Raw genomic sequence first — 131101 nt, forward strand, 5'->3', positions numbered from 1 at the left:
TGCAGGAAGGACGCCGGAAAAGAGGTTCCCTTGTCTCCGGATTGTTCCTTGAGAAAAAGGAGAGCCAGAGGTTTGGGTGCCTGAGGTGTGAAGGAGAGAGAGCAAGAGGTTCATTGTACTGGCTTAAGCCCTGGGTCCACTAACCTTTGCTTTTCTAAGAAAACGTAAAGATTTGGGTATTAGGGTGGGAAATGCGGGCTTTTGCAAAATCAAGGATATTTTGGCTTCAAACTGTGGTGTCTGCAATGATAGCAGGATATACCTTGCAATACTGGGGGTATACTTATATACTAAGACTTGTTATCTGAAATTCAAATTCGACTAGGCATCTTGTATTTTATCTGGCAACCCTATCTTAGTCGCACAAGTCTTACAAAAGAACTAACCCCAAACTCTTTCCTTTCTCGAGTTATTGTATGAATCTAGGCTGGCCTCATTGTTTCGTTGGCCATTCATTATTGCTTTGCAGTTACTATCACATGGTTAGGAATCTTCTGGAGACAGGATACATATGTCATCAAGACTGATGGAATTGTGGAGTCCCCTCACCTGTGGAATGAGAGCTTCCTAAGGTCGGAGAAACTGACTCTGCTCTCAAGTTTCTTAGCTTCTTCATGTCCATGTCACACTATTCCATCAAGTACTTACCTCTCTCCCTCTCTCCTTGTCCGTCTGTCTCATTTATTATCTGTCCATGTATCTACCTATCTTTTTTTTTTTTTTTTCATTTTTTTGCAGTGCTTCTATTGACCAGGACACCACAGCAATTGGTTTCATGGATTTATTGCCATTGTTTTGTTGTCCGTTTTTCATCATGCGGTGGCAGGGAGAACTCTTGAAGAAGAAAGATAGGATTTTTCTGGTCCTGCAAGTCATGAACTATGAACTCTGGCTGACCTTGAGCTGCCCGTGTGACCTCTCAGAAATTCAGTTTCCTCATCTGTAAAATGATAATGTCTGCCATCTCTCCTGACTGGGTTGCAAAGAATATTAAATAAAACAAATAATATTTGAAGATACCTTGCACCTTATAAAATACAAAACAAACGTAAGGGTTTTCTTTGGCACATACAGAACATTGCCTGTGGCCATCGGCTGTTATTCTCTTGCAAGATCGCTTATTATCATTATTTCTCAGATACAACAGTCGTGTGTCAACTGCTGGTGTGTGATCATAGCATCATCAATTGGCTTAAACAGTCCACTGTGATTAAGGCGGTTCGCCTTCTAAGGGTATGCCCATTACAGAGGGCTGGGCACAGGATCCAGACTGAGAACCCACACAGGGAACCCTGGCTTCCTGACGGTGGTACTTACCTCTCTGTGAGGTCAACTAAACAAGATGGTTCTAGTGGAAGCGCCAGAGAAATCCAACGTGTTCTCAACGCACCTTCGGTCGCCTCCACTTATAAGGACAAACCAAATAGTCTCCTTTATTATACACACATCTGTGACAGTTACACAGTACTATGCCTTGCTGCCGGTGCTGTTAGGAATTTACATTTCCATCTAGCAAAGGGCTAAGAAGATCACTGTTATGACCCCCAGTGTCAGATGGAAGAAGAGGGCTGAATGGCTTTCTCAAGGTTACACGAGAGAGTAAAGGCAGAACCAAGATGAGAAACTGGCTCCAAGGCCCCACCCAGGAGTCCCACAATATACTCTGCCCTTCTCCCATTCTCTTCTCTATTTCCAGACTCTTGCACTTGGTTTTTCCTCCTCCAACATGTTTTGAGAATGTTCATATCTCTATCTTCAGAACTTAACAGTATTGTTGACTTTGAAATGTCTCTTAATTTTGTCTGTTAAGTGTTGTGACTATTATCAAATATTAATCTCTCATCCTGTTGATATTCAAAACACTTAAAAATCCTTACATATCTTTAAAGACGATTTCCTCTTTTTTGCAAATGATTTAAAGAATGTAAAAATTAAATAAAACCCCACTCCACTAAAAAGTGGGAAAAATAAAATCCTTATTCACCCCCACCCCATTACCCCATTTCCTTTCCTTGACCTCTTAGAATATATACTATCTTTACTATATCTATATGTGTGTGTTGGGGCAGAGGAGGATTCTGTGATGGGTTTCCCCAAACTTATTGTTAGCTTCTTCAGAGAAAGGGCTATTCTAAAATTCTTTTTTGTATTTCCACCTCTTATCTCAGTGATAAGATAGTGTTAACTTTCAAATTTTTCACATTAAGATAAAAGCAAGAGCAACATATTTAACCCCTAGAAGGGGGGCAGCTGTACAAAAGACTAGTCAAGTGCAGTAGTGAGAAGGGGGGAAAGAGTAGAACGAGGAGTTCGATCTGTAACTGACTGTGAACAATCAATTGAGATAACTCACTACCTTCGGACCAGCCGATTCTGAAACTGGCTGCGTACAGAATTTAAAGCCCAGGGAACTGTTCATTTTTACCTTATGGTGATATTCCAGTTGGCGTTTATGAACGACAACATTTACAGTATGTATGACATGCCTCCCCTAACGATTTCCCCCAAGCACCTATTTATCAATAAATAGCATAAATGTATTTAACAACAAGAATCAGAAGCACTGCTGAGCACCCTGGGAAAGAGACATGCAAAATTAGCATCTCGTCACTAGGGCGTCTCTCCTCAGTCTGGTTTTTCTGGAGCGACTCCGCAGGATCCGGGAGAGCTGTCCGTTCAGCGCTGACCTCCTCTGTCTATTTACCACCTGTGACCCTCGAGACAGCTCAGTGAGGTCTGGAGAAAACTCTGTGAGCCAGAGCAGATAAAATCTTGTGCTTCTCCACATCTGTAAACCCCGGCAGAGCCCCGCAACCCCGGAAGCAGCGCTCTCACATATTGGAGTCGGCTCCCTTCCGAAGGGCGGAGGGGCCTCCTCCTTGCTCAAGATCTGCTCCTCCTCTTTAAATCCCAACTGATAAAAAAACAGAAACCACCACAGGAAAGGGAAGGTGAGTCACCTGAGACACTCAAACATCTTGGATGCTTCTGAGAATTTCAAAATTTAAAGAGACAAAAGACAGAAGCTGAAAGTCAGAAAGGAAGATGACTTTAAGCGAAGGCAAGAGGAACAGATTTCTGTAAAAGCATCAGAGAGACAAAGCTCAGAGAGACCTGAGGTTCACCCCCAATGCAAAGAATAGCAAAAGGACTGCAGGGCTGTGTCTGGGGCAGCCAGGTCAGGAATATTCCCGGGCAGAGGGGCAGCAGAGTTCTCAGCAGGAAGGCCACAGCAGGAGGGCAGGCAGCTGCCCCTTTGGGAGTTCACATCTCCAGGCCCAGACCAAACACACCTGTTACCCCTGATGTGAAAGCAGAATTGCTGGATGCCTGTCTGACTCCCGCTCGTGCCTAGCCCAGTGCCTGGCACATGGCAGGTGCTCAATAAACGTTGAGTGAATGAGTGAGTGAAAGAGATTAAGGAAAATGAACAATCCCAGAAAACCAGACACAAGCAAATGTCCTAATTTTCAAGAGGGGGAAAATGAGAGTAAAATGTTCATACATTACAATCTCTAAATAGATGTTGCTCTCCAGTAAAATTCTAGAATGGGTTATTTAGGAGGTGGATGTGTATTGGGAGCCAATTTGAAATTAACAAGAAAAAGTCACACATCAGAATAACTTAATTTCTTTTTGTTTCTAATTGCACGGCTTGACTAAATTGTTTCCATCTCTTCTTCTGCCTTTATGTGGGCTGGAAGTCCACTCGACAACAGGCTCAGAGGCTGCTGCTGGGGACTGAGGCCATCCTGGGAGAGGGGTGTCTCTGGTGCTGTCCCATGGGGCTGTTTCTTGGCCAGACCCTGTCTAACCTGTTTTCATCGTTCACGTGAATGAAACACCAAAGGCAGCTATTCACCTTTACTGAGGACACATTAGGTGATATGCTGTGAGAATCAGGAAGGCACCAGAGATTGACAGCGTGGGCTCATATCACATTATCTGGGCTTGAGTCCTAGTTTTCACCACCTACTAGCCATGTGTCTTTGGGCAAGTTGCTTACCTTGCTTGAGCATCAGTTTCTCCACCTTTAAAATGGGCATAATCAGAGTATCTATCTTGTAGGAGGTTGGGAGAATTAAGTGAGAAGCCGTGGAGAGAGTTCACTCGGGCACATTAAAAAGTCCTGTAAGAAGGTTAGCCCTCAATGTTCAGAAACATTTTCCCAGGCTGAACAGATACAATCTAATGAGAAACTAATAGATACAAACGAACAAGACAACAGATACAAATTAACAGTTGAAGTTTCCCTTCTCAGTTAAAAACAAAAAGAAAATCGGAGCAGGTACCAGATAAGAGAATCTCACAAAGTAAAAATGCAAATCCGAGTGTCCCCCTGAGGTATGCTCTGGTCAGGTGGTACCCAGAGCCCAGGGCTCATTTTTTTTTTAATTTAATTTTTATTTTTTAAATTGAAGTATATTTGATGTACAATATTATATGTTACAGGTGTACGGTATAATGATTCACAATTTTTAAAGGTTATACTCCATTGATATTTATTATAAAATATTGGCTATATTCCCCGTGTTGTACAGTATATCCTTGTAGCTTATTTTATACCTAATAATTTGTACCTCTTAATCCCAGGGCTCTGTTTTTAAAAAGACATTGGCAAACTAGAGTGTACCCAGGGGAAAGTGACCGAGGTGGTGACATACATTTCCTCACACTTTCTTGACTTTGCAAAAATGCTTTCAACTAACAGTATCCCATTAGCTTTGGTCTTCGTGACAATCCTGTGAAGGGAGTAGGATTGACGATATTTTTTCTAGTTTTCAAGCTGAGAAAAATGGGGCTGGAAGTGGATGGGGAGTTTGCCCTGTTAGTAAGCTCAGTGGCCCCAGACAAGTCTGGAGGGGGGGGGTCTCCAATTCCAGGTCCAGCTCGATCCCCAATGTCCACCATACTCCCTGCTTCCTGTCACCCCAGTGTCGAGGGGACCCTGGCTCCCCTGGCCCAGCTGGCTCAGAACCCTCCCCTGGGGCTCCCGTAGCCCTGGCGGACAGCCCTGCAGAAGGCGGAGGCGGCTTGGGGGCTGTCTGCCAAGGCTCGTGCCCCCTTAACACTTGGACTTGTGGGCCTGGTCAACCACATGAGGTGGACACAGTGCAGCCTGCAGGCCCTTCCTTCCCAGGAGGCTGTGTCCGCGGGCTGGACCAGGCAGGGCCCACCTGCAGGGGTGCATCTGCGAGGGTGATACAGGGTTGCTTCTTAATGTTAAAGTAGACAATGGAGGTACCTTGTTGAAAACCTTTTTGACTGTGTCTGTCTTCAAGTTCTAATCAATTAAGTTATGGCAAAGAGAAGACAGTTTGCCCTGATTTTTATCAAAGGTGCCTCTCCAGGGCTTCCCTGGTGGCACAGTGGTTGGGAGTCCGCCTGCTGATGCAGGGGACACGGGTTCGTGCCCTGGTCCGGGAGGGTCCCACATGCCGCGGAGCGGCTGTGCCTGTGAGCCATGGCCGCTGGGCCTGCGCGTCCGGAGCCTGTGCTCCGCAACGGGAGAGGCCACAACAGTGAGAGGCCTGCGTACTGCAAAAAAAAAATTAATTAATTAATTTTAAAAAGATGCCTCTCCAAACAGTCCTAAAATGTTTATGAAAGCATAAACATTTGTCTTTTTTTCTTGTCTTTTTTTCCCCATCTATGTGCCCTCCCAGGCCAGGTGAATTCTCTCAACCTTTTCTTCCCTCCCTTCACTCAAAACCTATCTGTGGTGGGTCCCATCTTTGCCACATCTCTCTCCCTCCCCCCTCACTTTCCAAGATGGGGCCCACCATCCAGCAAGATTATTTGTCCCAACAGGCAAGTAGTCGAGAGCCTGCGGTCACCACCACACACCTTCCCAGGTTCCTGGTTTTTCAAAGCCCCAAACCTGGGGCACTGAGGTCGGGAGACCTCCCTCACCGGGTCTCAGAGTTCAGGGAGGGCACAGCATCGACCCTCGTGTCTGAGCTGCTCTCACCCTGCTCACAGGTTACAGCCCTGGATCATGGGGAAATAGACAGGGAACCAGAAGAAACAAACAAAAAAACCTGTGGGAATGACACTGAAAATTGTATGAATACCAGAAACCTGGGTAGAGAGAAATCGTGTGTCTCTTGACTCACTGACATTCACCTGGGGAGTTAGCTGAAAATCAAACGTCTCCCTTCTTTAGTCCCTCCTGCCTTTGAATTGTGAAAATAAAACTAAATAACAATTTTTTTTAATGAAATAGAAGACACCCCAGGCAGGATTTCCACAGTCCCATGGCGGGGTCCGTCTGCCTTTGCACCCGTCTGATGAGCTCCTGGGGTCTGAGTGGCCCACTGCACGAGGACTGTGCACAGTCAGACCAATAATACTGGTTGTCTTAGTTGGCTCAGGAGCTATAAGAAAACACCACAGACTGGGTGCTTAAACAACAGACAGGTATAACTCACAGTCTGGAGGCTGGAGGTCTAAGATCAAATCGCTAATCAATTCAGTTCTTGGTGAGGACCCCCTTCCTGGCTTGTAGACGGCCACCTTCTTGCTATGTCCTTACGTGGGCTTTCCTTGGTGAGTGCACATGGAGAGGAGGCTCTGGCCTCTCTCTTCTTATGAGGACACTAATCCCACCGTGGCAGCCGCACCCTCAGGACCACATCTAAACCTAATTACCTCCCAAAGGCCCCACTCCCAAATGCCATCACGTTGGGAGGCAGGGTTTCAACATAGAGAGGTCGGGGGGAAACATTCAATCCATAACACTGGTATCCACTTGGATTTGCTTTTTCTGTCCAGATAGCTGTAAAGGCTGGCGTGGTCCCAGGAGTGGGGATGGGCCCACCTGGGCGCTCCCTGCTCAGGCGCCTGAGATTGCAGCCCTCAGCAACTCAGAGCACGTAACTGACACTCCCAGGCCACAGCTGGAACACTGGGTCCCGACCAGGGGGCCCTTCGTCCCCGAGAATCTGTGTCCACGGGTTGGCAGCTTTCTGCTTAATCCCTCGAAACATGAAGGGCCTGCTTTCCCCCCAGTCCTACTCAAGGTGCTGCCACCTGCTGACCTGGTGACACCGGTGGGCACGGGGATAGGAATTTTCAGCGACTTCGGTGACTCCCTGGCGCTCCCTAGGACGTTGTACCCCACACACCCTCCATCCCAGGCAGCCCTTCCTAACCCACACAGGAGAATTAAAAACCCATAAAAATTGCCCTCCTTAGACTTCTCTGGAATTTGAACGGACTCGGGCTGGCCTTAAACACCTCCTTTTCACAAGCCCGGCTTCTGAGTCTTCTCTCCCTCACACGTTTCATCCTTTTTATAGGAAGGCCTTCTCCTTTGCCCCCGCATATGTCTTCCTTAAAAACAGAGCCTTATAGGGCCGGAGGGAAGGACCACAGGTGCCAGCTTGGATGAACGGGGCCCCCTTGAGAGGTTCATGGGAGGACACTGCCCTCCCTCCAGCCTGGCCCTGCCCATACCATCTCGCCTCCTTTGGGGAAGTTTTCTCAAAGCCTTTCCGAAGAGCCAGGCCCACCTTTCTCTGACCTCCTATGTGGCAAGTGTGATTGTAAAGGCCCCTTTCTGAAAGCAACAGGCTCCTTCTTCACACCTTTGGTTTTCAGACCCAGAGGAGGGGAGCCAGGAAGGAGGGGCTGAGGGGTAGGCGGAGACCCCAATCTGATCAGCTCCTTCAGTCTGCAGGGCCCCGTGAGGGGGCGGAGCCTGGCAGCCACGAGGTCAGAGGATCAGGAGCCTGAGACTGGGCTAATTCAGCAATGACATCGCAAGGCGCTGAAACAGAATCACTGACGGTAGCTCCGGACCCTTCGCAGTTTTGAATGATTGGAAGTGCCCTAGGCCAGGCCCGCCTCTTCTCTGGGCCTCAGGTTCCTAAAAAGGCAGGAGTTAGAAGTGCCGAGGCTCTGGTGGGAACAGCAGAAGTGGGTGGGCTTGCCTCCAGCTAATCCCGCCCCCAGGGACCTTCCCTGACCTATAAATCAGCCTTGGGGTGACCAAAAGGCAGTTGGGTGTGCTTCCGGGGCGGGTCAGAGAAATAATGGGAAGGACTTTGACAAGTACAGCCGCGCTGGGCACGTGCTGAGATAATCCATGAAAGGCAGCACTTCTGCCCGGCCAGGTGGCCATTGTCACGTTCAAATGCCGTTGAAGCACAGACCATGTTGTGCGGCTGGCAACCCACCCAAACCCTAAGAACTCAGCCCAAATCCCACCACTAGACTCAACTCTTCAGCTTTTCTAAAAGAACTCGAGTTTTAAGCCTTTGTTACACTCAGGGCATCCTCTGTGCGAGTGATTTCTTGTGATTATAAAACCATCAGAGGGGCTTCCCTAGTGGCGCAGTGGTTGAGCGTCGGCCTGCCGATGCATCCCACATGCTGCGGAGCGGCTGCAACAGTGAGAGGCCCGCGTACCGCAAGAAAAAAAAAAAAAGTGTGTGTGGGGGTAGGATTTATTTAGATCTGCAGTTTCTAACCAAGCCCAGCCCTCAGATGCCTTTTCTTTGGCCCACAGTATTGATACGATAATCTGAATTAGACTCGACACTTAAAAATTAGGGGATTTCACATTTAAAATGTCTGGCTTTTCTTGAAAAATGAGAATGGCAACAGCAGGCCCAGAGTCCTACAGGCAGTAAGCGCCCCCTTCAGGTGAGACACGGAATCTCAGGTGTGCCCTGGTCACCACCACTCCCTATCGCCCGCATCCAGCCCCTTCATGCACGCAACTTACCATCCAGGTCCCTTGAACACTGGACTTTTCAACCTCTGAGCTCGAAGGCCTTTTAAGTCTCTAGAGGCATCAGTTTTCAATCCAACCTGAGCTGAGCTCACACTTCTTTTTTTGAGAAACGCCAGAAGGAACAGACAGAAGCTCGTTTTCCACATTTCTTCTCCCAGCCACAGCCACTGCTTTCTAAAAGGCCCTCTCTCAGTCTTTGCCAACAAGTGGTCCTTTGTCCTCCTCTCTCTGCCCCAGTATCTCCGTAATCTAAGGTGGGGACACGACGATTTAGAGAACCGTGCTCATTCTGTCTGGGGCTGACTCCGAAGGGGGAGGTAAGGGCAGCGGAGCCCTTCCCTGCCTGGCCCTCAAGCCTGTGGACCCAAGGATCTGAGGTTCTCCACCGGTTCACTCAAATGGTGTTTCATTCTGGGCTTGGCCCTGGGGGCTCCCAAATCTCACTTCAGCTTTCCCAAGTCCGGTGCCTAGCACAGCTGGCCAAGTGCCATGTGGGTAACAGGACAGACTTACAGTAGGAGCGATGCTTTACCATAGTACAGGCGCCAGAGAATTCATTTTCAGTACCTCTGATTCGTCATAATAGGAATCAAGGAGACACAGTAACGTGCCTCTCGGGGTTTAATTCCTTTGCTCCAGCTGAAGGCTCTTCTGAAGATGGGGGGAAATACACCTGTAACGTTGCTACTGACATGCACCGAGATGGGCTCAAGGGTCAGGCTTGTCCTTGGGCTCCTGGAGCACTTCCTGGCCCACATCCCTCACTCTAGGGTGGGTCCACATTGAGGAGGATGGATACAGAAGAGAAGGAAGGCACCAGTACTTCCTCGGGGCCTGGGGAACGAGTCAAGGGCTCACGTGTTCTCGTAAATTGCACTAACGAGGCCTGGCACTAGGAGAGCGCGTCAAGGTGGAGCCCTGAGGATCCACGCAGGAGAGAAGCCAGGGCAAGTTCCACCTGCTCCTGGAGTCTCCAGCACGCTGGTGCCTTACAGGCTCCAAGCTTCTTCAACAAGAACCCCACTGAAGCATCTTTTAGTTCCAGTATTTCCCAAGCCAAATTACCAACAGAATCCAATGTTAACGAAGCATGTATTAGTCTCCTTCATGACTGTTCTGCCAACACACCTTGGGAGATGCTGCTGTAGAAGCAACGCTGGTTCTGAGTTCTCGTTCTGGCTTCTCAATTTACTGTGTGACTTTGGGCAAATTATTGTCTCTCTGATCTCCACCTCCTTTATTATGTGATGGAGGTCATAATACCTGACCTGCCTATGTTTCAGGTGAAATGTGATCATATTTGGAAGTTTTTGAAATCAGAAAGTACGCAGCAACCCTGCCGATCTAATTCCCTAGGCCAGAATTAGGGTTCAGGAATCTGTTTTATACACACACAGACCCACACCCTCCCATTTGGGGTCTACCTGTGTCTGATCTATGGTTCCATCCTGGCCCATGAGAACAGGTGGGAGAGACAAAGAGATAAGCAGTTCCAATAAAAAGGGGAGAGGCCTCAATTTTCGTGTCTCAGGGTGGCTGACGTTCTGTGCGGAAACCCGTGCACACATTACTGCATTGGATCCTTACGAATACCCTGCGAAGGAGGCTGTGTCTCTACCTTACAGACAGGAAAACAAACTCTGAGAGGAGTTAAGTAACTTATGTAAAGCCACACAGCCTGAGAGCAGAGTCAGCCTGGGATGCAGCTTTGATGACTCAGAACGGATGCTGGGTCCCGGGCACCTAGAAGGCACGCGGCCAAGGCACCGATCATCAATGTTATAAGACTTGCTACTGTTTCCTCCGTCCGGACCTCGCCAGTTTCCGTACCTACCAGACACACCACCAAGACAGCGACCATCGAACATTCCTCAAACTCGTGCAAAACACGTGACCCAAGAGATCTCTCGTCATTTTTTTTTTCTGAAACTGGGACAGTTATGGGGAAAAAAGAGGTGACAGAAGTGCTCTAGCTGACATTTAAGAGACAAAACTACAAGGCAGGCAGTGCTGATGATTCAAACGGACCAACTGCAAAAAGATGTTTGAGAAAATTGGGGGACCTGGACTGGGTACTGATGAATTACGGCTTATTTTGGTGGCTGTGAAAAGGCACCGAGGCCCTGTAGGACAATGCGTTCTCTAGCGCAGGGGTGAAACGACGTCTTGGCTGTCATAGGGGTGGGGGGTGCGGGGTGGGGGGACATGAGGGACTTCCCTGGTGGCCCAGTGGTTAAGACTCTGTGCTTCCAATGCAGGGGACACAGGTTCGATCCCTGGTCGGGGAACTAAGACCCCACATGCACTGGGTGTGGCCAAAAAAAGGGGGGATATGAAAATGTAGCAAAATTTTGGTAATTGTTTTAGGTGAATGATGAGTAAAGGGCACCGAGTAGCCAATTCTCTCCGTTTTTGTGGATGCTTGAGATGTTTCATAATTAAATAACAAAAAGTTGATTCAGACACTGGATGTGATACCAGCCTTCTTGCGTCCACTCACCCACCCTCAACCTCCCATCAGCGCCGGCTCCTGCAGACCCCTTAACTGCTAAAGCCCACTCAGTACTCAAAATGCAGCCCACCCTCCTTTGCAGCCGGCCCTGGCTCCCCTGCTACTAGACTGCGTTGTCTACAAGGGAGATGCAATGGCACAACTGGGGTGGGGGAGAAGCACACCCCAGCTTCGCATTTGCAGACACATGCCCCCTTCCTTTCTTCAGCTGTAAAGTGAGCACAAGAGCACCTACCCTGCAGATCACTTGCACTGGGATAATCCGGCAAACTGCTGGACACAGGGTCTGGCTTTTGCTAAATGCCCAATAAATGTTACCTGTCACTCCCATGATTAATCTCTCAATCTGATCGCAGCACTTCCCTGCTTAAAACCATCAGGGGTTCCCTGCAAAGTTCTAGGACAAGGTCAAACTCCTGACTTAGGGCACCCGCCTCTTCCAGGTCCAGCTCCACCTCCTTTCGCATCACTGCTTCCCTCCCTCGCCTCTGTCCCTCTGCACCTGCTTTGCCTCAACCTGGAAAGTTCACCTCTTCCTTGTGGCTCCCGGGTCAGCCTCTCTGAAGGGCTGCTCAGGCTCCCAGGCTGGGCCAGTGCCTGCCATCTGGGCTCCCGTTGCCTGCACATCTTTACCCTGGCACTGATCGCACTGGACTGTCATCGGCGGACTCACCTGTCTCCTTTAGCAACCTATCAGCTCCCTAACCAGCCTGGGGTAGATTCTCTCCCAGGGGTCTACTCTCTACAGTCGATATAGGGTGAGTTTACCTGACACTCCATTGGGCAACTTGGTTTCCAGATTCTATTTCAGAAGAGGATACGTTTTGACTTCCGCCTTTGCATTCACTAGGCATGAGTCTCCTGGGATCTTCTTAAAATGCATTCTGACTCAGCAGGTCTGGGGCCAAGCCCGAGATCGTGCATTTCTGACAAACATCCAAGTAGTGTCAACGCTGCAGGTCCCGGGACACACTGAGAAATGACTCACTCCCAACCTCAGCCGGGCTCCAGCCAACTCATCCTTGGGTCTCAGCTCAAACATCACTTCAAAAAGGGCTTTCCCGACACCTCACTTCAAATGAGACCACACTTATTCCCTCCTAGAGCCCAGGCCTCACGTGTGCTGTGTGAGGTCTCCCAGACCAGCACGGAAGCCCGAGGCGGTGCTGGAGGAGTGTGCCTCTCGGTTGAAGAAAAAAAGCCTTCAAGCCCCACACCCACATTTACTCCTGTGAGCTTCTGGCACAAAGTCTCTGAAGGGGGCCTGCTTGTCCTCCTGAGGGAAGAGGGCATCCAGGAGGGTGCAGAGGACTTCCTGCCACACTGGGGATTCTGAGGACTTACCAGACACCCCCGCCCACCCTGGCCAGACTCAACTTGAAAGCAGATCATCTAGAAAGGCCCACCACGGCTGTCCCTTCCCCTGGGGCTGCTTCTTGCCCCACCCAACCCCTGCAGCAAACCCACCAGCCACTGCTCGAAGAGACGCCCCCAGCTCACGATTTCTGTTTCAGCAAAATTAGGAACAGGTGAGCGGGGATGGCACATCTCGGTGAATGAACTCCCAGAATGAAGCTCACATCACACAAATCGCCCAGAACCCTGCAGGCCGGTCCAGCTTCCCGTGCTGTCCTGTCCTGTCCCCTCCCTCCAGCCTCCAGAAGTGCTCAGGGCCTTGCCCTCCACCCCTGCCCCCTCCCGACAGAGTGCACCACTGCCCACCCACAAACAACCAAGAGCAGAGCCCATCGATGCCCCTACCCAGGTCGGGATGCCACCCCACCCCTGGATGTTCAGGCAGGCCGGGCAGGGAGCCTCCCCTCCAGGCCCGGCCTCTCCATCTCCAGCACGCTGAGGCTCCAGGGCGGGACCATGTTCTCTAGGACGGTGATGGAGGTTCATTTTGAATCCTTTCTTTATTCCATCACAACAGCCTACCCTATCGTCCTATCACCCTAAAGTCTCCACCTGTGCCCCAGCTCATCTCTCCTTGGCCACAGCGGTTCTGAAGAGGCAGGCGGCCTCTCGGAGGCTGAGCCTCGGATCAGGGTCTGGGAGCACCTGGGAAACGCTCCTGCCTGCGGTCCTCGATTTGGGAGGAGAAGGCACGGTGACGCCCAGGCCCGCAGAGATGCTGTTTCTCCCTGGACCAGGTGGCAGATCAGTCGGGCTGGAATGACGTCCTCGGCAGGGTGCTCGGCGACAGTTCTCACTTTGTGCCACAACAGAAAGAAAAAAAACCAAACACCAACAGTCCCATCTTCAGCTAAGCTTTCCTCAGGTGACAATCAAACAAAAAGGAAAAGTCGACGTGATTTGGCAAAGGCTTCTTAAATTTTAAATTAAAAACAGAGAAAAACATTCACACAGAAGAGATTCAACTGTCTGCTTTGAAGAAATATATTAAAGAAGATGAAAAAGTTAAAAAAAAAATCAAACCCCAAATAATGGTAAAAATAGATGTATCCTCTGTAAAATTCTGGACTAATCTACTGAGTCATTCGTATCTATTCAGTATCAGAGCATAAGGTGAAATACCAAAGTATAAAAAATTAAAACACAAGACAAACCAAAACACCTTGACAGACTGCCTTTGAGCAAGCCCACCGGGCTCGCAGCTGGCTCAGGCTCCAATGCCGAGTGCTGGAAGCTTCGCTGTCTGGTCCCTGCCGCGCTTGCCCTGAGCAGACCCTCAAGGCCTTCAAAGTTCTTCCCTGGCCCTGCTCAGTTCTGTGGCATGTTCTTCTATAAACTTGCTCAAATGCTCCAGATCTCTGTTTCCGTCCTCAAATTTAATTGGGTTCTTTTTGTCCCCGCTGGGGGAGAAGTAGATGGTGGGGAAGCCCTCGACTTTGTAGCGGTCGTTGGTGACATCGTTGGCCGTGGCATCCATCTTGGCGATGACCAGATTCTTGTGTCCCTTGTACTTCTTGCCCAGGGCTGCGTACACGGGCTCCAGCTGCTTGCAGTGCCCGCACCAGGGGGCGTAGAACTCGATGAGGACGTCCTTCTTAGGGTCCATCACGATGGAGTCGAAGGTCTTCCCCACCACGACCTTGACCGGCCCCTTGTTGTTCTTGGGCACTGGCTGGGATTTGACAACTGGCTTCAGTTTTCCTGCCGAGGAAAGCAAGCAGAGGAGGAGTGTGAGAGCCGAAAAGCCCCGACCCTGGTGGCTCTGACTGGACCAGGCAGTGAGGCTGGCCTGACGTGCAGGACATGGCAAGTCAGACGCTGCCAGGGCCAGCCAGGGCCTTGTCTCCAGAAGCCCACTGCCAGTTCTCTGGTTTCCTCACGTCTTCTACTTTCCCAGTCCCTGCAAAGGCCAGAGAGGGTGCAGGTGGTTCCCCACAAGGCCTAGCAGACGCTGGGTCCTGTTCAGTGAGGCTGTCACAAGAGATGCTCCCGATGCAGAGGGGTTACTAGGAGGGTGGGCGCTGCAGGCTGGAAGCCACGGTGGGGAGTAGACTGAGCAGTGACGGACAAGGAGGTCTGCCCGTCAGCCGCCAGCGCTGGGGACCTGGGGCCATGTGCGCAACCAGGTGAGAAAGACGCTCGCCTTGATGCCAAAGCAAGTTTTCCTCATACATGAAACACGTCTAAGTCCAAAAGCCTGTTGTACTTTACATATTTTAAAAATAAGGCTTCTTGGGCTTCCCTGGTGGCGCAGTGGTTGAGAGTCCGCCTGCCGATGCAGGGGACACGGGTTTGTGCCCCGGTCCGGGAAGATCCCACATGCCGCGGAGCGGCTAGGCCCGTGAGCCATGGCCGCTGAGCCTGCGCGTCCGGAGCCTGTGCTCCGCAACGGGAGGGGCCACAACAGTGAGAGGCCCGCGTAACCGCAAAAAAAAAAAAAGGCTTCTTGAAATTTCTAAGACGCCTGCCTTTTATTCTATTATGAAAAAAAAAAAAGAGAGAGAGAGAAAGCAAAAGAACAGGGATTCTCCATCCCCATCTTCCCATCCCTCAGGTCCAGGAGGAAGCCTGGGCCAGGCCCCCGACAACCAGCCGGTGGGGCCGCGGAGGTGGAGGATGGTGGGGGGATGGGACGGGGGGGCTCACCTTTCTTGAAGGCGCTGACAAAGGCGCGGAGGGCGTCGGCATCGAAGTCGTCGGGCTCCATGGCGAACCTGCGGCCGCCCTCGTCCAGGATGGCCGCGTTCACCTCCTCCCCACTCTCACTCAGCCCCAGGTCCTTCACCTCCGTAGCGAAGTCGTCCTCGTCGGCCACGGCAAAGGTGTACTCGGGGAAGTCCTTGGCCACCTCCAGGACCTTGTTCCGCCAGAACTGAGTGGCTGAAAGGGCACCGAGGGCTGTGAGCCAGGCCGCAGCGGCTGAGGCTCCAGATGCCGGGCGCAGACCCCGGACCAGCCTCGGGCCACAGCCCAGGGCCCCTGCCCGCAGGCGGGTCGGGGTTGGGAGCTGGCCTCGCCCGGTCGCCCCCGCATCTCTAATCTAAGAGGGCCCAACTCGACTCGAAGCTCCCCTCGTGCTCAAGCAGAGAGGGAAGGGGGTAGGGACACAGCCCGGGAGGAAAAAGCCCCTGAAGCCGTAAGTAACCACACACCCCAGCCGCCAACCCGGGCCTCACCGACGCGGTAGTCAAAGCTGAAGTCCACGCCGTAGTACACGACCACCAGGGGACGCCGCGAGTAGCGCTTGGCCTCGTTGGAAGACTTGCGGTGGCCGACAAGGGGCAGCGTGTGCCTCAACACGTGCTCCTTGATGGCCGAGCTCTCCGTGGAGTCCTGCAAAAGGGGGCAGGTGAGGTGCAGCTGTCTGTTGCTGTCGATGGGAAAAGCCATTTGCTCCAAGAGACGGGCACAGGGGCCCCACTCAAGTCCACCCAGTGATGCTGGGGCCCCTCCTCCAGGGAACCCGAAGTGAGCCTCTCGGGCAACTGCAGAGGCCACGTGCCCTTCCCTCTGGGTGGGGGCCTGCGGTCCAGGTCAATCAGGTTCTGCTGGGGGAAGGCCCGGCTCCCAGATGACAGCGGCGCTAACACGGGCTACACTGGGCACAGGGTCCCACCTTCCCCTGGTCTGATCCTCACAGCAGCCTCTCTGGGCCACTGCACGGACAAGGAACACGGTGCCGTGATGCGAAGCGCTGCTGGGGCTCCGAGCTCCGCCTGGAGAAAGCCTGCCCCTGACTAGCCGCGACACTGAAGCCGGGGGCAGGGGTGCGGGCAGTGTCTCTCAGGAAGAGCATGGGGCCACACAGCTGCACGTGAGGGCGGCACGGCCACCTCGCTCTACAGGTGAGGAAACCGAGGCCCAACAAGGTGCGGCTGCCTGCCCAGCAGGAAGTGATGGACGACCACTGCTCTCTCCCCCTAGGGCCCATGTCCCATCTGCAGCGATGGTCAGGAGGTGGTCCCAGGTGGCGCTGAGAAATGGCAGGCCGGGCCAGGTGGGAGGAGGCAGCAGGGACGAGGCAGAGGGCAGCTGGGCTGTGGGGTGTCTTTCATCAGGACGGCCCCTGGACCAACCATCACTCAGGAGGTGAGCTCAAAGCCGAGGGACCCAGGACAAATGTGCTCCCGCGCTGAGCACCTGGCCCCCGCGGGCCCGAATCTGAACTCAAGGCCAGAGCCCTCCTCGCTTACGTCTGCAGCCAACAGGCTCCCCTCACAGCAGTGCTGCCTGTGCTGACTTTACACCTGGCTTCATCTTACCTGTCCTGCCCTTGTCTTCCCTTTGTCCTAATTTTTAAATCCATTTTTTAAAGTCACATTTTATCTGTTGTGTGCATTTTTGACAAAGCAGCCTGAAATAATTTTTGCAACCAAGACGGTATATAAATAATACCAAAAGAGCAAAGTAGCAGTGATGTGTACAACAGACTGTGGATCTCAACCTTTTCAGGTCAAGGACCCCTTCAAGAATCTACTGAAAGCTGCAGACAGCCCCCCTTTCCCAGGAGCACACACACCATACAGAACTGTACCATCAGGGCCCCTCTGCGGACCCAGAGCCAGTATCTCTGGATGCTAAAAAGAGAAGCTGGAGGGCAGGGGGAGAGATGAGACCACCCCCACACGTCCTGGCTGGGGACGGAGCACACCTGCATTCTCTCCTTAGTCTGCTCCTAACTGGTTGTAGGACCTCCAGCCTGTTGGCTCACTTCTCTGCATCGTTCTATCAAATAAAATATTTGGATTCAAGGTGTAAGGTTTTTTCCAAACCTGAAGATCTGTTCAGTGGAGTGCGGAGCCCCTGTGAAGCACTCGGAACACCGAGCTGGACCCAGGCTCACCCTGGGCTGGGAGCTCCCTCCGCCCCTCTAGAGATGAGTGTGTCACCCCCTTAGGAAGACCGAGAGTGGGGGGACATAGAGGAAAGAAAGGCCAAGTCCACGTGCCACGTCCCACAGCTTCACCCAGTGAACAGAGAGGCCTGTCATCGCTTCCTAGGCCTCAGCGCCCAAGCCACCTGGCGGCAAGTGAGGCTTGGCTCAGACCCAGCAGCCAGCACATCCTGGCCAGGAGCCACACCAGCCACGCAGGCCGCTGCTGGCCTGCCAGGAGCTATAAAGACCGGGGGAACCCTTCTGGCAAAAGCAGGTGGAGCTCTGCCAGGGGCCAAGGCCCCACGACCCACGAGGTATGTGTGACCCCAACCCCCGACCGCCGTCCCTCCCGCGAACCCTGACCAAGAGACCATGCCGATGAGATGCCCCGGGGCTGGCATCCCTCCCCCACCTGGATGTCCATCACGTGGCTCTTGGGCTCATATTTGGACTGGAATTTCTCAGGCTGCATGATGACCAACTTCCCCGGGGAGACTTTCAAGAACTTGGCTATTTCAGTGTGGAAAGTGTGGTGGAATTTGTAATCCTCTCTCAGGTGGTTAGCTGAAAATTAACAGAACAACAAATACACGACTTACTAAATTGCTTAAATGATCTAGATTCAACTCACTACCCACCATCAGTCAAAGCAAACGCCCAGAAAATGTGTTCTTAACCACGAACGCCGTGTGGACTACATCCAGAGCTGAAACACTTGAAAGGAGTCTGGAGTTTACAACCTGGTATAGATGTAATCCCTTAAAATCTATATATCTTGGAATTTATTTTAAAAATAAACAATCTTCACAGAAAAACTCAGAGCTAATTTGTCAGGCGCTACGGTCGTCTGTGGCCTCTGATGCTGCGAAGCACATAACCCTGGACAGACAGCCCAAATCCTCCTGCGTCCGTCACAAGAGCCCTCCATCCCCACAGGGAGTTTTCACACCCAGCACCCTTTGCAGGGCTTTGACTGCTCCTCCCCGAGTTGTTGGGTGGCCTGTCTGCGGGCTGCGGTTCTTTTGCTGTACATACTTTAAATCTCGGGAAACTCCCCAATGCACCCCCACTGACTGAGGATACTCTAGAACAGGGGCTGGCAATCTTTTATGGGAAGGACCAGACAGGAACTATCTTGGCTTTGTGGACCCCACGGTCATGACGACCCAGCTCTGTGCTGATCAGCGTGCAAACCGTCCGGTGTGCTGTGTTCTAAGGGAACTTACAAAAACAGATGAGGACCGGATTTGGCCCGTGGGCCGGCCTGTCAACCCCTGCCCCGGACCCCCCAGGGGAATCACCTCAGTCCCTCTGCTCTGTCCTCGCTGAGGCATCCACACGCACCCTGAGCGGAGTGTGGTCCCAGCACTGGGTGAGGCGTCGCCCCACCCGAGGGCAGCCTCCGACTGGCTATATATAGGGACAGGTGGCTGAGGGCACAGTACGTGTCTTGCAGGAGGCAGGGGAGACCTGGACAAGCTCACAGCTTTTGGAAGCTGAGACAGACTTCGACTGAAATCGTAATTTTCGACCTGCCGACTGTGTGACTTCAGGCCTGCCAGTGACTCACCTCCCCGAGCCCCAGTCCCTCCTCTGTAGAAACAGGACAGGGCACCTCTCAGACCACTGTAAGAATGAAACAAGGTGGCCCACCCAGAAGGCACCCCCGTTCTAAGCCGCCAGGCGCCCCGGGTATTTGTTATCAGGTGGCCCTGGGTGCAGAGACAGAATCGACTCAAGAACTTCCTGCCCGCCCTCCACGTTCACAGACCCCTTCCTCCCGCCAGCCTCCCCTCTGCTCCTGCCCCATCAGCTTCCCTGTCGTCCACGCTGCATCTCCAGGACTGTCTCTGGCTCTTCCCCACAGTCTACACCCCAGGCCCAGTGACCGTCACCCCTGCCTGAGCCTAACCTGACCGGCCACGTGGGGTCACACGTATGTCAGACTGGAAGTGAGGCAGCTGGACAGGCAGCACCGGGCCCACCCAGATGTATAGCACCAGAACCCACATTTTTTTTTTTTTTTTTTTTTTTGCGGTACGCGGGCCTCTCACTGCCGTGGCCCCTCCCGTTGCAGAGCACAGGCTCCGGACGTGCAGGCTCAGCGGCCATGGCTCACAGGCCCAGCCACTCTGCGGCACATGGGATCCTCCCGGACCAGGGCACGAACCTGTGTCCCCTGCATCGGCAGGCGGACTCTCAACCACTGCGCCACCAGGGAAGCCCCAGAACCCACATTTTGCCAAGATCCCCAGGGATCTGCATGCACATAAATGTGTAGGTTTGGGGACTCCGTGGCTGCCTGTGGCCCTGGGTGGGCTAGGGGACCCCTCTGCAAGTTTCTAGCACAACTGGGTGACAAGGTTACTGACTGAACCAGTGAAGACCGAGGAAGCACAGAGTTTAGCTCTACTGTATGTTTTACAACGTTAATCTGCATTTGACAAACGCACAACCGTGACTGCGCAGCAGAGATTAGCACTAAGTGGCAAGCAGATCATAACTGCTCCTTCGAAGTAGAAAAGCAAACTGTTTTGGTGTGTGTGACGTGGGGTGAGGGGTGGAGGGCACTCAGGAGCTGATGAGGACCAAGAGGATCCTGACCGTCCCTGAAAAGCCATCTTTTGTTCATGGCCTAGGGACCGTCCGGGGAGCGAGGATGCCAGCCCCCACGGGACACCACTGACAGCTGCTGGTGATAAACTCTGCCTCCCGGCCCGGCAAGACCAGCATTCAGTGTGCAATCAGCATCCCCAGGCACTTTGCTAAGCACTTCCTCCAATTTATCTCAACTAATGTAACAGCCTTCCAAGTAGGACAGGTCACCGTGTTGGACGTGAGATCTCCGAGCTGATCAAGTCACTGACTGTGGTCACGGTATTCGAACACTGGCAGAGCCAGGACTCGAACCCAGGTCTGATGCAGAAACCCTCACTTTCCGGTCAAGACCCTACCCCTGGCAGAGGGACTGGGTCTGGGAAGGGGCCCCTGGAAGGGGCGGGAGGTAGACAATGACCTTGGATGAACTTGACTGTGCCCCTCCCCTCCTTCTCAGAGGCCAGGAGGGGGACTGTGCAGCCCTCTCATCTATTTAGTAAGAGGTCATATCACCCACGTGCAATGAAAGCAACAGAGAACCAAGCCCCAAGCCGAGAAAGGAAAGCCTGTTCCCACGTATGCAATCTCAATTCTCCCATCAAGCCATCCCCTAAGTCGATGCCCAGGAGTTTTATACAGAAGCAGCAGACTCCCCAGCAACCTCAGAGGGCCCGGGCCTGGGCACTCTGCCCTGCCCAGAGGGCCACTCCTTACCAGCGTCCTGGTACCGCTGGTAGGCTGGGTCGCTCTCCGCCTTAAAGACCCCAACGATGATGACATCGTCTCCATCCTTCAGGAACTCCTGCACCTGCTTCAGGGCCAGGATCTGCTTGGACGGTGGCCCGGACTGCTCGATCATGTAGTCGACGATCCCTGGGAGCAGAGCACACGCCTGAGGGGCCGCTTGGGGCTGTAGGGCGCTGTCCCCACAGCTCTGCCGGCGCCCACACGCACCAGGAGCTTCCCTCCCCACTGAGGCCAGAGGAGGTGGCAGTACCGTATTTTTCCCGTGGGCCGTTGTAATCAAAGGGCTTTCCCTTGCGGAAGATTTTCAGGGTGGGATAGCCGGAGACGTCGAACCTCTTGGCCAGGTCTGTCTCTGCGGTGGCGTCGACCTTCGCCAGGGGGATTGGGGGAGAGCGCTTGCTCAGCTCCTTGGCGGCCTTCTCATACTCGGGGGCCAGTTTCTTGCAGTGTCCACACCTGCGAGAGGAAGCAGTTCTGTCAGGGGCCTGTTCTGGTGTGGATGCCACCTGCCAGGTAAGTGAAGCGCAGAAACCCAGCCTGCGCTCCCGGGTGACTGGAGAGATCCGGCCAACCTCGGGATGCCCCCGGGTGAGGGCGGGGCCCGGGCCTTCCCCAGGGGCCAGCAGGATGTGGCCTCCTCCTTCATGGGGGTGGGGGGACGCACACAACACACACACACCCGAGACATGGGTGGACAGGGGCATAACCGTGACATGGGGTAAGACGTGGGAAAGGCCAAGACAATTTTCTTGGTTGGAGAGCTGGGACAGGTAAGGATACCAGTCAGTGGTGACTTCACACAGGACGTGAGGGTGAGCTGGGACACAAGGGATGGGCAGGAAGTGGACGCAAGCCTGTGAAGGGGGCGGTGAGGGGAAGGGACAAAAGGCAGGAAGCTCTAGGGGCCCTGGGGCTCCGGCACAAGAAGGGAACACGTCTTGAGTGTAAAGCAAGAGTCAGGGTCAACTTCCAAGATTCACTCCGGAACAGTCGAGAGCAGAGACGAAGACAGAGAAAACCAAGGTTCAAACATCTCAGGAGGGAGGCAGCAAGGCCCGGGGGGGAAGCGGGCACTGCCTGGCGCACGGCCGTGTCCTCCAGCTCCGAGGGGCCCCAGATCGTTGGGTGGCCCCCCTATGTGGCCCACGTGGCTTACTCTCCCTGCAGGCTCCACGCTTCAGGCCTATATTTTAGCCTCATCCTACCCCCCAGGAAAGACTCTGTGAAACCACCTCTCTCGGAACACGCAGCGCCCCACTCTGCCCACTTGTGCACGGCGGGGACTTTGCACCCGCCTGCTCTTCGGCTAGCCCTGCCTCACGTGCGGGGGTCTGTCTCTGCCACCCCCGGCCCGTGCCTGTACCGAACACAGGACGGGCCTGACCAGTATCCGATAACAGGTGATAGACACCATCTTACCACGGGGCATAAAACTCCACCAGAATGATGCCTGAGTCATTCACCACCTCATCGAAGTTATCTTTGGTCAGCACGAGTGTGACTTCTGGTGGAGGTGTCCAGTTGGGCTGGGAGATCTCTTTGACCTTGGCCACAATTTCTGGAAGAAACAACACAAGACTGAGCACATGCAGGCCCCCGCTCCAGGGGTGGCAGGTGGTGAGGGGCGAAGAGAGAGAGCGGGGCCACAGAACAGGATCCATGTGATTTCCTGAAATCCAGTCACATCTACAGCCAGGGCCACTCTGCACAGTTAAGAACCAGAGGCCCACTGTTTCCAGCAACTGTCCGTCATGGGTCCACTGCCACATGCACCCGCTGCAGACTGCTCGAGACAGTCCAAGCCCAACCCGACGAATGAGACTTCCGTTCCTAACACGCCAGGGTTCTAACTGCACTTGAACCCCGAGAGGTCATCTCCCAGTGTTTGACCACACATGCCTATTAATAGTTTTGGGGGCATCCTCTTAACTCGTACAAATACATATGTATTTAGACACGCACATCTAGCACTGGCATGTTACACGCATCATAAAACGTAACCAAACTGGAGAAAAATGAAAAGAGAAGCAGCAGCTCCCACGCCGCTCAGGCTGCAGACTGCGAACGGCCCTTCTGTGGCCTGCTTCCCCGGAGATGGATTCAACGCCAGGCCTGGGACACTGAATATATTCTCGCAAAGCACTTTCCAAGGGGTTCTTAGGAGCAGTGGCTGCAAACCTTTTCTCTCCTTTTTTGCCATAGAATCTACCAAGGAGCCAGGTCTGAGACCCACTGCCGCAAAGCACGAGCTTTCAGACTGGAGCGCGCACAGCAGCACCTGCCGGTGTAGGCAGAGCCGAGGCCCTGGGGCCATCAACGCAGGCGAGCCCCATTATTATTAAGACGCACTGGGAGGGCTGGCGCCTGGGGAGGCCACTGAGGCAAACTCTGCTCTCAAGACTCCAAACTGGGCCACGTCCCTAGCTGGCAGGTGTCAAGCGCAGACCTCCAAATACACAAGTCTGTCACAGGACAGACTCTCGTACCAATTCAAAGGGAACCTTGAGATCAAGTCCACGTGACCTCACACTCCGTGATGAGGAGCCCAAGGCCCAGCAAGGGAGGCCCTTGTGGGGGACACAGGGCTACGTGATGGCAATGAAGACCCCAAACCTATTCGGTGCTATTTCTACTACGCTATACTGGGAATGGAAAATGCAGCACAAAGCAATCTTTCTTCTTAAGTGATTAAGAGATACGCTAAAGGCTACCACAATGTTATTTTCTCATTCATTTAATGAAACTTATTTAGTGTCTGATGTGAGCCAGGCAGGGACCCATCGGGCCTGGTTTTAGAAACACTGTCTGGCTCCACACACCAGTGGTTCCAACGTGGGGCTCTGGACCTGCACGCTCGGCAAGCCCTTAGAGCTCGCAAGAAACGCAGGTTATTGGGCCAGACCTGAAACTTAGTGAATCAGAAGCTCTGGGCTGGGGCTCGACAGTCTGTCTAAATGAGCCCCCTCAACCCCACCCCACCCCATCCCACCCCCCGTGAGTCGGATACAAGCTAGACATTCAGAAGCACCGCTCCAGCGCACTACCAAGACCCATGACCTGTAACACACCAGCTCCAGACCTTGAGTTTCATGGTCGCCAATGGAAGAAGATATCCCCTCCCATGCAAGGACAAGTTTACGTTGATCCAAGTTTCCGCGAACATTCCATCAGGGATCACTCCCCATCCACTCAGCTTGGCTTCCTTTCTAATATCCAAATTCCCCTCCCATCACCCCCTCCACTTTCCCTTCCAGGGGGAGGGAGCCCTGTCCCCGACTTCCACCAGCAGCTCAGAAGCCGCTCACCTTCCTGGGTCCTGGAGCCCTCGTAGTCGACAGCCTGCCCCTTCTTAAGGATCTTGATGGTAGGATAGCCACTCACGTCAAACCTGCTGGCCAGCGCCGATGCCGAGGTCGCGTCGATCTTGGCGACAGCAATGGGAGGGTCATTCTCCCTCAAGGTAGTGGCGATTTTTTCATATTCTGGAGCAAACTGCTTGCAATGCCCGCACCTGAGAATTAGATTTCCGGAAGAAGAAGCAGGTTAACTGTATCCATGGAGACTTAAATCCAGCAACACGCACACAAACGGGGACACTGGGACCAAAAATGTTTGCAGTTAACAAGAAACACAAAACAGGGGAGGCCAAGGCAGCTGAAAGTCAAACAGATCCAGGTTCGAAACTCAGCTCTGCTGAGGGAACATGCTTTCAACATCTACACCCCAGTGTGAGGAGAAAACTCTTCCTGAAAGATGCCGTCTTTTCCACTCCTCTCAGAAGCATACGGCAGGGTTTTCCAGAGGCTACGTGATCGACGATGATGTCAGCATTCTGATGTGAACATGTAAGAGGGCTACTGTTATTTAAAGATGGCCTTTTCTATTTCTCAGTTTTAATTCCCGATACGGTAACTACTGATAAACATGACCCACATAACAAGCTATTTGAGGTCCTCAATTATTAAGTGTTAAGGGGTCCTGAGAGAACAAAGTGTCTGAGAACGGCTGATCTATAAACCAGGAACAATGTAACCTCAGAGGCCTGTCCTAAGGTCTGTTTAGATACTTTTACAAAGCATCTCACACTGTGCGAGACAAACAACGTGAGAATGTCTTGACTACTTTGCCTCCGAAGTGAACCAAGGAGGGCAGGAGAAAGGGGAAAAAGAAGACGGGATTGTGAGATGGAAAAAACAGCAAAAGAGAGGTGGGGGGAAGGAGCCCAAGAGTTATGACTGGCTGCCCCGTGAGGGTGAAAGATGGGAAAAGAGGGGCTGCTCCCCCAGGGCCCATGCACCTTTCCTATGGGAGGCTCCAGGGGCTGCACTGGGCAGCCACCAGACTCCGGGCAGGAGGAGGGGGTGGAGGGCGGAATCTGTAACGAGGGATGCGCCTGTCACCCACGCAGGTCTCTGTGTCATCACAGCTCGTTAGCCGCCCCCAGCTGTAACTAGCAGAGGACGTGTTCACATTTTTAAGCACTGGATCTGAAACGAGCGGGGTCTGCGGTCTGTGAGGGCTGGCTCGTCGGACGCTCAATGCAAATTGGCAGAATGCTGAGCCCCTGGCGCTCCCGAACCAGGAGTCTGGGTTCCTGCACCCGGACACTCCCACCCTGCGGCGTCCGGATGACTCTGAGGGGTCCAGCCTGGGACACAGAGGAACCCCTGGTCCATCTGGCTGAGGGGGGTGGAGCGTGGGTCCTCACCATGGAGCGTAGAACTCCAGCAGCACCGTGTCTTTGTCAGCCACAAAGTTATCAAAGTTCGCGTCATTTAGGACTGAGACACCGTTTTCTTCCTTAACTTCCAAGTCATCGCCGTCGTCCTCGTCCTCGTCATCTTCCTCCTCCTCGTCTTCCTCCTCAATGGCATCCTCTTTCTTAGAAGAATCTGTGCAGAAAATACCCAGACTGGTTAGGAAAATGGTGACCCTCCTCCTTAAAAATCTTCCTAGAGGGACTTCCCTGGTGGCACAGTGGTTAAGAATCCGCCTGCCAATGCAAGGGACACGGGTTCGAGCCCTGGTCCGGGAAGATCCCACAGGCCGCGGAGCAACTAAGCCCGTGCGCCCAACTACTGAGCCTGCGCTCTAGAGCCTGCGTGCCGCAACTACTGAAGACCGCGTGCCTAGAGCCCGTGCTCCGCAACAAGAGAAGCCACTGCAATGAGAAGCTTGCGCACCGCAACAAAGAGTAGCCCCCGTTCGCCACAACTAGAGGAAAGCCCATGCGCAGCAACGAAGACCCAACGCAGCCAAAAATAAATAAATACATAACTTTACTTAAAAAGAAAAAAAAAAAAATCTCCCTAGAACCCAAAACCCTCAAAATGGTCACGAGTCCTGCGTGGTCCCTGGGGGCCTCCCCGACCCCAGGAATTTGCATATCGGGTGGCCACTTAAGATTCCACTTAAAGGGAGGTCATGACTAAAAGACGGCTGAAAACTGACTACAGGTCTAGAATTTAAAGTCTAAAAACTGCAGCAGGACTCGGAGGGCAGGACCAGCCCCCTCTCCAGACGGAGCACTCCCTCCCCGGCCCTGCTCTGCAGGCCTCCAGCCCAGGTACAGAGAACCCGCCGTCCTGCTCCCCAGGCACAGACCTGATGCACCCCTTGGGCCGCCCCGCGCAAGGCTCCTGACCCATATGCACGCTGTGCGCCTCAGGCTCCTCACTTCGTGGGCCCCCCACGTCTGTGCTCAAGGGCCAGGCTAACTTTCACACACGTGTTCCTCTTCCTCACCCTCTCTGCTTCCACAGGCAGGAAGGACTGCATCTAATCCCCCCCCACCCCTGCCCAATGAATGACTGACTGCCTGGTCCCCAGATCAGTACAAACAGGAAACAAGTACTGGTCTCAACCTTTCCACCCTGGAGGTTACTCGGGCTGACTTTGTAAGTAAAATATGATGCCCCACACTCCTCCCTTCACATTTCAGCCTTTTGCTGAAGGACTGTAACACCCGTGGGGCTGTTTTTTATGTGTATGAGGTAAAAATGCCACCCCTTTCAGAAATGGATTAGGATTCCATCCTCCAGAATGAAAAGCTGAGAACCAGCACTTGTTTCCTGTTCGTACCTTTGTAGGACGCCCTGCCTGGAAGCAAAGTACTCTTTCCAGAACGCAAGCATATGAGCACATCTTATTATCAAGGTTCAACTGAATTTGTTGCTGAACTACAGGTACCAGAAATCCTGAACGGCAGTTCTCGTTACCCAGGTTCCCCAGCTGCTACCACGCCAGCAAACAGAACTGCAGCCAGCACGATTTCATCAACTCCAAAGGCAGAATGTTTCAGAGCCAATTATTTATTTTTGGAGATGCTTCCCAGGAGAGAAACCAACACCGACAGCGGGACTGAGGTCAGGGCTCGAAAACCTGCCCTCGCGATCCGGGAACCCCTGGGACTTGACCAATCTTAGCCACCCCTGAACTGATCCAGTGCTGGCTCTGCAGGTGCTCAGAAAAGCCAGGAACTGGTCTGGGCAGGGTGGCAGCTTTGCTCGGTATCATTAAAATCTACCAATCTGCACACTAATTGTCAAAAGTAAATCAAAAACCCACCCCACCCCGCTAAGCCCCACTTTCCTCCACATTGTCCCTTCAAACACCCACTGCTTTTTCCTTTCACATCCCCCCCCCCCCCAACTTAAGGCAGAAGTAACTGCATTGCGCAGGCAGGAGAAACGGCTCTAAAATCCAAAAAGAACACCCACCAATTTGAGGAGTACATACCCAGCAGACTCCCATGTTTCTTGGGGCAGGTTACCGGCCCTGCCCGCAGTCTTCCTCCCGCCCTCCCCGAGCTCCCCAGCCACCTCGCCACTTCCCTGCTCCTCATCAGGGACCCTGCGGGGTGGTCAGGCCTGCAGAAGCCCCAGGCCCCCAGCACTGTCAGCAGGAGGCTTGGGGAGAGCAATGAGAACCAGGCTCCCTGGACGTGGAGGGGGCAGGACCCAGAGGAAGACAACCTGGGCTCAACCCCAACGCCACCTCTCAGGGCTGTGGCCTCAGCTCGTTTCTTTACACTCATGTCACACTGAATCCCCTTCCACTGGTGACTGGCAGCCAACACGATACACCCAGGTCCTCGGGAATCCTAGGACGTAACGCTTGAGAACCTCCGGGTTTACGCCGGCTGGCTAGGGGCTCCCGGTACAGGAACACTGCCTACAACAAACTTGCAGGATAAGTACTAGCTGACCCATGTCGGCCTGCAGAACCTTGTCACAGTGGCTTTCAAAAGGCTAGTCTGACCGCCCCTCACTTGAAAGTCGCACCCAAAATGACCCACATCAGGGCTGCAAACCCGGGGGCTTAATGTGGGGATGTCATGCAAGTTCTCTGCTCCTGTCGGGGACCTAGGAAGCACCACACGCCTTGCCCCCGATCTGGGTGCTCCCACGGCCCAGAAGCCCTGCTGTGGGCAGTTAGTAAGATGCCCCAGGCAGTGCATCTCCACTCTCACCGCCTGGCTGCTCAGCTCAGTCCAAGAATCAAGTTTACTTGCGGGCAGACGGAAAGACTGGAGGAAGGGTGGAAAGAAGGCTCGGGAGAACTTAATCCTCTCTTCAAGCTAGGAAACACAGCTCAGGGAGGAAGAGGGACTCGGCTATCTGCTCAATGCACAGGGATAAGGTGAATTTTACACCCAGCCCGAAGTGGTCTGAGAGCACTATTGGTAATGGGGCTCTCACGATTAAATGGGGGTCCATGAGTTATCCTGGGACAGAGCTCCAAACAGTGAATTCATTTCTTGACACTTTTTAAAAAATTGACTTTGAGTTTATTTTTAAGGATAAACAAAATGGCAGAACATTCCCTACATAATTAAGGATCCTCAATAGCATTAAGGCGTGGCCCCCCTTTCCATTCCTCCCCAAGTTGCAGACAATCCCCAGGGTTGACTCCTCTGCAGCTGGAGAAGGTGCTGGCTCTATATTCCCATGGACTAAAACCCCACACATCCGGACAAGGAAAATATCTCAGTTTAATGGGGAGACCACTCTTCACTGGGCTTCACTTTTAAAGTTGGACATTCTAGGATAGAAATATATCCAAAGCCTTCCAGCACCTTCTGGAAGGGTGCCATCCTCCCCTGCGTGTAGTCAGTGAAGCCTCTTGCATCATCTCCACAGCCTGCTTAGCTCACCCAGTAAGGCCACTCCTGAAATGTAGGCCCCTCCTCTAACCAGGTCACTGCAACCCCTGCCCACTCCCACCAGTACATCTGACAACACTGGATCCTGCCCAGGCTGGACACCAGCGGCTCCTTATAGCATGTCCTCATCTGCCTCCTCAGCTGGCCGGTCTTCCAGCCCCCACCAGGGAGGTGCCCATAAAAGTTGGGTAAATCTTACCATTAGGTCAATACTGAATAGAAAAAGAGAAATTTGTTATCAGATATAACATCATTTAACTGATATGTTTTATGCGCCAGGCACCATGCTGGGCACTTAAGCACACTCTCTCATCCCCCGAGGGAAACACATTACATGCACTTTACAGAGGAAGAAACAGAGAGCTTTAGTCACCTGCCCAAAGGCACAAGGCTACTGAGTGGAGGGTCCTGACCGCTCAGCTGCTATGCCATGGTGACACATAGGATTTTCTTCCCAGGATGCCCCAAGTTTTACACGGACTCGTTTGATAATTACTTTCCAGAAAGGAAAAGAGAGGGGCAACTGGACAGTTCCCCAGCACTGTACCCAAGTGAATTTCCACTTACTTTAAAATCTAAACCAATCCCAAATGAAAGCAAGCAAGGGACTTCCCTGGTGGTCCAGCGGTTAAGACTCTGCACTCCCAATAGCAGGGGGCCCCGGGCTCCATCCCGCATGCCGCAACTAAGAGTCCACATGCCGCAACTACAAGAGCTCACAGGCCACAACGAAGATCCTGCATGCTGCAACTAAGACCCGGTGCAGCCAAATAAATAAATAAGTAATAAAATAACTAAGAACCTGCATGCCCAGCAGTGAGGCAAAAAAAAAAAAAAAAAAAAAAAAAAAGGTTTTCCTTAGGGAAAACCCCCTAAGGACAGGGACCATCTGGGGTAGAGGCAAGTGTGGCCCTAAAATAAATCCACGGGATGGGTTATCTGTGATAGAAGCTGAACATGAAGATCCAGGGATGGGAAAGAGTCAAGGTAACTACTAGAAGCCCCACCCTACCCAACTGCAGAGATTCCCGGGCTCACCCCAGAGGCGGCTACTTCCCAGGGTCTCCAGTGCATTAGCGACCTGTGACCAAAATGACAGATTCACTCTTCCTAATAGCCCTTGGTGTCCACCCATGTTTGCCACGCTTCCAGGCCTCTTAAGAATCCCCGCAAGATAGAAGCACTGGATCAGAACCAAGACAAAGCTAGTTTGCTCTTTGGCTACGTTCCAAAAACTACCCTCCATCTCCACTGGTCCTCAAACTTTAAGGTACCTCCCAAAGTTTACCTTGCCCATGAATCAATGAAATGTTTAACATGCAGATTCGAGGGCCCACTGCTGCAGTCCGCTTGGGTGTATTTTGGGACTCTGTATTTAAATAAGCACCAGGTGATTTGGATAAAGGTCCTAAGACACTTGTAGGTGACACTACTCTCTAGTTCCTGTTGGCAGGTAGGTGTTCTTCTCACCAAGCGTTGGTTTTTAACCTCCCTTTCTATGTGGGTAAAGACTCTTGAATCATTGACTTGCATAAAAGTTACTCAAGCTGTTTAAAAGAGTATAAAGTTCACAGTTCCTTTACACACTAACGTTAGAAAAAGGGGTTTATTTATATTGGAACAAACTCAACAGGAAAAAACTCTAGTCACCTAGAGAAAGGCCAGAGAGGAAGAAGTTTAAGACCAGTAATGCGATGCCCTGTTCTCTAGGAATTAGCACTCTTTTCTTGACTAAAACTTTCTAATTTTCCAAGTTCTCTTACACCATTTTTTAGCTAGCCGACTTCAAAGAAAAATGCAGGAGTGATGACTAGTAGCTGCGAACCTTCCTCCCAGAGCGGGCGCTTTATGGGCAGGGGCCACACTCATCCTTAACTCCCACAACCCAGCGCAGTGACCGGCACACACAGTAGGTGCTGAATAAATGCTCGCAAAAGGAATGCTATCTCCGGTTTCCAAAAGATGCAAACCAAGCCATTCCTTTCTCCCTCAAACCAGAACCCTTGAGTTACTTATATCCAAATCTACAAACCACAGTTTTGAGACGAAAAATGCTTGCTGCCCACGGTTGTCCCGAGAGCTCCCACTTGGGGCTTCGTGCCCTCGCCCCTTCTCTAAAATCTGTTTTGAAACCAGAGGCCCCTCTCCCTTCACACTCCCTGGACGTGTTAGCCTCAAATGCTGAACCAGTTCCCAAGCTCCCGTTCCCAGGAGCGGGAAGTCAGCCTGGACTCGAGGAAAACCTGAGCAGAATCACGGCGAAGGAGCCAGCATGCAAAGAAGGCACTTTACATCCTGTCCGCGTTCAAGCCTCAGTGGCAGCCCCGGCCGCTTCGCCGCCCTCCTCTCCCGGATCTCCCAAGCGATGCTGTCCCCCGCTACCGCCCTCAAACTGCAGCACGTCGGCGGTCCGCGCGGCGACCCCGCCCACAGGCCCGGCCCGCCGCCGCTCACCTTCATCCGGGCCCTCTGCGCTCGCCGCTGCCAGCAGCTGCGCCAGGGCTAAGAGCAGAACGAGCAGCCAGGCTTCCCGGGGCCTCATCGCGGCGGTGCGGAGCTCGGCCTCCTCGCGCCGACGGCCACTGGGCGATCCCAAACCTCTGGCTCCGGTCTCGCGAAAAGAAACGAGAGGTAAGGAAAGAAACTCCCCCCCCCGGAAGACCTAGCCGGCAATTGACTGCGGGCGGGGAAGCCGCGGACCGGCCAATCCCAGCCCGACCTGGGGCGGGGGCCGCGTGCGTCGAAGTGCGCGTCCGAGCGCCAAAGTGCGCGTCCTAGCTCCCCAACACAGTCCCCAGCACAGACCTCAGCGCAGATCCTCCTCCCTAGCCTCCTCCGCAGGCCCCGCGGCTCCGGCGTTTAAAGATCAGAGCGCTACCGTGAGGTGCCCCCTTCTGATTGGCTGCGCCGCGGCCTCCAATCAGCGGCTGCCACTCGGTTTGCCTGGAGCGCACAGGCTGAGAGAGGGAGCGGGGGAGAACAAAAGCGGCGGGCAGGGGCCGGAGGGGCGGGGTCGGGCTACGGCTCGGGAGCAATTGGCCGGTGGAGCGGTAGGCGGGGCCTTGGAAATGCGAGGCGGGCGGGGCTCCAGGCTGCTGATCTGGGCAGGAAGAACACGTGTCCTTAGCAGAACGTTGGTGAGAGGGTACGTGTGCGCAACTCTGGGGGACGGCGGGGTGGGGGGGGAGGGCTCAAGAGCGAAGCGGCGGAGAGGCCCGAACTAGTCTGTTGGTGGGAAAGAGAGAGAACGGGACTCCGGAGTCGGATTCATGTTCGTGGTCTTTTTGGTTTATGCCTGCGCGAATGAAAGTTGGCATTTCTTTCCTGGATTAAAACACAAATTGGCCTAGGGACGGGGGTCGCATGCAGTAAAAGTGAATCTAGAACTAGGATTTGGGGAAGCTTCTCTCTAGGGTTTCATCTATGAGCAGGCCATCAGGTGCGTGTCTAAACTTTGCTTCATGTTATCAGTTTCTCCTGATTTTACGCAAAATCTATAGGTTTACACAAGTCTAAATGTAGGCTTGAGGTCTTCCCTCTTGACAATTTAGGAGGAAAAAAACTAGATTAAGATAGATAATGATTTTTGTACGTCAAGCCGTGATGTGTTTTAGGGTTTGAGATTTCTTTAACACCTGTGGATTCGTATGCCTGAAGAGTTACGGAAGACAAATAGGTCAAATTAACAAAACTCGAGGGTCCAGAAGTATTTTTCTGTGTATACAGATTGTCAGGAAGAAAGAAAGCTAACTACTCACAGGCTTTAGTAATTAGAAAGTTTTTTATTTGATTTATTAAATTTAATAAATTTCTATTGAACTACTGAATCTGATGGTACTCCCCTCAATTTTGTAGGGCAGGAAGACATTATTCAATTAACTGTAACGACAGGATGAGTATGCACTAAGTGATTTATCAGAATGCTCTGAATGTAGAATATCAAACAGTTGAATATCATTTTAAGAAACTTTTCAGGAGGCTTCCCTGGTGGCGCAGTGGTTGAGAGTCTGCCTCCCGATGTAGGGGACACAGGTTCGTGCCCCGGTCCGGGAAGATCCCACATGCTGCGGAGCGGTTGCGCCCGTGAGCCATGACCGCTGAGCCTGCGCGTCCGGAGCCGGTGCTCCACAATGGGAGAGGCCATAACAGTGAGAGGCCCGCGTACCACAGAAAAAAAAAAAGAAACTCTTCAGAAAGATAGTGTGCCCAGCCAAAATTTTTATCTTTCTTGGTAGTTTCCTCTGAATCCTTATTAAACTGAGGATTGAGAATACCATTTGCCCAGAAGTGGGACAAATACAATCAATTTCACTAAGACCCTTTGTTGATCCAAGGTATGAGAGGAAACCTCTCAAAATGCAGTATATATGTATGTATACAAACACATATATATGAAATCAGTAACATATTACTTGTGAAATTAAAGTAATATTTTCTTTTTAAAAAACATTTAGAGCAATGAACAATGAATGAACAGTTCATTCAACAGCAAAACATTAGTTTATCAAGTTGAAAAGCTCCTCACTTTTTCTTTATCCCCAAATATCACCAGGTTTGGTTATATGGGTACAAGTAGGCTGCAGACCACTGTGTTCAGGGTCAGAATGGAGAGAGAGATTTTTGTGATTATCTCCAAGATCTTTATAACTAGTTGTGAACATAGGAGGCTGCCTTTAAGACACAGAACTGGCCCCTGGCTTGTCCTCAGGCCTGCCATTTAACACTGTTAGGTTATGTTTATAGATCAATTTGAGCATGTGCTTCCCTCTTCTCCCAAATAGCACTCTCTAGAGAAGAGGCCTACGGGGAAATAATCTTCCCCATTATATAGTCTCCAGGTGGATCTGTGACAATATCATTACCAATCTTGGCACTTATGTCAGTTTTCACAAGCCAACAATATATGGTCAGAAAACTGTAAACTGAAACCAGGCAGCTGCACATCTGCATGCCCTGAATGCATGAGGCTTATGATCAATCCTTTGGGGGAATTAAACCCTGTGGGATGAAACCATTTCTTTTATGTGCTGGAGAACTCAGGAATGGTCCTGACTATCTTTCCCATGATTCTGATATAGTCCCCTTTCAGTAGAAAGGGGAAAGAAAAGCTGAAGTTTTCGGAAATAAAGGGATTCGTTTTCAGAAATCTCTGCCTCTTCAGGCAAACGCTACTGTAGCCAGAGATACAATCTGCATGTACTTTTCTAGCTTACATTTTTAACTTAAAATCATCATACTCATTTTCTCACGCTCTTACATTGTCTTCTGAAGGAATTGAGCTCTCCCTTGAAGGGTCCACCTTGACTCATGAAGATGAGAGACTGAAATGAGGTCCCATGCACACACTCAGACCTCCTTTAGCTGCTCAGGCAGCTGCCTGAGAATGCCTACCATATTCGTTAACTCCATCCTGTTCGTAGCTGAGACATGGTACTCAGACTCTATCCTTACCTTTTAGGATGTAATGATATTCAGCTACTGCAACTTTTATTGAATCTTCCAATAGCTTGGAGTATTTACTGCCTTTGATGTGATTCAAAACAGCAAAATGTTCACACTACAAGTGTGGCCAAACATTGAGAGTAAGACTAAGCCAGCATTTTTGCAGGAGATTGTCTGTGATAAGACATTCTTTCCAAGTTTGCAAATATAGGTAACCTGCACAGCCATTTTGTTTGTTTGTTAAGCCAGTGGTCTTGGCCACCATTTCTCATTGTTCTATGGTGAACGAATTCTTAAGAAGATGTTTTAAGACTCAAACTGATGTTATGTTAGTAGTATTGTCACCAAATGCTAGGTTCCAGACATTTGGTAGCTGTTACTAAAGAGACCAATGCCCTTGTGGAAATTAAATAGTAAAACTTAAAGACAGAATACCTTTATATTAGAAACAAAAAAATATTTACTGTGTTTGCTGTGAAAGGTTAAGAGTAGAGGCTCTGGAGTCAGACCTCACAGCCTTGAGTTTAGACCCTACCAACTTTTTACTCATTCAGTATTTATTGTGTACCTACTATGTGACTAGTGATTTTCAGTGTGCAATCTTGCATATATTTTTGCTATTTTTTTAAAGATTTATTTATTATATATTTATTTAATTTATTTTTGGCTGCGTTGGGTCTTAGCTGTGGCACACAGGATCTTCACTGAGGCACACGGGATTTTTCATTGTGGTGCGTGGGCTCTTCATTGTAGTGGGCGGGCTTCTCTCCAGTTGGGGTTTGCAGGTTTTCTCTTCTCTTGTTGAGGCACACGAACTCAGTAGTTGTGGCTTGTGCGGGCTTAGTTGCCCCGTGGCATGTGGGATCTTAGTTCCCCCAACCAGGGGTCAAACGTGTGTCCCCTGAATTGTAAGGTGGATTCTTTACCACTGGACCACCAAGGAAGTCCCTATTTTATGCTATTTTAAGTGAATCTTTAAATTTCACTTGAAATTAGAAATTTCAAATTCCTATTGTTCATTGAAAGTATGTAGAATACAATTGATTTTTGTATATTGACCTTGTCTCCTGCAACCTTACTAAACTCACAGCAGTTTTCGTAGCTTTGTTTAGATTCCATTGGATCTCCTACATAAATCATGTCATCTGCAAATAGACAGTCTACTTCCTTTTTGTTACGGATGCCTTTCATTTCTTTTACTTTCCTTATTTCACTGGCCAGAATCTCCAGTACAATGCTGAAGAGAAGTAGTGAGAGAAGATATCCTTGCTTTGTTCTAGATATCAGGGGAAGAATTCAGTCTTTCCCATTATTTGATGTTAGCTATAGGTTTGTAGCAGATGCACTTTTGAGGTTGAGGAGGTTCCCTTCTAATTCATAGTTTTCTGAGAGATTTTTTTTTTAAATCATGAATACATCATATTGTTTTTCTTTTTTAGTTTGTTCATATAGATTAATATATTGATTGGTTTTCAAAAGTTAAACCAACCTTGCATTCCTGAGACAACCTGCACTTGGTCATGATGTATTATTATTTTTATATATTGTTGGATTTGATTTACCAAAATTTTATTAAGTTTATATATCTATGTATAAAAATATTGGTCTTTAATTTTCTTGTTATATTTTTATCTGGCTTTGATAAATCAGTAATGCTGGCCTCACAGAATGAGTTGGGAAGTATTCTCTCTTTCTCAGTTTTCTGGAATAGTTTACCAATTCACTAGAGAATTGGTAAAGTTCTCTAGTGAAATTTTCTTTGTGGGAAAGATCTTAACTATAAATTCAATTTCTTTAATAAATACTAAGGCTATTCAGTTTATTTCTTCTCAAGGGAGCTTTGGTAATTAGTGGGTATTTGTCCATTTCACATAAGTTGTCAAATTTATTGTCATAAAGTTGTTAATAATATTCTTTTTTATGTTTTAAATAACTGTAGAACCTGTAGTGAGGTCACTTCTCTTACTGCTGATATTGATAAATTTTTAAAAATAAATTTTATTTATTTATTTATTTAGGCTGCATTGGGTCTTCGTTGCTGCATGCAGGCTTTCTCTAGTTGCTGCGAGTGGGGGCTACTCTTTTTTTTTTTTTTTTTCTTTTGGTACGTGGGCCTCTCACTGTTGTGGCCCCTCCCGTTGCGGAGCACAGGCTCCGGACGCGCAGGCCCAGCGGCCATGGCTCACGGGCCCAGTCGCTCCACGGCATGTGGGATCCTCCCAGACTGGGCACGAACCCACGTCCCCTGCATCGGCAGGCAGACCCTCAACCACTGCGCCAACAGGGAAGCCCCGGGGGCTACTCTTCCTTGCGGTGCATGGGCTTCTCATTGCGGTGGCTTCTCCTGTTGCAGAGCACAGGCTCTAGGCACGCAGGCTTCAGTAGTTGCAGCACACAGGCTCAGTAGATGTGGCTCGCAGGCTCTAGAGCACAGGCTCAGTGGTTGTGGCGCACGGGCTCAGTTGCTCTGCAGCATGTGGATCTTCCCGTATCAGGGCTCGAACACGTGTCCCCTGCATTGGCAAGTGGATTCTTAACCACTGTGCCACCAGGGATGTCCCTTCTGATTACTTTAGGTTTCACTTACTCTTTTTTCCCCTAGTTTCTTAAAATGGAAGCTGAGGTAATTGATTTGTGACCTTTCTTATCTTCTAATGTAGGTATAAACTTCCCCCTAAGTGTGGCTTTATATCTTGAATTAGACAGGTGGAGACGGTGGATATAGGGAAGTCCATGCAAAGAATTGGAACATGAAGGATGGAAAACATAATATAGCTTGAATCTATAGTGAGAGATATTCTATGTAAGCGAGGCCCATGCAAATAACCGAAACATGGAGAATTTGGAGAAAGGCAGGTTATTTAGTAAACCTGAGATATAGTGGGAGGAGGTGCAACAGGGATGAAGCTGGAGGCAGGGGTCCAGAAAATAAAAGCCTTTAGCCTGAGGGCAATAAGAAGTCAGTGAAAAATCTTAAGTCGGGGAGTGGCATGGAATTATTTGCATTTTATAAAGATCACTCTGGTGGGCATGTGGCAGTGGAAGTTGACTGGAGTCAGGAACACTGGATAGGAGATGGTCTATCCATGAGGAGATGGTCTCGTGCTAATCCAGGTGAGAGGTGGTGGTGGTAGCGGGGATGAAGCAACGTAGGAATATTAAAGTAATAATAAGGAACTAGAATCAGTGTACAAATTGGTGATTGACCAAGACATATGGGGAAGAGGAATGAAGGGTCAGCAGGGCAGCTAGTAGTGCCTTTCAATGAGATGGGGAACAGATAAGGAGGAACATGTTACTGTCAGGCAGGGACGAGAGGAGGAGTGAAGCCGGGAATGATTTCAGTTTGGGGTGTGTTGAGTTTATGATGCCTGTGAAGCATCCAAGAAGAGAGCTACAGTAGGCAGATGTAAACGTGGGTTTTGAGCTTAGGAGAAATGCCAGTATGTGATGGGTAAGTGAGGTGTGAGTGGATGAAATCACCCATGGAGAGGATGTTGAGTGAGAAGAAAGTAGAGGATGAAAGTTTGGAAAGCAACATTTTAGGGATTGTCAGAGGATACAAGAGAAGTAAGAGTGATCACCTTGCTGCAATGAGAAGAATTTCATGGAAGAGAGAACAAGAAGACAAGGAACAACAACAATATATATTAGATTTATCAACAGAGAATAATATGCACTTTCCATGAGGTACCTAAAAAGGTTTTTTTTATTGTCAAAAAGAGTTTAGGGCTTCCCTGGTGGCGCAGTGGTTGAGAGTCCGCCTGCCGATGCAGGGGACACAGGTTCGTGCCCCGGTCCGGGAAGATCCCACATGCCGCGGAGCGGCTGGGCCCGTGAGCCATGGCCGCTGAGCCTGCGCGTCCGGAGCCTGTGCTCCGCAATGGGAGAGGCCACAACAGTGAGAGGCCCGCGTCACAAAAAACAAAACAAAAAAAAAAAAAAGAAAGGCCTCATCTTACAGGCTGGAATCACAGAATTCTACATGCTGCCACTATGACAAGAAGACTTAAGAAAAGCAATTCATGTAATCTCAGTGCACACACTCAAATGTCAGTGCTCCAACTCTTTCTTACCCTGAAACAGCCACACTTTGATGCTCTTCAAATCCAAGCCTCCCGGCACGGGGGTAACTGCCCTTTCTGTCTTCTCCCTTTCCCCTCTGTCCTGGAAGAGTGAGCAGCTCTTGTCCCATTTCAATCTGGGATATTGAGCCTGGTTTGGGAACAGTGTGTTTTCTCACCTCGAAAGGTCACAATGCGGTGGATTGGTTGCCTTCAGCTTTGTGTCTGAAAGCACGTCCAGGGGCGCCAAAGTTCCCATATTTCACTAAAGGCACAAGACACTGGGAGAGAGAAAATCAAAACAAAACCCAAAAAACCTGAGGACCCTTCAATGCCAGGAAGGGGAAATAAAACCATCCACACTCCAGCACTGTAAGCTTTACTTGGAACTGGGGCACCCATCTTACCACACTTCTCACATGACTAAAAAGCCCAGTGAGGTGTCTGTTTTCTGGTAGTAGCAGAAACAGTACTCCAGGAGAAACAATGTCAGGAATATTGCAGGGAAGAGTTCTCATCGGCATCTAACCCAAACGATAGGGCTGGGCTGCTCAGAACCAAAAGGCTGTTCCAACTGCTCTCTAAGGGCCTGGACAACATGGTCCAAGAAAACAGCAGAGCAGGTGACTGGTTGTAGTTTAGGAAGCAGATGCCCGAAGACAGTGGGGAACCTGGCACATGGTCCAGGAGGGGGGCGGCTGGAGGGCTAGAGCTGTCCCACGTGTTAGTGTTCTTTTTTCTATTCTGTTATAAATTCATGGATTTAATCCAGTATAAATTAAGAGTATTTGTTTTCTTTTTTTAAAGGAATGATAGAGGGAAGTGGTAAATGTTACCACTTGTTACCAAATGTTACCAAATGTTTTTCTGCTTACAAAAAGTAATGCCCTTATAAAATCTTCTCAGCTGCAGTAAACCTTTTATTTCTTCAAAATGCTGCTTCCGCCAACAGAATTTGAGTTTCTCTTCTTCACAGGCAGGAGCTCCTTCACGGTCCAATTGTAGTTCCGTCTGCCCTAGAGTAGGCACAAAAGTCAGTGCAACTAGTGCCTAGTGTTCTGGCCAGTTCCTGCATCTCCATTTCAGGATGACCTTTTTATTTGTTAACAATTCTATATATTTACCGGTGATGTTCCCATCAAACATTTGGAGTTTCCCTCCCTTTTCAGCTTCTAATACAGCAGGAGATTTAGAAAATTTTTGTACCAAATCTTTCACAGTGAAGATTCTGTACAGCTGCTCGATAGCTGTGTCAAACAGTCCCGTCATGTGCAGTGCCATGGTGGGAATCCTTACACCCAGTGCCACTGGAGAGGAGGCCTGAATCTGCAAGGTATTCTCACTCAGTTTCCTTTTAACAGTCAATTCCTGGGTTGCCATAGCTTTGGTTTGTAAAATCATTCCCATTGTGAATTCCGACTTAAGTGCCTTCAGGTAATCTCCAAGGGCTTCCCTGACCTTGGCGGTGTCTGCAGTTTTCATAAGATCTTTCAAGTATATCCCCATCTCCTTTCTTTTTACTCACGTTCACTTCAGTGTCATCTACTTCATTTTCTTAAGACAGGTTGGGTATTTCAATCAACCCCTTGTGCTTCGCACCAGCTTCTTTAATTACACCTTTCCAGCCCGATGTGATGTTCCACTCATAGAGGAAAATCAGCTTTCCTTTGCCGCGGCTGCAGGAAGCCTCACCTTCCACCTGCCTCAGCTCACTGATCTCGCAACCGGCAGCCTCATTCTCCACAGTGGTGCCCGCCAGGAGCTCACAGAGCTTCCCCTTGGACCAGCTGGTGGCATCCCACTCTGTCAAGCCCTGGCTCACTGCCACGTCCCTGAACCTGCTTCTCCTCTTGTTCCCCTCCTGGCTTCCCTCTGTAGGACTGTGGGCAACATCTCCTATCATCCAAGGGCTGGATGTTCTCAACATGTGTTAGTCTTAATTACCTCCTTCCAATGACTGGAATCTGCCTTCTATCATAAACCACACATGAAGCCCTTTCATCGAAAACATGCATTGCTTTCCTCCTTGGTTCTCATTAGACTGTCTAACCTGCACTTTAATCAACTTCAAGTTTACCTCTTGGGCAGGTGCAACCTGCTTCTCATTGGTCAAGACTGAGTTGAGGTGCCGTTTCTCTGGGACAACTTCCCTGACCCCTTGAATGTGGGTTAAGTGCCCTTCCTGGGTGCTGTCCTCACGCGTCTGCTTTCCCTCTCGCCTGGCGTTTATTCCACTTTCCTATATCTGCCCATTATTCGTCTTTCTCTCCATTTCACTGTGAGCTTCTCGAGGGCAGGGACAATACCCGGCCACATCGACGTTTGCTGAATGACTGGGACTGCCCTTCCTCCTGGTGCTGCCCTTGGGTTGGGTGTGCTTTCCAAACCCCAGCCCATGGCCATCTGCAATTGGCTGTTGATGTTTATGATCTTAGTAAATTACTCCTAATTTTATAGCATTAGAATCACTTTTATTTAAATGACTTTCAGATCTGTACTAGATTCAGTTTGGGGGTTGATTTCAGTCCTATATCCGCTCACATATTAAATTTATCACCTCTGTTGATCTTTTTCACTTCTACACTGATTCATTTTGTCAACTAAACCATTTCCATTAATAGTGTCACCACCTTTTGCTTCCCTTCTCCTCTTTCTTTTCCTTCCTCTTTCTCCTCCCTTCCTTTCCTGAACAATTCAGTTCCAAAATCATTAAGTAGAGCTGAGTAAGGTAAGCATCTACAGCAGGTGGGGATGGGAGGGGGTGGGGTGGCCCAGAGCAGGATGTCAGAGCCCCACTGGGGCTCTGCTCAGGGGAAGGGGTGGCAGTGGCCCCATGAGGTGGCTTACTCACAGGAGGACTGATCAGATAAATAAATATATTACAGATAATGGGAGCAAAGCTCACTCTTGGAGATGAGAATTACCGATATGGGAAGGGACAAAACTAGAACGGACACTGGTGTGGTAGTGGTATTGGTGTGGAATCATTCGTAAAAATAGATGTGGAAATAAGTGTAAATGTAAACATGTGTACGTGTTATATGTATGTATGTCCTAGCTCTGTCCACTGAGAGGGTCTGGGAGTAGCAATCCTCAAATAGCAATGGGCACAACTAGTGCCGGATCTTGGCTTCTAACCCACTCTCCGTTACAAGGAACCAGGGGTCCTGGGAGAAATGATCAACTGCAGTGCTGGAACAGGGTAAATAGAAGACACACCTGTGACAGAGATAGCAAGGAAGTTGCTCAAGAATGATGAGAACAAGTCAAAAGGACACAGAAGCCTGTGTAAGGGGGCTTCCACTGGCCAAATTTAGGACAATGAGAGCCTCAAAATAAATACTTATAGAATTATAACCCACTGGACAAAATAGGAATAAAAATAGGAAACTATTATGAGTCCATACAGATATAAAATATGTGGCTAAACGAATGGAAAATTTGATGAGGAATGGGATATTTACATGACTTCAAAGTACCTTCCCACAAAATCATGAACTACTTGTTAATTACAGAGGGGGGAAGTCTGGCAGACACTACCTTAAGTGATCACCATGAACATCCTCAGTAATGGAACGAATTGAAATCATGCGCCACCCGATAAGATGCAGTGAGATAAACACAGCATCACATCTTGGCTAACCCTCTGAAGGCAAATAAACTGAGCCTACTCATGAAGACACATCAGGTACAGCCGGATTGAGGGACATTCTACAAAATAACTGCCCTGTAACCTTGAAAAGTATCAAGGTCTTGACAGCCTAAGACTGTCTCTTTTTTTTTTTAGAAACATATTGAGGGCTGAAAACAAGCAAGCAGCAACATCTGAATTTTTTTCTCCCTACCAAGTCCCTAATGCTTCATATTAGTATGTACACGGTCTGAGTCCCAAGACAGAAGAGGTGACAGTTACTACCTAACAAAGACTGTCACCTTCTCAGCCCGGACAATCATCACTCCTCCCCCATTCTTTTTCTGTGCAGCCAATTTCATGCCTTAGGATCTGTTACTCACAAACCCTCATTCTGTTAACAATTTCTGTGTCTCTTAGGACTCTGTTTTGTAAGAGGAAATGCAATTCCAAAACATTTTAAACAGTAAGAAAATGTTACTGGTTCACATACGTGAAGAGTCGGGTAGGATAAGTTCAGGGACCACTTAATGCGGGGTTCAAACAATGTTACCAGGACAAGGTTTCGCTTCCATGTGCTGGTTCAGCATTTCTTAGGGCTGCATCCTTCCTCATTCATATCCATCAGGAAGGAGGGTGTTTTTTTCCCCTGTGTAAGTCATTCTCATAGAATAAGGAAGTTATGACATAATTTTCAAATGGCACAAGTACAGGTAGTTTTCTTCTCTCATAGGTGGCATTTTCTACTACCTTTCAACATCAGCACTGTCAGCATGAAAACTCTAAGGGCATGATTTTCTATCCAGTGACGCTTTCACCACTGTGTGGACGACTCACTGAATGCTGAATCTCCAACTGCAAAAGTGACTTAAATATAAGTATCTGTGACTTTAAAAGACGCTGGATGGGTACATCAAGTTTGCTGTCTCGTTAAAGGCTGACCAAGTAGCAAACAGAAAGTATGGATGACCTGCTGAGACTTGCTTAGCCTTTGATTTCATGAATTACTCTCAAATTTTCAACAAAAACGTCTCATGCCTAGAGAGAGCAGCCTCATGCATACGCCTCATCCCATGCATGTAAAGCATGCACCACGAGCGTTCGTTCTGACGCTTATCCGGATTCTCCTACTCCTGGGCTCAGAAACAGATGACCACGTCATCAAAGGGCACTGCCATCTGGACCCCCAAACGCATTTCCTTCTGTCTCAGGATGGCTTCACACTTCTCATCAGTAATGTTTAAAAGCCTTCTCTACCTTTGTTCGTATCACGCGAGAAGTTACGACACGGATCTTGAAAAGCCAGACTTTTCAATATGTAAAATGGGCAAGGTTTGGATGATACAATTCCAAGAAGAGCTTGTGATGGTTTTGCTGGTCCTCTTTCCAAAACAACAGTTGCTGCAAACAAAGCGAATTTATACCCTGATAAAGGTGGAATACTGAATGTACAGGCCCTTGTTTTACAGGAACAGTGGGGGGATGGGGGGAACTCATAAAGAAGTCAGTCATTGGAACTGCCACAGACACTCATTTCTAACTGGAGAAACTTGACCTGAAACAAAGAGTTTGATTCAATTAAAAGGACATTTGAGGGAATTCCCTGGCAGTCCGGTGGTTAGGACTCAGCTCTCTCACTGCCAGGGGCCCAGGTTCTATCCATGGGTGGGGAATTAAGATCCTACAAGCCACGTGACGCTGTCAAAAATAAAAATAAAATAAAAAGCCATTTGAGCACATAGCATAAGACACAGTCACGTAACTACCTACCATAGGACACAGTCATTTAAATGTGTTAAAATACTGTGTGATAAAGTATGCATAGAACTGTCTTCAGCATTTCCTGTGAGATATCTTTAAACCCATTCATGTGTTTTTAAGAAATACAGAAAGTTGCATTTACAGAGACTTCTACAATTGGTAGTTCGACTCCACTGAAATGAAATTTAAACTGAAAACTATTTGCCCCAAGATCATGTTACAAATGTCAGAAAGAAATGATAAATCATCAGTGATCTTTTTCAAGACCATTTGCACCAGAAAAACAAACCACTTTCTGTAGAAGATGACAAATGGGAATAAGGAAAATGCCCTATAGCTTCCTGATAACTTGGAAAATGTAAAACAGAAGCTTGATTAAGCAGCCACAACCCAAGAGAAACAATACTGTATTAATATTTTTTGAAGAAGTTCCAATAAATATGTTGAAAGAAAGGAGGGAGAGCATAGAACTGGAACTCAAGAAACCTAGGCTGTATTCTCAGTCACTAGCTATATGACCTGGAGCAAGTCACTTCAACCTCTCTGTAACTCACTTTACTCATCTATAAAGTGAGGGAGTTGGATTATGATCCCTAAAGATTTTATTCTGAATACCATTTTGTGTGTGTGTGTTAGGGAAAAGGCAGTAAGAAATTAATTGTCATATTTCTTGGGAAACATTGTTTCAATTTAAGCTAAGTATCAGGAAACTGAGTTACTGTCACCCCTGAGAATCTCTGAAAGACTTGAAACTAAAATAAGAGTTGCAACCGTCATCATCATTTTCTAAAAAACTACATGTTGAAGTGACAGTCCCTATCATTGCAATTTAGTATTATACTCTATGTTCCCCTATGGGACTCCTTTCCTTTTCTCAGCCGTAATTCCCTGTTCTTTCTTCCACTCTGTACCTTACTAACAGTACTCCCAGCACACAAGCTGAGCTTCAGAGAAACAGCAACACTCAGAAAGCCCTGGGCTGACTGTAAAATCAGTGGCTATGTGTACATCTCTTTCATTCGTTAATTCATTGATTCAACAAGTGTTTGTAGAGCGCCCACTGTGGAAACACACTGCATGGGTAACAAAGATTAAAAAAAAAAAAAAAAATCAGTCCCTGCTTCGAGGAACTTAGTAACCACGGCTGAAAGCACGGATTTCCCTGCACGGCCCCCTCTGGACTCCAACGCGCGAGCTCGGGTTAGACTGCTGGGCTAGGGCTGCAGATTTCACAGTCAGTCCGAGGATCCCGGACCGCGTCTCCTCCAGGCCCGGCTCCCGCCCGAGCAGGCTTTTCTTCCTGCCACCGCGGACCGCCCCTTCTGCCGGGCCGAGATGTCACCGCTGACACTTGCAGAGTCTGCGTAGCCCGAGACCCGGGGCGCGGCCGCTGAGCCCGCCCCCGGGATGGTCCCCGGCCGGATTCCAGGCGTCGGTTGGGCGCGGTCTACCCTTTTCAAATGCCGCGCTGGTGCCGCGGCGGACGACCAAACGATCTTACCGACCGCTCGGGGGTGGCGCCTGCGCCGGTCAGCCCCGCTCCGCGGGGGCCGTTGCCATGGGGACACGCAAAGCACCCTGGGAACGTTGTCTTTCTGGCGCGGGGACTGGGCTCCTACCGCGCCGCCTGCAGGCAGGAGGAGCCAAGAGTCTCCAGAGGCAGGTCATAGCGCTGCGCGTCCGGTCCATATCTCCCAGGCTCTGGGAGGACTGCAATTTAAACTCTGCTCCCCCCGACCCCTTGGTTTTTTTTAATGGCTACGTCACATCTTAGGTGTGGCACACGGGATCTTTGTTGGGGCATGTGGCCTCTCGTTGAGGCATGTGGGCTCTTCGTTATGGTGCGCGGTCTCCTCTCTAGTTGTGGCCTGTGGGTTTTCTCTTCTCTAGTTGTGGCACGCTGGCTCCAGGGCGTGTGGGCTCTGTAGTTGTGGCACGCGGACTCTCTAGTTGAGGCACGCGAGCTCAGTAGTTATGGTGCGGAGGATTCGTTGCCCCCTGGCATGTGGGATCCCAGTTCCCCGACCAGGGATCGAACCGGAGTCCCCTGCATTGGAAGGCGTATTCCTTACCACTGGACCACTAGGGAAATCCCGCCCCTTCCTCTTTTGGGGGTTACACAAGGTTGGACCTAAAATTGATGGGCATATAAATCAGGGAATTGGATCATGTGTAAGGTTGCCTTTTTCTGCCTGAATTTTTGGTACACCAAACTTCTCGACAGTGAAAAAACTTAATAGTCAATCTCATAAAGATGTGGGAATTGTTATTAGAGCCATCTTGCAGAAAGTTCTGAAGGCTGTTCCACCTATCAGAAGGCAAAGCAGAGTTATACAGATTTTTGAGACAAAGGGTTATATATCAAAGTACCGTATTGACAGTTTACATAGTCCAACGAGGCAAGTAGTGGGTTATTGTGACCTCTTACAGGATTGAGAAAGGAACATTAACTCCTAAGGAGTTAACCTGCTGGTGCCAGGAGGAAATTGGGTGAGGTTTTTTTGGCGAGTAGGCATTCCTGTGTCTTCTAAGGGGATATAGTTAATGTCTACGTAATGCAGATGCACAGTGCACACTAAAAGGGAGACGGTAGTGGTTCAAAGGGACAGAGTCCCTCTCCTCCTCTTTTCCTATCCTCCAGTTACTGTGGGAAAAATGTCCCTCCCTCATCAAAAGCCAATTCCTCCACTTCCTCTATTATCTTTCCTCTCGACATCAATTTCCTCCTCTTTCAGAATCCTCCTCCATTAGCATGCAAACATGCTCCATTATCAATAACTTTTCCTGCTACTGCCAAATTCTCTTTTCCCCTTCATGACCAAACTTCTTTCAAACTTGAGTTTTCTGTGTAGCCTGTCTCCAATTCCTTATTCACACTCCTGCACCAATCAACCAAGTTTTGCCTTTCTGCCCCAACGGCTCCCAATGAAACTGTTCTTGATTAGGTTAACATTTATCTCAATGTTGCCAATTCTACTGGCCACTTCCCTGTTCTCATTGTACTCCTTAGCAGCAGACCTGCTTCTTGGAATACTCTCCTTGCTTGGCTAGTGAGACACCATGTTCTCATGGGATCCCTCTCACCTCACTGTTCTCTCCTTTTTGGTCTCTTCTGCTTCTTCAAATCTGTTGACCCTCAAATTATTGGGGGTTTTGACCAGGAAAATGACATGACCTAACTTTTATTTTTAAAGGATCACTCTGGCTGCTCTCTGGAGAACAGACTGTGGGTAGGCAATGGTGGAAACAGGAAGATCAGTGAGGAGGCTATTGAAATAATCAGGCACCAGGTGATGGCAGCTTGAGCCAGGTTGTCTTAGAGGAGGTGGTAAGAAGACTTAAGAGTCTAGATTTATTTTGAAGATGGAACTCTCAGGACATGTTGATGGATTAGGTGAGATTTTTGAGAGAGAGAGAAGTCAAAGAAAGTATCAAGATTTTTTACCTAAGAAACTAGAAGGTGGAGTTTCCATTTGCTGAGATGGAAAGGACTACAGAAGGAACAGGATAAGGGAGGAAAATTATAAGTTTGGTTTTGGAAATGTTGAATTTGAGAAGTCTATTAGACATCCAAGTGGATGTGGTGAGAAGCTATCCTTTTATTCCCTTGATACACCACACAGGCATAATAGAAACTGTTGCCTCTCCCTCAACAACTTATTTTAAGTGTTTGGTGAGTACATCCTTTTCTGTACTTTTTACCAGGTGACTCTCATCAGGATATAATCATACTGGTTTCCGGGGGGGGGGGTGTTATTCTCATAGAGTGGGGTCACAGATAAAAAACCCTCTAGTTTCCATGAGAGTGATTGGTTTGTTCCTAACTTATTTTAAAACTTCTGGTGATAAACTCCCCTTTGTCAATTATAACTAAAAGTTTCTGGATTTTTAGTTAATAACTCCAAGCTTCACATTTTAGGGTGATGGAAACCTCCCCCCAGAAGCTATCTTGGTCAAGAGTGAAGTAGTGAATTACGTTCAGTCAGAAAGAAGATTCTATTTTATTCCTAAATAATCTCTTTGTCCCTAAAATCATAAAGGGTTTCCATTCATTCCGATGGCTTTTCTTCCCTATTTTAAAAAAGAATCCTTTCATTAATCTTTTGGTCTTTTCCAAGATGCTGCTAATAATCTCCCTCTGCCTATGTGATTTTTTACACTGAATACTTGTGGTTTTCTCTGTTCTCTTTCTCTGTAATCTTCCCTCCCTGGTTTAGGTAACTGCTGGTTTTGTTTGTTTAAGCAGTTAGTATTTCTTATCCACAGAACATGCATTTCCTGGATTTCCAATTAAGTGTGATGGAGGGATCACTCAGAAGACCCGCACGGTCTCAGCCCTGCCACTAACTAGGTATGAGATTGTGGATGAGACACTTACTGTGGCTTTGGTTTCCTTCTCTGTAATATTAGAGACTGGAATTTTAAAACTCTAAAATTCTAAAAAGAATTAAAAGGAGTGTCCAGCCCTCCTTTAGGACTGAGTTTTGTATTTTATTTTTATATTACTACTTTTTAAAATTTCAGAGTTTCCTTGTAATCACATACATTTTTATATAGATGCATAATCACACATGAGGGGCTTTTTGGTGTACTTTCCCCCCTTTATTTGCTTCTTTCTCCCACTCTCTTCCCCTCCTACCTTTATGTCATATATGTATGTATGATTAAGATAATATGTATAGATATGCATTTTTTTCTATAGAAAAATGGGCAGAGGCTAGTATTTGCACAATTCATTTTCTCCCATTTACTCTTATTTTCTATCTGTTGAAACTTGGTTCTGTTTCCTCTGAGATTTCTTTAATACTACTAGGAGATTTTGTTTTGTTTTATTTTGGGTTTTTTATTTGGGCTGTGCTGCACAGCTTGCGGGATCTTAATTCCCTGACCAGGGGTTGAACCCCGGGGCCCTGGCAGTGAAAGTGCCGAGTCCTAGCCACAGGACTGCCAGGGAATTCCTGAGATGTTTTTATTTTAGCAGTCACTTTTTTTTAAACTTCCTAGAATTTGCTTTTCAGATGCTTCCTTTTTCATAACATTATGTTCTTGTTTTATAGTAAGCGTTATATTTTTCTGAATATTTTTATTAGAGATTTTAAAATATAGCTTTTATTTCCTGAATTAGCTATGGTTTGTCTGACGTACTTTTTTTCTTGCTTGTCTTGGTCTTTCTCTTTCATGTAAAAGTTTTTTCCAAATGTTTGATAATCTTGCCTGTCCATATTTGAGAATGCAACAGTAGACAAGTCAATTAGGATCTTTGTGTCCATGGGTGGGTCTTGTATGACAGTTTACTCCAACGTGACTGATTGCTTAGGAGTCATGCTAGAATGAGGAGGGCTTTTATCTCAGACAATATCCATATTGTTCTAGTTATCCCCAGATGCTTTGTTCCTTTCCTTTTTTCCCTTACAAGGTAAATACCTAGCTGCCAGACACACTTCCTGCTTCTGGTGTTGGTAGTAGTAGGGATGGAGTGGGGCTGGACTATTCACTGTAATAGACTTTCAGTTAATGCCCTGGTTTCCAGACTCCATCCTGCCTGGCTCCCCAGGCTGAGCTTCTTCTGAGCAAATCAATAGTCCCCTCAGCTCAGTCCTGTGATCCTCTTCATTAGATACCATTCTTTAATAACTTTCTGAAATCTATTGAAATTTCTCATCTGGTGATGGTCTCCTCGGAATTCTGTTCTTTATTGTGGATTTACAGCCTTTGAAGAAAAATCCCTTTACTATAATTTCAATGGGATACTGAGAGGCAGAAGACAAACATAAGCGTGTGCTTAATTCCTATCTTGAATCAAGACAGTAACTGGACTTTTGTGAATAGGGTCATTTTTCTTACTTGTAGTAGTTACCTAGCTGATTCTCTTGGATGTTCCAGGTACACAGTAATATGATATATTCTATAATGTTAAATAATGGCTCAGCAGAGACCTTGTCTTCTTGACTTAAATGGATTTTTTTTTAAACCATTCTGTCCCTTTAATATGATCTTCACTGTTGCGCCAATCAGAGTTCTTATTCCTTTGTAGGTGACAGGATACTTTTTTTTTTTCCTTCTTATTTTTGGAAGTTCAGGGATTTCACCAGGATATCTCAGCAGTGATATTTTTTTTTTAGGAATTTTGGGCAGGAAAGGAAGAGAAGTTTTAGGAACCTGTGCTTATAATACCTTCCTTCCCAGAAATCCCTCTACTTGTTAAACACCACTCTGGTATCTTTTTCATTTGTAGCGTGGGCAGCCTAGGGTACTGGGGTTTAGTTGGGTTGTGCCCTTTTTCTCAACTTCCTCCAAAACCCTTCCAGTTTCTAACAAAATTCAAACACTCTGGATCTTTTACTATCTCTGAGATCCTCCAATTATAACAGGAAATATGTGAGAACACCGAGCTAGAGGCCCTAGCCTTCAGTCTCCCTCAAAGCCTCTACATGATTCATTGCCACATCCTCCTCCTCCCCTCCCCCAGCACAGGCCCCCTTCTCCTCCCCCTCCCCCACTACGGACCCTGCTCCTCCTCGCCCTCCTGCTCCCTCACCATAGGCCCTAGTCTGCAGCAGGGGCCACGGCTCCTTCTTTCCTCACGCACTGTAAGGTCAACTGCCTCGTGAACACAGCAGACATAGCCATGTGTGTCTAATGATTATAAACCTGCCTAAATCATATCACCTCTTAATATCATCAGTCACCTCTGTTAGTGTCCTATCACATGAGACAAAGGGTGCTCTAAAACCACTTAAAGATTTATTCTGACTTAAAGTTCTGTTTTGTCACCTAAAACTGAGGGCGTTCATCCCCTGATATTCTGTCTTAGACTAAGGGCTACTTGGCTGGAGCCAGGACTATTCTTCAGTAATATTTTCCAGAATGAGTCCTGTAGAACTCTACTGATGTCCACAAGATCATAGTGGGGTTTTTTTTGGGGAAAAAAAAAGACAGAAAGGAATACCAAGGTCAAATATATTCAGAATATGCTATACATTATGTTTTCCTCTTGAGAGTCACAGACTCTGTGTGTGTGTAGGGGGGAACTGTTTAACTTATTTACTTGGAGCTAGTGTTCCAGAGAAAATCATCTTGAACTATTGCTTTATAGTAATGTCTATTACAGTTTACTGACATCTCATTTTCTATCATCCCTAGAATTTCAGGTCAGCCATTCTTTTAAATGAAACATAAACCCTCTGAAAGTCAGGAATTCTCTGGATGGAGTACAACTCTGTCCCTGGGGTATAAACATTGTGTGCTCACACAGCCTTCACCTAGTGTAACAAATGGGGTATTTTCCTCGACTTCTATTTGTATTATGTTTACTTTGAACGTTTCCTTGAAAACTCTCTACATGAAACTGTTGTTGCCTGTCAGGCTCCCTAATAAAGCTGTTTAGCTTTGTTATTTTGTCTTAACTCAGACTTTAGTCATCTGCCTAGAAAGTCACTCTTGGGAATCTCACTCACTCTCTCAGCTGCAAACAGCACCTGTGTTCTGGAACTCCCAAATCTACCTCCTGTCCCAATCTCTTATCTAAACTCTAGCTACCCCCTCTCCGTGGGGTGGGATAAATCAGGAGTTTGGGATACTATATATAAAATAGATAATCAACAAGGACCTACTGTATAGCACAAGGAACTATACTCATATTTTATAATAACCTGTATGGGAAAAAAATCTGAAAATAAAATAGGTATATATGTATGTATAACTGAATCACTTTGCTGTACACCTGAAACTAACACATTGTAAATCGACTATACTTCAATTTAAAAAAACAAAACTCTACTCCCATACAACTTAGCACCTTTGGTTTTATTTTCTTCAACCCAGATTAATCAAATTTTGCTTGAATTATCAGCTTTTCCTTAAGGGTAACCATGCATAATCACTATGAAACCTGCTGTGAAACTTCAGCATTCACATAGACAAACCATGAGTCGGAGAACTCATTTTGTTGCTATTAGCTACAAATAAGTCAAAACCAAATCCTATCATATCAGGCCTGCAACAAAAGTCGCTGGGTTAAACCCCCTGCTTATCATCATACTATGAAAAAAAGAAGAGTTGACATTTAAGAGTCACCCCATCCTTTTAGCTTTGAGAACAGTACTGGAGGGATTTCCTGCTGTCTAAATTCAAGCTGGGATTTCAGAGTTAGCTTATTAGCACATTGGGGAAAATGACCCATTCAGATGGTGGGAAGAACAAACCTATCTGTTTCTATCCACTGTTTTCTATCAATGGATAGAAAACACAGCTGGTGATGTTTTAAATGAGAATCTTTGTGGTTTCTCACATGCCTAACCTGTATTACATTCTTGCTCAAAAAAGGGCCCCTGTTCCTTCCATCTGTCTTACCAGATTTTGGGTTTGGCTGCGCTGGCTGTGGACTCCCTGGCAATACCGACTCTGCTGACCGCTTTGGGCGCCCTACTCGGCCTCAACTCCAGTCGGCCTCGATCACCGCAGGGCACCCTCCTCGGCCTCAACTCCAGTCGGCCTCAATCATCGCAAACAGTTGGCTGAGCCTCTGCTTAACATCAGGCTCACTGGGGGCACGACAGGACTTCGTGTGCACTCTGATGTGTTCGGCGAGTTTTGACTTATAAATGAAGCCCTTGCCGCAGTCTGCACAGGCGAACGGCCTGTCGGGACTGTGGATGCGCTGGTGCCGAAGCATGTGGCCCCTTTCCCGGAAGTTTTTATTGCACTCGGGGCAGCGGAAAGGCCTCTCACCGGTGTGCAGGCCCTGGTGGCTGAGCAGCTGCGCCTTCAAGCGGAAGCTCTTGTCGCACTGGGGACACTGAAAGGGCTTCTCGCCTGTGTGCGTCCTGATGTGCTCCACGAGCTTGGACTGCTTGGCGAAGCCTTTGCCACACTCGCAGGAGAAGGGCATCCGGCCGCCGTGCAGCAGCCGGTGCGCCTTCATGTCGGCCTTCACGCGGTAGCTCTTGCCGCAGTCGGGGCACGGGAAGGGCCTCTCGCCCGTGTGCAGGCGCTGGTGGCTCCGCAGCTGCCCCTTGAGACGGAAACGGCGGCTGCAGTCGGGGCAGCCGAAGGGCCGCTCGCCGCTGTGCACGCGGAAGTGCTCGGCCAGCTTGGATGGCCGCGTGAAGCCCTTGCCGCACTCCGCGCACTGGAAGGGCCGCTCGCGGCTGTGCGTGCGCTCGTGCGCCTTCAGGATGCCCTTTAGGCGGAAGCTCTTGCCGCACTCAGGGCACCCGAAGGGCCGCTCTCCGCTGTGAACCCGCAGGTGCTCGCGCAGCTTGCACGGGTGGGCGAAGTCGCGGCCGCACTCGCCGCAGGAGAGCGGCCTCTCGCCGCCGTGCCTCCTCAGCCGGAAGCCCAGGCCACACTCCGGGCACGCAAAAGGCTGCTCCTCTGACTGCAGCCGCCGGTGGAGCCGCAGCCGCCCGTGCTGGCGGGAGGCCCGGCCGCACTCGGCGCACCGGAAGGGCCGCTCTGCGCTGTGCACGTGGGTGTGGTCTGGAAGCCCGCACTGCGGGGAGGAGCGCTGGCCGCACGGGCCGCAGGAGGCCGGCCTCTCCGCGCCGGGGCCGGGCTCGAGAGCCTCCGGGCGCTCCTCGCCAGCCGGGATCAGGCCCGGCTTCTCTCCCGAGCGCAGGAGCTCAGCCTGCTCGGAGGCGGCCCCGGCACCCTCTCTCCGGGAGCCTGGCTTCTCCGCGCCGGGAGGGCCCCGGGGGCCTCGCTCGTCGCAGCCGGGGCACTGGGAAGGCCTCGACCCCGCGCGCAGGTGGTGGGCGTACACTTCACACTCGCTGCCCAGCAGCTGGCTCTCATCAGGGTGGATTGACAGGGGTCTAAGCAAACACGACTTCCGGCGGAAGCCTCGCCCACATTCTGGACAGCGGAAGTGCCTCTGTCCCCGAGGGATGCTCAGCGGCTGTTGTGCCTCGGTTTGTTTGCGGAATTGATTCCAGGCCCTGTGTAGCAGGCCCTTCGAGTGGCTCCCCTGGTGCTGCTCTGAGAGGTTTTTCCAAAAGCCTTCCCCACAGACAGGGCAAGGGTGCTGGAGGCCCTCCCCAGAGGTTTCCTGGAAGCCTGGGGGACCGAGGGTCCTGGGACTTACGACTGTGTCTCTTTGGGTGGGTTCCCTGGAGCTGTGGACTACTGGAACTAGAGCCCGAGTATCATGTCTTTGTGGATTCAGGAGGGCGACGACTTGGTCAGGCCTGAAGGAAACATCTTCACTTTTTCCTAATAAGGGTTCAGAGGAACGCTGGCTCTGAAGAGGATCTACTTGGAAATGGCAGTGGGCTTCTCCTGGTTTCACAGCTTGCTGGCTTCCTGAAATTGAAAAGAAAACTTCAGTCAGTATCCCATCCTGTGACATGACCAAGGCTTATGTGGCCGTAGCAGTGACCTGAGGTGGCCTGGAAGCCCAGCTTCCACTGAACTAAACCGGCAGCTCCTTTCAGTGGGGTCAGTTTCATGACCAGGAGTTTGGTGCGAGTCTGCTGAAACTAAACTGAACAGACCTATCTTAGAATAATATTGAAAAGAGAACATGTAAGTCACAAATGTAGGGCCTAAGCTTTGGAATCAGACTGGGTTCGAATCCCATTTGTCCACTGTGCAAGCTTTGTCAAACTCATCTCTGGCTTCAGTTCCTTCTCCTGTAGAAATGGAAACAATACATAAGATCGTTGTGAGAACTGTATGAGTTAACGTGGGTAAAGGGCTTAGCGTGGGCCTGGCACACTGCATGTTCCCTGTAAATGTTCACCATTATTATGACCTCAGGGCCACCAGACTTGTCCCATTTGGATGCGCAGACATTCCTGGGGTCAAAAAATAATGACAGGGACTTCCCTGGCAGTCCAGTGGTTAAGACTTCACCTTCCAGTGCAAGGGGTGCAGGTTCAATCCCTGGTCAGGGAGCCTCCTCGCCAGAAAACCAAAACATAAAACAGAAGCAGTATTGTAACAAATTCAATAAAGACTTAAAAAAAGATAAAATAATGACGGAAGTCTTACTGACAGGCCCTGGCTAACACTATGATTCCATATACTCCAGGAGCTGTCCTAAGACCAGGTGTTCCTCCCTCCTCGTCTCTATTCCTACCAACCGTGTAAAAAGGTTTCTTGGAAGAATTGCTAACAGACAGTAAAATAATTTGTGAAGAAAAACTCTTTTACTCTCCTGAAAGCAGCAGCTAAAAATTAAATAAACTACTGACATTTCTTGGAATGATGCTCCCATTTGACTTTCTCTTTCCATACTTTAATACTGACCCTTAAGAATCCAAAAATCTCACTCTCCCATCATGACAAGAAACAAAAGAGGAGTCTCTATTCCTCCCCCCACTACTAAGAATACCTCATATTTGCTGAACTCTTACTGTGCTGCCAGGTATCATTGTGACAGTTTACATACATTAACCCATTTAATCCTATAATGTAGGTACTTTTATTATCTTCACTTTATAGGTCAGGAAACTGAAATACTATGAGGTTGAATAACTTGCCCAAGGTCACCTGGAAAAGGCAAGATCCAGACTCAGGATCCAGAACCCACAATCCTAACAACTATGCTTTACTGCCTTGCTCTAGAATATACCAGGTGTTAAGCCTCAGTCCAGTCAAACAGGAAGTCAAGGTCAGAGAATTGGAGCTAAGAAACCTGAATGGGATGTCTTAAGGACAGGGCCCTGATTTCTTAATACTCACCCACAAACAGCTGTCCCTCAATAACTGGATCCAAATGCAAATCAGCAGAGGTGCAAATTATGTTTCCTGATTTCTGTGATTCTCCCCAGATCCTGAAGAGTTCTCTCCCCTGTTCAAGCCAGGATATTAGTTCTGGTTTGGGAAGTCCATCATCTGTACAGAAAAGTCAAACAGGGTAGTTCGGTTTCCTTGAGCACTAAATTTAAAGCACAATGAGCTGTTTTTAAATTCTCAAATTTACTCCTGGGAAAATGTATGAGAAGAGATTTTAAAAAATAGATTATAGGTTTACACAAAGAAAAGCAGAACTGCCTGTTAGATGACTCTGTGTTTGATTTTGTCTTGGTCCCAATATATCTAGCAATGCTGCATTTTGTCACAGGTTTCTTAAAACTCACCAGTATTGTGCTTTGAGAATTGTGGGACAACCCCTGAGACAACCGGAGATATTTTGGGAATAGAGGGTATATGAAAATAAGAACTGGAGCTTCAGCTAAAATATTCTGAGAAGTACTTCCAGTGACAGTGCTAATCGCAACCTAAAATACAGTTGAGTTCTGCTAGAATAGAAGGGGGTTGCAATGAATGAAATGAATGAATTAAAATATTACAAGATACCCATTTCCCTGTAAAAACTGTTTACGCTGTGTATTTTCAAGTAAAACTTTCTTTCAGTAATATATATATTTAAAAGAACCAAAAGTATGCTTCATGGATTGCTAAAGGGAGATTAGTAGATGGTCCAAATCAGAGAAAGAGGATAAGCTGGGCAAGGCTGAGGGATTTTAGGGATAAAATGTCAGAGTGACATATACATTAGCCCTCTGAAATCTGACTTCAACCCCAAAAGAATTCCAAGGCTGCTCTCATGAAAAAAGGAATCACTGTATTTTATTTAAATCCATACACCTAAAACAAATATCATATAATATCGCTTATATGTGGAATCTAGAAAAAAGGTACAGATGAACTTACTTGCAAAGCAGAAATAGAGACACAGATGTAGAGAACAAACATGTGGATACCAAGGGGGGAAGGGGAGGTGAGATGAACTGGGAGATTTGGATTGACATATATACACTACTATATATAAAATAGATAACTAATGAGAACCTACTGTATAACACAGGGAACTCTACTCAGTGCTCTGTGGTGACCTAAATGGGAAGGAAATCTAAAAAAGAGGGGATATATGTATACGTATAACTGATTCACTTTGCTGTACAGCAGAAACTAACACAACATTGCAAAGCAACTATACTCCAATAAAAATTAATTAAAAAAATAAATCCATACACCTATTCTCAGTCTTCATCTGGGTTGAACTCTCAGCATCTTTTAAAATAAAACAATTTTTCAAAAAAAAATTAAGAAAGCAAGTCCATTTACAAGAACATCAAAAAGAGTAAAATACTTAGGAAAAAATTTAATAAAAGAAACATAAGACTTACACAATACAAATCATAAAATGTTGTTCAAAGTAATTTTAAAAGTCCTAAAAAAAAAAGTACTAAATAAATGAAATGATATCCCATGTTCATGAATTGGAAGACAGTACTGTTAAGATGACCATATTCCCCAAACCCCATCTGCCTTTTTTTTTTTTTTTTGCAGAAATTGACAAACTGATCCTAAAGCAATGGTAATTAAAACAGTGTGGTACTGGCATAAGACTAGACATATATAGATCCATGAAACAGACTTGAGAATCCAGAAATAAACTCTGACATTTACTGTTAATTGGTTTTCCAAAACGGTGCCAAGATAATTCAATGGGGGAAAGAATAGTCTTTTCAACAAATGGTGTAGGGACAACTGGATATCCATATGCAAAAGAGGCTGGATCCCTATATCACACAGTGTGAAAAAATTAACTCAAAATGGATCAAAGAAGGAAAAAAAAGGATCAAAGACCTAAATATACGCACTAAAACTATAAAACTCTTAGAAGAAAACATAGGAGTGGATCTTTGTGACACTGAATTAGGCAATGGCTTCTTAGATATGACACCAAAAGCTCAAGCAACAAAAGAAAAAATAAATGGGAATTCATCAAAACTTAAAACTTTTGTGCTTCAAAGGACTCCATCAAAAAGGGAACAGGGGGCTTCGCTGGTGGCGCAGTGGTTGAGAGTCCACCTGCAGATGCAGGGGACATGGGTTCGTGCCCTGGTCCAGGAGGATCCCACATGCCGCAGAGCGGCTGGGCCCATGAGCCGTGGCCACTGAACCTGCGCGTTCGGAGCCTGTGCTCCGCAACGGGAGAGACCACAGCAGTGAGAGGCCCGTGTACCACCAAAAAAAAAAGGAACAGGTAACCCAAGAAACGGAGAAAATATCTGCAAATCATATATCTGATAAGGGTTCAGTATTCAGAACAAATAGAGAACACTTATAACCCAACAACAAAAGACAAATAGCCCACTATAAAAATGGGCAAAGTATTTGAATAGACATTTCTTCAAAGAAGATACACAAATGAAAAGATGCTCAACATGATTAACCATTAAGGAAATGCAAACCAAACCCACATTGATACACCACTTCACATCCATTTGATCTTTTGTTGTTTCTTCATTGCTGCGCGTGGGCTTTCTCTAGTTGTGTCGAGCAGGGACTACTCTTCACTGTGGTGTGTGGGCTTCTCATTGCAGTGGCTTCTCTTGTTGTGGAGCACGGGCTCTAGGAGCATGGGCTTCAGTAGTTGTGGCACGTGGGCTCAGTAGTTGTGGCTCGTGGGCTCTAGAGCGCAGGCTCAGTAGTTGTGAAGCACAGGCTTAGTTGCTCCACGACATATGGGATCTTCCCAGACCAGGGATCAAACCCATGGCCCCTGCACTGGCAGGCGGAATCTTAACCACTGCGCCACCATAGAAGTCCACATCCATTTGATCTTGATGCTTGGAACATTCTTTTTGGGTGGCACAGGGTTCATGTCACAAGATTATTTTTCTTTTCTCTATTGATTCAATTACTTTAATTGGTTCTTCACTAACAATGAAAATAATGTAATATCTTGTATTAATGTTTCAGAAACACTGTATAGAAACTGGAAATCTTAATTATGTCAGACGCTGGCAAGAGAAGTGGAGGGAATATAGGAGAACTAATTACCTTCGTAGACTGAAAGATAAAGAGATATAATGTAAAGTTCATGAAACATGATCTAGAAGTTTATTATTTAAATTATAAAGGTGGCCAACAGAGGCATTAAAAAACTATCAGGGGCTTCCCTGGCAGTCCAGTGGTTAAGACTCCACACTGCCAATGCAGGAGGCATGGGTTTGATCCCTGGTTGGGGAACTGGGATCTCACAAGTCACGCAGTGTGGCCAAAAGATAAAACAACAAATATATGTGTGTGTGTGTGTGTGTGTGTGTGTGTGTGTGTGTGTGTGTGTGTGTGTGTGTGTGTATGGAACAAATTGGAAAGAAATATTTGTAACATAGATAATAAAATTTTTTTTAAAGTTAAAAAAATTTTTAAAAAACTATCAAAATTTCGGAAGAAGGGGGAAAAAGGAGATAGAAGAGGGATAGTATAAGTACGTGAAACCCTCATTTTTCACAGTAAGGAGTTAAACTCAATAACCAAGAAATACAGGTGTAAGCACAATAGACTGTAGTAAACTGCAGTAAAAGCTAAAACAGAAATGATTAACATGGTTGCCTTTGGGGAATTAACTGAGTGAGGGGTGAGGCAAAAGACTTATCATTCATTTTGATGCTTCTCCAAACAGACTGATTTTTTAAAAACCATATTTAATAGTAAAATACAAAGACTAAGTAAGCAAAAAGACTAAAAAGAACACCATTACCGTAACCATGCAGAAACAACTGCGGATGAACACCTATGTATAGCCTTCCAAAATCTCATTGCAGGGAAAAATAACATTAGCTTTTTTGAGGTATATGGACACCACTGTAAAAGTTGACAGGTAGGAACATCCTAGGTTAAAGATATACAGGGTACTTTATGGATATAGGCAAGGTATGTATCCATGTTGAAAAATCATGGCAACCTGGAAGTATATCGTGATTAAAAGCCTGACATATATTTAGTCATCTCTGACCACCTTACATTACATGCTGTCACAAATATTCTCATGTAGCAACATCTACCCTTGAGTAAGGATTAGCAATGCTTACAGATATTAACAAAAGACTCTGCATAAAAATGCCTTTCTGAGTTAATTTCTGAGAAATCTGGCTACCTGACAAACAGGAGTATGGAGTGACTGAAACCCCTAACAGGACCCAGTTCCATGCCTCAGCCACAGTTAAACACTTCTTACCTAGAGAAACAAGAATCTCATAATTGGTTCTCATTACTTGCTTGTAAAGCTCCTTCTGCCATGGCTCTAGATCCCGCCATTCTTGCTCGGAGAAATAAACGGCCACATCCTCAAAAGTCAGAGGTAACTGAAATTATAGGCATAATACACATGCAGTCATAATGGCTTCAAAACTCCAGTTCCTTTTCATCAATTTAAGAGTTTCGCAGTGGACAGTGTTTTTGTCCGTTAGGCAGCTTCTTCCTTGGGAACTGCTCCTTCCCTGACTCCCATCATGTGGTTCTGTTGGTGACCATGACCACCCCCTTCCACTTGTTTCTCTATGCCTGTTCCAACTACATAGGCATATGTATAGCATGGACCTCTTTCATTTTTCTTCTTCTTCTTTTTTTAAACAAAAATGGGAACAAATCACTGTGTAACTTCTTTCACTTAACATGTCATCTTTCCAGGTCAATTTACATAGGCAAAATCGGTTTTTTGTTAATTGCATTATATTCCATGGGTACACATACTCCACTGATGACACATATATTGTTTCCATTTCCTTTATAAATTACCAACAATACTCTGATATGCTTCCTTATATATTAGTGGTTTTACTTCTGCAGGAAAAGGCTAAATAAAAAGGAGGACTACTAAATCAAAGGATAGAAACATCTTCAGTTTACGAGATACCACTAGATTGCCTTCCAAAAAGAATCCAGCACTTTTACCCTTGCTAATAAGAAGAGACATTTCTTTACACCTTTGCCAGCACAGGATGTTCTGAAACCTTATTTGTTTGTTTGTTTATTGGCCAACATGATAGGTAAAATATTCTATTTCATTGTTTTATTTATTTATTTATTTTTAGGCTTCTCTGTGAGCCATGCGGGATCTTAGTTCCCCCACCAGGGATTGAACCTGTGCCCCCTGCATTGGGAACGCGGAGTCTTAATCACTGGACCACCAGGGAAGTCCCCTGTACTTCATTATTTTAATTTGTATTCATTTGTGAGGCTTAGCAACATTTTCATATTTGGCGGGGAGGGGGGGTTCCACTTATCTTTGTGCATGCCTGTTCACATCCTTTGCTCAACGTTTTAGTGGGCTCCTATAATTTGAATTAACTTTCTTACATTAGGATTAATAATCCTTTGACTAGTTAACAAACATTTTCTTCTAGTTTATCATTTGTATTTTGACTTTCTCTTCTGCCAAAGAGAAAATTTTGACCCTTTTATTTAGTTAAAACCTGAGTCTTTTCCATATTGTTTCCAGCTTTTACTTTCATTTTTTGTATTTGTCACAATCAAAAAATTACACAAATATTCTACTGAATTTTTTTCACAATTAGATTTGCAGCTTAATTCTACAGATGATATTGGTATCTTTATTTATGTACATATGGACAGCCAATCACAGAACACTAATAAATGCACCACTCTTTCTCCTTAGACTGAAATCCTGACCTTCACCTTTGCATATATTAGATTTTCACATGTATGTGAATCTATATATTGTTATACTATCTATACATATCTGATTACAGTACCTATGCAATGTTATAAGTGCCCCCCCACACCCATTCTTTGTCAAGCTACTGCTGTTAATTTCTGAAACATTCATTCTTCCTTACAAATTCTAAAATAATTTTGTCCAGTTTAAAAAAAAAGTACATTGGGATTCAATTTTAATTAAATTTATATGTGTATTTAGGAAAGATTGAGCTCATCTAGGAACATGTTCTACCACTCATTTGATCTTGCTTCCTATCCTTTAATAAACTTAATGATTTTCTTCATAAATGTTCTGAATCTTTTTTATGAACTTTATTTCTGGTATTGTGTAGTTTTCCCAACAATTATAAATGGGACCACCTCTGCCACTTCAAATCATTACTACTAGTATTTTTAAAAAACTGATTTTTGTAAACTTATTTTATATCCGATTAATATACCATATTTGTTTATCAATTCTAATAGTATTAAGGTTTTGGTGGAACCAATCATAGTTCTCAGATAATTTCCCCATCTCTTTTCAAAGTACGTGCACTGCTTTTATCTCATACTGTTGTACTTACTAGAACCTCTTTTGTGGCTTCAGGGTTTAGTACCTTGATTTGGAAGACTTTCCCTATTCTAAAATTATAAAAGATATTCTGGTATATTATAACAATAAGGCACATAATTCTTTTTCCAAAGAGATATTAAATTGTCACAAAACTTACTGATGATTCTTTTACCATTGTGTTGGGATTGCTTTTTCATAAACTAGTTTTCCATTTATACTTGGTTATATTTTTGTTCCACTGGTGGTTTTGTCTATTCTTGCTCCAATACTGGACTGTTTAATTCCTATAGTTTTATCAAATGATTTGCTATTTAAGAGGATATGGCCATCTACCACCACCTTGATCATTTTTTTAAAGGAAACTGTCTTGACCTTCCTTGTCTATTTTCTCTTCTAAATAAACAGGAGAAATATTTTGTCAAATTTATATAAATTCTATTGGGATTCTGATAGGAATATACTAAGTATATGAATTAATTTTGAGAGAAGTGGGTCTCTAAATTATGGGATCTTCCCATCCAGAAACATATATTTATCTAGATTTTTTATTTTCTTTAGTAAAATTTATTGTTTTCTTCATATAGATCTTATATAATTCTTGACAGATTCATTCCTAGGGATTTTAGAGTTCTGGTTGCTACTATGAGAACTGAACTGAATAGGAATATACAAAGCACACACATGCATACCCTTCAAGCACCAGCTGCCTCAGATTACCCTGTGGTGAGCCCTACCTATTCACACCTGGTGTTACAACTTTCCATCTAATTTCAGATAATGTCCCTTCCACTACTTCACAATAACTCAAAAGCTCCATCCCTTCTTACACCCACTTCCACAGGCAAATTTCAGATTGTTTTTAAGGTAATTATTTCTTAATCATTTAACATGCATAAAACTGTGCTGTTTTTATTGTTTCTATCTTTTCTTTTTAACTTGTCACTGACAAACTTTTTGAGTGTTGTGTACCTAACCCCATTTCTCCCATAAGCTCTGTGGTTTTTACTGCATGATTTTGCATTGCACTGTGATTTTTAGAAATGCATATGATGTATGATGGCAGAACTCATTACTTTTAAAATGTTTTCCAAAAATGCTCAAAAAGCCTTCACTGTTTATTTCTTTAATCTTCAGAAGTGTGAAAGATCCAAAAAATTACAGAGTACATTATAACAAGCATCTGAGTATTTACCACTGATTTAACAAATTTAACATTTTTTCTTCAGATTTCCTTCTCAAGAAATTGAATTTGACAGATAAAACTCAAAGCCCCCTCGGTCCCCACTTCAATCTTATTCTTACACTCGGTCCTATTCACCTCCCTTCTGAGACACAACCATGTTGATGCATGTGGTACGTTTTCAGCTCATGTTTTTAATATACATATGTATCTATAAATAATATATAGTATTGCTTTGTCTTTTATACACAAATGCTTTATTATACTGCAACTTGCATTTTTCATGCAACATTTTGAGATCTGTCCATCTTGATATACATAGAACTGATTTATTTTAATTTTGTATAGTGTTCCATTGTCTGAATGTCACAATTTTTAATTCATGCTTTTATCCATTGACCATTTGCTTTTAGTTCTATGAACTGCCTGTTCATATCCTTTGCCTGTATTTTTACTGGGTTATTTGTCCTTTCATTTCTAAGATTTCTTTATATAATTTGTGTATTAACTGTTGACTACATTAGTTTACAAATACTTTCTCCTAGTGTATCTCTTAGCTTTTATTTTTACTTAAGCTGTCTTATATTTAATTGTATATAAATTTTCAATTGTAATGCAATATATCAATCTTTTCTTAGTTCATTTTGCCCTTTGTGGTTTAAGAAATTTTCTTCTACGCTAAGATTATGAAGATATCCTACATTTCCTTCCAAAAGACTTAAGTTTTACTTTTCATGTTTAGATTTTTAATTTATCTGGAACGTAATTTTTTTATGGTATACAGCAATGATCTACCTTAATGTTTTTTTCCAAATGGAAAAGTCAGTTGTCCCAACACCACTTCTGAAGTTCTCCGAATTAGATTCCTAGGGCTGCTGTCACAAAGTACCACAAACTTGGCGGCTTAAAACATTAAATATTTATTCTCTCATAGTTCTGGTAGTTAGAAATCTGAAATCAAAGTGTCAGCAGAGCTATGCTCTCTCTGAAGCCTTTAGGGGAGAATCTGTTCCATGCCTTTCCCTTTGCTTCTGGTGGTGGTTGTTGATATGTGGCATTTCTCAGCTTGCAGCTGCATAGTTCCATCTCTGCCTCCACTGTCACAGGGCCTTCTCCCTTTGTGTGTCTGGGTCTCTGTGACTCTGCTCCTCTTCTTATAAAGACACCACTCATGATGGATTAAGAACCTGTCCTACTCCAGTATGATCTCATCATAACGAATTTCATCTGCAGCAACCCTACTCCTATTTAGGTCACAATCTGAGGTTCGGGGAAGTACATGTATTGGGGGAGACACTATTCAACTCAGTACTCTGCTCTGGGGTCCTCTTTGGGTTTCTTCTGCTCCATGTGTCTACCCCTGCACAAAACAGTACCCTATTAATTCTATGGATTTACTGTAAATTTTATTATCTGCTAGGGCAAGTCCCCGTTATTCTTCTTTTCGGCATCATATTTTGACCTTTATTTTTCCAAACGAAATTTAGAATCCGTTTATATAATTTACAAAAATCTTACTGCCATTTTGATGAAGTTGCAGTAAATTTATATATTAACTTGGAAGGAAAGTATCATCTTTATTATATTTAGTCTTCCCATTTATGGGCATGATTTACCTCCTGTTTACAGGCATATCTCATCTTACTGTGCTTTGTGCTTTGTAAAAAATGCAGGTACTGCATTTGTTACAAACTGAAGGTCTGTGGCAACCCTGTGTCGAACAAGCCTATTGGTGCCATTTTTCCAACAGCATTTGCTCACTTCATGTCTGTGTGTCACTCTTTAGTAATTCTCACAATATTTCAAACTTTTTCATTATTATTGTATTTGTTATGGTGATTTGTGATCAGTGATCTTTGATGTCACCTTTTTTTTTTTTTTGACTGTGTTGGGTCTTCATTGCTGTGCGCGGGCTTTCTCTAGTTGTGGCGAGCGGGGGCTACTCTTCGTTGCGGTGCACAGGCTTCTCATTGCCGTGGCTTCTCTTGTGGCGGAGCACGGGCTCTAGGTGTGCGGGCTTCAGTAGCTGCGGCATGTGGGCTCAGTGGTTGTGGCTCGCGGGCTCTAGAGCGCAGGATCAGTAGTTGTGGCGCACGGGCTTAGCTGCTCCACGGCATGTGATATCGTCCCAGACCAGGGCTCAAACCCATGTCCCCTGCATTGGCATGCGGATTCTTAACCACTGCGCTACCAGGGAAGCCCTGATGTTACCATTTTAATTGTGTTTGGGTGCCATGAGCCATGCCCATATAAGACGGCAAACTTAATCAATCCATGTATGTGTTTTGGGACTTCCCTGGTGGCACAGTGGTTAAGAGTCCACCTGCCAATGCAGGGGACATGGGTTCAAGCCTTGGTCCGGGAAGATCCCACATGCTGTGGAGCAACTAAGCCTGTGTGCCACAACTACTGAGCCTGTGCTCTAGAGCCCGTGAGCCACAACTACTGAGCCCGTGTGCTGCAACTACTGAAGCCCACGCACCTAGAGCCCGTGCTCCGCAACAAGAGAAGCCACCTTAATGAGAAGCCCGCACACTGCAACCAAGAGTAGCCCCTGCTCGCTGCAACTAGAGAAAGCCTGCTCGCTGCAACTAGAGAAAGCCTGCTCGCTGCAACTAGAGAAAGCCCGCGAGCAGCAACAAAGACCCAACACAGCCAAAAATAAATACATTTATCAAAAAAAAGTTATTAAAAAAAATGTGTGTGTTCTGACTGCCCCACGGACTGGCCCATCTCTCTCCCTCTCCTCGGGCCTCTTTATTCCCTGAGATAGAACAATACTGAAATTAGGCCGCTTAATAACCCTACATTATTAAGTGTTCAAGTGAAAGGAAGAGTCACACATCTCTCACTTTAAATCAAAAGCTAGAAATGATTAAGCTTAGTGAGGAAGGCACATGGAAAGCTGAGACAGGCTGAAAAGCGAGGCCTCTTGTGTCAGTTAGCCAAGTTGTGAATGCAAAGGAAAAGTTCTTGAAGGAAATTAAAGTGCTACTCGGTGAACACACAAATGATAAGAAAGTAAAACAGCCTTACTGCTGATACAAAGCAAGTTTTAGTGGTCTAGAGAGAAGATTAAACCAGCCACAACATCGCCTTAAGCCAAAGCCTAATGCAGAGCAAGGTCCTAACTCTTTTCAATGCTATGAAGCCTGAGACATGTGAGGAAGCTGCAGAAGAAAAGTGTGAAGCCAGCAGAGCACAGTTTATGAGGCCGAAGGAAAGAAGCCGTCCCCTAAACATAAATGTGCAAGGTGCATCAGCAAGTGATGGTGTAGAAGCTGCAGCAAGTTCTCCAGACCTAGCGAAGATAATTAATGAAGGTGGCTATACTAAACAACAGATTTTCAATATAGACAAAACAGCCTAATATTGGAGAAAGATATCTTCTAGGACTTTCATAGCTAGAGAGGAAAATCAATGCCTGGCTTCAAAGTTTCAAAGGACAAGCTGAGTCTCTGTTGGGAGCTAAATGCAGCTGGGGACTATAAGTTGAAACCCCTGTTCATTTACCATTCCAAAAATCCTAGGGCCCTTAACAATTATGCTAAATCAACTCTGCCTGTGCTCTAGAAATGGAACATCAAAGCCTGGGTGACAGCACAGCTGTTTACAACATGATTTACCAAATATTTTAAGCCCACTATTGAGACCTACTGCTCAGGAAAAAAGATTCCTTTCAAAATATTACTGCTCAATGACAATGCACTTGGTCACCCAAGAGCTCTGAAGGAGATATATAAGATTAATGTTGTTTTCATGCCTGCTAACACAATATCCATTTTGCAGCCTATGGATCAAGGAGTAATTTCGACTTTTAAGTCTTATTATTTAAGAAATACCTTTCATAAGACTATAGTTGCTATACATAGTGATTCCTCTGATGGATCTGGGCAAAGTAAATTGCAAATCTATTGGAAAGGATTTATCCTTCTAGATGCCACGAAGAACATTCATGATTCATGGGAAGAAGCTGAAATATCAATGTTAACAGGAGTTTGGAAGTTGATTCCAACCTTCATGGATGACTTTGAGGGGTTCAAGACTTCAGTGGAGGAAGTAACTGCAGATGTGGTGGAAACAGCAAGAGAACTAGAATTCGAAGTGGAGCCTTGAGGGTGTGACTGAATTGCTGTTAACCCCATGATAAAACTTTAACAGATGAGGAGTTGCTTCTTATGGATGAGCAAAGACAGTGGTTTATCCAGATGGAATCTACTCCTGCTGATGCCATTTAGATTGTTGAAATGACAACAAAGGATTTAGAATATTACATAAACTTGGTTGATAAAGCAGTGGCAGGGCTCAAGAGGACTGACTCCAAATTTGAAAGAAGTGCTACTGTGGGTAAAATGCTATTAAACAGCATTGCATGCTACAGAGAAATGACTCCTGAAGAGTCAACTGATGCAGCAAACTGCACTGTTGTCTTATTTTAAGAAATTGCCACATGCCAACCTTCAGTAACCACCACGCTGATCAGTCAGCAACCATCAACAAGGAGCCAAGACCCTCCACCAAGCAGAAAGATTACAACTTGCTCCAGGCTCAGACAATGATTAGCAATTTTAGCCAGAGTATTTTTAATTAAGGTTTGTACATTGTTTTTTAAGACTTAATGCTACTGCACACTTAACACACTACAGTACAGTATAAACATAACTTTTATATGCATGAGAAACCAAAAAAATCGTGACTTCCTTTACTGTGATACTTGCTTTATTGCAGCAGTCTGAAACCAAACCCAAAATATCCCCAAGGTATGCCTGTTATTAATAATTTTTGCTATAAAGGTGTTACAGGGGCTTCCCTGGTGGCGCAGTGGTTGAGAGTCCGCCTGACGATGCAGGGCACACGGGTTCGTGCCCCGGTCCGGGAAGATCCCACATGCCGCGGAGCGGCTGGGCCCGTGAGCTATGGCCGCTGAGCCTGCGCGTCCGGAGCCTGTGCTCCGCAACGGGAGAGGCCACAACAGTGAGAGGCCCGCGTACCGAAAAAAAAAAAAAAAAAAAAGGTGTTACATATCTTTTATATATTTAGTCCTAGGAATTATGGTTTTTGTTGAGATTGTTAACGGTATCTTAAAAGTAATGATCTCATGAATTCATTTAGTAATCTGAAAAAATGCTCATTATGTAAGCTTATAGAGAAAAACATAAAACCTCAATTTCAACAAAACACTAAATAATCAAATAGTGTGTACCCTACTTAGGTTTTTATATCTTCTTCCTTCCAACGTGTCCTCCTTCCTTCTTACACTCAACACAAACTTCAACACGTTAGCGTTAAATTCTGCCATTTAAGTCCCTGCCAACCATCATTTCAACCATTCAGAATCTTAAATCTTTTCAAACACTTGTTCTAAATTCAGTAACTATAATGTAAAACTGGCTGAACTAGTTAACACGCATTGCCGGCCCCAGACCAACTTCGATCCTCTCTCTCATCCGCCCGTCTCACGCACAGGCGCCCCCGGCCCAGACTCCGCCAGTTCCACGATCGGCTTTGTTTAGGGCTTTGGACACGGACGAGCCCAAGGGGCGGCGTTCACCGGCTCAGTTCAGGGTCCAGACCTCACAGCAGGCGCTAAGCGCGACCCTCAGACCCCGCCCCACCCGTCCGCCTCCGCCCCGGGAGGACCCCAGGATGCCGGCCCGCCGAGCCGGAACCCGAGGACCCGCCCAGATCCCCGAGCCGGGCGTCCGCGCGGGGAGCCCCTCTTACCGGAGCCGGCTCGGCCATGGGCCCTCGCGGTCCCACCTGGCCCCAGACCGGGTTACAGCCAAGCCAGGAGTCCCGGCTGCCCGCGGCACCTTCCGTGCGGCAGCGGCAACTGCGGCCTCCCACCCCGCCGCTCCTCGCCGACCTGCAGGCCCAGCGCAGGCGCGGTGCACGCTGGGACTCGCGGCCGCTCTGCCCCACAGCGCCCCCCTGCGGCCTGGAGGAGCGAGCGCTGTCTGCAGTGGCAGCCCGCGCCGTGCAGACCGGTGTCAGTCGCCAGCCGCAGCCGTCCGGGGGTGACCGATCCTCGCACTCTCTTGGGGGACCCAGAGGAGGGAGACGGAGATGCAGACGGAAAGAGGGGGAAATGCAGCGTCAACTGCAAATGGATGGATAGTATACTCGCTATTAACTGAGATAGAAACAATGAGAGGGAGTACAGGGGTTTGATTCCTCCCCAAAGCCAACCCCAGTCAAGGATTAGGTTCAAGGGGTCATCTGTGAGGTGATCTCAGGAACCAAGTCAGGGAGGTGAGAAATCAAGGGGCATTAAGCATTAACGAGCAGGTCCCCCCGTCGGCAACTGGGAGTCCATTCTGCTGGGGACTCAGAGGGTGTAGATCATCCCTCAGAATGGTCCTGCCAAGGGTGAGGAGGCTGGGTATTCATCCTCAGGAAGTCAGGCAGAGTCATGACATCGCTGGCCCCATGGACTTACATTAGGAACATGACTCACAGTCTATAAAATTCAAGAAATGGTCTATAACCTAAATATGAAATGGATCTTTTTTTTTTTTGCGGTACGCGTGCCTCTCACTGTTGTGGCCTCTCCCGTTGCGGAGCACAGGCTCCGGACGCGCAGGCTCAGCGGCCATGGCTCACGGGCCCAGCCGCTCCGCGGCACGTCGGATCCTCCCGGACCGGGGCACAGAACCGTGTCCCCTGCATCGGCAGGCGGACTCTTAACCACTGCGCCACCAGGGAAGCCCTGAAATGGATCTTAAATTTACTCTGCCTTTCACTCTTAAGCAGCCAGTATGGTTGAACTGCTTAGATATATGTAATTGCTATCCCTAACTTAAAGGTTTTCTTAAGGAACAATACTGTATATATACAATTTAGCAACAATAAAGCAAATTTTAAAAGAAGTGAAGTTGTCCATAATTCTGGTATTCTAATGTAAATGCTCGATTTTGCTTCATATAGACTTCCAGTCTCTGTCCACAGACATGTTCTTTTTATATGGTTCTGAGACACACATAATTTTTTGTCTTTTTATCTTTCACTTACCATACCAAGGTTTTCCATATTTCTCATAATCTCATAATTATACTTTTGAATGGCTGCAATTTAAGGTAGTGTATTAACCTGCTAGGGCTGCCATACCAAAGTACCATGGACTGTTTAACCGTGGGTTAAACAACAGAAATTAATTTTCTCACAGTTCTGGAGGCCAGAATTCCAAGATCAAGGTGTCAGCAGTGTTTGTTTCCTCTGAGGACTCTCTCCTCGGCTTGCAGATGGCTGCGCTTCTCCCTGTGTCCTCCCATGGTTGTCCCTCAGTCTGGGTGTTCTCGGTCCCAATCTCCTCTTATAAGGACACCTGTCACATTGGATTAGGGCTGACCCATAACACCTTGTTTTACCTTTATTACCTTTTTAAAGGCCCTATCTCTAAATATAGTCACATTCTGAGGTACTGGGGGGTCAGGACTTCAACAAATGAATTTTGGGGGACTTCCCTGGTGGTCCAGTGGCTAAGACTGCGCTCCCAATGCAGGGGGCCTCAGGCTTGATTCCTGGTCAAGGAACTAGATCCCAAGTGCCACAACCAGAAAGATTCCTCATACCACAACTAAAAGATCCCACATGCTGAAGCAAAGATCCCGTGTGCTGCAACTAAGACCTGGTGCAGTCAAATAAATTTTTATTTTTCAAATAAACAATTTTTGGAAACACAATTAAGCCCATAACAGGTAGGGTAGTGTGAAGTATTTAGCGGCAGTTTAAAAATTTTGTGGCCATAAATAATATTGCTTGAATATTTTTATACACACAGTCTTAAGATACAAAAAGTACAAAGTGCAAAGGATAGACCAATACATTAAATTAAATTAAAATTTAAAACTTTGCTGAAAGGGAAAACCCTGCAACCTAGCATACTCTACCCAGCAAGATTATCCTTTAGAATTGAAAGAAAGTTAAAGAACTTCTCAGACAAGCAAAAACTGAGTTCATCAGCACTAAACCTACCCTAAAAGAAATGTTAAAGGGTCCTCTTTAAGTGGAAAAGAAGAGTCTATAACAAGAAGCAATAATCTAGAGGAAAGGAAAAATCCCACCAGTAAAGACAAATATATGGTATAGGCTGAGGATCAACCACTTAAGCTAGTATGAAGATTAAAAGACAAAAAATTGTAAAATTGACTATAACTACAATAATCAGTAAAGGGATAAACATGAAGTAGTAGAAGATGACATCAAAAACACAAGATGTGGGGGAGGCGAGGAAAAGTGGAGATCTTTTAGAATGTGTTTGAACTTAAATGACTACCTGGTTAAAACAAATAGATATTATTATAGGTAAACATATATGGCTCCTGTGTAACCACAAATCGAAAACCTACAATAGTTACACAAAAAAGGAGAGAGAATGGGACACAAGCATACCACTAAAGAAAATCATCAAACCACAAGGGAAGAAACTAAACGGAGAACGGAAGAACAGAGAACTACAAAAGCAACTGTAAAACAAGTAACAAATGGCAATAAGTACATACTTATCAATAATTACTTTAAATGTCAATGGACTAAATGCTCCAATCAAAAGACATCGGGTAGCTGATTGGACAAAAATAACAAGACCCATCTATATGCTGCTTACAAGAGACTAACCTCAAAGCTAAAGAAACACACAGACTGAAAGTGAGGAGATGGAAAAAGATATTTCAAGCAAATGGAAATGACAAGAAAGCAGGGGTAGCAATACCAATATCAGAAAAAATATACTTTCAAACCAAGTCTGTAACAAAAGACAAAGAAGGGTATTATATGATGATAAAGGGATCAATACAAGAAGAGGATATGACACTTGTTAACATATATGCACCCAATACAGGAGCACCTAAATATATAAAGCAAATATTAACAGACATAGAGGGAGAAACTGACAGTAATACAATAATAGTAAGAGATTTTAACACCCCACTTACATCAATGGACAGAAGATCTGGAGATGCTCAACATCGCTAATTATGAGACAGGCAAATCAAAACCACAATGAGATATCACCTCACACCTGTCAGAATGGCTATCATCCAAAAGTCTACAAATAGCAAATGTTGGTGAGGATGTGGAAAAAAGAAAAAACCTTTTACGCTGTTGGTAGGAATGGAAATCAGTGCAGCCACTGTGGAAAACAGTATGGAGATTCCTCAAAAAAAAACTAAAAATAGAACTACCATATAATCCAGCAGTTCCACTATTGGGTATATATCAGAAGAAAATGAAAACACTAATTGGAGAAGATACATGAACCCCAATGTTCACAGCAGCACTATTTACAATAGCCAAGATACGGAAGCAGTGTAAGTGTCCATCAACAGAAAAATGGATAAAGAAGAAGTGATACACACCCACACACCCACACACCCCCCCCACACACTGTAATGTTACTCAGCAATAAAAAAGAATGAAAATCTGCCATTTGCAGCAGTGTGGATGGACCTAGCGGGTATTATGCTTAGTGACATAAGTCAGACAGAGAAAGACGAATACTCTCTATATTATCACTCATATGTGGAATCTAAAAAGTAAAATAAATGAATGATATAACAAAACAGAAAAGGACTCACAGATATAGGGAACAAACTAGTGGTTACCAGTGTGAAGAGGGGAGAGGGGAGGGGCACGATAAGGGAAAGGGATTAAGAGGTACAAACTACTATGTATAAAATAAATAAGCAACAAGCATATATTGTACAGGACAGGGAAATATAGCCATTAACTTGTAATAACTTTAAATGGAGTATAACCTATAAAAATATTGAATCACTATGCTGTACACCTGAAACTAATATAATATTGTAAATGAACTGTACTTCAATTTAAAAACAAGATTTAAAACTTGAGATCAAAAGACATGATAGAGTAACCAAAACTAGGTCACAGATTGGGAAAAAATATTTACAACACGGAATAGCATCTAAATAAACATAAATAACTGCTAAAAATCATAGACTGCCCTAGAGGAAAATGTGCAAAATTATGAATTCACAGAAAGGAAAAAAAAAACCGAATAGGTGCTAAACACACGACAATGTTCCATCTCATTGTTAGTCAGGCAAATGCAATATCTGTTTATGAAAATGCACATACCCTATTATCCAGCAATTCTTATCTCAGAGCTATTTTTGCATATCAAAGAGCCATATCCTAGAATCTCTAAAGCAGCACCGTTTTAAAAGTAAAAACAGGAAGATCATTTAAATGTCCAATCACCCAGAGGATGGATATCTTGTGGGACTCAGTTCATGTAGGTGTGAGATGTGTGCAGTTCACTATTCCTGTCCAGCTGTTTTGCAGTGGCCTCTCCTGGGATCCTCAAATCCACAATCAAGTACTGTCAGCGGTTCAGTGCTTCTCCACCACGGTGTTGTTGGGTATATCACAGATCCACGCATTAAGCCAGAGAATGTCTTGGTTTGGATGGAGAAAATGTAAAACCAAGATCAAATCCATGCCCACCAGGGGGCATGGCAGGGGAAGCAGGGAAGGTTTCAGTTGAATGTGGGGAGTGCTATTAGAGAGAGGTATTTAGAGGATGCTATGAAGAGATGAGCACGTGCCCAAAATGTTCCTGGTATTGAGAGTGAATGGTGGATATGAAGGAGTTCAGAAGAGACAGAAAAGGCATTCCAGAGGAAGCAGTCATGAGAATATGATGCATTGGGGAAAGATGAAAGTCATCTGGTATGAGTGAAATTCATACTGAATAGGTAACAAGATTAGGCTGAAAAGGCAGGTCCAGTTCAGCTCAGAGGTTCTTTTATGTCATGTTAATGAGTTTGCATTTATTTTTAAATTTTTATTTATTTTTTGGCTGCACTGCGAGGCACGCGGGATCCAAGTTCCCCGAACAGGGATGGAACCCATGTCCCGCCCCTGCAGTGGAAGCGCAGAGTCCCAACCACCGGAAGTCCCTAATTTATTTTTAATTTTTAAAAAATTTTATTGAAATACAGTTGATTTACAATGTTGTGTTAGTTTCACATGTACAGCAAAGTGATTCAGATATATATATCTGAATATAAATACATAATATTCTTTTCCATTATAGATTATTACAACATACTTAGCGTACTTCCCTGTGCTATACAGTAGGTCCTTGTTGGCTATCTATTTTATATTTTAATCCCAAACTCCTAATTTATCCTCCCGCTTTGGTAAGCATAAGTTTGTTTTCTATGTCCGTGAGTCTATTTCTGTTTTTTAAATTTGTTTTCTATGTCTGTGAGTCTATTTCTGTTTTTTAAGTAAGTTCATTTGTATCATTTTTTAGATTCCACATGTAAGCAATAACATATGTTGTCTTTCTCTGTCTGACTTACTTCATATGATAATCTCTAGGTCCATCAATGTTGCTGCAAATGGCATTACTTCATTCTTTTTTATGGCTGAGTAATAGTCCATTGTGTATATATACCACATCTTCTTTATCCATTCATCTGTCGATGTACACTTAGGTGGCTTCCATGTCTTGGCTATTGTAAGTAGTGCTGCTATAAAACTGGAGTGCATGTATCTTTTCAAATGAGATCTTTCTGGATATATGCCCAGGAGTGGGATCGCTGGATCACATAACTCTTTTTAGTTCTTTAAAGAACTTCCATACCGTTCTCCGTAGTGGCTACACCAATTTACATTCCCACCAACAGTGTAGGTGGGTTTCTTTTTCTCCACACCCTCTCCAGCATTTATTCGCAGACTTTTTAATCATGGCCATTCTGACTGGTGTGAGGTGGTACCTCATTGTAGTTTTGATGTGCATTTCTCTAATGATTAGCAATGTTGAGCATCTTTTCATGTGCCATCCTCATGTCTTCTTTGGAGAAATGAGTTTTCACTTATAACAAAATTGGAAACTTCTTAAAAATATCTTTTGAGAATAACATTAGAGTTGCATTTTAGAAAAACCAATTTGTCACAAGAGTGATAATGTATTACTGGAAAAAGCCAGAGGCAGGGAAATCTGTTAGGAAAAACACTTGAAAAAAAAAAGTTTTTCAGGCTTCCCTAGTGGCGCAGTGGTTGAGAGTCCGCCTGCCGATGCAGGGGACACGGGTTCGTGCCCCGGTCCGGGAAGATCCCACATGCCACGGAGTGGCTGGGCCCGTGAGCCATGGCCGCTGAGCCTGCGCGTCCGGAGCCTGTGCTCCACAACGGGAGAGGCCACAACAGTGAGAGGCCCGCGTACCGCAAGAAAAAAAAAGTTTTTCAAAAGTAAGCTTAGGGCTTCCCTGGTGGCGCAGTGGTTGAGAGTCCGCCTGCCGATGCGGGGGACGCGGGTTCGTGCCCCGGTCCGGGAGGATCCCACGTGCCGCGGAGCGGCTGGGCCTGTGAGCCATGGCCGCTGAGCCTGCGTGTCCGGAGCCTGTGCTCCACAATGGGAGAGGTCACAACAGTGAGAGGCCTGCATACGGCAAAAAAAAAAAAAAAAAAAAAAAGTGAGCTTATATGATGTCAGCAGAGATAGAGAAGGGCTTTTATTTGAGAGAAATTTAGTAGACTGGGTGTAGGAAAATCTAGGATCATTATCAAGTTTACAGCTCTGGAGATTAGTTATAATTTTGAGGTGAGAAAAACGGGAATGTAAAGAAAAGAGGTAGAGTGAGGGCTCGTACTGATCAGGAGTCTTATTCTGGGCATTCTGTGTTTGAGATGTCTGTGGAAGTCAGAAACAATCAGGAGGAATCTGGAAATATGAACATGGATTTATAGATTTAAAAGTCATCATCACCTCACAGAGAACAAGAGAAAATTGCTGCACAAGGTGTGGCTCAGGAGAGCCAGACAGGCGAATGGACAGGAACAGCTGGCTGTTGGATTTGGTGGGGGGCATGCTTCTTCCCCATTCTTGGCATTTCTCTCCATTTAGAGGAGGCTCCACCAGCACATCATTCCTAGTCTCTGCCTCCTCATTCACTTTGTTCAGGTCTAGGGCTATACCATCAGGTTCTCCAAAATTAATTCATTACGGTTAAATGAGGTCACAGGGTTGGGGTACTAATCCAATAGGACTGGTGTCCGTATTAAAGGAAGAACTACCAGAGATACCCCACCCCTACCCAGAAAAAAGCCACGTGAGGACACAGGGGGAAAATGACATCTGCAAGCCAGGAAAACAGGCCCTCACCAGACACCAACCTTGCTGGCACCTTGATCTTGGACTTCCAGCCTCTAGAACTGTAAGAAAATAAATTTCTGTGGTTCAAGCCACCCAGTCTGTGGCATTTTCCTGTGGCAGCCCCAGCAGACTAAAACACCCATAATGTAAGGAACTTCTGTCACAAGAAACTTTATTACAAAAAAGAGGGGGAAAAGGCTAAAGGAGGAGCTCTAACCTGACTCTCACATCAGGATGACCAGCGCCTTCCACAAAAAGCTTGCTTTCCTCCAGTCTCTAGACGCTGTGACTGGATTATCTGGAACCTTCGTCAAGGAGCCCTCACGGCCGCCTGCTCCGTGCTGGCCAGTGTGGCTGAAGCATGTTGGCTGAATTTTTCGTCCTGCCTCAGCCAGCGCCAACAGAGCCAATGGCCCCACCGCAGAGCTGTCACTGCTTTCTGAGTGGAGTGACCTCGAGACTGAAGGGCTGCTCCCTGGCGTGCATGGCAATGTGGGTGTTCAGCGCCCCCAGGTAGGTGAAGCCCCTTCCACACTCAGCACAAGAAAAAGGCCTCTCCCCGCGGTGACGGTGCAGATGGGTCTCCAGACTTCTCTTCTGGAGGAAGCCCTTGCCGCACTCGGGACACCCGAAGGGCTTCTCGCCGCTGTGCGTGTGCAGGTGCGCCTTCAAGCTTCCCCGGAGGCAGTAGCTCTTGCCGCACTCGGGGCACCGGAAGGGCTTCTCGCCGCTGTGGACGCGTACGTGCTCCGTGAGCCTGTACGGCTGAGCGAAGCTTCGGCCACACGTCGCACAGGAGAAGGGCTTCTGGCCGCTGTGCTGGAGCAGGTGGCTCTTCAGATTCCCTCTGAGCCGGAAGCCCCTGTCGCACTCGGGGCACCGGAAGGGCTTCTCCCCGCTGTGGACCCTCGCGTGCTCGGCGAGCTGGGACGGCTGAGCGTAGGCCTTGCCGCACTCGCCGCACGGGAAGGGCCGCTCGCCCGCGTGCTGCCGCCGGTGCAGATTCAGGGAGGCCTTCAAGGAGAAGCTCCGGCTGCACTCGGGGCACCGGATAGGGCTCGGCCCCGCCGTGGAGTCACCGATGCTCGGCGAGATGCGCGCGGCGGTGGAAGCCCCGGCCGCACTGGGCGCAGGAGAAGGGCTTCTCCTCAGTGTGGACCTGGAGGTGCCGCGTGAGCCCCGAGCGCCGCGGGAAGGTCCTCCCGCACCGCTCGCAGGGGAACGCCGTCTGCCTGGCGTGGACGCGGCGGTGGCGCGCGAGCTTTGAGGGCTGGGTGAACCCCCGGCCGCACTGCCCGCAGGAGAAGGGCTTCTCCTGGCTGTGCAGACGCTTGTGCGCCTTCATGGCGTTCCTCCAGCAGAAGCTGCGGCCGCACTCTGGGCACCGGAAGGGCTTCCTCCCGCTGTGCCAACAGAGATGGGCCCGCAGGCTGCTCCTGAGGCGGAAGCTTCTCTGGCACTCCGGACACCGGAAGGGCTTCTTCCCCGTGTGAACTCGGACGTGCTCGGTGAGCTTGCTCCGGTGGGTGAACTTCCGCTCACAGTCGTCACAGGAGAATGGCTTCTCCCCGCGGTGTGCCCGCTGGTGGGCCCTCGCGGCCGCCTCCCGCGAGGGGCCTCTGCCGCCCTGCGGACCCTGGAAGGGTGTCCTTCCGCTGTGCACCCGCAGGTGCTCGGCCGGCTCGTCCTGCTGGGTGAACCCCCGGCCACACTCCCGGCAGGAAAACGGCCTCTCCCCTCTGGGCGAACACACATGCTTGTTCAGGGCGGCTTTGGACCGGAAGGCCCTGCCACACTCGGGGCACTGGAAGGGCCACGGGCCCGGGCGAGCCACCTGGTGCAGGGCCAGGCTGCACCTGAGACAGCTGCTCTGCTCGCACGCCCCGCGCCGGAAAGGCTGCTTACACGGGACGGCCCGGAGCCACCTGAGCTCCGCCTTCCCCCTGGACTTGTTTTTGTGCTTCGGGATTGACAGGACTGGCTCTCGCGGTGGTTCCTTTTGTGCTTCACAAAGGCTCTCTTTATCTGGAAGACCTTCCTACAGACAAAGCAGGAATAAAGTCTCAGACCTGGTGGAATTTCCAGGCGATCTGGGCTTCCCATTGGCTTATGCCGTGGATCGTTCTTGTCCTGATTAGATGCTGTGATGTCGAGGCTTTTATTATTTAGAATCTCTGTTTCTTGGAGACTTGGGTGTTGTAAGGCGGCTCTTTGATCTGATAAAATCTTTCTTTCCTCCTTGGATAAGGGAGCACAGAAGCCCTGCTCTTGGAGACCATTTAAATGGCATTCCTCTTTTGCCCCGAGAGTTCCCTGGTCACCTGGAGAGACAAAAAGGCCCTCCCTCATCAGTGATGGGCCTGCGGGGTCAAGGACTGTCTTCACATCACTGACAACGTGGGAAAGGGACTCCCGTTGTCCCCATGACTTTGCGAATCTGCCTGCCACAGGTGAATTATATTGAAGTTTAACTTGGATGTGCACATCCTTTCATCATTTGTTAACAAAAGGCTTAGCGTGAAAAAACTGGCAGGCAAATACATTTTGTGAGCCTATGAGGACCCTCAGAGGCTAAGCAGAACTTGCAAGAAAATAAAAATGAGTTACTCTGAGAATCTGACCATTTCATTATAATATTTCTTTAAATCTGTGAAATAAATAGCACAATATTTAAGTAGGAAGGCTTCGGGTCATATTCTTGCACCCTTCCACCACACATTTCAGGAAAAGTTTTCTGAAAAAGTGCTAATAGGCCATATATTTCTTAGGAATGTCAAATGGCAATTTACTGAATTCACAAAGAACACTGTGGAAATAATTCCCTTTCCCAAGGAACTCCGAATTATAAGAAAGTCACTGCTGTTCCCAAAGTAAAAGCCATGATGACAGGGTACAGAGGGAGCTGAGCTGCTACCTTATTCTCACCCACCACACCTGGAGAGGACAATTCCCGACCATCATCTGAGCTGCTATGTTCCAGAACATCTTTTTCTCCCTCATGCTGTTGCAGTGGGTCACGTAGCTCTCCTTTTTTAAATCTCTTAACCTGGGAGCAAACCTCACCTATCAGGCTTGCCCCAGAGCAGGACTCTGATTCTGCTCTGAGGTCATCTCAACAACACAGATGTTTCCAACTAGATGATGTCATTTACTAAGTAAGCACCCACAGCTTTTGCCTGGACCATGAGAAGAGCATACTTGCCTGTCTCCTTGAATCCTATTTCTCATCACTTACTGTTTATCCCAGGCAGGGGAGTAGTTGTGTTACTGGGTGAGTACCACCTGGTACAAAGGAAACATTTGTTTTTAGGGACAGCCACAAACGTCGTTCATTCTTTGGTACTCAAAAACCTTTCCAGGCCCTTTCTAAAGGATGAAATTAAACTCCCACCATGGCATTTTTGGTCTCTGATACCAATTATGTGCCACCACTGCCACCCCCCATCTTCCACTATGTCCCACAAATAACATTCAGCTATACTCAGCACCTTCCATTTTCTAAATATAACAGGCTTGTTCCCACCTCTAAGCCTCAGCTCATGTATGACCCCTGTTGAATCTTCTTTGCCTTACCAAATATGCCCATTCTATGCTATTTAAATCCTAATTCCTTTAGAAGTCCTCCTGGGATATTGCTGTCTCTTCTCTGCTTTCTCCTCTAAATCCCTATAGCGCTTTATTATCATTGCCACTTACTATTTATAAGTGTATACAGTCTTATTTTATAGTTGACTAATCCAATAGTTCAATATAATTGACTAACCTAACTGCCATGTCAGTAGGTCAGTAAGACAGACAATAACTCTTAGAGTGGGAAAACACATATATATATCTCTCTCCCAACCCCTGGCCTAAATAATATGTGACATAGTCCTATGAACATGGTAGGGACAATACTGATTAGATGAGTGAATTAATAGACAGTAGCAGTGAAATGAAGCCCCTGGGAATTCTTTTATCCTCCGATGGAGCTAGTCACACACTTCCTGGGTTTAAATTCCCTCTTTTTCAGGAGAGTCCTTGATACCCAGAGACTTAGTAGATCTCCATTTAGTAAAGCATTAACATACTCTAAAAAATGACACATTCTCTTAAATACTTAAAGTATTAATATATTTAAAATGTTTTCCTTATGATACAAGGAATTAAAAAGTAATCCTTCAAAAGGAATAAAAAAATCCCAAGTTCTAAAAATCTGTACAATAAAAAAATATACTGTACAAAATTGGAAGGCTTCTCATTTCTCTGTACACAAATGGACATGATGATGTGATGGGGAAGACGGTTTTTCCTCAGGACTGGACAAATGGATCCTTTACTGTTCTCTTAAAGGCAGTTCCATTTTCTGCTTTTTTTTTTTTTAATGAAATATATACAACTTCCTTCTTTATAAAAGTAAGACATATTTGCTACCAACTTGAGTGAAAAAAAATAACATTCTCCATCAAAATAATATTTCTTATTCACTACGTCCTGCTGACTCTGCAGAAAGATTAGCAAACAAGGCTAGGAGAATAAATGAGTCAGGCTCTCAAATCCATCTACTCACCAGAAAGGCTAAGTGTCATTTGTGTTTTCTCTAAGTGTCCCTGGTCTCTGATTAACAGCATTCTTCCTTGTTCCATCCAGGTGATCAAATCTGGCTTTGAAGAAATACAGCCTGCAGAGAGAGTCCACACAGACTCAGTCTGGGTTTCCTGAGTACTTGACTAAAAACAATTTTAGTTTTTAATTTTTAATTTTAACTTTAGTTTCATGGCTGACCTTGATTCCTGGAGACATGAGATCAATGTTAGTTTAAAAAAAAAATGGAAACTCTTGATTACATGAATAACTGTTAAATGTTCCCGACAATATTTCACAAAATTAAAGGAAACAGGGAGGTTGGGGATGATGAGGATCCAGGCAGAAAGTATTCAAAAGGGATCATTATGAGAACCATGTGAGTAAAATAAAAAGTAGTCGGGGGCGGGGAGGCGGGGGGGGGGAGGTCAAGGAGGGAACCCAGGTGACTAAACTTTTCTGATTAGACTCTGCACATCTAAGGAACCAATTACTGAGGTGCCCACATTCTTTCTAATATTTTATTTATTTATTTGGTTGTACCACGTCTTAGTTGCCGAAGGCAGACTCCTTAGTCGCAGCTTGCGGACTCCTTAGTTGTGGCTCGCCAGTTCCTTAGTTGTGGCATTCGAACTCTTAATTGCAGCATGCATGTGGGATCTAGTTGCCTGACCAGGGATCGAACCCGGGCCCCCTGCATTGGAAGGAGGATTCTTTACCATTGTGCCACCAGGGAAGTCCCGCCCACATTCTTTCTTGATCAACGTAATGAAGGAACCAGGAGGCTGTTAAATGACAGTGATTATGAAGAAGTGGAGAGTAATGTGTCTAATGACATCAGCCTGAAGGGAGGAGGGGTTGTTACAAAGTAGTGGAGGGATTTTAAAGATGCATCAGATACCCTGCAGTGGTGTCACCTACGGCTCAGCCCTTGGATCAGTGTTTCTCAAAGTGACCTAGTTACCACCAGCATTAGCAGCACCTGAAGTACTTGTTAAAAACGTAGATGCCTGGGCCTGAGCCGGGACCTGCTAAATCCTAATCTCTGGAGTTAGGATCTGGACATCCTGTAAAGAAAACCATTTGCAAATAATACTGTTTGCTTTTTAAAATTTGGGAAAATCACACTGGATTCTCCAAGCCCAAGGATTGTGATAACTCAAAACTCAACACTGGATCAGCACAGGGCTGTAGTTTCTCCTAACCTACTGACCTCAGTCTCCTTAGCTTGACCCTAACTGTTGGGGTATCCTGGGGACAGCTGGGGGTGTCCTGTCCTATTGACAAATTCTCCCTAAATGATCCCAACTGGCCCTGTGGTTTAAATGTCATTTATACAATGACCCCAAATGTGTGAATCCAGTCCTGATTTCACTGGAATTCCAGTCTCGCATACTCAATTATCTACTTTATATTTCCATATAAATGTTTAATAAGCATCTCAAACTTAATGTGGCCAAAACCTGCTCTCTCCCAAGCCTTCCTCATGTCAGTGAATAAAACCACTGCCATCGGGGCTTTCCTGGTGGCGCAGTGGTTGGGAATCAGCATTGCTAATGCCAGGGACATGGGTTCAAGCCCTGGTCCGGGAAGATCCCACATGCTGCGGAGCAACTGAGCCTGTGGGCCACAACTACCGAGCCTGCGCTCTAGAGCCCATGCTCTGCAACAAGAGAAGCCACTGCAATGAGAAGCCTGCGCACCACAACCAAGAGTAGCCCTGACTCGCCGCAACTAGAGAAAGCCTGTGCGCAGCAACAAAGACCCAACGCAGCCAAAAATAAATTAAATAAAATAAATTTTAAAAAAACAAAAGGCATTGCTCTTTAAAACAAAACAAAACAAAAAAACACTGCCATCAAGATACTCAAGCCAAAAATCTAGAAGTTGGTTCTTCTTTCACTGGACTCCACTGCAAACCACTGGCAAAATCTGGGATGCTACCTCCAAAACATATCTGGAGACTGCCTCCTGCTCTCTACCTTCATTACTACATACCTGGTTCAGCTGCCACAAAGATTCACCAGTACTGCCAAGGCTCCTGGTTGGTCTCTCTCCTTTATTTCTACGCACTACAATTTATTTTCCACATAGCAACCCAAGTAATCATTAAAAAAAAAAGATATCATATTACTTCTCTATTTAAATCCCCCTATGGGAATTCCCTGGTGGCCCAGTGGTTAGGACTCTGTGCTTTCACTGCCGAGGGCGCAGGTTCAATCCCTGGTGAGGGAACTAAAAGCCCACAAGCTGTGTGGTGTGGCAGAAAAAAAAAAAATCCCCCTATCATCTTCCCTTTATCTTTAGAATAAAATCCAACCCTGCGCCTCAGCCTAGAGGCCCTTCACAATTCGGCATAGCTGCGCTTTCTGTCCTCTTCTCCCATCACTCTTGTGCTAACCCTCTGTGCATATACCACAATAGCCTCACTGTGGTTCCCACCATGTACTGAGCTCATTCACTCCAACCTTTGGGCCTTTGCACTAGTTCTTTCTCTGCTTAGAATTTTCTTCCCCATGATTTCACATGGTTGACTCCCTCTTGTCATTCATATCTCAGACAGAATTATAAACCCCCAAAGAGAGAAAGAATTCTTCAGGTATACTGAGATCACCTATTAAATTGATAAGAGGAGAACTATTCTTTATGACACAAGACTGAGTTAGAGCAAGATGAGTAAGCAGTGAGGTACAATCTCCCCAAATTTCTCTTCCAATCCACTTCCTGAGTACTTCCCTGGAGATACCTAAGTATCCCATCCCCCTGCTCTCTTCTCTCTCCCTTTACCAGGGAAACTTTCATCCCTGTCGTATCCACGTTCTGCAATGTGTTGGGTCCTCAGCTTATTCTAATATAATAACTATGGCCCCTTCATGAGAGACTTAGTTCTTATAAGGATGCATCTCATTCAGGCAACATAAGCAGGCACTAAAGTATCAGTTAAAGAAATAAAACAACACACTTAAAAAAGAGAGAGGCAATTAGATTATTTTGTAATTCTAACTGTGGGAGAAAAGGGGGAGGGTTGGAGTGGGAGATAGAGAATGCAGAGTGTTAACAAGGCTGAGGGGCACAGATATAACCGGATAAAAAGGGACAAAATTCCCAGGCCATTACAGGAAGTTGAAGAGACATTCTGAATGTGGATTGGGCACAGTATCATATTCAACCAGCCAACAGCCAATAAAGGGAAGAAAGCCTACTAGTATCAGGTTGGGTCCCAAAAAGCGATTCCTTAGAAACGCATCTTACCCAGGGAATCAAGGCTCTCATAATTGGTCTTCATTTCCTGCTGATACATGTCCTTCTGCCACTTCTCCAGGATTTCCCACTCTCGCTCCAGAAAGTACAAGGCCACATCATCAAGTGCCACGGGAAACTGAAATCATAAACAGTACATACATATATTTTCATTTCAAGGCTACTGTGTTTTTCAACATCCGTGTCTTTAAGAGACAGGAAGGAAAAAAAAAAAAAGAAGAGACAGGAAGGAACGGTATTAAAGTAGTTATCTCTGGATGGTGCCACGAACGTAATAAAGGGGTCACAGAGGTCTGTTGGAACTAAGTAAAGTGAATGGATGAATAGCAGGCCTTTGAGCACATGTCCCGTCTCAAGGAGGATACTTCACACAGCAGCAAACAATTACTGCAGTGTAAGACTGGGCCAGTGTCGCCAGATACGTCAATGCGGTACGCGGGCCTCTCACTGTTGCGGCCTCTCCCGTTGCGGAGCACAGGCTCCGGACGCGCAGGCTCAGCGGCCGTGGCTCACGGGCCCAGCCGCTCCGCGGCATGTGGGATCTTCCCGGACCGGGACACGAACCCGCATCCTCTGCATCGGCAGGCGGACTCCCAACGACTGCGCCACCAGAGAAGCCCCAGATATGTCCATTTTTAAAGTAACTTTTAAATTTTGAAACGATTATAGATTCAAAGGTAATACAGACGGGTTCCCTGTACCCTTCAGTTTACCCCAATGGTCACACGGTACATCATTATAGTACACTGTCAAAACCATGAAACTGACATTGGTAGTGTGTGTATAATTCTACGTGATTTCATCACATGTGCTGACTCATATAACCACCCTGCAATCATGAACAAAACTATTCCATGACCAGAGATCTCCTTTGGGCTACCCCTTCCTAATCACACCCACTAATCTATTATCCGTCTCTGTAACTTTGTCATTTCAAGACTGTTACAAAAATGAAGTCAGAGAATTCACTGGCAGTCCAGTGGTTAGGACTCCATGCATCCACTGCAGGGGGCACGGGTTCGATTCCTGGTCAGGGAACTGGGATACTGCATGCCATGTAACGTGGCCAAAAAAAAAAAGTCATAGTATGCAACTTTTTGAAATTGACATTTTTCAGCCATCATAATGCTCTTGAGATCCATCCAAGCTGTGTTTATTGCTTATCAATATTTCATTTCTTTCTATTGCTGAGCAGTAGTCAATGGTATGGGTATACCACAGTTTGCTTAACCACTTACCTATTGAGGGACAATGTAGTTGTTTCTAGTTTGGGGCTATTACCAAAAATCTGCTATAAATAATCATGTACAAGTTTTTGGTGGGGATACATTTCATTTTTCTGGGATAAATGCCGAGGTCTACAACTACAGGGCCATATGGGAAGTATATGTTGTTTTCTAAGAAACCATTTTCCAGAGTGGCTGAACCCTTTTACATTCCTACCAGCAATGCATGAGAGATCATTTCTCAGCATCCTCACCAGCATTTGGTAATGTTGCTTTTTTTTTTTTGCCCGCACCGCGCAGCATGTGGGGTCTTAGTTCCCTGACCAGGGATCGAACCCGCACCCCCTGCCTTGGAAGGGTGGAGTCTTAGCCACTGGACTGCCAGGGAATTCCCAATGTTGCTATTTTTTATTTTCATCATTCTAATAGTTGTGCAGTGATCTCATTGGGATTCGAGTTTGCACTTCTCTAATGAATAATGATGATGAGCATCTTTTCATGTGCTTATTTCTCATCCACATATCCTCTTTGGTGAACTGTCTCTTCATGTCTTTTGCCCATTTTCTAATTGGACTGTTTTTTTTGGTTGTTGTTGAATTTTGAGAGTTCTTTATATATTCTAGATATAAGTCCTTTGTCAGATATGTGGTTTGCAAATATGCCCTCCTCCATCCGTAGCTTGTCTTTTCACCCTCTTAACAGAATTTTTCCCAGAGCAAAAGTTTTTAATTTTGATGACATCCAACTCATCATTTTTTTCTTTTATAGATTGTGCTTTTGGTGCCAAATCTATGAACTTTTTACCAAGCCCTAGGTCCCAAAGGTTTTCTCCAATGTCATCTTAGAGCTTAACATTTTACATTTGGATGTGACAGTCCATATATATATATATTTATTTATTTATTTATTTTGGTTGCACTGCATCTTAGTTGTGGCAAACAGCCTCCTTTAGATGTGGCTCAAAGTCTCCTTCATTGCGGCTTGAGGGCTCCTTAGTTGCGGCACGTGGGCTCCTTCATTGTGGCATGCAAACTCTTAGTTGCGGCATGCATGTGGGATCTAGTTCCCTGACCAGGGATCGAACCCGGGCCCCCCTGCATTGGGAGTGTGGAGTCTTAACCACTGCCACCAGGGAAGTCCCTGGATGTGACAGTTTTATGTGAACTCTCCTGATTTTTACATTTTGGCAACTAAAATTCACAATTTTAACAAGGAATAGTTAAAAACAAACAAACAAACAAACACCCAAAACACACAGCTGCGAGCCACAATTTGTTCATGGACGTTTAATCTACAACCTCTGGTATGGACTGACTAACCAGGACCGCTCTTCCTGGAGGTTCGAAGGACAGATGCACTGTGACAATAGGGAAGGAAGAGAAGATATATAATTTAGCTTGTGAAGATTCCATTTCACTCCTTCCAAATTCTGTACTACAAATGTAGATGAGAGCCTACCAAGGCAAGTGCTGGGCAACTCACAAGACAGCTCGGGCTCTTCGCAAGTATATGAAAAATGTTGGTCCCAAATGCTACAAAGTAAGCTCTCCCAATAAAGGAATCTAGGAAACTCCACAACCAGGGCCACTGGACACTTTCTGAAGAGAAAAGTTGCAGAGATAAAATTCCATCATCAAAACTATTACAGGCGCCCAAAGCTGAAGTATCAGCTAGTATAACAAACAAGTTAAAACTCGGTGTTGCATTTAAGGTGGGACTTTCAAAGAAATTCCTCTACTGTTTACTTGCAACTCACCCACGTGCTTTCCACCTACAAAAGACTTTTCTGTGAGCATTCTCACAATTAGCACTGAACTGCTCCAGTGAAAAGGAAAATCAACCAGAAAAATGCTGATTTCTCCCTGCCTACCCCCAATAACACAACAGCCAAGAAGCTGACATCACTTGAGCTTTTTCTGTGGACTCAAACTTACAGTCAAAGAAGAACTATTACAAACCACCAAGTTTCACAGAACAGAGAGAGATATTCCAGGACGTTGAAGAGAGGCGGCCTGAAGAAATCTGAACAGAATTGGTACCTGCCAAGGAATGCTGGGAGAGAGGGGTGAGAAGCAGAAGGAAAGAAAATGCATTACATTAGTGAGATTATTAGATAGGAAATCTCAGTGGAGATACAAGGAGAACTTGCATACTTAGAACTTAATTGAATGTAGAGTTTCCTGGATTAGGCTTGGGATATGTCTTTCAAACTCTAAAACCAGTGTTCAAATTTTCCATTAAATCACTAGAGTATTCGTGGTAAATCTGAATTAGGATAACCACCCAAACTGGTTAAGTTTTCCGTCTTTTCCTAGAGGGAGCAGTCTCCAGTCTTCTTCCAACTTTTCCTCACTTGCTGATGAAGATGTGCTTCTCTGAAACTCCATGTCAGCAGAGCTCGGAACGTGAGCCCAAGAAAAACCGGGACGTTCATAGACCCCCGCACAGGACGGGAACAGCAGGGGAACTGAACGGACCACAAGCGTGACCCTGGGTTTCTCCACGGACCCCTTTCTCCCAGATCAACCTCACAACAACTCGAGCACCTAGACCGCGCCTTCTCCGGCCCGGGGTAGGAGCGCAGTCCTGCTTACAGACAATCCCCGGCCGGGGCTCCCACCGCCTCACTCTCTGAACCGGGAGCCCACTCCAGATCGCGACGGGGCCCGCATCGTCCACGGCCCCTCTTACCGGAGCCGGCTCGGCCATGTCCCCTCGCGGTCCCGCCCGACCCCGGCCCCCCACCTACCCGGGAATCCAGGCGACGCCGCGGCACCTCCCCTACGGCGGTCCCGCGCTCCGCCCAGACCAGCCGGGCCGGCCCGGGCGCGGTGCACGCTGGGACAGGCGGCCGCTCCGCCCCCACAGCGCCTCCTGCGGCTAGGAGGCGCGAACGCCGGCCGCGGGAGCTGCCCGCGCTGTGCCGGCCGCAGGAGTGGACCTCGAGCACATTTTCATGTGCCTAATTCTCACCCACAGACCCTCTTCGGTGAAATATCTCTTCACGTCAAATAGTCTTATTTTAACTTTGTTCTGATTTACCTTTCTTTAATTACTATTGACGCTATAGACTTTTTTAAGTTAAAAATTTTATTGAAATAATTGTAGTTTTATATGCAGTTATAAGAAATAATGCAGAGAGGTTCCATGTTTCACTTCTATTAATTTGTGTGTGTGGGTATTTAGTTCCATGAGGCTTTAGGCTTTTCTATGCATTAATCTGTTTTTCCTCCTTTGTAACGCTTTCTTCATTCCCTATTTGATCCTAGAAAATGATCTTACATATTTATATAAATTCCATATCACATCACGGTCACATCACATAATCCAGTGATGTTTCTCATACATTTCTTATTCAGTAGCTTGACTTATAAGATTTTTCAAATGTATATTTTCAAATTCACTTATTTTTGTCTTTGATGCAATCTGATACTTAAGTATTTAGAATTTCTCTGTATATACAGTGAGTAGTAAATACAAATTTATTTCCTCTGATAAACCATTTAACTATGTAAAACTATCCAGTTTATGGTGTTAGATATGGATCTAAAGTAGTTCTTATTATTCTAATATCCATCTGTACTACTTGGACAGCCTTTGCTCTATCACAGTGAAATTTGCTTTATGCCCTTAACTAGTAGTGTTCCTGAGACTTCAAAGCCACTGAAACCCCTTCCTCTTTATGCGTGTCTGGAGGGCTCACAAACTTCCTTAGTGACTCTTGTAGTGTCTCCACTGTTGTCCCTCTGCTGCTGCCAATGAGCATGTCACTGTTGTTGTGGTAGCCAGTGATTATTTCTCCTAAAGCTGCTGCTGGGGCCTCAAAGTTGGGGGTATGGATTTTCCTCAAATGATTACAGTTTTCAGCCTAATTAAGTTTCTGGGCTTACAATGTCTTTTACTGGGACATTCAAATGATATTCCCAGGAGACCAGAAAGGTGAGCACCTGAAGGACACCCCTACCTATTATACACTTGGTGTGTAAGTGGCTGCCCAGTCTCTGGATGTCTCTTACACAGAAGGAAAGAAATCACAAATAGGCATGAATACAGCTATTTTTGTAAAATTCTGCTTAGCTTCCTAAACCATCTGTACAGGTCAGCCCTTCTGTTCTCCATGAATGAGGAAGGTGTTTCCCTACACGGCCTCACAACTATCCTGTCCCAAGTTTTAGGCCACCCCAAACCAACTTTGCACATCTCCATTTTCCCCAGAGTTCTTTCTGGCTGACTTCAGGGAGTCCTATTACACAAGGAAGCCACCTATGGTGGAAAGAGCTTGAGTTTAATGTGAGAAAGACCTGGCTTTGGATATAGGCTATACCGTCCGCCATCTTTGTGACACCAAGCAAGTCACTTGACACTTGGAACCTTAGTTTCCATATCTGAAGGGTCGCTGTAATAATTAAGTGGGAAGCAACTTAAATGTTCATTGACAGAGGAATGTATAAAGAAAATGTGGTACATACATAAAATCGAATATTACTCAGCCATAAAAAAGAATGAAATAATGCCGTTTGCAGCAACATGGATGGACCTCAAGATTACCATACTACGTAAAGTAAGTCAGAGAAAGACAAATATCATATGATATCACTCATATATGGAATCTAATTTTAAAAATGATATAAATGAACTTATTTACAAAACAGAAACAGACTCACAGATTTCAAAAACAAACTTATGGTTACCAAAGGGGAAATGTTGGTGGGGGAGGGGTGGATAGGAATAAATTATGAGTTTGGGATTAACATACACACACTACTATATATAAAAAAGGTAACCAACAAGGAAGTACTGTATAGCACAGGGAATTTTACTCAATATTCTGTAACAACTTATATGGGAAAAGAATCTGAAAAAGAATGAATATATGTATATGTATAACTGAATCACTTTGCTGTACACCTGAAACTAACACAACATTGTAAATCAACTACACTTCAATAAAATTAAAAATAAAATATATGCAAAAAATAAAAAATAAAAATAAAAACTAAGTGAGAGAACATAGATAAAGCAGTTTTATCACAGTAGCTGGCATTCATTCCTCCTGGCCTCGCCCCTCTCCCACCTCCCTCGGCCTCAGATTGTCTGGTATGCGGAGAGGCACATCCTTCACCCTACCTGGAAGTCTCCTTGGCTTTCTTCTCTCGAGTCTTATTTTCTCTCCTAGCCTGAATCTCCCAGTCCTGTGTTATTTCCCTGCTAAGAATTCAGCATAAAATCCAGCATATTAGGCAAAAATCAGATACAGTAAAAATTACCCCAGACATCTTCCAATTTGCTCCTAATTGTTGTACACATGGTTTCATACAACTCTGTACAGCAGTTCTTTTTTTTTTTTTTTTTTGGCGGTACGCGGGCCTCGCACTGTTGTGGCCTCTCCCGTTGTGGAGCACAGGCTCCGGACGCGCAGGCTCAGCGGCCATGGCTCATGGGCCCAGCAGCTCCGCAGCATGTGGGATCCTCCCGGACCGGGTCGCAAACCCGTGTTCGCTGCATTGGCAGGCGGACTCTCAACCACTGCGCCACCAGGGAAGCCCATGTACAGCAGTTCTTACACACACAAATGTTTCAGAACCAGTAACTTAGACCAGAGGCAGGAAGGAAATGAAAGTCCAGTTATAGATGTCTGCACATTCAAACCATCCTGCCTCTGAGATAATCATCGAATCTCTGGAGGTGGAGAAGCAACGAGTGGGGAAATGGAAAGTGTTGCTGCGTGAATGTTGGGACTCCTCTAGTCCTCTTTAATATTAAACCTCTATAAGCTTTCCACAGTCAGTAGACTTGAGTGCCATCATTCCACTAAGCACATACTGGAGGCACACAAGATGTGAAGTATCTGCCACATGGGGGCGCTATGAGAACTAAAAGCTACAATGTGCTTATTCCAGCAGCGCTTGGTGTATAGTAAGCGCTCAACGTAAGTCAGCTGTTGTTATTACCTTCTTTAAAAGGAGCAGATAAAAGATCTAAAAATCCCAGAAGCAGATGGAAAACTGCCTTTCTCATTTCACTGAGAAGCATCATATACACTTAAATGAAAATACATGAACCAGTTCTTTTAAAATATCTGATTAGAGAAACCCAAGATTCTGAAAAATTATACACACACATACACACACACACACACACACACACACACACACACACGGAGGAAGAACGTTACCTATAATATTCTGTTTTATTTTTACTTTTTTCTTTTCTGGGGCTAAGCCAGGATCTGTTTAAATTACTGGGATTCACTGTTCACTGCTCTTTTTCTGGTATGGTGCTGGAAATGAGGAGGAAGGTGCCTGTCAACCCCCAAAGAGAAACCATATCCTAACCTGCAGCTTAGATTGTAAAGTTGCATTTGTCAAGTGTGAACTCTGATTTGAATCACTATTTACAAGCAAACGCTGATGTTTCCTCAATTAGCAGGAGAAAAATTCTTGTTTTTTAAGCAGGAATGAATGGGGGAGGCTGTATTGAATCTAGGAATTCTGGAAGAATGTGGCAGTCTGGTCCCCAGCTGCATATTAACAGATGCCTGGCATAGAATTTTGTTTAGGAATCGTATTAGCCACTCCCACCTGCCGTATGGGGCAAAATGCATCACCTAACAGATTACCCTTTCCCTTCTTTTTTTTTAAAATTTACTTATTTTATTTTATTTTTGGCTGCATTGGGTCTTCGTTGCTGCACGCGGGCTTTTTTCTGGTTGCAGCGAGCAGGGGCTACTGTTCTTTGAGGTGCGCAGGCTTCTCATTGCATTGGCTTCTCTTGTTGCGGAGCACGGGCTCTAGGGGTGCAGGCTCCAGTAGTTGTAGCACGCGGGCTCAGTAGTTGTGGTTCACAGGCTCTAGAGCGCAGGCTCAGTAGTTGTGGCTCATGGGCTTAGTTGCTCCATGGCATGTGGGATCTTCCCGGACCAGGGCTCGAACCCATGTGCCCTGCATTGGCAGGCGGATTTTTAACCACTGTGCCACCAGGGAAGTCCACCCTTTCCATTCTAAAGATCTGGCCCTCCTAGTCTTACATTGAGGAAACGTTTCCATGAGCTGTAGTGAACTGAGGAAAAAATATATGTTCGAGGCTCTCTACCCCCGTAAGAGCTGGAGAAAGTGTAACAGTGACACAGATGGGGAGTTCCTGAAATAAATCCCCAGGAGGCATCTATAAATTTATAAAATGTGGATTCAGGGGAAGTAGCCATGGGGAAGACTTGGGACCCTGTTGCTTACTCATTGTCTTGTCAAAATTAAATGTTCTGTGGTTGCAGTTATACTGTGTTTTGGTGATGGTGACCATTTCTATCTCTTCGGGAATGAAACCTGGAGAAATCCAGTGTCATAGTCTCACTTTGGAAATGATAGAGCGAGCTCCCCTGGGACTTGCAGCACCCCAGACATACGTCAAGAGTTTCCTCTGATGCATCTCAAGGTAGTCTCTGCAGTGTCCATGCTGAGGAATCCCACAAGTGTGCCAAGTTAGTGAGTGCTTTGTGCTGTGAAAGTGTCAACCTGCTGTATAGCACAGGGAATGCTACTTCACTTCGCTGTACGGTAGAAACTAACACAACATTGTAAAACAACTATACCCCAATTAAAAAAAAAAGAGAGAGATCAATGTAGATGTCCTTCTTCATAGGGACAGGAATTTGTTTTGTTCCCTGCTGTATTGCCAGGGTACAAAATCTGATACAGAGTAGATAAACACATCTTTGTTGTATGAAAGAATATTAAAATCAAAATATGTTGCCACTTTAAGCAAGACTAGAAAGAATAAGTAAAACTCTTCTCTTTAAATGACTTGGGATCTGGATCACTTTCCATAATGAGTTTTACCAAAAGCTTTAATCTGAGAGCATTGCAATTGTCTGAAAATTTGCTTGAGAACAATATAAGAAGGAAAGTTTTTTGAGTGTCAGAAAACTCTGTATATCCTACACAAACAAAAATATAATTTTTTATCATAAAAAAGAAGGTCTCGGGCTTCCCTGGTGGCGCAGTGGTTGAGAGTCCGCCTGCCGATGCAGGGGACACGGGTTCGTGCCCCGGTCTGGGAAGATCCCACATGCCGTGGAGCGGCTGGGCCCGTGAGTCATGGCCGCTGAGCCTGCACGTCCGGAGCCTGTGCTCCGCGATGGGAGAGGCCACAACAGTGAGAGGCCCGTGTACCGCAAAAAAAAAAAGAAGGTCTCTGTAAAGAAATGCAAAAGTATAAAGAAAATAAAGTCATACCACCTACGTAAAAAAGAAAGAAAGAAAGTGTCAATGAACCAGAAGTCCCCCAGAGATGATAGCAAAATGCACCGAAAGCGAGGTTGAAGTTTTGAGTTATTTTTTTTTTTTAATATTTATTTATTTATTTAGGCTGCTCCAGGTCTTAGTTGCAGCATTTGGACTCTCAGTTGTGGCATGCATGTGGAATCTAGTTCCCCGACCAGGGATTGAACCCTGGCCTCCTGTACTGGGGGCACAGAGTCTTACCCACTGGACCACCAGGGAAGTCTCTGAGTTATTGTTTCTTTCATGAAGACTTCTTCCAAAAATGTGAGGGATTAAAAAGAAAGAAAGAAAGAAAAAACTCAAGAGCGGGGAGGGCCTTGCTAAGCAAGGTACCAAACCCCAAAATCATAAAAGACTGAAAATGTCAATTACATAAAACTAAAAAATTTCTGTTTTGCAAGATGCCAAATGGCAGATGTCAAACTAGGGAAAGTATATATAACACATAAAAAATTGCTGTGTTATATAAAGAGTTTGTGCAACTCAACAAGAAAACATCAAAACTCAACAGAAAAATATTTTAAATGTGAACAGTTCACAGAAAAGGAAATTCCCAAGGCTTTTAAGCTTAAGATGTTCAACTTTACTCATAATAAGAGAAATACAAAGTTAAATTAAATGAGATTCCACTTTTTACTTAGGTTGGCAAAGATCAAAAAAGTTCATAATACATTGGGCTACAAATATGGAAGAAAAAAGCACTCTCATACATCTTGGTGAGAATTTGTGAACATGACCTCTATGAAGGACAATTTATTGATAGATGTCAACATTTTGTCTTATTTTCTAATTATTTTTGGCTGCACCGCACAGCATTTGGGCTCTTAGTTCCCCAACCAGGGATCGAACCAGCACCCCTTGCATTGGAAGTGCAGAGTCTTAACCACTGAACCACAGGGAATTCCCTACTCCAACATTTTAAATGTACACACCTTTTAATCCAGCAATTCCACTTCTAGGAATTTTTCCAACAGATGGTTTTGTACCTATGCACAGAGAATTATGTTCCAGGATATCTGTTACTATATTGCTTATAAAAGCAATATTATCTATTTAGACTAGAAATAATCTAAGTGTGCCTCAATAGGGGATTGGTGTCAAGTAAGGAACTGCACAGGGTTTTACCCTATTTGCAAGTTCCCAAGTTAGCCTGCCATAGTTTCCATGGATGCTGGACAAGACAGGAGATTCCTGGGTCAGAGACAAAGGACTCTGTTACTCACAGAGCAGGAGGCAGTGTGAGCTTCGTGTTCCAGTCAATTCACTCCTGGGGGTGACACAATATGGCCCAGGTGGCTAAGGCACACACAACGGACCTGTGCCAAGGAACAGCAAGCCTAGGAGCCCCCAGCTGGGGCTGCCAGATTTAACAAGAAGAAACACAGATGTCCAGTTAAATTTGAGTTTCAAATAAACAAAAAATAATTTTTTTAAATTTATTTTTGGCTGTGTTGGGTCTTCGTTGCTGCATGTGGGCTTTCTCTAGTTGCAGCGAGCAGGGGCTACTCTTCATTGCAGTGTGCGGGCTTCTCATTGCAGGGGCTTCGCTTGTTGCAGAGCACAGTCTCTAGGCACGCAGGCTCAGTAGTTGTGGCTCATGGGCTCTAGAGCTCCGGCTTTGTAGTGGTGGCACATGGGTTTAGTTGCTCCGTAGCATGTGGGATCTTCCCGGACCAGGGCTCGAACCAGCGTCCCCTGCATTGGCAGGTGGATTCTTAACCACTGCGCCACCAGGGAAGTCCCCCCAAATAATTTTTAATATAAATGTTTCACAGGGCACAGTGACACTAAAAATTACGTGTGGTTTATTTGAAATTCAAATTTAATTGGGCATCTTATATTTAATCTAGCAATCCTATGTTAATCTTGTAAGGGGGATGTTAGTCGACTTGTCCAACCTCTGACCTGGAGGAAGACAATATCTTTACTATCTTTGTCAAGAAAAAAATCCGCCTTCTCCCCCAGGGGGAGACATGGTCTCTGTCCTCCCAGGTTGTTTGCATACACATTCCCTTGAAATGAAACAGTTTTATCCAGTCCAGGATAAAAACTGTTACAAGACATGTAGAAACACAATGGAGAATTGCCCACCAAAAATTCACATAAACTATGGAGTAAAAAACATGTATGTCATATGGTTGACGTAGGGATTAAACCTGATGGTTGTGTAAACAAATAATAATCACTAGTTCACTTTCAGTTTCCTTACCTAATTGCTGTTTTAAATTTTTGGCAAGCTTCTTTTATGATTTCATTTAGCTTGCCAACCTAACTTTCTGCATCGGCGCTCTGCTCCCCACTTTACCACATTTTAAGATCCAACAGCACTGCCCCTCATGTACTTTTCTGAATATCCCATGCTGAGCACACCTCTGGGACTTTGCATGGCTCTTCACTCTGATTGGAATGACCATCTCCCATTCCCGGGACAGCTGATAACTTCTATTTTCCTTCAAGACTCAGCTATCATGTCAACTTCTCCAGGAAACCTTCCCTGAAACTCCCAGGACACAGAAAAAGTTTCTTTCCTATATGCTACTTACTATAGCTGCTTTTATTTCATGTTTATATCTGTTGTGGGCTGGACTATATCCCCCCCACACACAAAAGACATGTTGAAGTCCTAACCCCTGGTATCTGTGAACGTGACCTTATTTGGAAATAGGTTCTTTGCAGATGTGATTAAGATGTTAGTTAAGATGAGGTCGTATGGGGGCTTCCCGGGCTTCCCTAGTGGAGCAGTGGTTGAGAGTCCGCCTGCCGACGCAGGGGACGCGGGTTCGTGCCCTGGTCAGGGAAGATCCCACATGCCGCGGAGCGGCTGGGCCCGTGAGCCATGGCCCCTGAGCCTGCGTGTCCGGAGCCTGTGCTCTGCAATGGGAGGGGCCACAACAGTGAGAGGCCCACATACCACAAAAAAACCAAAAAACAAACAAACAAAAAGATGAGGTCATATGGGAGTAGGGTGGGCCCTTAATCCAATATGACTGGTGTCCATATAAGAAGCGAAGCAGAAACACAGAGGCACAGGGAGGACACTATGAGTTGATGGGGGCAGAGATTGGAGTGATAGTGATGCCTCTGCAAGTCAGGGAACACAAGGATTGCCAGCAAATCCCAGAAGCTAGGTAGAAGCAAGGAACGACTCTCCCTAGAGCCTCAGAGGGAACATGGCCCTGCCAACACCTTGATTTCAGAATTATAGCCTCCAGAACTGTGGGAAACTAAATTTCTGTTGTTTTAAGCCACCCAGCTTGTAGTACTTTGTTATGGCAATCCTAGGAAATGAATACGACGTCACATAATTACACAATATGCATTGAGTTGAAATTATTTACTTTCTTGCCACCTCCCACTGCTAAGTAAAGCTACAGCCCCATGAGGAAAGTTTACCTTATTCCACTCTTTATCCCCTGTACAATATCTGGCACATGGAGGCACTCATAAATGATTGTAAAACGTGAAAGAAACGTTATAGTGTCAATGATCATTGTTGACTTTTCCAAAACCCAAAAGTTCTTAATCAGTTTACACTTGGCAGTGAAAAGACAATCTTGCATATCATTGAATGTTTCAAATTGTAATGTCTTCTCAGTGAAAAATCTATAACCATCCTCAGCCATCTCTGATTGGTGGGCTCTCTCTTCTTACCTCATTCAGGTAAAAATTTCACATTAATATTTGGTTTAAAGGCAATATGGGGAGTTCCCTGGTGGTCCAGTGGCTAAGACTCCACGCTCCCAATGCAGGGGGCCTGGGTTCGATCCCTGGTCAGGGAACTAGATCCCACAGGCCGCAACTAAGACCCTGCACAGCCAAATAAACAAATAAGTAAATATTAAAAAAAAAATACGTGGGGAAGTAGTGCAGTAGAGTAGTCAAGAACTTGGGCTGTGGATAAACAATAAGGCCCTACTGTATAGTACAGGGAACTGTATTCACTATACTTTTATAAACCATAATGCAAAAGAATATGGAAAAGAATATATAGATGTATAGCTGAGTCACTTTGCTGTACAGCAGACATTAAACACAACATTGTAAATCAAGTATATTTCAATAAAATTAAAGGAAAAAAAACAACTTGGACTGGGAAGTCAAAGGAACTTGTATTTGAATCCCTACTTGTCCACTTCTTAGTCCTGTGAGCTTGGGCAAATTATTTGACTTTTAAGGCATGTTATCTCTATTATAGAATAGTTGAGAAGATTAGATCATATAATACATGTAAAGAGCATAGCATGGCCCCTGACATTTGGTACTCAATAAATGTTAGTTGTTATTGCTATAAAGAGATCATGAAAGGGAAAGACGTTAATATAATTTTTCCCACAACTAGAAGAAAATGTAAAACTATTTTTGTAGTTTTGGAGTAACATGGCAAAACACAAATTTAGAAGGCATAAAGGGAAACACACTGACAGATTTGACTACATAAAAATAAACTTGGGGAATTTCCTGGTGGTCCAGTGGTTAGGACTCCATGCTGTCACTGCTGAGGGGCCAGGTTCAACCCCTGGTCAGGGAATTAAGATCCCACAAGCTGTGTGGCGTGGCCAAAAAATAAAAAATAAAATAAAAAAATTTAAAATAATAAATAAATAAAAGCTAAACTTTGGAACATTAAAAGACACAACAACAGCAACAAAAACAAAAGTGAGAGTTATGTATTGCTGGTGGGAATGTAAATTGGCATAACTTCTCTGGATAGCCACGTATCTCAAGAGTCTAAAATAATCATGCCCTTGCCCAGTAATCTCTCACTCCTGGCAACTGCATCTAAGAAAACAATCAAAAAAGCTTATAAAAATTATGGATAAGCAGAATCATCTTAAATTTATGTTGTAGCAAAAATTAGAACCTACATGTATAAATAAATTATTAAACACCTGTACAGTGAAGTAATATGTAAACATTTCATTTATGTTTTAGAAGAATATTTAATGCTAGGGAAGATATTCAAGTGTATTAAGTAATAAAGGCAGCTTGCAAAACAGTACTTACGGTTCCAACTATGTTAAATAAACAAACAAATATACATAGAAGAAAGAGGCCTGGAAGGATAGACACCAAAATGCTGAGTGATTTTCTCTGAATAGTGCAGTTATAGGTGGCTTTTGTCTTCTTTATAATCGCTGTATACTTCAAATATTCTGCAAAGCACAGAAAAAGAATGATAAACGTGAATGGAGAAAGACAAAAAGAAAAGGTAAAGGCGTCAGCCTCAGAATTCTGGTGGCCACTGGTAGTAAAAATAGAAAATATTTTCAACCTATTTACATCATATAAATATAAAAATATTTAAATAAAAAATAACATCCATACTTCCAATCGAGATGGATAATAGACTTGGAAATTTCCATCTACAATCACAGTAATCTGGTCACTGCACAACTGCCAGGCCTTTCACATATGCCCAGATGAGAACTACATGCACATGTACTGGGGGTGCACTATTTTCTATTTGGCTTCAAGTTCAGTGTTTGGCCAAATTCTGCTGTTCAGCTGTGGTGTTCAGCCTTGGCCACTGCAAAGTGGAATAGTTGAATGCTTACTCAATGCCATTTCTGGCATCCTTAAACTTGTACATGAGTAAGACTGTGCTGTTGGGTAGATTTCCATCATATCCCATCAGTGCATCAATCTTCAGTAACATAAACATGGCATGTCATGGACCTAGAGACTGCCCTACAGAGTGAAGTAAGTCAGAAGGAGAAAAACAAATATTGTATACTATCGCTTATATGTGGAATCTAGAAAAATGGTACAGATGAACTTATTTGCAAAGCAGAAATAGAGTCACAGATGTAGAGAAAAAACTTACAGTTACCAAGGGGGGAAGGGGGGGATGGGACCAACTGAGAGATTGGGTTTGACATATATACACTACTATGTATAAAATAGATAACTAATGAGAACCTACTGTATAACACAGGGAACTCTACTCATTGCTCTGTGGTGACCTAAATGGGAAGGAAACCTAAAAAAAGTGGATATATGTATAGGTATAACTGATTCATTTTGCTGTACAGCAGAAACTAATACAACATTGTAAAGCAACTATACTAAAATAAAACGTAATTTAAAAAGAACATGGCATATCAGTCATTGTTAGTATATGAATATTTGCTCTCAAATTTAAATATTTGAAATTCTAGATGTAACTAGAAGTGCAAAATCCGATGATGTGCTTTATATGTTGAAATGCTAACAATTGAGGTATATATGAATGCATTTTTAATATTGCAAAAGTAAAATGCTACAATAATTATTGCGGATTATGAAAGGTGCTGATTTTATGTAATAAATGAGAACTTTCAGATAGTTAAATATTAACAGTTAATGTGAATATTGAGAGAATGTCATCCAGATAACTTAAAAAAAACAATATATCCTTTTTGAACCTACAGATGTTCATAAAAATATAAATATGACCACAGGGCAAAACTAACAAAGATTAGATTGTATCACAATTCTAATTACTGTAGAATTATTTGGTGCAATTGCATTCATAACACTAAGTAATCTTTAGAAACTAATGTTTAATTAAATTCCATTTGGTCTGTTAATCCTAAAAAAGAAAAAGCCCTATTTGGTAATTTTTCGCATATTAGGAGGGTAAAATTAAATGCAGAATGTCAACATGGCTATCTCAAAATTTCACAAGGACAAAAAAAGTCATGTACAAGACATATATGATTAATCATCTTTGATTGAGACATGATTAAAAATATAGAGAGAGCCTGGAAAAAAAGGAGAAAGGAGATAAAATGAGACACCCAAAATACGTTTCTTCTCTCTAAACAACGGACTTTACAAGAATGCTTTTAATTAGACAATGCCTTGTGGTTTGGGATCTGTGAAGGGTAATATTTTTTAAAGCTTGTAGAAATAATTACTGTAGACTTATAACCATTTTAAGCTGTTGAAGAGAAAGGATTTTTTTAGATTTGCCCAAGCTATGAATTCTAAATATTGATTTATTTTAGAAAACATTCCTAAAAACTTTTTCCTGATTTATATTTTGTTGTACACAAAAAGGTTATTGAAATTATGAAATACGCTACCACAGTACGTATATGGTATGTGTGACATTTGGACATGAAGAATCAACCTTAATTTTTTTAGGTTTGACAACATATATATATATAGCTTAAAAAGATGACAACATATATATATATATAGCTTAAAAAGATGTAATAGAAAATGAGTGGCTTCAAGCAGAAAGATTGTAGACTACTTCCACAATTTTTCTTCAACCAATAACAAATTTTGTTAAACAAGAACCTTTGAAATTGTCTTGTCGTGTACATATGCAAAATTTTTCAACAAGATAGAACAACAGCTATTACATCCGTCAAAGGCTTATAGAATAAAGAAGGCCTTAATTCTGTATTTTCCAGAGAACGTTACCAACGTAGCAAGACTTACTAATAACCGATGGTGATTTACATGGAAAGCAGTTTGTTTGCTGGAACTTGCTGAATAAATTGATGTCCCTTGAGAATGCAAGTATTTCCTACATCATTGCTGCTGAAAAAAGATTTCCTTTTGATTCTACTCTAAGGAAGATGCTGAAATTGATGTGCATACAAGGAAAGCCAAGATGCAGGTGGAAACTTCAATTATTTTCTTAACTTGAAAACCAGTTAAATTGCTCCATTGTCCCATTTCTAGATCCAAAGTTTAAGAACAAATTTTTCTCCAGTGAGTATGTATAGTGGCAAGAACAGGCTAAAATATTAGAAATTAGGGACTTCCCTGGTGGCACAGTGGTTAAGAATCCGCCTGCCAATACAGGCGACACGGGTTCGCGCTCTGGTCCGGGAAGATCCCACATGCCGCGGAGCAACTAAGCCTGTACGCCACAGTTACTGGAGCCCCGTGCTCCGCAGCAAGAGAAGCCACCACAATGAGAAGCCCACGTACTGCAAGGAAGAGTAGCCCCCTCTCGCAGCAACTAGAGAAAGCCCATGCACAGCAACGAAGACCCAATGCAGCCAAAAATTAAAAATAAAATAAAAAGATATTAAAAAAAGGAATTAGAAATTAAAAATATGAGGATGGCCATCTTAAATCTGCTTCTGAAAATATGTATTTTCTTGAAACAGTGCACAAAACTTCAGTCAGAAAAATTGCTTCGATGAAATGCTATCACCATCCCCCCAAATTTTCAAGGCTAAGAATTAAAAAAGAGAAAATCTTTACCTTAATAAGCTCCTATTAGAAGAAAGACTATTTAATGGTAATGTTACCATATTATACTGGCAGAACTAGACCTATGCCCCAAGAAGCTCAGTTGAAAGTATCTTATTTAGTAATACAGTTGTTTCTATTTAATGGTCATAGGAGTGTCCAGCAGTTGCTGTTCTTGCCTTATAAGTTCAAACTTTAAATTTTTTAAAGTTTTAATTACTACATTTTTAATAATAAAATTACAAAAATGAATTTCCTTTCCAAGAAAATTCAGATTTCCCCCCTCTTTTCTAGAAGTTCATTCGATTATGGTGATATTCTGATTCAGAGAATAGCAATTTTTTTAACATCTTTATTGGAGTATAATTGCTTTACAATGACAATTTTTTACCATCATTCACCATTTGACCAAAATATATATTAATTTGAGGTAGACCTCAAATTACATACTGCAGGTGTAGCTACAGTCTAAAAATAGCTTAGTAGGCTCAAGAGCAGGCCCAACAGGACGGTTCTCATACTTTTGTGATTTATAGCTTCTTTAACTGTTATGGGCATTGACGATTCATTTGCTGAAATACAGGTTTGGGAGGATTTTGGGTCACGTTCAGCCTGTTTGAAAGGAGGGCCTTGCTGGAAACTCAGGGTTATGTGGTTGTCTTACTGTAACATATGCTCTGTCAGCCTTAGATACACAACCTCCGTAGATAGCACTTGGTTCTTTGCTGTCCGTTAGTACAGACCCAGCAAACCCCAACTTCAATAATCCGAGATATAAGGACGACTGTAGTTTTGGTCCTAACACCGGCCACGTGGGATGTGAACCGCTTCCCCTTGGGAGCCACATTTGCAATTTCTGCAAGTGATGAACGTCGTCTTCATCACATATCTGTGCCTCATGGTCTCTGATTCTAACCCACTGTCTCCCTACGCCCTGTCCGGCACCTGGACCTCGCACTCCGCCCATTTCCACCTTCCTGCATCGGGCTGCCCTCCCCCTGGCGCCTCCCTTCAGACGGGGCCTGCTGATTGGGCCTCCAGAAAGAAAAACGCTTCCCAGAATGAGTCCTGGTTTGTGGCTGGGGCCTAAGCACCAATCTGTTGAGCACTCTCGGGGTTTGTGAGAAAACAAGACCCACCTAGTTCCGTAGAACAAACCGTTCGCGAGCGGAGCCGAGCGAAGCCTGGCCAGCCGGTGGGGCGCAAGTGGCCGCCGGGGCCGGCAGGGGGCGCGCTGCCGCGGCGGGCGGGCGGGCGGCGCGTCTAGGCCCGAGCGGTCCCTGGGGTGCGCTCGGTGCCCACAAAGCGCCAGCTGAGGGGCCGCTGCGGGCTGAGCGCGGCTGAGCCTGCCCGCCACCCGAGTTCCACCGGCCGGCTGCCCCGCGCCTCTGCCGCGTCGCCGCGCCCCGAGCAGCCGGGCCCGACGGCAGTGCGAGAGCCGGGTCGGGAAGGCAGGGCCGGGCGGGTGCCGCCTACGGAGAGGCCGGGGGTCGGCCTGCGTGGGGCAGCGCGGAGGCGGCGGCAGCGGCGGCGACTCCGGCCCGGGCCGGACAGCGCAGGACCATGGCCGAGGCAGCCCCGGCTCCGGTAAGGGCGGCCTGCGCGCCGAGCTCAGTGAGCCCGGGAGGGTCGGGGCGCCTCGGGCTCTGCGGTCGGACCCGAGGGAAGGGAGGAGGGCGGGGAGCCCGGCCTGTCAGGCTCGGGGCCCCGGAGCGGGGCGCAGCCCGGACGGCCGAGCACAGACACCCACCGGGGTCCCGCCGGCAGGGGAGGGGCCTGGGGGGGACCCCGACGCCGAGCGCGGGTCTGGGACAGCTCGCCCTCCCCCATCGTTGGGTCCCTGCGCCTGGGTGTGAGGCCCCGGCTCGCCCATCCCGTTTGGAGGTTTCCAGCGGAGAGAGCCTCTTACACCAATGGAAGAGGAATGAGTGAAGCGATCCTCGCCTGGTGCCAGCCCCGCTCCTGCCTGCCGGACGCGGGGCAGTGGAGTTGGCTTGGTTTGGGGTTTTCATCAGCCATTCTCCAGCCCTGGGAGCCGACCCCACAGTCACCCTCGCTGCCGCCTCCGTGAGCCTCGCGCAGCCACAGATGCCGTGGTGACGGCAACACTTAGGTGTGTTGAAGGACCGCCGGAGGACAGGGATCCCCAGTGCCCAGCCCGTGACGATGCCGGACACGCAGGAGGCCCTCTGTCGGGATTGCAGAGTGAACTAGCGGTGCAGGTTCGGAGGGCGGGATTACCTTCTGCGTGTTTTATTCGTTACGCGGATGTTTACTGCAGGCCTGCCGCGTGCCAAGCCCGCTCCGGCAGTTGCTAAGCCTGCAGAGCTGACCAAGACAGTCGCTGCACACAAGAGCCGTGCAGAACCAGCAGGGACTAGTCAAGTAACAGGACCGGAAACGATGCCTTGGATTTGCCAGCTAAGAAGCCTCTGCTCACCCCAAAGAGAGCCATTGTAGTGGATCAGGAGCCAGACTGGCCTACAGAGTAGTGACCCGAAAGTGAGAGGGGGGAAGAAGAGGAGGAAAAAGGGAGCAGCAGCAGTGGGGGTGGGGGATCGAGCAGAGGGAATGTCATCTGTGCCCTCAGACCTATTTTTCCCTTTTGGATCTTGTTTTTCAATATGGTAGAGATGATCATGTGTCTGTATGCCAGCCCTGTCCAATAGAAACATAATAGAAGCCACGTATATAACCTTAAACTTTCTAGCAGTCACATTTTATTATTTTATTTATTTATTTATTTATTTATTTATTTATTTATGCCCAGTGGCCTGCTGAGCCCTCGGCAGTGAAAGGGGGGAGTCCTAACCACTGGATGCTGGGGAATTCCCAGTAGTCACATTTTAGAAGTAAAGAGAAATAGATGAAATGATCTTTAATGATATGTTCTATTTAACCCAAGGCTTACAAAATATTTCAGTGTGTGATTAGTATTAAGAAATTGTCGATGAGGTTTTACATTTTCTCCCCACACTCAGTCTTCAAAATCTGGTGTGTATTTTTTACTCACGGCACATCTCAATGGAAATAAATGCATCTCAAGTGTTCAGTAGCCACACGTGGCTACCATATTGAACAGTGCAGGTCTGTCCCATGGAGAAGACCCGGGAGAGATTGAAACATTGACCATAAACAAGAGGAAAGATTTGTGTACCTAAAAATGTGGAAGGAGGTGGCATTCAGAGCATTAAGTGGAGAGATTCATTTTAAATAGGATGCACCTTTTTCCTGAGGGAAGGAAAGAAAAAAGCATGGACTAAGCTACTGATGAGTTTGAAGTGGGAAGGAGGGTGAAGAAAAAGAAGAGAAAGAGGAGAACGTTGAGAGAGTTGAGGTCTAATAATTCTAACCCTCTTCTCAAAGTAGGAGGCCGCGTCATCTCCTGAGAGTGAGGGGCCCGCAGCGGACAGGAGTCTTCCCGCTCAGCCTGCGCTCCCTGAAGCAGCAACAGCAACAGCAACATCACCTTGTTTTCAATGCAAACTCCCAGTTTTCCTACCCGACCTACTGAAGCAGAGTCTTGCATTTTAGCAGGGCCTCCAGATGATACTTAGGCTCATTAGTTTGAGCCTAAAAGCTGGAGAGGGCCAGGGGCTTGTGGTGGCCACGCTGTGGAATGGGAAGCGGAGTGTGGGGCACAGGACAGTGCTGAGTCCCTGCTGAGCTTAGAGACCGTGGGTGTGTGGTGACACCAGTTTACCTGGTTGTGTGACTTCATTTCGTAGGGCTTACCAGCCTGCTTCCAGGAACAGAGAATGAGAACAATTGAACTGATTCAAAGCCGGAGGTTAGCCGAGCAGGTGAGGCAGAAAGGCAGACGAGTGAAGGGGTTGAAGTTAGCTGAAATGATCACCTAAGGAAGAAAGCAAAGCCCGGAGCAGGCCGGTAAACCAGGAGCAAATGGAACAGTTAAGGGTTCAGTGGGATCTCAGAGCAGGTGAAAGGAGAAAAAGGTGGTGGGAGAGCTGCAGAGACCGGAGGTTACGGCCAAAGAGCCGGTTATCAAACTCGTAGAGTCAGAAGGCTTTGCAGAGGTCATCCTCACCCAACCTCCCGTTTCTTGTAGGAGTTTCATTTTCTATACACTCTTTGTTCCAAGGTATGTTCAGTGAGGAGGCAGCCTGTTATGTTCTTGGAAAGATCTAGTTCAAATAGGCCAGAGTTTACGTTCCTGAAAATTTCATGTTGGTTCTAGTTCTGCCCTCTGGAGTAACACAGTATAGGAGTAAACAAGTCTGTCCTGCCTTCTGTTTTATAACCCTCAGATATTTGAAAATAGCTGTCATGCTTTCTCCACACTTGACATTCTCAGCTTTTTCAGCTGCTACTGAATGATATGGTTGTGGCTTGTCAGCAGGGTGATGGATGGGGCCGGAGCCTAAGTCAATAAATAAGGGGTTTATCAGAAGGGCACCGAGCTCACTGAAACCTGGAAAGATCCTGATGCACTTAGAGCTTTTCCAGAGCCAGAGGATGCAGCAGCAACCTGGCCTCTGGGTGGCTGGCTCTGTGCCAGGCTGCTTCTTGATCCAGTTTCACCTGTTCACTGTCTTACCTACTCCATCCCTCAACCACCAAAGCAATTCTCTTGGCTTTTGATGTCAATGAGCTCCATAAAGATGAGGCTTATGCAGGCACTACTAATACTATATTTAGATTAATCTCCGCTGGCCACTTAAGCAGCGCTTATCTCATTTTAGTTCGGTTCAGGGCTCCTCCTAACACTCAATGTCTCATCTCCTCTTTCCACTGCACACAGACTTCTGAATGGGACTCCGAATGCCTTACATCCCTGCAGGCGCTTCCTCTTCCCACACCCCCAGCAGCAAATGAAGCACACCTGCAGACTGCGGCCATCTCCTTGTGGACAGTAGTGGCGGCCGTGCAGGCTATCGAGAGAAAGGTGGAGGTCCACAGCCGGCGACTCCTGCACCTGGAAGGACGGACAGGGACAGCCGAAAAGAAGCTGGCCAGCTGCGAAAAGACAGTGGCTGATCTCGGGAACCAGCTGGAGGGCAAGTGGGCGGTGCTGGGGACCCTGCTGCAGGAGTACGGGCTGCTGCAGAGGCGGCTGGAGAACTTGGAGAACCTGCTGAGGAACAGGAACTTCTGGATCCTGCGGCTGCCCCCCGGTATTAAAGGAGATATCCCAAAGGTAACACCTCCACTTCTGCGTGCGCAGTGCTACCACTAGACCTTAGACTATTAGCAAGGGGTAGTCTTGGTCAATCAGTTTGGCTGAAGGAACCAAGAAGTTGTTTTCTGTTTTATCTATTTTGGAAGCATTCCACGTTCAATTTAGTGATCATGTGAAGTGTCAGACTTCAGATTGGAAGACTCTTCCCAATCCAAAGTTGGCTATCCGGCAGATGGATTTTTTTCTCTTTTGCTTTCTCCCGCCCATTACCCCCCAAGTCACTTTTTTCTTTATTAACCTGTCTGCTACAGTCTTGTTTGGAAACAAAAGTAAATATTATTTAAATCAGTCAATTTGAATTTGTTGGCAATTCTGGTAAAAAAAAAAAAAGAGGAGGACAGAGGAAGGGGTGTGGAGTTAAGTGGTTAATATAAGGTTTGGGGCTGTCTGTGGGTCTAGGATCCACATGGATCCTGTCCTTCCTCATCCTTTACAGAGTGCGCCACAGTGCTAGGGCCCGGCCTTTCTGAAGGGAATAGTCCCTAAAACAACAGGAAATAAACATCATTCTTGAGCTATGGAAGACAGCCTGGAGGCAGCTAGTTTCCAAACATGCCCGTTTATTTATTCATTCATTCAACAAATACTTCTTGAACACTTAGTATTTGCTTGATATCTACTTCCTGAAGGCACAGCAGTGAACAATTCTTGTAAGCTCCCCTGGAGCTTAAATTTTAGGGGGAAAGATAATATAAACAAACAAAATAAATCCATTTAAGTACTTTGATAAAAATAAAAGTGCTATCTGGTGATTTATTTTTTAGATTGAATGTCACAGAAGTTCTCATAAAGTAGCTAATTTTTAGGCTGAGACTAAATGACAGGAAGGAACCTACTGGGAGAAGATCTGAGGAAGAGCTTCCCAGGTGTAAAGAATACCTGGTGCAATGTCCCAAAGGCACAAACAACCTTGAAACACTGAGGGGAAGGAAAAAGACCAGTTGGCTGATGTGCAGTGAGTAAGTGGAGCACGGCTAGAGAAGCAGGGGGCAGCTCATTTAGGGCAGTGTTTTTCAGCCCTAGCTGTACAGGAATCACCTGGGGGACTTTTAAAATTTTGATGGGCATCACATCTAGAGGTTCTGATGTAACAGGTTCAGGATGGGGCCTAATCATTAATCTTAAAACTCCATAGATAATTCTAATATGCAACTACGGTTGTGAACCACTGACATAGGGCATTGGAGACCGAGGTAAGGAATGTGGACTTTATCTTGGGTGTAATGGGAAGACTGGGGGATTTTTAGATGAGGAGTTATATCTGGTCTGTATTTTGAAAGAATCTCTTTGGCCGCTCTGGGCCGAATGGGTCATGGGGGTAAGAACAGAAGCAAGGAGAAAACAATAAGGCAGCTGTAATGGTAGGAGGGCCGAGAGTGGCTTGAGTGAGGGTGGCAGTAGTGGAGATGGAGACAAGTGGACAGATTCAGGCTGTTTTGGTGGTAAAATTGACGGTAGGACTTACTAATGGGAATTAGGGAATGAGGAATTAAGAACAAGAGCTGTAAAGTAACTGTGATAATTTACTGAGCACTTACTGTTGTAAGCGCTTTAGTTGCTTTAATAAGACTCCTAACTTGCCCAAGCTCATACAGTCAGTAAGTATAAATGCTGGAGTTGTACTGTGACCCAGTTGGCTCCAGAGAGTATGCTCTTAACCACGGGCTCTTAGGCTTTTGACTTGAAGGACTGGATGGATGGTATTGGCACTTACAGAGGTGGGGATGCTTCAGGGTGGGAAAGAATTAGTTCTCCTTTGGCAGCATTGGTTTGAGATGACTGGGATACGTTCAGGAGAGATGTTAAGTGATCTTCGAAGCCCAAAGGTGAGAAATATTTGGAAATCACTGACGTACAGATTGTATTGTTAAGTCATGAGGCTGGAGGTGATTACTTCGGGAGAGAATGTGGAGAAGCAGCAGAAAGAGCCCAAGGACCAAGTGCCATAAGTGGGAGTGGTGGCCAGTGAGTGTGTGGGTCACAGGGTCAAGGGACAGTGGTCGTGTGGGTTAACGTGTTACTGAGCGGGCTAGAAGGATGAGGATGGTGAATACAACTTGGCAACACAGCCTCGCTGGGGACCTTGCAAGAGTTGTTTTAGTGCAGGGGCGGGGATAGAAGACTGGGTGGAGCAGGCTGAAGGGCGAACGGGAAGAGAGGCGATGGAGGCTCCTTTAAGGCTGGCGGGGGCGGGGAGCAGAGGTGAGCAGGCGGCGGAGGGCTCAGAGTCAGCTTCTTAGAGAGAACCTTCCCCACAGTGTGTTTTGTTTGTGTATCTGGAGCACCTCCAGAAGGGTTTTTTGGTAATTTAAACATAATATTTGCCATAAAGTTACTTACTGTCTTACCTGGATGAGTGGATAACATTGAAACTGTCCATCTTTTTTTGTGTGTGTGTGTGGTACTCTGGCCTCTCACTGTTGTGGCCTTTCCCGTTGCGGAGCACAGGCTCCGGACGCGCAGGCTCCGCACGCGCAGGCTCAGCACGCGCAGGCTCAGCACGCGCAGGCTCAGCGGCTATGGCTCATGGGCCCAGCCGCCCCGCAGCATGTGGGATCTTCCCAGACCGGGGCACGAACCCGTGTCCTCTGCATCTGCAGGTGGACTCTCAACCACTGCACCACCAGGGAAGCCCTAAACTGTCTATCTTAAACTCCAAAGTCATATATAAAATAATGTGATTTCTCTCAAAGATTTCTTCATGAAATTGAAATATATCGAAGATTTACTAGATTGAAACATGGGCCACACAGGTAGAAATTTTGTGTCCTTGATTTGTTGAAAATGCTCTTATTCTGCCCTTACTTTTGAATGCCAAACTCAAAATAATTTTCCCCTCAGAATTTTTTTCTTAATTTTAAAAATTGTGGTAAAATATATATGACATAAAATTTACCATTTTGTGGGGGAGAAAAAGAAAAAATATTTACCATTTTAAGTGTACAGTCCAGTGGCATTAAGTACATTCACATTGTTATGCAGCTGTCACCACCAACCATCTTCAGAACTTCTTCATTTTGCAAAACTTTAATGCTGCACCTATAGAACCCCTCCATTCCCCCCTCCCCCAGCCCCTGGCAACCCCGCTTCTGCTTTCTGTCTCTGTGAATCTGTCTGCTCTAGGTCCTCATCTAGGTAGGGTCATGCAGTATGACATCTGTCCCCGTACGACTGGCTTATTTCACTGAGCATGACCTCTCCCAGGTTCATCCATGTTGGAGCAGGTGTCAGAATTTCCTTCTTAAGGCTGAATAATATTCCATTTCTCTCACAATTTTAAAGGCGTTGGTTCTTTGTCTCATAACATCAAATGCCATTGATGAAAAGTTTAATAACAAATCAATTCTCATTCGTTTGTAAGAAATCTTTTTTTTTTTTTTCCCTCTCTGGAAGATTTTATCTTCTATTTGTACTTGGTTTTTCTAAAATTTGTTGAGGATGTATCTGGGTGTAGGTCTTTTAAACTTTTTGTTGGGCACTCGGTGTGACCTTTTAGTCAGAAGGCTGATATGTTTTCCACTCTGGAAAATTTTCTTCTGTGATTCTATTTTTATAATTTTTCTTTTCCCCCTTTCACATTTTTTTCTGTTCTCTTTCTGGAATTACTGTTTGACAGATGATGGATTATTGTCTTTGTGTCTTTAACTTTTCCTTCATATTTTTCACCTTTTAAACTAGAGTTCTCTGACGTTTCCTTCCAGCCTTTCTTTTATTTTAACAAGTATATATTTAATTTTCCAGAATATTTATTTTCTCCTTTTTTAAAGCAGCCTGAATTTTTTTTTAATGGATGCAGTATCTACTTGAATGTCTCTGAGAATATGTATTGGAGCTTTTTTTTTTTTTTAATTCTCTAGGATTGTTTGTAGTGTGTGCTCATCTTGATGCTGTTAGTTTTACTTTTTCAATATCGAGTAATCCTTGGTTGCTAGTAGGTTAATTAAGAGGTTAATTTGAGGAAGCTGGCGTGTTTTCTCTGCCACCATGTAAGTCTGTTTAACCAAAGGATCTTTGCTTTGCAGGAGAGGCTCTCTCCATAGGTGCCTGATATAGGTGGGCTTCACTTTAAGGTGCTGTGCAAGGAGCAAACAGGCAGTGCGGGGGGCCACCCAGAGGCCAGGAGTAAGGTGGTACTCTAAGTTGTCAGCACCGCACTGGGACCGGGTGCTGTCTCCAGGCAGGTTTTTTTGTTTTTTTTTAAAATATTTAATGGCTGCGTTGGGTCTTCTTTGCTGCGCACGGGCTTTCTCTAGTTGTGGCGAGCGGGGGCTACTCTTCGTTGTGGTGCGCAGGCTTCTCATTGCGGTGGCTTCTCGTTGCGGAGCACGGGTTCTAGGAGCGCGGGCTTCAGTAGTTGTGGCTCGAGGGCTCTAGCGCGCAGGCTCAGTACTTGTGGCACACGGGCTTAGTTGATCCGCGGCATGTGGGATCTTCCCGGACCAGGGCTCGAACCCGTGTCCCCTGCATTGGCAGGTGGATTCCTAACCACTGTGCCACCACGGAAGCCCTCCAAGCGGGTTTTTTAATTTCTTTAGAGTTGAGGTCTGGGTTTCAGCTTTGGGGTAAATGCTGCTTTCCCAGGGCTGATGAGGACAAGGCAGGGGGCCCCGCTATTCCAGAGGTCGACCTCCAGACTGCAGTTTATAACCAGTAACCCCTACTCAGCATCTCTGCCAGCTTTGAGCTTGGAATTCTCTGGATTCCTTACTGCAGTCTTTTCCTGTGTGTTGTCAGAGATGCAGCTTCCTCGTAGCTTAGACCCCAGCACAGGCGCATCCTCTAGGTCTCAGTGAGGAACTCATCAGAAATTCTGATCTAGTGACGGCCTCTCCTTCTCATTCTTGGTACTGGTATTGAGTCCCTCCTGCTCTTATTTACTGTCATTTCAATGGAACTCTGGGTGGAAAGGGAAGTACATGTGTGTTTAGTTCACAATCTTGAACCAGAAGCCCATCTCAATCCTTTATTTTTGTCATTATTTTATCACATGTGTTTCTGTTGTAAGCGATCACAAATCTTCTGTGTAGTGAGATTAGATAAAAAATTAACTATTGAGCATCTACGTTTGCCTCAGTTGGTTTTAAATGCTGAGCAGGATGTAAAATGAGTAATTTATGGTTCTAGCTCCTACGGAACAAAATTTATGGTTGGGGAAGAAAAGATGGCACAAATGAAGCAATTAGAGAGAAATTAATTGCCTCATAGAATTGTACAGACCTTTGTATTTTAAAGGATATGTTAAGTTTATGAAGATGAGTATCTTTTTATTGAATTTTTTAATTTGGGGAAAAAAGTATATGTGTATATATTAGTTACACGGAGTCTTTCTTGCTCTTGGTTATTTCTTTTTTCCCGTAGCATCCTGTTTTTATTTTATGGGTTTAATATCTCTCGATTCTTTATGGGATTACTAATTAAGGTTTTTTAAAAAATTCTGTTGCCTAGGTATTTCTATTTTTTCCACAGTTATTTTTTCCCTCCTTTTATTTTAGTCTTTCTTGATCATGTGGCAGGATTTCTCTAAATGGTCACTGATACTTAGAAATAAGCTCATATTTAAGAATAAAACTGCTGAAAGCTGTCAGGCAGGAAAAGGAAGAGCTAGCCATTATGATGATGGCAGAAGGAGAAGAGCTTCACACTAGGCGATAGTGCCCATACTTGGTGCCTGAATTCCCCAGGCAACTCTTGTATTTCTTTCCAGAGAAACATATCCATTTGCCTGTGGATAAGCTCCTAGCTTTAGACAGAATTGTGCTGGAAGGTGGGAGGATTCTGTCCTGTATATGACCATTTCCTTCATGAAACCTTGACTCCAACTAGGCAGAATCTATAACTGTTCTCTGAATGCACTCTCCAGTGTTCCATGCTTAAATGTTTTTCCCATTCACATTAGGCCTGTTTATAACCTATCTGTCTTTTAGGACTGGCCAAAGTCCCATCTTTTCTAGACTCATCCCAACCGCATTATAGCTCTGTTTCCAAAATTTCTTGTCCATGTCATTAATTTGAGTATAGTCATATGCTCCTTTTAGGCAGAAACGATATATTTATAATCTTGGTGCTTAGGATAAGCCTTGTACTTGACGGATATTCACAATATGTAGAGTTCTGTGAATGAAATCCTGCTTTGCATTTGTACCTACCTCTATGAGTGACTGTTTACACTCTCCTAGAACTCATAGCCCTAAAGTTTATCACAGTGAAAACACTGTCAACTCTTGGAGGTTAGATCTGTGTCTTAAATATTGCCTGTATCCTTTCAGCATCTCACCTAGGTTTTTTTGTAACTAGTAGGTATTTAGTAGAGATTTATTGAATGGTTAAATTGCAGTGAGAGAAACTAACCCCAGTGTTGTAATTTCAGGTGCCTGTGACATTTGATGACATCTCCATCTACTTTTCCACTCCAGAGTGGGAAAAATTAGAAGAATGGCAAAAGGAACTTTATAAGAATATCATGAAGGGCAACTACGAGTCGCTCATTTCCATGGGTGAGGCTAAGTTGGCATCTTTTGAATGAGGTGACAGCAGCTCCATGAAGTCTCAGAATGGTCCCTTTTCCTCCAGTGTCCTCATTTTCACTCTGTCCTCACACACTTCTGGTTCCAAGCGAAAGATTTCCAGTTCACCCTTGCTAAATAGGCAATCGTGATCTCTCCTTCTGCCAAATCATGGGACAGAGAATGAAGTTCAAGGTTATGGGTTATGGGTGTGCCAGCTGCAGTGGTTTCCATGGTATCCCTCACTTTGAAAGGGCCTTGCCTCTCCTCCTTGAGGCACACTCACTCTTACTCCATGGAAGTAGCAGGCGGTGCCCAGGTAGCACATGTGCCTTTCCCACACCTCACCTCTCCTCTTACTTGTTTCCTAATAGATAGCGTCCATAGTTGGAGGTGAATGGATGGGGGGAGGTGATCTAGACTCTGAAAGAAATTCCCTGGGCCTGCACCTCACAGCCTTCAGTTCAGCTTTTATGGCCATCAGTTGTCATCCTCATTTATCACTTTGTCATACCCTCTTTCCCATTTTCCTCTCCTAGATTATGCCATGAATCAACCTGATGTCTTATCTCAGATTCAGCCAGAAGGGGACCATAATACAGAGGACCAGGCAGGGCCAGAGGAAAGTGAGATTCCCACAGATCCCACTGAAGGTGAGTGAGAGAAGAGAGTATCCACTCCTTGTCTCCCTTTCCTGGTCAGAGATGATGGCTCAGAACTAAGGTAAGCAGGGCTTGGGCCTTCTAGAGCCTCTCAGTCCTAAAGCAAGTAGACTGCGAATGGGTCGTCAGGCATTTAAATAGAGCTTAGAGATAACCTTGTCCAAGGCCTTCACTCATCAGTACCACACACCTAAGGGCTATCGAGGGAATGTGTGCCCAGCTGTTCAGAAGTGCTAAGGGGCTGGGAGTCTGCCTGGTCCCTCGGGGACGCACTTAACTGGCAGACCCTGATGGCATCCACCTGGGCAAAGTGGATTTTGCCCAATTTGGGAGCCAGCTATCATTAGTTAACTCTCCCTAGTTTTTTCGGTTGGCAGCTCCTTGATATTGTGTGGGGAAGACTGCTAGTCAAAGTCCAGTTGTATTATTTCTCTCAAGTCCCACCTCTGTTATCAGAAAAATCTCATGCAATTTTTGTTCTTTGATAGATAGAAAGCTCACAGAGAATTCATCCTCCAGACGTGTCTATTAGATGAACTTCTCTGACAACCCACCCCCGCCCCATACACTGTTATTTTTTCTAACATTTTATTATGAAAATTTTCAAGCAGTCAGAAAAGTTGAAATAATTTTACAATGAACACCTAGATACCTATCACCTAGATTCTATCACTAACATTTTACTGTACTTCCCTATTACATATATATCCATCCCTGCATCCCTGTATCCCTACATCAATACATCTTATTTTTCATGTATTTCAAAATCAGTACAGATATCAATACATTTCCCCCTAATTAGTTCAGCATGAATATCATTTACCTAGAGTTCAATATTTGTTTATATTTTTTCTTTTTTTTAAATAAATTTATTTATTTATTTTTATTTTTGGCTGTGTTGGGTCTTCGTTTCTGTGCGAGGGCTTTCTCTAGTTGTGGCAAGCGGGGGCCACTCTTCATCGCGGTGCGCGGGCCTCTCACTGTCGCGGCCTCTCTTATTGCGGAGTACGGGCTCCAGACGCGCAGGCTCAGTAGTTGTGGCTCACGGGCTTAGTTGCTCCACGGTATGTGGGATCTTCCCGGACCAGGGCTCGAACCCGTGTCCCCTGCATTGGCAGGCAGATTCTCAACCACTGTGCCACCAGGGAAGCCCTATATTTTTTCTTTTGATGTAAATTTTTCTTTTTAATTTTATTTATTTATTTATAGCTGCGTTGGGTCTTCGTTACTGTGCGTGGGCTTCCTCTAGTTGCGGTGAGTGGGGGCTACTCTACATCGTGGTGCGTGGGCTTCTCATTGTGGTGGCTTATCTTGTTGTGGAGCACGGGCTCTAGGTACGCGGGGTTCAGTAGTTGTGGCACATGGGCTCTAGAGCGCAGGCTCAGTAGTCGTGGCCTGCGGGCTCAGTAGTTGTGGCTCGCGGGCTCTAGAACACAGGCTCAGTAGTTGTGGCACACGGGCTTAGTTGCTTCGCGGCATGTGGGATCTTCCTGGACCAGGGCTCGAACCTGTGTCCCGTGCATTGGCAGGCAGATTTTTAACCACTGTGCCACCAGGGAAGTCCCATTCTCTGAGTTTTGAGGAATGTATATATCTGCTACCCACTATTTTTAAGAATGTGTAGGTGATTGTATTTAGGCAATGTAACAGGTTGAATTTTATTAATCTCTATATCATGGATATAAATAATGAGTCTAAAATCATATCACAAGTAAAGGTGGGTTATTTGATTGCAGAAAAATTCATTATTGGAAATGGCTCCTTGGTCACCTTTGTTAGGTACATGACATAGTCCTCAGTGAGAAAGAATGAGTGTATCATTTTATTGTTTGGGGATGAATGGAAAAGGTATGAATAATTTGGTTTTGAGGTTATATATGAAAGTTTGATTTAGCTTTCATCTTGTCAATTTATTTTTACCTTGGTTTTTAAGACTCTGTTTGTGGGGGACTTCCTTGGTGGTCCAGTGGTTGAGACTTTGCCTTCCAGTGCAGGGGTGTGGGTTCGATCCCTGGTTGAGGAGCTGAGATCCCACATGCCTCGGGGCCAAAAAACCAAAACATAAAACAGAAGCAATATTGTAACAATTTCAATAAAGACTTTAAAAGTGGTCCACATCAAAAAAAAAATCTTAAAAAAAAAAGACTCTATTTGTGGGTAGTCACCCTTTATACTTTAATACATTTTTATTTAGAGTTAACAGTGTAAGCATTGCATTTATTTAGTACTCTGGTTTTATTATTTAGAGTTTTAGCCTGCATTGGTGATTACCAACCTAGATATTTACTAGAACTTGAGGATAGAAGTCATATAATTTGGACTGATCAGTATATAGCCTTTAAAAAATTCATATGTTTCTAACCTTTAGAACCCTTAGTATTTTCCTCCTTTTAGGTTTGATTATATTTTAATGCCTTTTTATTCATTTAATTCAGTTGTTTTCTTTTGGTTGCTCAAATTGTCAACAAGTGAGAGGACTTCTAAACTATCTGCTGTGTCTCCTGTGTCCTTCTAGTACGGCCTCAGTACTCGTTTTCTTAAAAAAATATGTTCCAGGCTGTGTTGGGATTTCCAAGACTTCTCCTAGGCCCAGTAGTTTGCTGGGAGGACACACAGGACCCGGCATATAGTCACGCTCAGGGCTGAGATTTATTACAGTGAAAGGACACAAAGCAAAATCAGCAAAGGTTAAAGGCACTCAGGGCAAAGTCTGGAGGGAACCAGGGGCCAGCTTCCAGAGTCCCCTTTCCGTAGAGTCTCATAGGACACACTTAATTCCTCCAGCGATGAGTTGTGACAACACGTGCAGTGTGTTGTCTCCCAGAGAAGCTCTCTGGGGACTCAGCACCCAAGGCTGGTCACGTAGGCACCCTCTGTCTGGCATGTACCAAGATTCCAGACTCCCAGAAGGAAAGTGGATGTTCAACATAAACCACACTGTTTGTACAAACAGCTTAGGTCCAGTGAAGCACTCAACATATAGGAAAGTTTGATATCAGCATAGGGAGCTATTTGCCAGCCAAGCGACAACCTTGCAAGCAGGCCTCCTGAGGATAGGCAGTCTCAGGACTGCTGTGTTAACAGGAGCTTATTTTAGATTTTCCTTCCCCCAACACATTAAAAAAGTCTTGGTTCCTTTCGGCAGAGAATAGTATTAATTGTCTGGTCATCAAGGTGCATAACAGACTGTCCACACGGATGCCAGGTAGATACTAATGCTGGGCCACTTTAGTGACAGAACTAATAAAGTATTTTTTTCATAGATTATTCTTCACTTTAACCGTTTATATCATTTTTAACATCTCGTTATTATAAAAAAAGATTCAAAACTTTTCATTTTTGAGCAAGCAGCTTCTCTCTTCTTTAACATCATCATGTTTGTTTAATTTTTTTTTTTTTTTTTTTTTTTTTTTTGGCCGTCTGCGAGGCATGCAGGGTCTTAGTTCCCTGACCGAGGATCGATCCTGGGCCCCCAGCAGTGGAAGCTTGGAGTCCTAACCACTGGACCGCCAGGGAACTCCCCATCTTTGTTTAATTTTAATACACCTTGTAATTTTTATTAGACCAGTGTGTTTACATTAAAATTTTGATGAACGTTTAGAAACAATTTTCTAAAATTATGTTTGGATTTATCCATATTTCTTATAAAATAACACCCATAATTTATTATCGTATTCCATTTTAGAGCTTTAGGAAGAACTATGCATTGTAATTAAATAAAAAATATGCATAGGTAGACTAGATTTGGGGATAGCAATAGTGCCATGTGGCACCCCCTCCTTTTTATGTCCAGATATCTTAGAATTAATTTTATGCTCTGTCTCCATCGCCATCATCTGAATCTGATGAAGGAAAAGAGAAATTATTATTCCTCCTAGGGAACAGTCATTGCTATCTGGTATCTTAGATAAAACTGCTTACAGTTAGTAGAAAATAGTAATGAATGGGAGAATACAGAGAGATCTAAACCTGAGATTTCTGAAATTCGTCTTTGACTCTGTTACTAGGGCCAGAATACAGACCAGCTCTGTGTGCGTGTGGCCATTATTTGGTTGCTGATAGTTTTAATATTGAACTCCAATATTTTAGAATTCTTTGGAGAAAAGCCTTAACTAAGAAGTTCAGATGGAATAATTACCAAAAGCTCATTATCTAGCGCTTCTTCTAGTTTGGAAGCCATGGACTAGAGCCAATTTCTAGAATGACCTATAAGTAAAATAAATTCATTCTCAAACCTTGTAGTCCTGAGGAGACTTCTTTGATCATCATTGTTTTGGGTGCATCACCCTTATCTCCTTTATCACCGTTCACTCTAATCCAGCAAGGCCACCTTTTCCTAAACAAAATCAGCGACCAAAGCACATCCAAATATGATAGTCCTTTTATTTTATTTTATTTTAGCCTATTTGCAAACAAGAGTTATCCTGGAAATAAAACTTAGAGGTTTTAACTTATTACACAAATACTCAATATATTCACCTGCTATGTTACAGTTCTATACCTATTTCACAAAAGGTGCAAAGAAGTTTTTATATCTTTACCAATGGTAGTTTCATGTGTCAAGTATTTTTTTTCATAATTTTATTTATTGATTGATTGATTTTTGGCTGCATTGGGTCTTTGTTGCTGTGCTTGGGCTTTCTCTAGTTGTGGTGAGCGGGGGCTAGTCTTCATTGCGGTGCGCGGGCTTCTCATTGTGGTGGCTTCTCTTGTTGCAGAGCACGGGCTCTAGGCGCGTGGGCTTCAGTAGTTGTGGCTCGTGGGCTCAGTAGTTGTGGCTCACGGGCTCTAGAGCGCAGGCTCAGTAACTGTGGCTCATGGGCTTAGTTGCTCCGCAGCATGTGGGATCTTCCTGGACCAGGGCTCGAACCTGTGTCTCCTGCATTGGCAGGTGGATTCTTAACCACTGCGCCACCAGGGAAGGCCCTGTCAAGTATTTTTATTTTCTGCTTAAGAATTCAAATCTCAGCACCAGTTTTTGTTTTAACTGAAGTATAGTTGATTTACGATGTTGTGCCAGTCTCTGTTGCACAGCAAAGTGACTTAGTTATACAGATACAGACATTCTTTTTATATATCCTTTTCCATTAGGTTTATCACAGGATATTGAATATAGTTTCCTGTGCTATACAGTAGGACCTTGTTGTTTATCCATTCTAAATGTAATAGTTTGCATCTACCAACCCCAAACTCCCACTCTATCCCTCCCCCTCCCCTCCCCTCCCCCATCCCTTCCCCTCCCCTCCCCCACCCCTTCCCCTCCCCTCCCCCTCCCCCCTCCCCTCCCCCACCCCACCCCTGGCAACCACAAGTCTGCTCTCTATGTCTGAGTCTGTTTCTGTTTTCTAGATAGGTTCATTTGTGCCATATTTTAGATTCCACGTATAAGTGATATCATATGGTATTTGTCTTTCTCTTTCTGACTTATTTCATTTAGCATGATAATCTCTGGTTGCATACATGTTGCTGCAAATCTCAGCACCAGTTTTTTTTTTGTTCTTTTAATTTTATTTATTTGTTTATTTATTGGCTGCATTGAGTCTTAGTTGCTGCGCGTGGGCTTTTCTCTAGTTGCAGTGAGTGGGGGCTACTGTTCATTGCCATGAGCATGCTCCTCATTGCAGTGGCTTCTCTTGTTGCAGAGCATGGACTCTAGACGTGCGGGCTTCAGTAGTTGTGGCGCACAGGCTTAGTTGCTCTGCGGCATGTGGGATCTCCTGGACCAGGGCTCGAACCCATGTTCCCTGCATTGGCAGGTGGATTCTTAACCACTGTGCCACCAGGGAAGTCCCTCAGCACTTGTTTTAACTCACTTAGTTCATAATGCCTTTGTATACATCCCAGAACCTCAAGGTTCCAGCTGCTTTTCAGACAGTGTGGGGCCTTACCTGTTTAAAACATACGCACACACACACACATACAATAAGATTTTCTCATAGCTAAAATGACATTCAACCAGTGTAGATATTAAAATTTTATGTTTTCTTGGGATCAGCCTTTCTATTTGAACTACCCCTCAAACCTAAAACCTCAGCATTTATCGACTTCCTCTTACCTGATCACTATTTTCAGTTTTTCTCTCTTCTGTGGCTTTCTCCAGAGCCTGCTGCTTGCAGGAACCAATGATTTTACTTTCATTTGTGTCTCTTTAAGTATCCACTGTTGGGATTCCTCAGGCCTGTGCAGATGTGCTCTGAGTGCTGTTGTGGTGACTGGGCCAGTAGTTGCCCTACCGTCACCAGGCAGGTGACTGCATGAGGCCACCTGAGTATTCCAGTACTCCTGCTCCTTTTATTTCACTTCCAAAAGGTCCTCAGTTATACACCTCCACCACCCCCACCAAATGTAGTAGACACAACCATATTACATGCATTCAGTTACAACAGTGCTAAGACCCAATTATTTGATAAAATAAATATTTACTTAGTTTTACTGATCTAGTAAGCTAAATGACCAGAGGAACTTTAGCATCATTATTCAAAAAGAAGGGTTACCTTCCTGGGGTTCCCCAAGTTCAGTGAAGACATACTGAGCCAGTGGCTGTAATAACAATAGCCACTCGCATTTCTGGAGAACTGGCTTGTTCTTTTAGTCCTCCATAGCTTTTATGGTTGGCTGCTGACTAATATTGTAACAAAAGATTGGAAGGAATCCAAATGCCTATCAGTAGGAGACTCTTGAATAAACAATGGTACAGCTACAAAAAGGAATGAGAAAGCTCTCTGTATACGGCTACAGACAGATGTCCACAATATATTGGTAAGTAAAAAATGAAGGTACAGGGCAGTTTGTGTAGTATACCTCATGGAGAGGGAAAATACAAAGATGTACATATGTTTGCTTATATTTTTCCAAGAAACAATGCAAGATTAAAACAAAAACTAATGAGAATGGCTGCCTATACAGGGAGGGAGAGATTAGAGATGGAAGCTAGACCTCTCTGAATGTACCTTATTTTATAGTTTTGATTTTGGAACTTTGTAAATATTTTACATTAAAAAAAGTAAAAATCAAACACACACTGAAATAACTAAACTGTATACCACAAAAAAATCTTAAATTGAGTCCATATTTTTGTTAATAATATTAGTATTATTTTGAAATGTACATTCAGATAAAGCAAAGATTATGTAGTGTCGTTAGGAACCCAGATTCTCAGGATAAGAGGGAAAAGATACAAGCATAAAATCAAAGGATTTAATTAAAGCCCTGTAATCTTAAATATGAATCATAAATATTAATATAAACTCATGACACTTTCCTTTTTCTAAAAGGTATGTATTTTATAGCTTTGCCCATTGAAAAGACCTAGAAGCAGTGACAACCTATTAGCAGTTAGCATCCTTATCATCCAGATTGTTGTCTCTAAATCCCGTTTCTCAGAGAGATTATTGATTGTGTGCTTGGAGCAGGAAATGTACAAGATGAACCTGCTCTAGTTTGTCATACTAGAAATAAAGGAAACTAGATGTTTGATGATGTGAAAAGATACAGAACTGATCTGAAGGGGCTCCCGCTGGCCAAAAAAGGGACAATTTGAGCATTAAAAAGAATAATGACTTGAACTTATTTACAAAATGGAAATAGACTCACGGACAGACTTAAGGTTACCAAAGGGATAGCAGGGGGAGAGGAGGAGGAGATAAATTTGGAGTTTGGGATTAACATATACACACTACTATATATAAAACAGATAAACAACAGGGATCCACTGTATAGCACAGGGAACTATATTCAGTAATAACTATAATGGAAAACAATCTGAAAATATATACATATATATGTATAACTGAATCACTTTGCTGTACACCTGAAACGAACACAACATTGTAAATTAATTGTACTTCAATTTAAAAAATGGTTAAGAAAATAATGGCTGCAATGGATTGAAACTCATCCAGTGTATAGCATTCTGTGAGTTCATAATGATAAACTAAAGAAAAAAGTCAAAACCACTTGAATCACATTTGGAGGTTCTAGAGCACTAACTCATTATTCAGAAAATTGACAAATGAAGCAATTAAGCATTTTAAAATTCTCATATTTTTGATGAATAGACAGTTCATCATTCGGATGTCTGTTAAAAGATCCACTTCCTTACACTCAGTCTCTCACTGCCTGTTTATATATGTGTGTGTTTATAAAATCTTGGAGAAAAAAAGATAAGGTTGGATTATGGTTAATACACTTCAGCCTTGTAGCTCAAAGTAGGAAGTTGGAAAGACAGACTGCCACGTGTGCAAAAACCTGTATTTTTCCGTCTCTCTGCATAAGTTGACAGTCTTTTGGGCCTTAGTCTTGTCCAACCTCTTATTTCTCCTTTGGGGGTGACTTTAGATTTCAGTGGTCTCTAACAGATTTGAAAGGCATTGAGCAAAACACTGAGTTCTAAAAATAAACAAAACACTGACTTCTGTTCATTTGCTAGGAATAAAACCATAACCTTCCTACAAGGCTTTTTTCATAAATAATATAGAGAGCTTGAATTTATTCTCTGGACCCTGTCAGCGTGCCAGCTTGTCCTTTTAGGCCAAAAAAGGCTATATAGACCTCGGCTGGAATAGCAAGCACAGCTGTTTCTGTACTGACCAAATGAGGCATGTTATGTGCAAAGCCTTTAGAGGCTGTTCTTTTTTTCTTTCCAGAAGAATCCCCAAGGCCTGAGGGCCTTGCAAATACTATTCTCTCCACTCCCAGTGTTCAGGAAACAATAATCTATATCATTAATAAGTAGAAGTAATATGATCTCTTGGAAAGAACCCAGAATTGGGAACCTGAAAAATGTTTCTGAGCAGTCAGATCTGTGCTTAAACCTAACTTTGTAATTCTGGAAATGTATTTTTTTTTAAAGGATCAATTTTATTTATTTATTTTTGGTTGTGTTGGGTCTTCGTTGCTGTGCACGGGCTTTCTCTAGTTGCATCGAGCGGGGGCTACTCTTTGTTGTGGCGCGCAGGCTTCTCATCGTGATGGCTTTTCTTGTTGTGGAGCACGGGCTGTAGGTGCGTGGGCTTCAGCAGTTGTGGCATGCAGGCTCAGTGGTTGTGGCTCGTGGGCTCTAGAGCGCAGGCTCAGTAGTTGTGGCGCACGGGCTTAGTTGCTGCGTGGCATGTGGGATCTTCCCAGACCAGGGATGGAACCCATGTTCCCTGCATTGGCAGGCGGATTCTTAACCACTGTGCCACCAGGGAAGTCCCTGTATTTGTTTTCAAATTAACATTGTTTTAAAGTTTTCGGTTCATCTTTGTGTGTGTGTGTGTGTGTGTGTGTGTGTGTGTGTGTGTGTGTGTGTATTTTAAAGCAAATCTTTTTTTTTTTTTTTTTTTTTTTTTTTTTTGTGGTACGCGGGCCTCTCACTGCTGTGGCCTCTCCTGTTGCGGAGCATAGGCTCCGGACACACATGCCCAGCGGCCATGGCTCACGGGCCCAGCCGCGATCCTCCCGGACCGGGGCACGAACCCGTGTCCCCTGCATCGGCAGGCAGACTCTCAACCACTGTGCCACCAGGGAAGCCCCTAAAGCAAATCTTTGATAATATAGCTTTTCACTGTAAATACTTCCTTACTGGCAGTTTACTTAACCCCTGAGGGCCCCCCCCTACTTAAATGGAGAAAATATTCCCTGCTTCATTATTTCATAAAAAAGCTGTGAGAGAAAAAGGTGAAAATACTTTGAAAGTGTGCTAATGAAATGAAAGGTACTATTGAATCTAGATTATTTCAGAGTGTCATCTCTACTATAAAAATTTTGATTTGTTTTGAAATGGGCTCACCGAAAATAGTGAATCAAGGTGAGTCTATCATGTAAAGATTCATAAATTTGGTTTCATTTTGAACTGGTTCTCTAGATGTTATATGCATTTTTTAAAAGGCTAGTTTCATTTTGTTGTTATAGTTAATTAGAGATAAATATTTGGGCAAAATGTAATATTCAGCAAACCAACATGATTATTTCCACTTTCTGAGTCAAGCCCTGAAGGCCATTCTCTTCCCCACAAACAGAGCCTGGCATTTCAACATCGGATATTCTGTCTTGGATTAAACAAGAGGAAGAGACCCAGGTCGGCACCCCACAGGAGCCCAAGGAGAGTGACGTGTGCAAAAGCACCTATGCCGGTGAGTACTGAGGCGCCCAGACCCAGCTCATGCCAGGACCACTGAGAAGAAACGGCAGAGGAAGTCGGGTTGTGGATGCAAGGAAGTGGGTGAGGAATGAGGAAAAGGGGGAAAAAAGCATGTTCAAGTAAGTTAGAAATGAAACGGAAATCAAACCAAGATACATTTTAAGTGAGAAAACATACTCTTAAGTGTAAAGACAAATTAGAAGTGTCCGAGGAAGAAAAACAAGTGCATACAGATGCACCAGAAGTATGAGGATGGGGAAGGACAGAACATTTGAAGAGCATGCAGAAAGGACAGAACAAAGCTAGGGGGTGGGAGAGACAAGCAGTGGAGACAGCAGTGTCTTGGGAGAGGCACAAATGGGAATGTTAATGAAGAGCTCTCCCTCAGGAAGAACAGTGACATGAGAAGAAACACGCGTCTTCTGAGACATTTAGCACCATCTATATTTTGCCATCTGAACCAGAAGAGAATCTCAAGGTCAGAAGAGACATGATCGTTTATGCAGCTTAATGCAACCTGTTTAACTTCTATGCTCTGTGCTTAGACCCTGGGGGAAAAAAAAAAGACAGTTTCTGCTCTTCAAGAAGTTTATATTGGGGACACACATATCAGTGCTAGGCATGCCTATTATTAAATGTCAAGGGTGAGTGGGATGGATGACTTGTATACAAGAAATAAGAAGTTTGGAGAACATCACATCAGTTTTAGTTTAGGTATTTAGATAAGGCCTAAAGAAGGATGCAAAGGGACTTCCATGGCGGTCCAGTGATTAGGACTCTGCGCTTCCACTGCAGGGGGCTTGGGTTCCATCCCTGGTTGGGGAACTAAGATCCCCGCAAGCTAGGATGTGAAGCTAGAATTGGCCTTAGAAAATTGGTACTGTGTGGTTGGGTATAATCTGGGAAGATGGGAAGAGAGGAGATGCATTCTACAAAAGGGAGGGCAGAATGATTAAAGACATATGAGCAGAAATGTGTACTTTATTTTCCAGGAAAGTAAAGAGACAGCTAACTATAGTGAAGGACTTACCTGGCAGAATACAAAGGAACAAGATTAGATAAATACATGATTTTAGGCCTAATCACAATAGGCAACAGAGAACATTTCAGAGCCTGTGAGCAGAGGTGAATCATAATGAAAGTAATGCTGGGAAGATTGATGCCAGGGTTCTTCCTGTCCAAACGGGGAGCGCTGAAGAGGTTCGGTAGTAAATTCTCCGACATTGGCCTCAGGGACTACAGACACCCTGGTTATTATCTCAGCCCTCCACTGACTTCCTTATCTGGGCCAATGGGAGCTCAGAGCAGCCTGTCAGAGCTGGGCAGGGACACAGGAGAGTTGCTGGGACACCTGTTGTCGACAGGTGTGACTCTGAGTCCTTTCTTTCAGACGAAGAGCTTGTCATCAAAGCTGAAGGCCTCGCCAGAGCCTCCCTGTGCCCCGAGGTGCCCGTCACCTTCTCTTCTCCACCAGCAGCAGCTAAGGATACGTTTCCGGACGTGGCCTTCAAAAGCCCGCAGTCTGCGCCCATGGCGCCGTTTGGACGTCCAGCCACCGAGCTGGCCGAAGCTTCTGAGGGACAAGTGACTTTCACTCAGCTGGGCAGCTACCCCCTCCCGCCTCCGGCCGGGGAGCAGGTGTTCTCGTGCCACCACTGTGGCAAGAGCCTCAGCCAGGACATGCTGCTGACCCACCAATGCGGCCCCGCGGGGGAGCGCCCGGCCCCCTGTGCCCAGTGCCCCAGGCACTTTCCCCCGCACGCCGACCGCGGCCCGCAGCCGCCCGCCAGCGAGACGCCACCCACCTGCCCGCACTGCGCCAGGACTTTCACTCACCCGTCCAGACTCACCTACCACCTTCGGGTCCACAACAGCACCGAGCGCCCCTTCCCCTGCCCCGACTGCCCCAAGCGCTTCGCCGACCAGGCGCGCCTGGCCAGCCACCGGCGAGCCCACGCCAGCGAGCGGCCCTTCCGGTGCGCGCAGTGCGGCCGGAGCTTCAGCCTGAAGATCAGCCTGCTGCTCCACCAGCGGGGCCACGCGCAGGAGCGGCCCTTCTCCTGCCCTCAGTGTGGCATCGACTTCAACGGCCACTCGGCCCTGATCCGCCACCAGATGATCCACACGGGCGAGCGGCCGTACCCCTGCCCTGACTGCAGCAAGAGCTTCATGCGCAAGGAGCACCTGCTCAACCACCGGCGGCTGCACACGGGCGAGCGGCCCTTCAGCTGCGCGCACTGCGGCAAGAGCTTCATCCGCAAGCACCACCTCATGAAGCACCAGCGCATCCACACGGGCGAGCGGCCCTACCCCTGCGCCGAGTGCGGCAGGAGCTTCCGCTACAAGCAGACGCTCAAGGACCACCTGCGCTCGGGCCACGGTGGCGGCTGTGGTGGGCCTAGTGACCCCTCTGGACAGCCGCCGGACCCCCCGGGCCCCCTCCTAACTGGGCTCGAAACCGCTGGCCTGGGCGTTAACACCGAAGGTCTAGAGGCCAATCAGTGGTATGGGGAAGGGACTGGAGGCGGGGTTTAGTAAATCTCTCTCCTTTCAGGGTTAGCCGTGCTGGCAGCGGGGCAAGAGGCAAGCCCAGAAGCTCCTGCACCCCGCTAACCCGGTGGTAATGCCTGCCTGGCACGTCAGTGAATTTGGGGTCCTGTGCACTTGGCTAGAGGCGTGCTTGAGTTTCGGAACTTCACAAGAGCAGCACATTGTGAAACCCAGGAAGACCTGGAGGAGAGCCCAGCTTCCTCATCTTTTCAAAAACATTACCTAAGCAGAAGTTATAAGAATGTTGCAGAGAGGTTGGAAAGCAAGATTCGGCCTCTGGTGGTCCATCACAGGGTAATTCGGCCTCTGGTGATCCATCAGTAGGTAGAGTCAGGTGCGTGGAAGAGCCTCCAAGGCTTGAAGCCCATTCTGCGGCAGAGAATGTTTAACTGAGCCTTTCATCACCTCCTTGATGGTAGGATGGTTCTGGAAGAAAGTGCCCAAGCCTGGGCACCACTCCTGTTCCTCCCAGACAGTGGCTCCAGTTGGCTCACGTGCTTGGGTACTGTCTCTCCCGAAATGATGACTCAAGACTGCCTTCCTAGGTCTCCTAGATTAATTCTTCTAATATATTTTGTTTAATACTGGATGAGCAAAAAATTTGACTTTAAAACCTTCTTAAGGAGAACAGTTCTTTCACTAGCTTAATTTGAAGCATTCAGGCTTTTACTGTCATTTAAACTGCTAGAAACTTTTGCCGGGGTCCTGGTTAAAAATTTGGGAGCAGGATTCTCAGCCCCAGCTTTAAAAGCTAGAGATCCCCGAGAAGTGACAGAAGAGCCTAGAGTTTGTGCCTGAACCATGTTTCTTAGAGTCACTTATGTCATATTCTTCCTTATTGTTTCCAAGCAAGCAAGCTGGCTTTTCCATTCCCGGTGTCTGATATTCTGACAGTCATCAGCAGGAAAGGTCACAGCACTTTCCAGAAGCATTACAGAGTTTTGGAAAGTGCCAATGGACTGTCACCTTTCACTTCCTCAGTAGTGAGATGATAGTTGCAATGCCGCTTTCTTGAGCCAGCAGAGTGTCTGTTCTCCCCCCCGGCGATGGGCAGATCGAGGGACTTCGTAGGCCCCTGAGAGCTAAGCACGAGGCGTGGGTGAGGACAGCCTCTTCCTGCTGGTTTTGCTTCTGGGGACCTTGGCTGCCGTGTGTTCTTTTGTCAGGGTCAGTCAGTCACCTGGGAGCATCTGAGCCTGGTCCCATTCCCAAGTGGCTTTGCAGTTGGGCCCCTTTCCCTTTACAGATCTCAGATTTTCATCTGCAAAATGAGGCTGGTGAAAGGAAAAAAAGTGAACCTTTAGAATTAAAAAAAAAAAATTTGTGCATTCCTTCTCCTGCCAAAATCCTATCTCTATCTCTGGCTTTTATCCAGGCAAAGCAAAATAAGACAGCAAAATCAAAGCGACATTCTTGCTGAAACTTGACTGAAATCAGTTTGATTTGTTGTTTTACTCTTGCTTGGAGACTGAGGTAGAAGACAGAGAATGCAGAAGTCCTAAGTCTTGGGCAGAAAAGTTGTTTGTACCTGTACTCTCCTGTTTCCCCTGAATCTTCCTGAGATGGCTGTGACAGGGTCTGCGAATATTTAGACAAGACACTTTCTTGATGAAATGATAAGGGAAGGACCCATTTTTTCCCTTATCACCCAGCCCAAACCTCACCCTGCCTAGTTATGTGTAACTACACTAGGAAAAAAGTGTCACCCCCAGCTAGCTTTGCTCCTGGGAATGCTCTGTCTGAACATGCTGCTCCTTAGGATAATCACATTTACAGAACATCTGTGACATTCTCAACACCAAGCATCATGGGAGGCCTAAGAAATGTGTATGAGACCTATTCCACTGTCATAACTTATAGTCTAAAGGCAAGGGTATGGGACAAACCAAGAGAGATGATAAACAGAACCCTGGCATATGGGACTAAGAGTTTTCTAGCTAGAATCTGGACCCATACCATGGGAAATTGGGGGGTTCTGGGGGTCCCAAAACCAGGGTTCCAGCTTTCCTGGTGACCCACTAGGAACCTGAGTGTGAGATCCAGCTCTGGTTTGTATCCTGATCTTCCTAATGAAAAGGAAGAAGAGTCAGATCTCTATGTGGTGAGGTCCCTTTTCTGAACAGATGGATTTGAGCATTCGCCAGGGTTTGCTGGAGAAGGCACTCCTACACTAGGTGTGATGACGGATGAGATGGAAATTCTTTACTCAGAGGTTTACTGAGGACACAGAGCTTATTAATGAAAGAGACCTGTGGATTAAAATGCTGCAGATAGGTCCCACAGTCCCTTTTGCAAGGAACTGTAGCCAGCAGGGGCCCGCACTTTGGCAAGAAGTGAACAGAGTTCAAATACCAGTGAGGCAAGAGCCGTGAAGCTGAATGAGAGGGAAGAATGGGCAGCATCATGCCAGAAAGATGGAAGTAGATGTTATCCAGTCCTCAGCCCTTGAACAAACTTGGGGTTCAGCTACTGTACATTCTGGTCTCCTTTCCCTCCACCAGTCCTCTACCAGGTAGAACTCCAGGCCAGCTCTTAATTCGAGTTTGTTTGCTTAAGATTCAAAAGTGGATAAGTAAAATAGACCAGTGGAAAAGATAAGTCCAACAGAGGGGTTCCAGTGTGTGGAGAAACATGGTCCATCAAGGGCTCCTGAGACAAACCATACACTTAACAGTAACTGAGGATTGGTCTTCCTGACCAGACACAGTGGGAAAGAGGAAAACCTAGAAACGTGCCCTTCATCAGTCTGCCCGCTGGGCTGGGAAGTCTGTACTATCACATAAATAGGCAGCATCTCCTTGGAGTGGATCCAGCTGTTGACTGTAACCAGATTCACTCTTTGCTTACTAGATTTTTCATTATCACCGTAAGATGAACCTCTGGCTCAGCCACAGATGTGAACATAAATGGAGTTGATTGTCCAGAAAGTGAAAGAAGACTCTGACCTTTTCTGCTGGATATTTGTTACTGGAACACCATGGCTGGGCTCTAGCTACTTTACGTAACTTCCCAGCAGTGCTTTACATAACTTCCCTCATCATTAGTAACAGTCTGCGGACTTTCTGTTGGGGGACTCTGCTGGGCTTCTCTTTGGAGCATTTTTAAATATTTGGGTGTCCATGCCTATCTCAACCAGGACCAGACCTTATGGCTTACTAGGGAGTAATAAACGTTCACTGTCTCAGTTGGCAACGGTCTTGTTGATGATGACAGAGGGCCCGAGTTCCTTTATCTGTTCATTCCGAATGGGATGGAGAACCCAAATTTCTGCTCAGATTTCCTCTTGAGGAGGGGCCGGGCATGCTGTCCCACAGCCACATCCCACATTGTAGCTTCTTAGACAACAAAAAGCATCCTCCTCAGCTGCCTGAGGGCTGCTGAGGAGCGATGAGGAAAAGCAAGTCTCCCCGAGAGGTTCTCACAGACCAGGGACTCTGTTATCATCAGAGATATGTTCTTTCTGTGTGCTCGGTGGACACCTTTGACCCTGTTCCCTTCACTCGACAAAGGAAGCAGTCTTCTCACAGGGTTTTACACAGAGGACATTCTTTGACTTGGGAAGTGTCAGGCTCTTACAAGCAAAAGATCCTCAAGTTAGGGCAACTTGGTGGGAGATGGGAGTAGGGAGTGCTTGGGCCTTGTAAGGACATGCCATGTGGGTTAGTACAGCTTAATGGCTTAAAGCAGGGACTAGATTCAGACCTAGGTTCAAGTCCTGACATCATAAGAAGTAACATAACATATTATTTAGCCATCCTAAGCCTAGTTTCCTTAAATGTAAAATAGAATGGTGCTATGTCTTGGAGGTGTCAGGGTTTGGGGGGAACCTGTGAAAGTGCTTAGCACAGAGCCTGGCACACGGAGGTGTCAGGGGGCAGCCATCAGGAAAGGTGCAGGCCCAACCGGAGAGGGGAAGGTGCAGAGAACTGAGGTCGCTCTGCAAAAGCACGTGATTGCTTGATGACATAGCTTACGCCTTCCATCTTTTGCTTCCATTTAGCCTGTTCGTTTACTCTGTGTTTTCTGTATCTCCTGGCTCCCAAAAGTTTGTGTGCGCCATGACACCAGGTGGTTCTGATTCTCTTGACTTTTCTTAGTTCACATTCTAACATGTAGGATCTGGCCCAGCTCCTCTTTCAATACCAGGCCACAGAAGTCTCCAGCCGACCCTTGGACTGGCTGCCCTTGGGTTACATGCTCATCTTGGTTCAGTCAGCTGTAGTCAGGCGGGAAGGTCCCAGATCCCA

General features: G+C 45.8%; 4 protein-coding genes and 1 pseudogene across 7 annotated transcripts; 1 reads left to right on the forward strand and 4 right to left on the reverse strand.

Moving 5' to 3' along the window:
- Window positions 1-13149: 13149 nt before the first annotated feature.
- PDIA4 (protein disulfide isomerase family A member 4) lies at window positions 13150-31910 on the reverse strand. Its single transcript, XM_033863412.2, has 10 exons — window positions 31508-31910; window positions 25598-25781; window positions 24195-24400; window positions 22309-22447; window positions 21140-21345; window positions 20857-21015; window positions 17957-18108; window positions 15845-16001; window positions 15315-15548; window positions 13150-14369 (listed from the first exon to the last, which is right to left on the reverse strand). The coding sequence occupies exons 1-10, from the start codon at window positions 31593-31595 to the stop codon at window positions 13954-13956; spliced, it is 1941 nt and encodes a 646-aa protein (XP_033719303.1). The 5' UTR covers window positions 31596-31910; the 3' UTR covers window positions 13150-13953.
- Window positions 31911-36725: 4815 nt separating this feature from the next.
- LOC109549752 (activator of 90 kDa heat shock protein ATPase homolog 2-like) lies at window positions 36726-50393 on the reverse strand (annotated as a pseudogene).
- A 504-nt stretch (window positions 50394-50897) lies between these two features.
- ZNF786 (zinc finger protein 786) lies at window positions 50898-76641 on the reverse strand. Of its 2 annotated transcripts, none has more exons than XM_033863421.2 (4): window positions 76509-76641; window positions 59931-60057; window positions 55637-55789; window positions 50898-54253 (listed from the first exon to the last, which is right to left on the reverse strand). In XM_033863421.2, exons 2-4 carry the CDS (start codon window positions 59962-59964, stop codon window positions 52431-52433), a joined length of 2010 nt encoding a protein of 669 aa, XP_033719312.1. In that variant the 5' UTR covers window positions 59965-60057; window positions 76509-76641; the 3' UTR covers window positions 50898-52430. The 2 variants fall into 2 exon arrangements, with proteins under 2 accessions (XP_033719312.1, XP_033719306.1); XM_033863415.2 differs by lacking the exon at window positions 76509-76641 and adding an exon at window positions 68890-69556.
- ZNF425 (zinc finger protein 425) lies at window positions 76447-88140 on the reverse strand. Its single transcript, XM_073810040.1, is given in 6 exon segments — window positions 76447-77341; window positions 77343-78259; window positions 78262-78612; window positions 80841-80951; window positions 84107-84233; window positions 88033-88140. Coding segments are annotated over 6 exon segments (2145 nt in total). The 5' UTR covers window positions 88051-88140; the 3' UTR covers window positions 76447-76720.
- A 14764-nt stretch (window positions 88141-102904) lies between these two features.
- On the forward strand, window positions 102905-127471 carry ZNF398 (zinc finger protein 398). 3 transcript variants are annotated; one of them, XM_019933910.3, is made up of 6 exons: window positions 102905-103403; window positions 106579-106974; window positions 113384-113510; window positions 114059-114172; window positions 124183-124296; window positions 125695-127471. In XM_019933910.3, the coding sequence occupies exons 1-6, from the start codon at window positions 103380-103382 to the stop codon at window positions 126837-126839; spliced, it is 1920 nt and encodes a 639-aa protein (XP_019789469.2). In that variant the 5' UTR covers window positions 102905-103379; the 3' UTR covers window positions 126840-127471. The 3 variants fall into 3 exon arrangements, with proteins under 3 accessions (XP_019789469.2, XP_073666155.1, XP_019789468.2); XM_073810054.1 differs by lacking the exon at window positions 102905-103403 and adding an exon at window positions 103745-104038; XM_019933909.3 differs by lacking the exon at window positions 102905-103403 and adding an exon at window positions 104333-105619.
- The last annotated feature ends 3630 nt before the right edge of the window (window positions 127472-131101 follow it).

The sequence above is a fragment of the Tursiops truncatus genome, chromosome 9 (assembly GCF_011762595.2).
Source record: "Tursiops truncatus isolate mTurTru1 chromosome 9, mTurTru1.mat.Y, whole genome shotgun sequence".
Lineage (NCBI taxonomy): Eukaryota > Metazoa > Chordata > Mammalia > Artiodactyla > Delphinidae > Tursiops > Tursiops truncatus.

Bases quoted from the DNA above. Each gene is read 5' to 3' on its own strand.
- PDIA4 (XM_033863412.2), bottom strand. From the start codon at position 31,595: ATGAGGCCCCGGGAAGCCTGGCTGCTCGTTCTGCTCTTAGCCCTGGCG. The intron at 25,782-31,507 runs GTGAGCGGCGGC...TTTTCTGCACAG, and splicing joins CGCAGAGGGCCCGGATGAAG to ATTCTTCTAAGAAAGAGGAT. The intron at 22,448-24,194 runs GTGAGCGGCTTC...TGTTTCTTCCAG, and splicing joins GGGCTCCAGGACCCAGGAAG to AAATTGTGGCCAAGGTCAAA.
- ZNF786 (XM_033863415.2), bottom strand. The intron at 55,790-59,930 runs GTAAGAAGTGTT...TTTTCTGTACAG, and splicing joins TGAGATTCTTGTTTCTCTAG to ATGATGGACTTCCCAAACCA. The intron at 54,254-55,636 runs GTGAGTATTAAG...TTTCAATTTCAG, and splicing joins TGAGGGACAGCTGTTTGTGG to GAAGCCAGCAAGCTGTGAAA.
- ZNF398 (XM_019933909.3), top strand. From the start codon at position 105,575: ATGAGAACAATTGAACTGATTCAAAGCCGGAGGTTAGCCGAGCAG. The intron at 113,511-114,058 runs GTGAGGCTAAGT...TTCCTCTCCTAG, and splicing joins CGAGTCGCTCATTTCCATGG to ATTATGCCATGAATCAACCT. The intron at 114,173-124,182 runs GTGAGTGAGAGA...CCCCACAAACAG, and splicing joins TCCCACAGATCCCACTGAAG to AGCCTGGCATTTCAACATCG.